General features: G+C 43.8%; 8 protein-coding genes and 1 long non-coding RNA gene across 32 annotated transcripts in view; 6 read left to right on the top strand and 3 right to left on the bottom strand.

The window, feature by feature from the left end:
- stox2b (storkhead box 2b) overlaps window positions 1-22,786 on the top strand; it is a 52,545-nt gene extending 29,759 nt beyond the window's left edge. For 2 of the 8 annotated variants that reach the window (XM_077005964.1, XM_077005965.1), the window contains exons 2-4: window positions 10,212-10,364; window positions 16,505-18,767; window positions 21,351-22,786. In XM_077005964.1, the coding sequence (XP_076862079.1) occupies window positions 10,212-10,364; window positions 16,505-18,767; window positions 21,351-21,540 (2,606 nt within the window). In that variant the 3' untranslated portion in view covers window positions 21,541-22,786. The other 6 variants (XM_077005969.1, XM_077005970.1, XM_077005972.1 and 3 more) reach the window with 6 other exon arrangements.
- Window positions 22,787-23,917: 1,131 nt separating this feature from the next.
- acsl1b (acyl-CoA synthetase long chain family member 1b) lies at window positions 23,918-37,822 on the top strand. Of its 3 annotated transcripts, XM_077005962.1 has the most exons (22): window positions 23,918-24,143; window positions 24,227-24,325; window positions 30,888-31,100; window positions 31,208-31,316; window positions 31,706-31,770; window positions 32,202-32,303; window positions 32,587-32,686; window positions 32,793-32,968; window positions 33,322-33,354; window positions 33,448-33,499; window positions 33,707-33,780; window positions 34,459-34,536; window positions 34,711-34,845; window positions 34,994-35,128; window positions 35,298-35,393; window positions 35,744-35,816; window positions 35,913-36,001; window positions 36,109-36,225; window positions 36,635-36,778; window positions 36,881-36,982; window positions 37,335-37,406; window positions 37,626-37,822. In XM_077005962.1, the coding sequence occupies exons 3-22, from the start codon at window positions 30,906-30,908 to the stop codon at window positions 37,764-37,766; spliced, it is 2,088 nt and encodes a 695-aa protein (XP_076862077.1). In that variant the 5' UTR covers window positions 23,918-24,143; window positions 24,227-24,325; window positions 30,888-30,905; the 3' UTR covers window positions 37,767-37,822. The 3 variants fall into 3 exon arrangements, with proteins under 3 accessions (XP_076862077.1, XP_076862076.1, XP_076862078.1); XM_077005961.1 differs by having other exon boundaries at window positions 23,918-24,325; XM_077005963.1 differs by lacking the exons at window positions 23,918-24,143; window positions 24,227-24,325 and adding an exon at window positions 27,971-28,584.
- Window positions 37,823-39,355: 1,533 nt separating this feature from the next.
- On the top strand, window positions 39,356-44,910 carry LOC143514588 (pre-mRNA-splicing factor RBM22-like). 3 transcript variants are annotated; one of them, XM_077005955.1, is made up of 10 exons: window positions 39,356-39,468; window positions 40,394-40,447; window positions 40,663-40,692; window positions 40,858-40,990; window positions 41,329-41,429; window positions 41,883-42,055; window positions 42,911-43,111; window positions 43,391-43,641; window positions 43,768-43,899; window positions 44,238-44,910. In XM_077005955.1, the coding sequence occupies exons 1-10, from the start codon at window positions 39,415-39,417 to the stop codon at window positions 44,375-44,377; spliced, it is 1,269 nt and encodes a 422-aa protein (XP_076862070.1). In that variant the 5' UTR covers window positions 39,356-39,414; the 3' UTR covers window positions 44,378-44,910. The 3 variants fall into 3 exon arrangements, with proteins under 3 accessions (XP_076862070.1, XP_076862071.1, XP_076862072.1); XM_077005956.1 differs by lacking the exon at window positions 39,356-39,468 and adding an exon at window positions 39,487-39,982 and having other exon boundaries at window positions 40,663-40,724; XM_077005957.1 differs by lacking the exon at window positions 39,356-39,468 and adding an exon at window positions 39,489-39,982.
- Window positions 44,911-45,226: 316 nt separating this feature from the next.
- Window positions 45,227-51,641, bottom strand: myoz3a (myozenin 3a). Its single transcript, XM_077005959.1, has 6 exons — window positions 51,483-51,641; window positions 50,689-50,775; window positions 49,733-49,893; window positions 48,383-48,533; window positions 47,033-47,213; window positions 45,227-45,903 (listed from the first exon to the last, which is right to left on the bottom strand). Exons 2-6 carry the CDS (start codon window positions 50,765-50,767, stop codon window positions 45,720-45,722), a joined length of 756 nt encoding a protein of 251 aa, XP_076862074.1. The 5' UTR covers window positions 50,768-50,775; window positions 51,483-51,641; the 3' UTR covers window positions 45,227-45,719.
- An 8,551-nt stretch (window positions 51,642-60,192) lies between these two features.
- On the bottom strand, window positions 60,193-65,147 carry LOC143514590 (uncharacterized). Its single transcript, XM_077005960.1, has 5 exons — window positions 65,125-65,147; window positions 64,892-65,023; window positions 64,184-64,244; window positions 62,977-63,047; window positions 60,193-62,408 (listed from the first exon to the last, which is right to left on the bottom strand). Coding segments are annotated over exons 1-5 (276 nt in total). The 5' UTR covers window positions 65,127-65,147; the 3' UTR covers window positions 60,193-62,398.
- Window positions 65,148-67,372: 2,225 nt separating this feature from the next.
- LOC143514586 (uncharacterized) lies at window positions 67,373-74,465 on the bottom strand. Of its 8 annotated transcripts, XM_077005947.1 has the most exons (10): window positions 73,887-74,465; window positions 72,414-72,483; window positions 71,510-71,566; window positions 70,994-71,153; window positions 70,836-70,901; window positions 70,661-70,690; window positions 70,530-70,553; window positions 69,958-70,203; window positions 69,479-69,586; window positions 67,373-69,348 (listed from the first exon to the last, which is right to left on the bottom strand). In XM_077005947.1, exons 4-10 carry the CDS (start codon window positions 71,043-71,045, stop codon window positions 69,263-69,265), a joined length of 612 nt encoding a protein of 203 aa, XP_076862062.1. In that variant the 5' UTR covers window positions 71,046-71,153; window positions 71,510-71,566; window positions 72,414-72,483; window positions 73,887-74,465; the 3' UTR covers window positions 67,373-69,262. The 8 variants fall into 8 exon arrangements, with proteins under 8 accessions (XP_076862062.1, XP_076862066.1, XP_076862067.1 ...); XM_077005951.1 differs by lacking the exon at window positions 71,510-71,566 and having other exon boundaries at window positions 72,414-72,488; XM_077005952.1 differs by lacking the exon at window positions 71,510-71,566 and having other exon boundaries at window positions 70,994-71,070; window positions 72,414-72,488.
- Window positions 73,012-88,512, top strand: rgs14a (regulator of G protein signaling 14a). 6 transcript variants are annotated; one of them, XR_013130906.1, is made up of 15 exons: window positions 73,012-73,223; window positions 76,033-76,054; window positions 76,517-76,689; window positions 77,396-77,488; window positions 79,077-79,220; window positions 79,363-79,521; window positions 82,062-82,137; window positions 82,369-82,472; window positions 82,615-82,830; window positions 83,207-83,280; window positions 83,484-83,610; window positions 83,759-83,834; window positions 85,929-86,009; window positions 86,318-87,879; window positions 88,035-88,512. XR_013130906.1 is itself a non-coding variant. In XM_077005941.1 (14 exons), the coding sequence occupies exons 1-14, from the start codon at window positions 73,128-73,130 to the stop codon at window positions 86,593-86,595; spliced, it is 1,719 nt and encodes a 572-aa protein (XP_076862056.1). In that variant the 5' UTR covers window positions 73,012-73,127; the 3' UTR covers window positions 86,596-88,512. The 6 variants fall into 6 exon arrangements, 5 of the variants coding, with proteins under 5 accessions (XP_076862056.1, XP_076862057.1, XP_076862060.1 ...); XM_077005941.1 differs by having other exon boundaries at window positions 86,318-88,512; XM_077005942.1 differs by lacking the exons at window positions 73,012-73,223; window positions 88,035-88,512 and adding an exon at window positions 73,708-73,896 and having other exon boundaries at window positions 86,318-87,031.
- A 2,263-nt stretch (window positions 88,513-90,775) lies between these two features.
- On the top strand, window positions 90,776-96,253 carry LOC143514587 (uncharacterized). The gene is made up of 5 exons (XR_013130907.1): window positions 90,776-90,881; window positions 94,270-94,353; window positions 95,375-95,446; window positions 95,661-95,717; window positions 95,938-96,253. It is a non-coding gene; the product is annotated as an uncharacterized LOC143514587 (long non-coding RNA).
- A 3,649-nt stretch (window positions 96,254-99,902) lies between these two features.
- slc34a1a (solute carrier family 34 member 1a) lies at window positions 99,903-111,509 on the top strand. The gene is made up of 12 exons (XM_077005939.1): window positions 99,903-99,958; window positions 101,275-101,439; window positions 101,663-101,806; window positions 102,020-102,163; window positions 103,500-103,611; window positions 103,980-104,175; window positions 104,387-104,482; window positions 106,041-106,134; window positions 106,336-106,503; window positions 106,632-106,748; window positions 108,153-108,277; window positions 109,389-111,509. The coding sequence occupies exons 2-12, from the start codon at window positions 101,277-101,279 to the stop codon at window positions 109,986-109,988; spliced, it is 1,959 nt and encodes a 652-aa protein (XP_076862054.1). The 5' UTR covers window positions 99,903-99,958; window positions 101,275-101,276; the 3' UTR covers window positions 109,989-111,509.
- Window positions 111,510-141,910: the final 30,401 nt, after the last annotated feature.

Here is a 141,910-nt window from a genome sequence, read left to right as displayed (position 1 = left end):
ACGCTGAAACACACACTACATAACGCTCCACGCTGAAACACACACTACATAACGCTCCATGCTGAAAGACACACTACATAACGCTCCACGCTGAAACACACACTACATAACGCTCCACGCTGAAACACACACTACATAACTCTCCACACTGAAACACACACTACATAACGCTCCACGCTGAAACACACACTACATAACGCTCCACGCTGAAACACACACTACATAACGCTCCACGCTGAAACACACACTACATAACGCTCCACGCTGAAACACACACTACATAACGCTCCACGCTGAAACACACACTACATAACGCTCCACGCTGAAGCAGTGGCACTGCAGACACAAACTTTCTCCTCACACACTAAGACTTCTGGGAGCACCTTTGTGAATGGTTACTCTGCCTTCCTTGATCATCATGTGGGTCTGCTTACTTCCTTGACTGACCCGGGAGTTGACCATGGTGCTCCGTGGAAATTCCTTTACGACCTTCTCATCCTGTCACATCGACACAACACTTCCCTGATGAAGCTGTCGTTCGACAGATTACTCTTCAGATGTTCCAGGCCATCTTCTCCCACACCCACTCTCCGAGCCATAGGCAGCGGGTGTTTATCTGTATCCAGAGGACAGTGTTGTGGTTGAAGGCCGCCTTACAGAAAGTTGCAATTTAATTCTGCATCCTGTCTTAAACAGTTATGGCCAAACGAGTAAGCAGAATGCCAAACACATAGACAGGATGGTCTTGTGTATGTGCGGTAGATGACATTTTGGCTACACTTATACACACTATACACTGAGCATGTACAGTCTGGACGGCCATTTAAAAAATGATTAAGGATGTTAATATTTGTTAGCAATAATGACTCTGGGAAACCATGTGTGTTTATTTAACATGGAACATGTACAACTGCTCACCTTGATGATACTTTTATTTTTACACACACACCCACCCATGGTGATGCCCACCATGTGCCTTTGACACTCCAGCTCCCACGCACACAGCACTGCATTATGAATGAAGCAAGGCATGCTGGGATAGAAATGAACTTGTTAACCCATGGCTGCCCCTTGGCTGCCTGATGCAATGATACCCACTGTGCAGAAACACACACACACACACACACACACACACACACATATGCTCTGCATCAGTGTCATCTCTTTGCTTAGATTAACCCAAAAGCCTCTGTCTTCATTCCCCGTGTCTCTGATCTAACTTGTTTGTTCTCTCTCTCCTTCTCTCCTAAGAAGTTTACACTTAAAAACAAGTAGAGTCAGAAGAGATAAATGAAGCAGTACTGGACAATTAGACTTGAAATTGAGATTGACTGATTGAGAGCCAGGACTGTATTATAGCCCAGTACTCAACACGGGGCAGGACTGTTGTTATAAGGAATTGCTTTGGGTTGGTTTTCTGGAAATACATGAATACCTGACTAATTGATGGAGGATTACACTAGTTTGTACTGGGAGATGTTCCATTGCAAAGTCTTACTGGTTAAACATATTGGTCATGCTTCGTCCAATAAGCATCCGCCTGTGTACCGCGATGTGTGTATACCTACGTTCTTGTGTCTGTGAAGCCCCATGTGTTAGTGTGTACATCCACCACACACTCTGTGTACAGCACACTGAGATTCACATGTGTGTGTAATCCGTTGGAAAGCCTTCCTGGACCATATGCACTGTGCTGTTTTCTCTACGCAGCTCCTCCGAGTTTATCGGTACCGGGGGCATCACTGAGCCGCAGATGTCCAGATGCGGAGTGGCAGAAAGATACGGAGGAGAGCACAGACTGCCAAAAATAGTGCAGCAAGAATAGCAGAAGTGCCACTGCAGCGGTGGTCTTATTAACGGACAGGGAGCCGGACGGGCGGGAGCATCTCCCGCGTCCCAGCCGGAGACGTTTGCAGTGGCTCTGCACATTGATTTGCGAGTCAGCAGTGTACATCTAGGTTATTTTCAAGATGCATCATCATTTGCAGACAGATCGATTTTGTGTGTCAGGGCTGGCCGAGTCAGATAGTATCAGTGTAGCGGTTATTCTGCCCTGGTCAGACTGAACCGTCTGCATTTGTTCTGTGAAATATATATTTTAAAAAGTAAAAGAAAATAGAACAACATGGTTGTTTGGATTTGTGAAAATGAATGTAGTTGCTACACTGATCAGAAATAAAATATTCCACCGACATTACAAAGAGCTGTCATGCAGAGTGCTTAGGCCTTATGAAACTGCTTTTTTAACACTGGCTACACAACATGACATCTGTTGATAGGTAAGTGAAGCAACTTAGCAAGCTTGCTGGTTAGGAAAAATATTTATTTAAGAATAGCTGACTGAAAATAGCAGTACCATTCTACAGATCCATTCTGTTGCCAAATTATTTGTACATACTTCCCATGTATGATCAAACATTTTTAATGACTCCTGTCCAGTTTCTAAGTTCAACCCAGTCCTGTTCCAGAACACTGCTCAGTGAATGTAGTGGTGAATGTTACAAAAACATATTGTAAAAATGTAATTAATATGTAAACATATACAAAGTTAACAAAAATGTTAATAAAAAAAGAACAAGAAATCTGATAATTTGATTATTTTCTGGCTTTTTATAGGTCTTTTTTTGGTACCCCTGAAAAATAACAGACAGATTTATCCAATACTGAAATAATCATTTGCTACACTCCATGAGAAATTGTGTTTAAAAGTGTACATTCTGAGGTAAGTAAAGAAGAGCCAGCCATCATTGCAGAATAAACTTGACATGACCATTGGGAGAGATTACAATAGTTGACCAGAACTACACAGTTAACAATAGTTCCTAATAACAAATGGTCTGTTCTACAGTTCAGGAGTCTGTTGTTCAGAAATAGCAGACCTCCAAACACCTGGGTAGACCAGTCTGGATAATCTATCACAGAGCTGTGCTATTATCAGTACCAACAGTTGTTCAAATTCTGTTCAGATTATCCAACAGCATGGCTCAGTAAAGCCCTGGAATTCCCACCGTGTGAGGAAATCGTCGGCTCCTCTCAGACGGCGTCTGCGGCCTCAGTGTAGCAATAGACCTTTTGGGGGTCTCTGCTTCCCCCTCTGTCCTGATTGGACATTGTCTGCATTCCGTGTGCCATTTGCCCGAAGCCGCTGCTCTTTGGAGCGGAGTGTTGAGAAACAGTGATGTTTTTGACACTTGCCTACTCACTGTTGATGTACTCTGGAACGTGATTAAGAGTGCGTGGGGCTGTACAGTTCCTCAACTCTTTACATCGTCTTATGTAATTTAGGCTTGTTAATTTTTTTTATACGACGTTCACACTTTCCTAAAGGAATCCACTTGATCTCCTCCTAAAGGACTTTAACTGCAATCCCGATCAGTTCATAAATCTACTAATCCATTAATACATCAGTGAATAAGCTATAAAATGACAAAAAGATTTTCTGTTTATTGATTCTAGTTTATGGTTTCAACACTAACAGCATATAGGCCTACACTGTGAAATGCATTTCTAATTTATTTGTGCTTTGAAGTGTAATTTTTCAGAACTTGTTTTTTTTCCCAGAAGTTTTTGTTGTGTTTCGAGAATATCTAGAGCAACAGAAATACAGAAATGTGTGTGACAGAGGAAAAACGAGCCATACACACACACACACACACAGGCACTCGCTTGGAGACTAGTATGTGTGTGTGTGTAAGGGGGTCCGGGGATTTTATGATGAAGTCCTTAATCTTCAGATCTACTAGATGACCAAACTGCCTACCATTGATCTGCCTTAATTAAGCAAAATTGTGTTTTGAAGGTCTGTTTTTTCCAGGTGTATTGGGGATGGTAATGCAAAGATGGGGTTGTTTATTGTGTGTGTGTGTGTGTGTGTGTGTGTGTGTGTGTGTGTGTGTGTGTGTGTGTGTGTGTGTGTGTGTGTGTGTGTGTGTGTGTGTGTGTGTGTGTGTGTGTGTTTACCGTTCCTGTACTGCATTGACAGAGGCATATCGTGTGTGTCTGGCACGGACTTTATGACCCATCCGACTTTATGGCCACCCACCTTTTCTCTCTTTCACCCTGTTTACACGTGCGCGTGTCCATTGTCTTGTTTGAGGACCGAAATTCTTTGACTTGCAGGTAGGAAATTACCCCAGATGGATATAGGCTTATTGTTCCATTTCCTTCATGTGATTAGCTCTATATATGGGCGTGTTTGAGATCGCGTTGCTGTTTGTTGCCGTTTGTTTCTATAGCGCGCCTGTGCCGCGTGCGCTTTCCTGAACGAGGCCGATTTGAACGATAAAGCAGAACACGCGACAACGCCGGACAATTAGCCTCGCGCTCCAGCCTTTCACCACCAGCGGGGTTCGGGCTTTTCCACAACAGTATGATCATTTTACAATATTTTTTGTCCAAATTGCATCATGTAATTGAAGGGAGTGTGGTAGAGAAGAAGCAGTCATGGTTTCGACGGATCTGACGCGCACTTTGATGTCTCCTTCATTCAGCAGTGATTTGAAATTTGAAATCGAGTGCGTTTCAGTAGAAGCGCAGTCATTATCCGCGCTGCCGTGTTTTTCTGACGGTTTATCAGCGGCTGAAGGATAAGGACGAAGGAGCACCGAGAGGCCCGACATGTTGCAACAGGAATTCAAGAGAAGCCGGGACAAAACGCAGTCTGACATTGTGTTCAAACGTGACACATGTGAAGCAGAAAAGAAAACATCTTGCTTTGGTTTCAGTCAGTAATGGACAGGGCCTCTAGTCTGACCCCTCTCTACCTCTGTGTTTTGAGTTCATACCACCATCTAGTGTCTGTACAGACAATTGGTGCCTTGCATGGGAATATGTGATTTTTAAAATGTGGTCCTGTTTAATTCGAGTTCTGGTTATGTATGTGAAGACTTTGTTTATTACCCTGAGACCTATTGATAGGTTTTCAATATTGTGCGCTGTAACAGTAATGCTCATGCTTAGAAACCTAAGCCACCGGCTTCCACTCTGTGCAGCTCTGAGGTTTGGTAAACCCTGGCCACTAAAACTTGGGCAGACCTGCTTGAAGCTCTCAGCTACACCTGCTGTGAGTTTTCACACACCAGGAGGTCATGGCCTGAAGAGCGGAGAGTGGAGGCGGAGCAAGCCCTCAGTGCGGGGGTGGGGGGGGGGTGGGGGGGTACATGCCATACACCAACTGGTGGGGGATTTCCTGCTATTAAACAGTGCTGATACTGGGCCCAGTCTCTGGTTGTCACAACCGCATTTGGGCTGCTCGACTGGACCTCAGAATCCTGACCTTTTGCCCTCTGGCTTCATTTTGGCCTTTATGATTCATTGAAAGTTCCCTCAAGCGATGGATTTATGTTCAAATCCTCTATTACTTTTCTTCTGCTTATGTACTTGCGCACCGGTGTAATAATATATAATTAAATATATTAGTCAGATTCACGAGAGATCAGAGATTCACATTTTAAGGGCATATATTCCATTAATACTGAATTCCTGTTCAGTGGCTTGCATGCACCAGCTTGCTGACAGCATGTTGCTGTTCTAAGGTAATTATGCTAATGAGGTAGCTGACTGTAAGTCTTGTCATTAAGCATTGGCCCTCGCTTGTAATTTAAGGTTTACGGTTGCTACCCCTCCATTGGGCAGCGAGTCGTGGGAACTTGGGAAGTTTTTAGGGGGGTGTGTGCATGTGTGTGTGTGCATGTGTGGGTGGGTGTGTATGGGGGAAGGCAGCATGAGACAGCAGATCCCCAGAGGGGATCTGAATAAACCAAAGGGCCTTTGTGTCAGTCTCCTTCAACAGTTCACTCCTCCCCCACTGACAGAGATAACCCCCTCCTCCGCCTCTGGATCACGCTCTCTCCCTCTTTCCTCCATGCTAACTCCTCCTCTCACGCACTGCTGTCAAACCAACCGCTTTACTACAATCTCTGCTACCATGCCAACAATCTCTTACTACACGCACACCCGGGCACAGTGTTGTGAGGGACACGCCGGGTATCTGAACATACAGGCCACAGAGGGAGTGGAGCGTGGTGGAGCGTGGTGGGGTGTACAGCGGGGGCATCAGCGTGTACTTTGATACAGTGTGTAGAAGGGAGCTGGTTCTTGTCCCTGCTGGTGTAAAGAATGGCTTCTCTTTGACCCTGGGTCCCTCTAATTGGATAACAAAACAGAAAGTCTCATGTTGTCTCTCATTCTCTTGCTCTTTTCTCGCTCTCTCACCGTCCCAGATGGGTTCGGCATCCCTGGAGACAGTGACTGCATGACACAGAATACTTCCAGCTAGACTAAGATGCACATATGGCTTCCAGCTTTCTGCTCTTTCATTTTTAATCAGTAGGAGTCGTACAGAGGGATGAGAGCAAGAGGCCAGTCACGAGCAGGACGCAGACTCGGAAGAGAGGGAGGGAGGTCCGGAAAACAGGAGAGGGGAGAAGGCAGAGGGGAAAAAACATCTTACTGAATAGGCACTGGTTACTACTGGGAAGCGTTGCCATAACAACCTCCTGTGAAAGGGCCGCCCACTAGCTTGAGTGTCAGTGGGCATTCCAGGAGTGAGTGAGCAGAGGGGGGTGGGGGGGGGGGCAGTGTGAGCTCAGTCACAATGTGATTGGTCACACCCCCCCTCCCCCCCTGTCTTTGTGAGGACCAGGGCATGCTGGGTAAAAGCCTTGGCTGAATGCTCATTTGTCTGCGGAAGAGACTGTGAAGGAGCACGACCACTCCGTTCGGATTAGGAGCTGGAACCCCAGAGGAGAGAGCGAGGTAGTGTAGCCCTTTCTCATCGCGCCGACACACGGCGACGGCGTGCGTGCGGGCGTCCGTGCTCCGGGCGCGTCTAGGAGGAGGGTTCAGCGCCGCGCCGTGTCGTCAGAAAGGATCACAAAAGAAGGGGGTGGGGTTGCTCGGGAGACGCGTGGACAAAGAAAGCCCCGGCCAAGCGGGTTTGTTTACCAGCGCGGTGGCGTGTCCGTCGTGCCTCGCGCCCTGTCCGCCACTCGGGGAGCTGCCGCGCGGGCGGGCGGGCGGGCTGGCTGGCGCTGGGCGAGCACGTTCGTGCTGGCGGATCCGTCTGCGCTCGCTGCGGCGTGTGATCAGGTCTGCGTGCGCTCTCCAGCACGCTGGTCCACCAACGCGCCTGCTGAGCTCTCTCTCGCCCTCTCCCTGCACCTAGCGAGCTCCGAGCTCTGCCTTCCACTTCTGTCTGCAGAGGTGCGCAGTTTTGTCGTTTGCTCCAGCTAACCTCTTTTTTAGTTGTGTGTCTGTGTGTGCGCGTGCGCCAGAGGGGGGGGGGGGGGGGGGGGGGGCTGTGTCCCTTTCCATGGTGAGTTTGTCTCAGGAGGGCTTGGTGATGCAGTTGTTGTTGTTGGAGAAGGATGTGGGGACGAAGGAATGAGGTTGTTTTCCCTTTGTGAAGTCCTCCGCAGCTGTGTCCCCCAACACCCGTGCACAAGAGGTCCCTGGTCCTGGCGTCATCCCTACTGTCCCCAGAGGGAGGTCGACACCAGGCCAGGACACCCTGTAAGTGTATGCCAGTCTCTCCCAGTCTGTCCCAGACTCTCACGGTCTCTCCCAGACTTTCTCAGTCTCTCCCAGTCTCTCTCTCTCTCACTCTTTCCCTTTGCCCACTTCTTTGGATTCCCTACTATCTCTGAGGCTTCTGTGATTCGATTTCGCTGTTTTTCAAAGTGACTTTAGTTAGCTTGACTCGTATTGCGTCAGGATTGAGTGGTACGTTTGATCCCTGAATGGTCTGAGAGTCCAGACAGAATCTGGGTTCTCTTCTGAGGATCTGTGGCCTAAAAGCCTGTTAGATTTACTCATTAATATAAAAGAAAGTCAACTCATTATTGTTTTACAATGAGTTGTGATTCATTTTCATATTTATGTTCAGCACATTAGTCCCTGAAACTCTTATATTATGGATTGTTGGAATAAGTGCCCCTAGTATATGTGAAAGGTTTATTCATCCTTGTTGTTTATTGTTGATTTGATTAAAAATTCTAATTCTAATCTAAAATACATTTTGGTTTTCAGCGTACATTTAACCATGTGTTTCTTGGTTATTTAATATATTATAACTTTTATAACTTAATATTAAATCCAGAGAATACGTAGCCTAGTACATAATTATTAAGAAACAAGTATTGCCTGATTCTCCCAATCTTGCGGTTTGCATGATCAGCCCTCATTTCCCAAGACAGCGGCAGGTTTTACTGTAAGCTGGAACGTTCAGCATTCCCAGGTGACGGTGGGAGTCTTCTCTGGAGACCCAGCTCTGTGTCAGATAGCCCTCAGCGGTTGCCAGGTGGTACACATGGAGTCTTTACATTGGAAACCCCTTCACTGTTTTGTTGTTGTTTTTATTGTGCTCAGATAGGTTGCCATTGTGTAGATTTGATTGACTGACACATAGCATTGAAGTTTGTGCTGTGCTTCTGGGATTCTTCCTTAGGTGTTTTGGGTTTTCACTGGGTATATTTTGGTTGGGTCCCCCTGTGTCTTTATCATTGTATTGAAATGCAGGAAGTTGTTGGCATCTTCCTGCTGAACATGGCGTCTCCCATCAGAGCCCTCACTCTGGGGAATGGGGAATGTCCTTAGGACTAAAGGCTGTTCAAACGGGCCAGTAGAACCTGCTCCACTGAAAAGAGCCATGTGGATTTTTCCTTGTGTGGTAAGAATTAGCTATGTTTGGGATCACATTACTGTTTTATGTGAATCTTTAAACTGTATATCGGGGCATCTTTTAAGTCATTCATCTAGACGCTTAAGTTCGTCTTTATCACTCTTGTTTTAAGTGTAGCCAACTCTCCACGTGAATTATTTGGGTTAGTTCATGAAAGATGTGTTTGTGGAGGAATATATTAAGCATTCCATACCTCTGATGCAGGTAAACCCATAGGCACAGGCCATGATGGGATGTGATGAAATTTCTAACGCTAAAGAACAGGGCCTGTTTGCTCTGAGATCTGGGGCAGGTCTTCTGTTGTAGCCCCCCCCCCCTCTATCTGCAGGGCAGAATTATAGAGGGTAGCCATTATGGATGATGGGTTTATGCCATTGACGGGGGAAACATGTTTGGGAAATTCCCAGGTTTTTGTTTTTTGCGTAACTGAAGTTGAAAAAGAAATTGGTAGAAATAAGCGTAACAATACCAGAAAGTCCTTTTGTTGACATTTTCTGTCTTAGTAAGGCTAGTGACATGCTGCTGTTTCTTACCATGGACAAAAGATCTTCATGTTTATTCCTACATACTGCTACGTCCTGTCCGCAGATGCCACAGATCTCCTACCAGCTTTAAGGAGCTGCTCCTTTTCGCGAGCTTCCAGCCACTCACAGCGTTTCGGCCAGAGTGGGACATGGAGTTCAGCAGGTTGGCGCCTTCGCTGGGTTTATGGCTGTATGTGGAGTTATGGGCTAACCTTCTCACTGCTGTGGGCTGGGCAGTGCGCTAACTAGGGGCTTCTGTCCTCACTCTGCCAGCATGACAACACTGACCTGGATCTGACCGGGCCCAAGCCTGATGAGTTGACCTGGGACCTTCTGTGCCCAGATCTTGTTTTGCTTAGCCAAGTCTTGGTGGAGTTTACAGCTCACACAAGGTTCAGAGCTGGATTTAGGAATGCATCATATTAAAGGAATACAGCCTAACCAATCAAAAATGTTGCTGATGGGTTTTTTTCCCTACAGATAGATCAGATGTGATGGATTGCTTCTGTCAACAAAAAATTTTAATACCTATTTTTTTCCTTTAGTTTTAGCATTTTAATGGTTTTCCTTAATTTTAAAGCATCATTTTAAATTACATTTTACTGAAGGATTCGCAATTCTCAGACTCTGTCGGCCAGAATGGCCAGAGGCAAGCTGACCCAGACAAGAAAGTAGAGAACAGCACACTGACGAGCTTTCATAATCGTCTACAGATCTTTCTCACTATTTTGGAACAACGTGAATGACAAATAACTAGTCAAAGTGTTTTATGAGTTCGCAGAGTTGGCCTGTTCTTCACAATAAAGCATCTGTAGAAGTGTCTGTATTTCACTTCTATGTATTTCACATAGAGACTCTAAATGTTTGCCCAAAGCTGTGCGAGTTTGAAATGATTAGTCTTCATCAGTTTCAGCTGTGAAAAAAATTCACCGTCCAAAATCCATCATCTGTACCACTTGGTTTCAACAGTGACTTTCAACTGTGCCCTTTACCCTCTGGTCCTGCAGGTGATGTGTCTCCGATCAGCATGTCTCCGATTAGTCAGTCCCAGTTCATCCCGCTGGGGGAGATCCTGTGTCTGGCCATCTCGGCCATGAACTCCGCCCGCAAGACAGTCACGCAGGAGACCCTAACCGAACACCTCGCAACATGCTTCCCAGGTACAGTCATCTGTTCACTCCATTACGTCAGTATGCTGTGCTACAAAATCAAAGTGTTCAGAATTGCTGTGTGCGATGACTTCTTTTACTATAAATCAGAACTTATTGCTTAACCAACTTGAGTGAAGGTCCCACTATTTTTTTACATAAACTGCATGGAAAGAAGAAGTCTGAGTGTATTTCAGTGAAGTGTAGACCGTGGTTGTTACAGTAGAACTTTAATCACCTGATGTGCTTGCCTGTTGCAAAAGGGCTTGTCGGTTTCACCAAACACTGAAACAAATGTAGAAATCCCATACTATAGACCAGGGGTAATCAATTAAATCTTTCCGAACGAAAGTTGTTGAGCGGGGGGGGGGGGGGGCGGGGCGCGAACGTAACACTCGTCTGAAAATAAATTCTCCGGTTTAAAATATAGTCTCCCGTTACATTTTTTTGGCATTTGGGTCCGTATCCAGTTAATCAGGAATGTGATTGGGTCCGGACAGGACGGCGTTCGGGTCCGGATCCGGACCGCGGTCCGCCATTTGGTGATACCTGCTATAGACCATATAATCACATACTAGCCCTTAATATATAATGGTTTAGAGATTTTGGTGATCTCAGCTCTGACATTTTCTCCCAGTTAGGTCATATACGTTGTGTAATTTTCTAAGCCACAGCCACCATGTTTGTATTTAAGCATATGTTGTAGATTTAAAGAAGTATAAATTGACAGAAATTCAGAAAGACCTATTTACAATGGGTCTTTCCCGCTACCAAGCCAAACGATTGCTTGTTCCAGGATCATAATTATCCACGGTTAGAATGAAGGATAGATGTCTTTTCAAACCTGGTATTAGTATGAGATTGTTTCTGTAAGATTTTACTGTGTCATTTGATCCTATCCATAAACTTTGCTGAGAGAAAAGAAGAGCAAAGGCCATCAAAGACACAGGATTAACAGAGTAGTAGAGAAAACGCTGATCTGTGTAGTGCTGTGTGCCTGGCTGTGTTGTTATCTTAATGTATCGTGGAGTTTAACTCTCGGTCTGACTGCCCCTAGCCAGTAGGAGAGTAGCGTCGGCCCCCAGCACCACCAGTAGCAGAGCGCCTGTGAGAAACCGTGTGTCCGAGAGGCTGTTGTGAACACAGCGATGGTGAGCTGAGCAGGAGAGAGAGGATCGACTACTCTGCGATATTTAGACAGGCTTCCTGTTATAGGGAGAGAACGCACCCAGGCACACGGGGACATGGGACCCGCTCGGTCTGGGCTCACAGCTACGGAGGAGGCGGGCCGCTCAGACAGGTGATGTTGGGAATCTCCAGCTCGGGTGTACGGCAGCCGTACAGCCGCCACTCCCCCGATTCATCCACTGAGGGCTCGGTAGGCACCTGATGAGTAGAGGCGGGCGTGCTGGAGCGAGGAGGATGGTGCAGCTCACACTCACCTGTTGGACCGGAGCACACAGATCCTGTTTTGGCTTCTCCTGGATATGGGTCGGTTTCTTACAGGCCTGTTTCACTTCATCCACTGTGGTCTGTCGAGTCTTTTTGTCATCGTGCAAAATGTTGCCAAGTAAATCCCATCCATCCATGGAACTGAAGCTCCAGGTGTCTCTTTATTACGTGCAGGCATCCGTGTTAGTTGGTAGTAGATCTGTGGTATGGCGCTATAGTGCTATAGACCAGGTAATGTCATTATTCTGAACCACAGTGCTTATGGGTCATCGCGGGTTATGGTATCTTATTGTATTTGGGTTGTACTTGTACAAGGACATAAACAAGCAGACAAAGAAGGCGTTTGTGCGGGTGTGTGACAGGAACAGGGGCCGGGCTCTAGGAAGGGTTGTTCCGTGCACTGGTGCGAGCAGAGCAACGTGGTGGGTCCTAATCTACTTCCACAATCCGAGTCATCGCTTCAGTACCACCATTGTGGGCAGCATGTGATGTGCACGAATCTGATTCACTTATCCAGACTAAAGAGGCACACACAGTCTGCATGAGTCAGCGGTGGTGAATGTGCACTGAGGGAACGCAATGGGCCGGGCTGAACGACGTTAGAGTGCACCATGGGACCTGTTCACTATAGTAGTGTAACCCTTTATGACTAATGTTGAATGAGAGCCTAATTTTAATAAATATAATATTGACATTTTAATGGTCAGGTGAGGTCATGTTTGGAGTGAGTTGGAGTATTGAATCTTCCATTACAATTGGAGAAAAGTGAAGATTCCCACCATATTGCTGGTGTATTTCAGTCCTATAGTTCTCAGGAACATACATGGTTCGTGTCCTGCTTCATGTGTTTGGACCATGTACATTGTTATGGGATGGAGTCAGAAATATGTCACTCATAACAAGTACTTAGTGCATCTCCCGTTGGGATCACACAGTGGACACACTTACCTGAGTGCATTAAGACTGCGTGAGGCTTTCTGATGTCCTGTGACCTGATCATTTAGCCAAGCTAAATGTAACTTCATTAACCGTGTGTTATTCTTTAAATTACTTTGCATTGTCGACTAGGATGGAAACCTTATCTAGGCACATGCAGCTTGTTGTGTAGACATACATACAATATTCTGAGTCGCACGTCACCGAATGTCAATTACATTTCATTGACAGGGTAACTGGGCAAGCCAGCATGATGTAATTTCAGGAAACCCGTTGCCCGGGCATAAAGATCAGTGCTGGTCCCACACACAACACATATGTATATGTATGCCACAAATTAATGCAGACAAATGTCACGCATACATTTACTGCAAATGGTTTATAGGAAAATTGTGAGTAAATGGATGGTTGACACATTCAAAGTGTGTATACTTCTCCTGCATTATTAGTTATCCCCTCTGCACTTTATATGACCTGACTGTGGCTAAGGATATAAGTTTATACTACCCAACCATTTCTCAGGACATCATATCTGACTGTCTAAGACTGCTATAAGACTATGCTACCAGACTGTGGCTCAGGTCATGTGTGTACACTACTACACTGTAGCTTAGAATTTAAGTGTTCACTGCGAGATTGTGGCTCAGGTCATAAGTGCACGGTGCCAGACTGTGGCTCAGTATATAAGTGTATAGGTCCTGACTGTGGCTCAGGAGAAAAGGACACTGCCAGACTGTGGCTTGGGTAATAAATGTATGCAGATTGTGACCTAGGAAATAAATGTTCGCTGCCAGAAGTGGTTCGGCTCATAGGTGTATGCTGCCAAACTGTGGATAAAAACATGTGTATGGTACCAGACTGTGGCTCAGAATTTAAGTGTACGCTACCTGACTGTCTAAGGGTATAAGTGTACACTACCAGACTGGATTTATGTGAACACTGCCACACTGTGGCAGAGGATATACGTGTATGCTACCAAAATTGTGGCTTAGGTCATAAGTGTACTCTGCCAGACTGTAGCTCAGGTCATAAGTGTACACTGCCAGACTGTGGCTCAGAATTTAAGTGTATGCTACCTGACTGTCTAAGGGTGTAAGTGTACACTACCAGACTGGATTTATGTGCATACTGCAACACTGTGGCAGAGGATATATGTGTATGCTACCAAAATTGTGGCTCAGGTCATAAGTGTACACTGCCAGACTGCGTTTCAGGTCATAAGTGTACACTGCCAGACTGCGTTTCAGGTCATAAGTGTACACTGCCAGACTGTAGCTCAGGTCATAAGTGTACACTGCCAGACTGTAGCTCAGGTCATAAGTGTACACTGCCAGACTGTAGCTCAGGTCATAAGTGTACACTGCCAGACTGCGTTTCAGGTCATAAGTGTACACTGCCAGACTGCGTTTCAGGTCATAAGTGTACACTGCCAGACTGTGGTTCAGGTCATAAGTGTACTCTGCCAGACTGCGGTTCAGGTCATAAGTGTACACTGCCAGACTGTGGTTCAGGTCATAAGTGTACTCTGCCAGACTGTGGTTCAGGTCATAAGTGTACACTGCCAGACTGCGGTTCAGGTCATAAGTGTACACTGCCAGACTGTGGCTCAGGTCATAAGTGTACTCTGCCAGACTGCGGCTCAGGTCATAAGTGTACGCTGCCAGACTGTGGTTCAGGTCATAAGTGTACTCTGCCAGACTGCGGCTCAGGTCATAAGTACGCTGCCAGACTGCGGCTCAGGTCATAAGTGTAAGCTGCCAGACTGTAGCTCAGGTCATAAGTGTACACTGCCAGACTGTAGCTCAGGTCATAAGTGTATGCTGCCAGACTGTGGCTAAGGTCATAAGTGTACGCCGCCAGACTGTGGTTCAGGTCATTAGTGTATGCTGACAGACTGTGGCTCAGGTCATATGTGTACACTGCCAGACTGTGGCTCAAGTCAGGTCAAGTCAGAAGTGTATGCTGCCAGAGGTTAGCAGGCACAGGTGTTCAGCTGTGTTTCAGCCTGTTCAGGACTGATCAGGTTCATCCCACAGGGCCGCTGTGACAGCACCAGGCAGTCATTAGGTGCTGTACCTCCCTAAGAACAGCAGTGCCATTGGCGGTGACCTGAGTGATCACTATCAAAATTATTTTGCTACACATACAAGGAAGTTTTCTAGGTCAGTGCACATATACTAAACACACTGACACATTGGTCTGTTTACAATGGATTGAGAATAATAGTGTATAAAATAAGACAAAGAAAATCAAAGACAATCAGGACGGGTGGACTGTGGAACTTACACACGAGCACGACCTGGAAAGACGTGATGCAGCTCGGGTGGTTTATTACTGTGTGAACTCTAGATGGGACTCTAGCTGGCCTGATGCAGATGATACATTTGACTTGTGCATGAGGCCAGTCATGAAGAGCTGGGGGGAGGGGGGGGGGCATCTGCACAGAATCATATGGGCTATAGACTAACTGCATATCTGTTCTATCTAGTGCCAGTAGAGTAGACCTTACATTAATACTCTACTGATGAAAGTTCTGCAGGTGTGTAACTCAGGTCTTGATGCTTCGTAATCACTTGGTATAATACAGCTATACATATTAATTATAAACACTCAGGGGCAACTACGTTTTCTCACGAAAGAAACCTAAATAAATTTAGAAGAACGCGTTCTTAGAACAAGTGCAAAAATTCTGTGGTAATGTTGGAAAATGTATACGCTAGCCTTACGTTTTAAGGGTTTTTGTCAAAACCCTTAAATGAAATGTTCTATGTGCAACAGAGTGCTTCGCTAGCCGGTCCGTCAAATCCCAGTGTGCTAAACCAGTCCGTCCGTGAACCACTGTAAACAATCAGAAGAATTTCCCAGCATCCTCCAACAGGTGTGCTGCTCCCACCTCACTGAATGGTCCCGATCCATCGGTGAGATGAAGGCAGCATTTGGGCTCGTGTAGTGCGTGTGTGTGCGCACGTGTGTTCTTTAAACGCCGTTAGCTGGTGCCGACAGCCCGGTGCCGGGCCGGGCCCTCACTCCGGCCTCACGGGCAGACACACGCCAGTTCTCCATTTCCTTTTGTATTGATTGCATCAACACGTTCCTTTTGCGGCATTATTTGTGATACCAAGAGAGTCCCCCGCTGTCCTGGCGTGTCCCCCTGGAAGACGTGCAGCCCTGTGCGTGGCGGCCCCGTGCACTCTCCTGCATTCGGGGGCCGTTGCATCATGCCGCTCTGGCTGCAAGGGCTCCATGATGTAACGGAGGGTAAGAGACGCGGCGTTCTGAGACGAGTGAGGCAGACAGTGAGGGAAGGCCAGCGGTGCCGGGACTATATGCTGTGTTTAAACGCAGCCATTTATAGGGCCGCTGAATGTGGTGGTGGTGGTAAAATAATGAATGAGTCCTGTAATGAACAGCGGGGGAGTTCAGCTATAGGCATGCTGTGCTAATGCTGTGCTAATGCTGTGCTAATGCTGTGCTAATGACTCAGGATGAGCTCATGGATATGTTGGCCATGGCTGCAGGTCAATTATTCGTGTATCTTTGGCCAGTCAGTTTATCAGGGACAATTGTTCATGTTAATTTCTTTGTGAGCACTTTAATTTTATCATCTATATTTAATAAAAAAAACATTTTGGTCCATATTGGAAATGCAGCTGTTGATCTGCTCTGTGTGTGTGTGTGTGTGTGTGTGTGTGTGTGTGTGTGTGTGTGTGTGTGTGTGTGTGTGTGTGTGTGTGTGTGTGTGTGTGTGTGTGTGTTTGCTGCAGGCGTCCCCACCCCAAGCCTGGAGATCTTGCGTCACACCCTGAACATGCTCGTCCGGGAGCGTAAGATCTACCCGACCCCAGAGGGCTACTTCATCGTCACCCCACAGACCTACTTCATCACTCCGTCCCTCGTCCGCACCAGCAGCAAGTGGTATCACCTGGACGAGAGGATACCGGGGGGCGGGGCACAACAACCGTGCTCCTCCCCTCCCTCCGGCACGGTCACACCCTCCACCTCGGGCTGCGTCAGGGAGCGGTCGCACCACAAGAGCCACGGCGACTCCTACGGCGACGGCTACCGGGACGACGTGCCCAGCGCACACGCCTCCACGCTGCAGCGGAGGGCCAAGGAGCACAAGGAGCCGCCGTACGCCGTGTCTCCGCCTCCCCTGCAGGCGTCGCCCTCGGACAAGAGCCGCAGCGCGCTGGGATTCGGCTCGAAGGCGGACGGCGGCGGTAAGCAGAGGGACGGCAGCGGCGTCAGCAGCAGCGAGAAGCAGTCGAAGAAGTTCGGCCTGAAGCTCTTCAGACTCAGCTTCAAGAAGGACAAGGCGAAGCAGCTGGCGACCTTCTCCGCCCAGTTTCCGCCCGAGGAGTGGCCCCTGCGCGACGAGGAGACGCCCAGCACGGTGCCGAGGGACGTGGAGATGGAGATCATCCGGCGGATCAACCCGGACCTGACGGTGGAGAACCTGGCCCGGCACACGGCCGTGATGAAGCGGCTGGAGGAGGAGAAGGCCCAGAGGAGCAAGGCCAGCTCGGCCGCCCAGCAGAGCGCCCGCAGCAAACGCAGCCGCGGCCACCGCAGGGCCCAGCAGGGGCGGCCGTCCCGCTCGCACAGCAAGACGCGCGTGTCGAGGGGCGACCCGTCCGACGGCTCCAACCTGGACGTCTCCTACGACAGGGACTACCGCTTCTACAGCTCGTCGCTGGTGCGCTCCCCGAGGGAGGCCATGATGTCCATGGAGCGGAACCGGGGCAAGTACATGGTGCACAGCAACCCCAACATCGTGGAGTCGCACTTCGCCACGGCGCCCGAGTGGGACGTGTCGGGCGAGCTGGCCAAGAGGAGGACGGAGATGCCCTTCCCCGAGCCCTCGCGTGCACAGGCGCACTCCAAAGTGCACCGCAGCCACAGTCACACGCAGGAGCGGAAGTCGCGCAACGAGAGGTCGGACAAGGCCAAAGAGAGGTCGCGCTCCATGGACAACTCCAAGGGCCCTCTGGGGGGGCCCTTCTTGGGTGGCCCTGAGGACTTCGAGTGCACTCCGGACGACAGGAGTCGGTACTACACCGACGACGGGACGTTGAGGGCGTCTGCCCAGAAAAGCCACTACTCCCGCGTTATGCTGTGCGCTGCTAGGTTGAACTCTGACGTCTGCGTGCCTGAGGTGGGGAGGGGGCCCCTCGAGGACGTCATGCACTGTAGACCGCTGCAGAAGAGCAAGAGCAAAGACAGTTTGCCGCCCTACGGCGACCTTCTCTCCTGTTCTCCCAAAGCGTCCGTGGACGACTACTTCCAGCGAACCTCCTCGAACGAGGCCTCCTTCTCCGCTCCCTCGCCGCTCGTGAAATCCAGCCACGATTTCGGAGATGTCGTCCGGAAGGGAGTCCCTTTGGAGCGGCCGACGCCCCTCCTGACGTCCACTCACCCTGTGGAGTACAAGGACGACCCTGCGCTGGGACAGAGCGCCATGTCCTTACCTGTGCCTAGCCAGACACCAGAGCCTTCGCCCAACGGACGCTTGATGCATCAACACAATCCCGACTCAGGTGACTTGGACAAAATGGCGGAGGTGTATAGCCAAGAGACACTGTTCACATCGGCGGACTACATAGAAAGCAGTTTCTCCAGGCCCGGCACGATGCGTAAATCTCCGCACGCAAAGTCCTCCGAGGTGCTGGAGAGCCAGGAGTGTGTGGAGAGCGCTCTGCCGATAGCCGCGCCTCCCGCCCCGGGCCAGGAGCAGGCCTCGTGCGCCGAGACCAACTTCGACTACTACAACGTGTCGGACGACGACTCGGAGGGGACCAGCCACAAGAACAAAGTGGAGGAGAAAGGGCGGGAAGGCGGCGGGACCATGCAGTGGCTCCTGGAGAGGGAGAAGGAGAGAGACCTCCAGCGCAAGTTCGAGAAGAACCTGACCTTCCTCAGCCCTAAAGAGGGGGAGGGAAACAGCAGTCAGAAGTCAGCCCACTCCACTCGCCTTGATAGCATGGACTCCAGCAGTGTCACTGTGGACAGTGGATTTAATTCCCCACGGTAAGGCACTCCGGTCCACCACTGGGTCTCCTCCTCACGTGTGGATGCCAGGGTAATTCTGCTTGAACTGGAGTGGTTTGCTATTCTATGAATAGACAAAGTGTCAGTGTCCTTCAGCACATGGTACTCACATTAACAAAGTAGGTGCTTTTGTTTTTTAAACGTGTGACATAGGATTCTATAGAGTCTTAGTGTAATTCCAGAATGTTCAAGCCTTTTATGTTTTGTCAATGGTAACAACCTCTGTGAATGAGATTAATACTACTGTGTAATGAACTGTCTTCACTAAAATAGCGATGGCTAAGCATTTAAAAGCCACCTATAAACAGTACTACAGGTCAGCCACTACCAGTTTTGTTTTGAAAATGTTTACACATTTTTAATCGAACAATTGGCGCTTGCTCTGTTACATTGTCTGTGTTTTTCCTGTGTTTTCTCCTCTTTTATTTTTTGTTTTTTTTTAATAGTGTGTACCCTTGATCATTTTTGTCCAAGTGTACATCAAGTGTTATTCATATTCCTTTGCATGTTGGTTGGTTGCGTGGTGTGCTCTGGATTGAAAACAACTTAGAGAAACGAACATTAGTTTTCAGTTTACAAGCAACTATTGGGCTTTTTGACATTTTGGCAGTAGCCATACATAAACAGACATACCAGCAGAGTGTCTTTTACTTTGGAGGACTCCCGTGACCTAATCACATGTGGCCTGTTACAGTATTAAACCTCTGAGCACACAATGCAACGTGGAGATCCTTCCCTCTGTACCCACCTTGTGTCTGCTGTCCGCTCCCTGTCCAATGGTGCATTCATTTGCTCTTCCCAGTGCAGCGCGGAGAGAGCACCCAGCAGGCCTCATGTTTGTTCCACACACCAGCTCTGATTCAACCCCGTTTCCAAGAGTGCGCTCAGTGTGGTTGACCAATTTTGAAGACTTTTATTTAGCCTGCACCGTGAGATTCTGCTTCTCTTTATTCTGTTAAATTTCTCATGTCGGTCTGCGAAATGCATCAGGAAACGGGTGTCCAACAGTGTAGCGTGTGAGAGTGGTGAGTGCACGCAGAGGCCAGGCTGGACCACACGGCTCCGGTTTGGGGGGGGGGGTCTGCTCCAGGGAGAGGGGCCCTGCTGAAGAGTTTGGCCTGCTGGCCCAGTTCACTCTGCAGGCCTGCTGTAAAACTGCACACTTGGCCCAGTGAACCCTTTCACACATTCAGTGGGGTAAAGGTGTCCCTTGTGTGCGTGTCACTTTTATTTTTTCTTCTTCTTAATTCCGTGAATTGTTTTGTTTTTGCAAAATTAAACTGTTTTCCATATGCTTTTGTTTGCAGTGTTTATCCCTGCTTTGGTGTATGTGTGGTAGGTGTGTGTGTATGTGTGGTAGGTGTGTGTGTATGTGTGTGTGTGTGTGGGGAGGGGGTGATTTTTGGATTTGTTTGTATCCATTCACCCCTCTCTCATGTCTGCACCCTAGTGGATGGAGATGGAAATGCTGTTTATAAAAATCTTGTTTACATTTGTCTTAAACTTTATCCAACCTCATCTGTGTGTGGATCAGTTAACTTTTATCCCCAAATGTTGACAAAATGACAAACATGGACATTGTTAAGAAAAGGAAATCAAAGAGTCATTTATTAACCGCCTAGCTTCGCATTAAGATGGTGGCTCCCCGTTACCAAAGAACAGGCACTGCTCCATGTAGAAGTGAGCTCTCTTCATTCACGGTGTCTACAGGCATACACTCCAGCATGAAGCACAAACAAAGCCATCAGACCTCGGATGCTTTATGGCGGGGTGAGCAGCCGCTCTGTGCTTCACTGCTGGGTTATCAAACCCTGATGCTGGGGGAACCTTTAGAACCTCTGTAGATCCAGTTGGAGAGAGTTAGATTAATTTGGACACGGTTCTCATCCTGTCAACATGTCGCAGTATCGCAGCTGCTTACAGTGGTTTGATTGTTTATTCTGACCTGCCGTGTTGAACCCTGCATGTGTTCCATGGTTTATCCAGAGGACCCCCCCCCCCCCCCCCCCCCCCATCCTGTGCACCTCAAATTCTTTTGGCGTCTCTTTAAACGAGCTGTAAGACGCAGGAAGAGCAGAATCCAGGGCGGGGCTTCCTGATCTGCATTTGCTATAGAGGAGTAAACACACCTGTCTGCAGAACTAGTAGGACAAGTATGTTTGGAAACGGCTCTTAAAGGATTAGTGGGGCACAAGAGTGTTAGACAAATCAAAAAGTCTCACCTCCATGTAGAGGTATTCGCCATTTATCTGACCTGCTGTTGTGGTCACGAAAGTTTGTTTTTCTGTCCTGTGCCATTTGGCTTCCTTTCTGTTTGGCCTCCCACTCCCTTTGTGTGCCCCCCATTGTCTCTCTGTTAACTCCACTAACCTGCACAAACACACACATAGTGACCATCTCAGCTACTGTTCGCCCTCACTGTCCGTCACATCTGTGTGTTAACTGACCTCCTTCATCGTTTCTCCTCCGTAACACCTTTTGCTTTTTCTTTCTCACCTATCTCACTTCTCTCTCGTCTCTCTTTGTCTCTTGCTCTCTCTCGTCTCCTCTTCCTGGACGCAGCACTCGGGAGAGCCTCGCCTCAAACACCTCCAGCAATGTGGACAATAACCGCCGGCAGAACCTGGCCCTGAGTCCGGGGCACCTGGGCACCAAGCGGCCCCCACCACCGTACCAGCCGCCCAGCTTCCGAACCATCCCCGAGCCCCCGACCACCCGGCCGGAGAAGCAGGCCTCCATCACCAGCGTGTAGTGGAGGCCTCTTCTTTCCTGGGAGCAGCACTAACCACGAACGCTTGAAAGTGGCGCGAAGAGCCGTGCGAACCCAAATGAACGTCTTGGAACGCTGTACGTCCCGACTTCCTGTAGGTACCTTCTGCTTTCGGCACTGGTAACGAACGCAGCTAAAGCATTTTAACGCTTCATAGTGACTCACATCATCCGTGGTATGTCACTGCTGTTCTTTAATGAACGTTGATCCAAGGAACCCCACTCTAGGTGTCCTTACAAACCTAACATGTCCACTACGGGTCTCCTTACCCTGGCTGATTAGCTTCTGCCAAGGAGTCATCGCTGTGTGCGGGACTGGTTCTCTCCACTCAGGATAGTCCTCGTCACACAGCTGTCCTGCCCCCTTCAGCCTCTGAAGATGGAGCCAGTTCAGATATCATCAGTGATGCTTTCCTACCACCATTCTCCTACCACGTCTTTGATTTGTCATGGGTGCAGTCAGCAGTGGCCCATTTCCTCTGCATTCCCGCTGATCAAAATGATCTGAACTTCCATCTTTTGTCAAATGGTTTCGAAGACCTGCACCATCTTATCATCCACCTACTGATAACCTCCGTACACGGCTGTGCGGTTGTAGCTGGGGTCGGCTGTCATGATATGAAAACAGAATATGTTGCAGTGTATTTACAATACTTCATTTTTATACAGGCCCTTTCAATAGCCATCGGCATACAAAGACAAGTCACACACATGCATTAAGTAACAACTGCATTAAATCCATCAAAACCTCTTCTAATATATTGACAGTCAGTTTTGATACAACAGGTGCTATTATTCTCTCTTAAAAATGGACTGTCTCACAGAAAAAAGATGCTCCCAGTCATTTTTCGATTTTATAATTTAACCAGGTGCTCTCAAATACTGGACAAGATGACAGAAAATACACACTGCTACCTCCACGATTTGTACAATGGTAAAAGGTGACATGGGTGGTATTTTTTCTAAGTCAAACACTGTTATCAGCTTGTGAATGTGCTGCAGAATGATCTTTTAGCTGAGCCCGGGTGGGAGGCGCACGCCTCCGTCCGAGTGCTCGCGATCTTTCTTTTGTTCTCACAGCGATAAGTGACAGTGGATTTCAGAAAGAATTGTGGCTGTGGACTCACACGGGACATCTGAATTAGGTTTACATAGCTGTGTTTCTCATTAAAAAAAAAAACAATTTATTGATAATCCAATTAATAATCCCTGGAAGACTGAAATATAAATTAGTGTTTGCAACCCATTTATACACCATCTGAAATCACATAGGTTTACTACTGTACAATGTTTCTCATCTCTATTTCTGTCCTCGCACATTCACGCTGTATGTCCGAACGATGAGTCCACCGGTGCGTTCTGCTTCCTAAAACATCTTCAGGAGGAACAAATGACTTGGAGAATTGCGGCAAGAGCTGCCTTGATTTGAAATGTTTGCACTAAAAGCCTTATATGTTATGGCTGTAAACAAAACAAAAAAACAAACCAACATACAAAAATCATCCAGAAGGATGTTGTTTATATTGAACATATTTCATATGAAATGCGGATAGTCCATAAAATGTCTTCCCTTATCATGATGTTTCTTATAGTTCTCAATGACATTGTTCCTCATTGTGACATTATGTCAATCTGTAAGAAATGTTTATCTGTCATACTGAGTATAATAACTTAAAAGAGGGATTTTTTTGTAAAGTCTGTAATATTTAAAAGTCCCTACTTGTGTAGTCGTGGCGTTAAATGTTCAGTGTATATGATTTCCCCTTGGGGATCGTGTAACTTTTTAACACAATAAAATGACATGACACGTTTGAGTATATAGTGTGATCTGTGTATGCACTTACGACATGCTAAGTTGATTTGATGTGGAATTCCATGCAGAGGCGGGTTTTCCAAAAGCGTCGTTACACAAAGCTAACTAGACTTACTGTCGAGCTCGACACTCGAGCTCTGGATCAAGACGTTCGTAACACCCTAGGTAACATTTTGGGAAATGGAGCCCTCATTGTTTGAAAGGTCATTTGTGACCTTGGCATATTCTTGCCTTTTGTGTGAGTGTGTGGGACAACTCGGGCATTCACATTTACTGAGATCATATTTAAACATTTAACATAATTTAAAGTAAACATTTATACAATGTGGCTACTTAAAAAGAACTTAAAATATTAAAGAAAACGAACGAGTGCGAAAGCAACAGGCTGCTGTTCTTAAATACAGGCGCTCTGTTTCATTGATGTGGATCTTACCCACCGTTGCCACAAGAGGGTGACGGTTTCTACTATAACGTTGCAGTTACACAGAACGTTTGCGTTTGTTTTTGTTTGTATTGTTTGAAAAGCTTCTTTCTGTTAAAAAATGCTATCGATGGGCCATATTTTTTCTGTTGCGAGCATATAGCATTTTTCTTGACCCCTTATGCACTTTTATTCCAAATATAAAATTAATTTAGATTTTCTCCAAAATTCTTTCTAATAAAACGTTTAAATATTTGGGCTGTAAGCAACCTGCACGGTCAACACAGTCTTACAAGAAGACAACTCCATTCACAGCTGTCCTTGGTGGCGGCCACTGGAAGTGTGTACAAAGGTCAGAGCGGACAGCGCGAGGGTTACTGAAAGTCACGGGACGGGCCAATGATTTGGGTTTTCAAAACCGGTTACTTCATACAGCGCGTCTGATTGGGTGAAAGAACCGCCGTCGGAAAACACCACTTTGTGACCATGACCCAGAGAACTGCATGGTCTACAAAGGTGTTGCCAGTTTAACAGGTCAGTGCTACAATGTATAAAGTCACTATGAACTTTTTCCCCTGGGTTTGTTATCTCCTGCGAGACCTTGAATATTTGTTCTCGACTAAAAATAACGTTTCGACGTATTTGACAGTATGCAAAAATACTAAAGCGCGGGATTGTTGTGGCGCTACAAAGGGAAGTTGATTAGCCGATTAAAACTTCGAGAAATGTATCAAAATATTGGTTAAATTGGTGCACTTAAATTGCGAGATTGAGGAAGCGCTTACTGGTGGAACTACCTTAGTGCTGGTCAACTGCACGGTCATTGCTTTAGAAATGTACTCGTGCATAGCCACACTAGCTAACGACACATGAATGGCAAGTGTGGAAACTTCAGTTTCGTGCATGCATTCCTGGGTCCCGGGTTCTGTATTTGTTTAACTTACTACGTGATAACACGGTATCTCAGAGTTATTGACGCAGATAAAGTGGGTAGATTTTACGAGCAAGCTATATTATGCAACTTCTCTATAGGGTTGAAGTCATAAAATTAGCTAATGTGTGTGTTGTGTCGTAATGAACCCAGTGTTTTCTTTGTTATGCGTTAGGGAATCTCTGGTGGTGTCATTGCTATTTGAATCGCACTATGTTAAAGGGATGTAGGAAAGCGAGAGCGCGCATCTGGAAACTTTAGCCCAAAGCGCCACGTCGGAAATAGACGCCGCGCCGCAAGTTTGAATGTGAACAAAAGGCTTTCATTAAAGCCTGAATGCATGTGCGGTCACCTGGCCGTGTAACAGCTCCTGCCCTTTGTGTTCAACTTCACCACATGTCTATTTTATGGACTCGGTTACAGCTTGAGTTTTCATCTTTAATCGATATGTACAAATCTGTAGTATGTATGTATTAATGTATACGCATGTTAATGCGTGGTTTCGTGCTAAACTGTTTTACAGCTCTATTATCTGTGGTATTACAGGTGTATAGGGAGTTGTACCCAAGGAAAGCTCTTTGTGAAGTCTAATGATGGGGTCACTCCCTTCAGTTCAGCCCTCTGCTGGGGTATTTGTACCTCAGTTGCCTTTTACCGGTCTGCATGGAATGAGGTGAAAGGTCATTGGGGGTGTGGTGGTGGTGGCCTTGGTGGGGGGGGTTGTCAGTGAGAGTATGTATGAGGTGGATCTTGATAACCAGAAATGTGTCTCCATAAGACATTCCTTATCAGGGATCAATAAAATTGAATTGCTGCCTTTTCTTTTCAGTTGCACTACAATTTCAACAAAAATCATTGGAGACTGTTAGTGTCCTGATTGCAATTTACTCTGCAACTTTTTTCCAGTATGTAGACACACCTTCTCAAATATCCAGTGGACAGTTATAACCTCGGTGTCGTGGTTCTTACTGGGCATTCTGCTCTTATAGAGTGCACTTTAGACACAATGTCTGTGGGCCGTTGGACAGTGGCCAGTGTGAAAGGTAATGCACCTGGTCTGTCATTTGTTGCCATCTTTCTCAGAGATCAACAGCATTCGATTGGGTGATTTGATGTTATTCACTGCTTTTAAAAAAATTCCCCTGAGGAATAGATGTTGAATTAAAAAAATAAGCAAAACACAATTCCTGTTGCAAGTACTGAATACCCAGTTGACCCTGGATAAGTGAAAATGTCCATCACTGGCTACCATACTGTGGCACAGCCACATCTGTGTTGACATCACAAAGGGCACATTCACTACTGTCTGGGTGTATGACAACGGAGGATATTGTGGGATTTCTTTATTTATCCACCAAGTGAGTAAAATGAGGCAGCATATCCAGATTTCTGCCAAAAATCAGAATTGACCCAAAAAATGGGGTTAGCATAGCTGACTTGTGCTGTTGATCAGAACAGTCTCATTGGCGATGTGTTGTGCTCTAGAGGAGAGCGTCTGTCTCGTGAATTAAGATACCAAAATGAGCTGATTTGTGTCACTGAACAGTCACTATTGTCTGTACAATAGCCCTGTTTTTGCTGCATTTCTATAGTGGGTGGGAAACCATTGGTGAGTTTAGTGAACGCCTGATAGACATGTCACAAACTCTGGGTGGACACGCGTTGGAGACCAGCACAATTAGTAATAAAGACCAGGGAATGAGTAAACAGCACACAGTGCACAGCCATTTCTGTGTAGTTGTTGTCACCAGTGTCTTTTCATTCTGTTCATTCACACATACTGATTCACATATGTGCACTGGGAGGTGGGATGTGGTCTTCCCAGTAGTCTGAGCTGAGGAATGAGCTTCATACACATTCCTCTTAAATGAATGGGTTTGGAGTCACTGCGAGGGCAGTGAAGGAGACTCCTGCCCAGAAGATCTCCACAGTCAACCTGATGCAGGGCTGCACATGGCTGTACACTATATTCCAATTGCATGATTGTGATGGGCATTGAGATATAGTATTTAAAACCCATAGTGAATTATGGGAGATGTAACTAATGATTTGCTGTACTTTTGCGTTTGCTAAAATCACAAGTGTTGTGATTCAGAATGATTCAGATCATCCACAGAACACTCTGAAATGTCTTAGAGTAGGATGCTCTTAGAAGACATGCAAAAACAAAGCATTTTGTTAGATGCTTTATTTGCATTTCACAACCTTATGCAATATCACTGTTGCCGAGGCCAGTAATGTTATTGCAGATGACTGATGATATGAAGACACCTCTTTACAAGCACTTCCTTATTTTGCTGTACCGAATTGAGTAGTAGGAGTTAGAAGTGTGATGAGTGTTGTGCTTCATTTGAAGGCTACATATTACTGGTTCACTACTCGTCACGTGACTGATCACATGAGACTTAAGGTCCAGTGTTGTTACCTACTGTACAGAAAATAACTGTTACATTTCACAAATGTAACAATGTTATTTTCTGAGATTTACATGTTTAATGGCAGTTGAGTAATGTTGAGTACTGTTTTTCCCCTCTACTGCACAAAACTAAAACCTAGTGCCCAGTCCTGCAAAGCACTTGGTGCTCATTAGTGTAGCTAGCTGACAGAAATTAATAACTCGTTCGGTCTTATTAAAGGTTTATTTACAGTCTTGCTTTCATGTGTAGTCTGCTGTATGAAAGTCTTGTGGCTTAGGACCTCAGAGTTCTGGTGGATGACCACACGGAGAAACCACTCCAGGTAAAAGGGAGACTGTGGGTGTCAGGCAGGGAGTGTAGTGGAAGTAAAGCTGTACTGAGAGTGATTCTAGCATCGAGTGACAAGAATCAACAGCACACAGAGCTCGTGCACAGACTTCATCAAGGAGTTTACTTTAAAATACTATGAAGTGGAGAGGAATGGTGTATCGGTGAGGGAGGGCAGCAGTGACATTTCTGCTCCATGTATCTTTTAGGACACAGTCATGCCTGAGTTCTGAACAATCACCTTCCTGTGTGTGTGTGTGTGTGTGTGTGTGTGTGCGTGTGTGTGTGTGTGTGTGTGTGTGTGTGTGTGTGTGTTCGTGTGTTTGTGTGTGTGTGTGTACAACTTTGCTAGCTGTGCCACGTGTCTGAAGTGGCAGCTGGAGTGTTGGTCTGCGTCATCGTGTTTTCCATTTGGTGCATCACTGGCTTTAAATAACAGACCCTGCCTGGGTGTTTGGGGGGGGGGGGGGTGTGAGCAGGAGGGAGATCTGTCCGTTTGACCGGCCTCCATCGGGTGACTGGCCTTGGGCTCTACCATTGGTCTAGGCTCCCTGGCAGTCCAAGTTTAGAGAGCTTGGCCCTGGTCATGTTACCTTTGCCCTGGAAAACCCGGAGGGCCATGTGATTACTTGCATGTGTCCACTGCTGCAGTATCTGGCCATTAAAAGAGGAAGTCAACAAGGTTACACAGTCACTGTGTTTTTGATGTAGTTAGAGCAAGCTGTAGGTATAGTTGGGCAAGGTGACCGAACTTGAGATGAAGCAATCAAGAGCCTAATATCTTGTCAGATATGTTGTAGGCCAGGGTTGTGTTTTAACAGTAGCCTATTAATCAAAGACACTTTGAAGTCCAACATCTTTTCAGCTTTTGTTCTCCAAATGATTGGCTGACATGGCATATTCATAAGCAGGTTATCCAATAAGGAGCAAGCAGGGGCTGGTCTGAGTTTGACCTTCGGATTGGCTGGGTTTCCTGTGGCTGTGCATAACCTTAGGGTGCTTTATGTTAGGTGATGATAGTTATCGTTACCTGTCCAAGCACACGCTGTTTAGGAATTCCTATTCCGGCTGCCTGGCTATCGAGAACAGTGCCTGTTTTTGGAAGCACCCTGTCCCAGGTGAACAGTATGTGCTTTTGCATTTTTGTGTGTGTTTGTGTTAACAAAGGACTGTGCCCAGGTGTTGAGTGGTATTAATATCCCTACAGGTATGTATGTGTGTACGTGTAGTGGTGGTGTGTGTCCATGCATGCATGTGTGGGTGGGTGGGTGTTGTGTTTTGGCAGCAATGTATGGTTCACATATAGTCCCAGCTAAACATTACAGTTATGAGAAGCTACTGTTATTGTTCAGAGCAGTTAACTATGTTAGATCATTGTAGGAGCTGCACAGTCTCTTAAAACAACATGCTGCTAAAAGGTTCCCCTTTAGTTAAGGACTGTGTAGTTGCTTTTGCCCCTCCATGTGTCCTGCACATGTACACCAGCCTGAAAAGTAACACTTGAGTATAGGTTTTCCACTGTCAGGGAATTTGATTAAATCCAATGGCAAGGAATTTCATTTGACTTCTCACTCACAGTCATCACTCAGATAAGTGTTTCCGACGGGTTTCAGTCAGGATTCATTGTGCCTTATTTTGGTGTGTGTTTGTAATTTAGCTGTAATTGAACATTAGAATCAGTCTTGAGTGATGTAGCTGAGACAGGTTCCATTTGCCAGTAACAATGGTAGTGGGACATGGGTGAAGGTGCAGCTCACCCTCATGGGGTTATGGTCAACCTGATCTGTTATGTCAACAAATACTCTTTCAAAGGACATGAATGCTTTGTGCCTGCATTACACAGTGGTCATGGTAACTCTTCCTCGATCTCATGCTCGAGTTAGTTTCCGTCTATTTTCCATACAGTGATCATCGCCTTTGAACTATTTTAGTGGGTATTGAAGTAGGCCAGTATTGATCAGCTGTGGTGTTTTATTGTCGTGTTATTTCTGACTTGATCACCATTTTAAGCAACCAGACCAGCCAGCTTACACAAACGATATGTCATTCAGGGATATTGGCCTTCTCCACAGGCATGTGTCAACACATGAATACTCTAAAGAGGTGATACTCAGTGTTTGCACTCTATGCTGGTTAAACAAATTAAGCCCAGTTCCAGACAGAAGAAAGATAGCAGAGAGTCCTATATTTAAAAGCATTAAATACAATACCAGGCTACATTTAATACCTATAAAATTGGTAATTTGTGATATTTAAATCCATCCTACTGACCTATGTATTATTTATTAAAGGATGCTGAACTTGCAATTTTCTTTAGATATATGTAACACTAAATACTAGCAGGGTGTTATTCAGTTTCTCTGTTACGGGAGCAGCATAAATGTGTGTGTGTACTTTTCTACATCCCTGTGTTAGCTTGAATTGTGGGCTTACTGACATTGTCACATAGAGTATATATACTACATAGACTGGTTTGGCTAAAAAAACAAAATTTTATTGTCTAAATGATAAAAGAACTCCTTGATATAAAAACAGTTACAGCACATGTCAAACCCTGAGAAAAGACAGAAATTATGTATTGTCACTTGTATTTTACTTTTTCAAACTTTGATACATTTCAAATCTTTGAGTTTAGTTTTCTTTGTGTTCTTAATCGTGACTGTAGTAGTACCTCTGCACTTGTATCAGCTATGAACCAGATAAGCAACCCTTCCCCCTGAAGTTCAGCACCTTTTATCTCCGCTTCTCCTGGACTCTTTACATGTCCTAGCCATTGTTTCATATCTCAGGTTAAGAGAAACCACTACCAAACATTTCGATTTGGGACAGATTCAGGTAACATTGCGAAATTACTGATAAGACACTCAGGCACATGTCCCAAGATCACTGACCCTTGGCCATGTGTGATTGCTGTGCTCCTCCAGAGACACAGAGCACTTCAATTAGCACACAGGGAAGTAGAGCAGTTGGGTTTACCCTTCTGAATTTTTCATGCCAAATAAACAATGCAGATAATGAGGGCTATTATTAAGCAATTAAAGGCCTGGCACCTGAGAGGCCAAGGGATCGTGGGAAACTGCATTGTGTTTCTTCCATGCACTATTTGGAGTAATTAAAGAGGTCATCTGTGTAGTGTAGTCATTTACACTCGTTCTTGTCATTTTTATCTCTATCATGAACAGAGCACCTGCAAATGATTAATCCCATGTTCAGATATATTGTATGTGTCCGTGACTCTTTCTTCAGACCTTTCTCTTTCTTGAGCTGTGAGTATACATGTCTACCTGTACATAAGATAATTTTATGCTGACAACCATCAATGCATTGCTATCCCAAATCACCGGTGGCACATATATATCGCACATACATACAAGCTGGGGCTTAATACTGAGCCCTGATGCACTCCCCTTTCCCCTTACAGACCTATTAGCAGGCAGACATGCAGGCACAGGAGCTGTTGAAGCAGCTACGGCTGCCTGAACTGGCAGACGTCAGGCAGTACATCCGCAGCCTGTCCGCCAGTACGCTGGTGGGCATGGGCGCCTTCGCAGCCTTCAGCACCTACTGGTATGCCACACGTCCCAGAGCCCTCAAGCCACCCTGCAACTTGAGCATGCAGTCCGCCGAGATACCGGTAAGTCCATTTTATGCTGGATCAGAAGGAGCGGCCTGGCTCAAACATCAGAGGTTGCATAGGGTGAAATGTCTGGATTCATTTGTCTTTTCATTGTTGGCATTTAGGGTGGAGAGCTCGTACGTAAATCGGTGCTGGTGGAATCACTTTTGTCCTTTTACTACGAGGATGCTACGACAGTATACGAGGCCTTCATTAGGGGCATGAGGGTGTCAAGTAAGTTATGTGAATCTGACTTATTGAATCAAATAACCGAATGTCCAAATAAAGAGGTGGCCAAATATGTTTCCTTTGGATGCTTAATACTTTCTAAAACATTCGTAAGATTGGACCCTAGCTACTGTTGAGTCACGCTTGAAATTTTTTTTTCAAGTTTTGCCATGTATTTGTTCAAAATGCATATGTATTGATTATAAAATATCTACAACAGTCTTGTGTTAAGACTTGATTTCAGCACAACAGTGTCAAGTCCTTCATGAATTATATCAGACATAGCAGATGAGTGCTAGAAGGGATGCAGCATCGGTATCAGCACCACATCAAATGAAAGCATTTGGTTATTGATGTTTATTCATATATTTAGATCTTCTTTTTCTTGCTTTTAGGTGATGGGCCTTGCTTAGGCTCCAGAAAACCAAAACAGCCCTACGAGTGGCTGTCCTATTCAGAGGTGAGAGTGCTTGAGATGGGTCTGCTTCAATTTAATTCTTAATGCTCTTTTGTGCTGGTCCTCTCTCTTTCTCTTCTCTCTATAGACGCAGGCTGAGCGCTTTCATTAGTTTCGGCTGTGTTATTTATCTGCTTCCAGGAAATGTAAAGAAAATCTTTTTGAATTCATTGTTAGCTACCAGCTTGGACCTTAATGTGACCCAAGAGTCTGTAACCTAAAGTCTTCTGTAATTCTGTTATTATATTCCATCTGATTCTGGGTTCTTCAAGTTGACATTACCCTACTGATTTGCATATAGGAGAACTGGGCATTGTGGTATTTTTAACATTAGCCTCCCTCACATATGAATTAGTGATTCATTTTGTTTATTTGTGGAATGTTGTGAAGTGTTTATGGAGTGCTTAGTGTGGTATCTGTGGTGGTTCTCTCAGGTCTTAGAGAGAGCTGAGAACTTGGGATCAGCACTGCTGCACAGGGGCCATTCCAGCACCAGTGATAAGTACATCGGCATCTTCTCCCAGAACAGACCTGAGGTGAGGCGCTCATCCCATGGCCTAGAGCTACTTGAAAGGCTCTCAAAAAGAGCAGTTATGGTTAATTGATCATCTGATAATGTCGGACCGAGCATACACTATCAAATTTCATGTCCCAGTACCTGATTCAAGTAGGAGATTCCTCAGCAAATGTGGTTAATAAACATGGCCTAAAGTGCTTAAACCTGCCCATTTTGCATGATTTCCCCTGTATTATGTCTAGTAACTTCCTTCAAAATGAGGCTCAGCTTTTAAGGTTGTTGTTAACAATTTGTATCTACAGTGGACCATCTCCGAGCTGGCGTGCTACACATACTCACTTGTAGCAGTGCCTCTGTATGACACGCTGGGTACCGATGCCATCAGCTTCATCATAGACCGCAGTATGTCCTTACTTATGACTACCTCATTGTACCAGGTCTTTTGTTTGTTTGTTCGTTTACTTAGTGGTTGGTGTGTGTGCGATGTAATTCTGGGCCTGTGTTTCAGCCTGCATCTCCACGGTGGTGTGTGACGTAGCGGCAAAGGCTCATCTGCTGCTGGACTGCATCTCTGACAGGCAACACTCTCTCCGCCTTGTCCTGCTGATGGAGGCGGTCGACTCGGAGCTGGTGGTGCGGGGCCAGCAGTGTGGGGTGGAGGTCCTCAGTCTGGCGGAGGCGGAGGTGAGTAGAAGAGCATGCACACCTCCCGATTCACTTAATAAAAAGAAATAACACACCCATCAGGCCTGACGTGTGGCAGCTTCCCCTTGTCTGGGTATACGTGTTTACAGAAGCAGCTCTCTACAGAGCTGTGGCTGTCTGTGGTCTTACCCTGCAGACATAGACAGCCGTGCATATCACGCCTAAGGTTTCAACTTCCTCTCATGTAATTTTCTCATGTTCACACACACACACACACACACACACACACACACACACAGAAACATTCAAACTCACAGTACCACACTACAGCCTTTTTTCATCTCCTGCTGTAGAAATTGCGGTGTGAGTGACTTTGTCTGTGGCTTGTCTAGGTTCTTGGGAGGGTCCACAGACAGCCCCCTACGGTGAGTTTCCTCATCAGCATGGCTGTGTCTACGCACCTCTGCACGGTTCTCCTCTCTGTGCCTGGACTAATGCTGGTTTCTTTTGCCTTGCAGCCGCCTGGGCCTGATGATTTAGCTCTTATTTGCTATACCAGTGGAACCACAGGTATGTGGTTTGTCTGAGTGTGTGTGTACAGGAAGATATTGGTAGGTTCTGTCTGTCAAGACTGAATATTGTGTTTGTGTGTGTGTGTGCTAATATTTCTTTGTGTATGTGAATTCATCTCACTGTATCTTATCTTTTTTCTTTACTATGGGTCCTGTTAAAAATGATAATTTCTCTCACCCACGTCTCTCTCTGTCTCTCCCACAGGAAACCCAAAGGGGGCCATGCTCACCCACAGGAACATTTTGTCCAACGTTTCTGCTTTCATTAAGATCACAGAGGTGAGTATGTAGACCTGCACCTGCAGCCTCTCACCATGACTCTGACACTATGGGGATTAGTGTGCACACTGCTTATACCTGAGCACACTGCTTATCAAACTGCTTATGTTTTCTTTACTTCAAATATATAGTGCTGGGATAATGTTGTAGGGATCAGCACTTCACCAGTTCAGTAGGACATACAAATGCACTCACACTCGGCAGATACTTCATTAAAAAACATTACTTCATAAGACGAGTGATTTGTATACAGGTGGACTTGATAATTCACAATGACACAATCCTTGTTTCAAACAAGGTGACCATTTGTGAGTAGAACTTTTTATCAAAAAATTTGAGACCATTGCAGGTTCAAGCAGAATAGATCCTAAATCTAACATAAATCTAAAATAAAATAAAAAAATCATGATATTAATTTATTGAAATTTTTCTTTATTAATCTCTTGATGGACCAAATGTTTATACTAGAATATAAAGGCAGTATGAACATATACCTCTGTGCTTCACTAATCTGTTGTTGGACCAATTGGTTATCCTAGATTATAAAGCATTATGCATTATAAAGCATTATTTCTCTGTGATTTGCTAATCGTGTGTTGATGGTTACTCTAGAATACAAGTTGTGTTGGATGGTGGTTTTTTTCTAATCCCAAGTCACTTTTCGTCTGTTTTTTGCAGACTAGCTGTCCGCTCACCCACAAAGACTCGCATATCTCTTACCTGCCTCTGGCACACATGTTTGAGCGAGTGGTACAGGTACGGACAAGACGTCATACCGCTGTCAGCCATCACGGCAAACGGCTAAGAAGGGAATCCCAAAAATGTCCAGAGTTTGCTGATTCTTTATAATAACTACAAGAGGGAGATTTTCTTCCAGCTTGGAGTCTAGAGCAAAGCTGCATGTTTGCACAAGTCTGTGATTTTGCTTAGGGCCTGATGGTGGTCCACGGAGCTCGAATTGGCTACTTCCAGGGAGATATCCGCATGCTGATGGATGACCTCACAACCCTGCGGCCAACTGTGTTTCCAGTGGTGCCCCGCCTGCTCAACCGCATGTATGATAAGGTAAGTGCAATAGCGCCCCCTATGGATACAGACGAGACCTAACCCCTGGGACGTAAAGCTTAGTGCATTTAAGGAACTGATGCAAATGTATAAGATTATAATGTTTGCAGTAGAAAGAAATATGAGCTTGTGTGTGTGTGTGTCTCAGATCTTTGGGCAAGCAAACAGTCCACTGAAGAAGTGGATTTTGAATTTTGCTTTCCGGAGGAAGGAGGCGGAGATGATAAGTGGCATTATGAGGAAAAACAGTCTGTGGGACAAAATCATCTTCAAGAAAGTCCAGGTAATAGCGTCACTCCTTATCAACCTGTGCTTCCTGCCTCACTCAGCTTGGAAGGTTCTTGATGATATGTCTTCTTTGAAACCGAGATATTTTTTTTGCTTGGTTTCATTTGCGTGTCTCTAAAAACTGATGTTTGTGCTGCCCCCTATGTTTGTGCTGCCCCCTACAGGCCAGCGTTGGAGGTTGCGTGCGTCTGATGCTGACTGGTGCTGCTCCAGTTTCGGCTCATGTGCTTACCTTCCTGCGTGCGGCCCTGGGCTGCCAGGTCAGTTTTAGACACACATACACACACACACACACACACACACACACACACACACACACACACACATATATATATGCTACTTGCGTCCAGTAAGTGAAGTGCTTTCATTCAATGTCACACTTTTTTTTCACACCAAAACTCCAAAAAGTTAGAAAAGGGAATATTTGTAGGCATCGTCTGCACATACAGCATAACAGATACGCAGCATCCTCTTGATTCTCCTTCAGGTTCATCTACACATGCTTATTAACTTCCTGGATATTACTGCATTTATTCTGTTTCTGTTTACTTGTTGTTCTGAGACCTCACACACTCCTCACACACTCCTCACACTCCTCACTGCTGCTCAGTTTTATGAAGGTTATGGACAAACCGAGTGCACAGCAGGATGCGCCGTTACTTTGACAGGAGACTGGACCGCAGGTAACACACATACACACACACACACACACACACTCTGTAGGTTGTCTCTAGTGTTGTTTTTGGGTCATCTTTCTCCTGGGCGGTGTTGTTTCATAGGTCATGTGGGTCCTCCTTTGCCTTGTAATCACATCAAGCTGGTGGATGTTGCAGAGATGAACTACCTAGCTGCTAACGGAGAAGGAGAGGTGTGTGTGGCTGGAGCACAACACTGCTACACACACACACACACACACAGTGGCATCTTGCTTTTGACCCGTCTGGGTGTTGCTTCTCTCTGTATCTTCTGTGCTAGGTATGTGTGAAGGGACCTAATGTTTTTAAGGGATACCTGAAGGACCCAGAGAAGACTGAGGAAGCCATTGACCAGGATGGCTGGCTTCATACAGGAGACATCGGCAGATGGCTGCCGGTAAGTACAACCCTGAAGGAACTGCTGGATGGACCTGGTAATATACTCCAGTCAAATTCTGTATAATCTGTAACTGAGCTTATATTGCTTATTTTGTGTGTGTGTGTGTGTGTGTGTGTGTGTGTGTGTGTGTGTGTGTACATCCAACTTGTATTGGACTGTGTGTTTCTGACTATCTGAACTTTCATCTGGAGTCCAAGCTAAGAACATCCACAGAGCATGTGTGATAAACACACTGGACCACAACGCACACATGCCTGTGCTTGACTGACTGTCCACTGTGTTCACACCTGTGATGGACTGACTGCAATTGTGGGACACTTTGCTTCCCACCGACCATTACAAATTTGGTGACACGGCGACCGACATGGTTTGACCGCATCTTCGTGTGTCCCTGTCTGTCTGTCAGAATGGCACACTGAAGGTTATAGACCGCAAGAAGCACATCTTCAAGCTGGCGCAGGGAGAATACATCGCCCCAGAGAAGATCGAGAACATCTACATCAGGAGCGAAGCCGTGGTGCAGGCCTTTGTGCATGGAGACAGTCTCCAGGTGGGACAGTGCAGATTTCTGAGTGCCATGTTTTGTTCTTCCTGCACTTGTCACCGGTAGCATGGAAGTTGCAGAGAAGTGTTAAATAGCCGTCTTCCACAGGCCTGCCTGGTGGCCATCATTGTGCCAGATCCTGACTTCCTCCCTGGCTGGGCGAAAAAAAGAGGCTTTCATGGCTCCTACGAAGAACTCTGCAATGACACGGTAGATTTTACGGGTTATTGTTGGGTTTAGGTTAAGCATAGCCTCAGATTAAGACCGTATTTACCAGCCTACATGGTCCATGTCAGGCGGTTTCCTGGCTCTCAGCACACCTAAACAAAGTAATCAAACACCGAATACATGATCACCTGATGCAGCTGGAATCCAGGAGATGGGATAGAGGGAAATAGAGTGGGTGTTTCACCAACTCAGAGGCCTGGGTTTGGAAATACTGGACTAAACTACTTTGTAGGGAATCACCACTGAAAATCCTTTTTAGTTTAGAGATCTGTGAACCTGAATTCTGAGTTACTAGTTGGCATTGGAAATGAGTGCTTTTTGTATTTTTTTGCAGGGAGTGAAAAATGCCATTTTGGAAGACATTGTTAAATTGGGCAAAGAAAGTGGTCTGAAGTCATTTGAACAGGTGAGGTTATAAACTGGATTTTAACTCCTTTTCAGTTATTGACTTACCAGAGAGCCTGCATTGTAGTACATAAATAAGTGAATAAAAATATATTTGCTAAAAATTGAAAACCAATTTTTAAACAAAATTACTTTGTGGCACTGACTAACTACTATACAAAATTATACTGCTTTTCTTGGCTGTAAATTTTCAAGTCCGTTGTAATTGTCTGTATTGCAGGTGAAGGATATTGCTCTGCACAAAGAAATGTTCTCAATCCAAAATGGCCTCCTCACTCCAACCCTAAAAGCCAAGCGTGCCGAGCTCAGCAAGCATTTCAGGAAGCACATTGACCAGCTCTATTCCACCATTCGGATGTGATGCTGATCCTGCTGTAGTTTTAAAGGTCTAATAGCAATAAAACATGGTGCACAAGAGGATCCGGCTAACATTGTGTGAATACACTGATGTGAACTGGTCCCCACAAACTTCCCCTCATCTTTAGCTACATTAGTACTCTGTGGTGAGGTATTCCACTAAAAAGCCTTCCTCAGTGCGGAACTATGCCTTATCCACGCATGATGTCCACTGCCTTTCATACATATATAGTAAAGAACAGAGCATCGGGTCATGAAACAGAAGTCCATTCTCTCAGCCTCCAGAACATACCTCATGGTCCACATGCCAATTCCCATGACCCTAGTCTGCTGCAATAGATGGATAGTGGAAGTACATTCTCTTTAAGACTTGGTATTGGTGTTTTAAAGCTTCCACTTCCAAAATGTCTGCCAAAGAGGCAACTTGGGTGCTAGACGCCGGCTATAAAATCGACACGTGCTTAAAGAAAGTGCTTTAACAGGCAGACCTCAGCCTTATGTGGCGGTATTGTTTGGGCAGATAGCACATCGACACACGTGGCTACTGTAAGCCTTGTGTCATCTGTTGTAGCTGCAGTGAACTGTGCTGCAACATTTTGGTACCAAGCAAATCATGGTCAAAGTGCCATCATACATTTTGCTATGTATTTGCAGTATGTACTTTCATAATGTCCGAAAGTATTTCTAGAAACTGGTGATTGTATGTTTTTTGCTGCTCTATTTCTAAAAGAAGGATCCTTAGCTTGCATTCCCTACACTAAACCCAGTAGTAATTGCAATAAACACACAGAGGTACAAAGGTAAATATTTTGTAGGTTTATTGTATTTGTATACATATTCATGTGGTTTTATCTCTATACAGCATGTTGGTACAGTGTTGACATTGAATTTTAAGCTTTTTGTGATCTCATGTTATGTATGAACCTGATGTGAAGGTTTTCAGCACGTTGTCCTGAAATATGGGGTTTGTAGAGCCACTGTATTTATTTTATTTTTGTTTGATCAGTTATTTGAATGTACTTAGGAGTTTGCTTAAGCTATTTTATCTGATCACTCCAAGATGAGGTACATGAAAGTAAAGCAAAAAATATATTGTGTACAGTAGTGATTTGTAAACACTGTCTGACAGCAAAGCCATGGTGATGTCATGTCTCTGGACTTCTTCCTGTTAAAGGTTTTTTAAAAACTTGAGTATGATTGCTAACAAGAGGCAGTTGCATCATATTTTGGATATGTATGGTTACACTGAGGAGATGTATTTGATAATATCAAAGGGAAATATTGAAATGATTTGTGTCATTTGGTGGCACAAGCTATTAATGAAACGTTCATGTAATATATATATATATATACGTACATGACTGAAATTAAATGTGATTTATTGTAAATATGTACTAGTACCATCGGTTGATTCATTAATTTTTTTCTATTTGAACATTAACTTTATGAAAATACCATGAATTCCAAAGAGTCAAACAACTTATTAGAAATATTATGTTGTGCATATGTCTTGTCGTTGTAAAAAAAAAAAAAAAAAGCAGACAATTTGCTTGCTTTCCTGGGACTCCGGACTTTTATTTTGAAAAGCAACCCATCCAACGACCGTCCTAAAAAATCCCGGTGTCACTTACCGTTATTAACTGGATTCGCTTATGGCGACGTCCTTAGGTTCAAATACGTACAATAGACAGAATTGGGAAGATTCGGTATGTTTGAACAGTTGCGTTATTATTCTGTCCAGTTTGCTGCGACGTTCATTACTGATAAGATCGCTGCATGCCTTCAAATTTTGTCTGGGGGGACTCGAAAGATTGCAAGATCAGACTTGATGCTGCCCGTGTAGCCAGTCCGCCAGCTGACACATCAAACGATAGAAATGCAGACGCACAGTGAATTTATTTATTTAGTTGTATTGCTATGCAATAAATTTTATTCGCTATGGGTTTGAGTTAAGAGGCAAAAATTATTAGCTGGTTAACAAGCTAACCAACGTCTGTGGGATGTTTGGTTGACAGATATTAGGCGGTTGGCTAACTAATATTGAGACTCCAGCTGTATATACCAGTCGAACATAACCAACCCGAACTAGACGAACGAGGTTCGGATATTTGGTGGTTGTGTTTGCTAGCAGGGATTGTCGTAACGTACAAATAAGTTGAGCTGCGTGACATGTCTACACCCTCTCTCGAGTAGTCACACCACCCAGCTGTCTACCTCCAGGTGATGCTCCCAGTTCCTTAATGTAGTAGGGGTTAAGGAACTCTTAAAGCTCAGTCCAACGACTCGGAAGTTATTTATTTCTTGTCAAATGCTTTTGTTTATATGAGGTTTTGGCTGTTCATTACGTGATGAAACTTGGTTTTAGGGGAGGTAGTTAACTGAAGATATTATCTGCATTATTTTAAAGAGCCACGCACATGTATATGTTGGCATAAACTCCCGTGTTATGTAGTTGTGCTTTTATAACTTTCTTAAATATCAAGACGTTTTTGTCTATAAAAAACTGGCAAAGGGAATTGTGTATTCAGGTTATGACATATTTAAAGAGCTTTATAGTGTGTTGCACTGGATAATTGCCTGTGAAGTACCCTGAAGTTCATATATTTGAGTTTACTTTTCTTTTCTCTGCAGGACTTTCCTATTCTCTGTCAAACATGTCTGGGGGAAAATCCTTACATCAGAATGGTGAGTGTGTTTCTGCTGACATGTTGCCAAAGGATGTGTACATAATGGATATAATGAAGTCTATCAAAAATTGTTAACCTTGTAAATCGTGTAAAGCGCTTTGTGACAACATGTGTTGTGAAAAGGGCTATACAAATATATTTGATTTGATTTGATCTAACTCTGGTTTACCTGGAACATATTTAATTGGTTTATTTTCCTTTTCTTTTCCCTAGACCAAAGAGAAGTATGGTAAAGAATGCAAAGTGAGTGTAGCTGGAAGACAGGGTTAAAAAATGTGGGTTTGATTGTGTTTTAGAAACAAACTGTGCCACAGCATTTCAATAATATGCTAAAAAGAGGTATATCAATTATAGTTTCTTTGGGGAACATTTCTTGTATGTGATTAATGCAGTGGAAATTTTCTGCAGATCTGTGCACGGCCGTTCACGGTGTTCCGCTGGTGCCCGGGGGTGCGCATGCGCTTTAAGAAGACGGAGGTGTGTCAGACCTGCAGCAAGATGAAGAACGTCTGTCAGACCTGCCTGCTGGATCTGGAGTATGGTGGGTTTCCACACAGCTCAAATGGAGTTGGATCCGAGTTGCTCACTGTAGAGTGGAGTAGAATCTGATTGGTTTTCTGTAGATTGGAGCAGGAGATGATTGGTTCTGTATACCCCACAGGTGACGATGAGGGAAAAACTCTTCATCTTGTGCTCTGGTGTTTACCCATTAGATTTTCAGTCATACTTTGTGTAATTAGTAAGGTTTGAAAATGTGTGTCCTGCTTCCAAGACGAAGATTGATTACAATTTGGTGGCGATGCAGATTCAGGAGCTGCTGTCTGCTGTCTGCTATTGTGTGTGACTCATGTAGATGATGTTCTCTGGTTCAACGCCCAGGTCTTCCCATCCAGGTGAGGGATGCCGGACTGTCCATCAAGGACGACGTGCCAAAATCGGATGTGAACAAGGAGTATTACACACAGACCATGGAGAGAGAGGTGAGATGTTTTGTCTGTGCTGGGGAACGGTTACACTCCCCTGCTCGTACTAAGAATTCATAAAATGCAAGATTCCATGATATTTATTTATTCATACTGGATGTTGAGTTGGTGAGTCTGACTGACACAATCTGTCAGTTGTATATTTAACTGCTGGTCTTTTCTGGTAGGATTGTGAGTGTATTTGACACCTTAAGGTATTTTAAAGACACAGGATGGTTGGGTATCCAACTGCTGTGGGACAAAATGATCATATTGTAGTTTGGCGGCTTTTTGGCATGTTTTTATGACGCAGCGCCTGCTTAGTGATTGACTGACCTACAACATTTAATACAAGGTATATTTTTCTGAACTGAGGGAGAGTTGTAAGGAGAAGATTGTTGTGACTTTGTGCAGTAGGTGTAGTAATCTTCTTAAACCCTCCCCTGAACGGCCTGGTCATCACCGGGTCAGATCCAGAACTCGGACGGCACGCGGCCTGTGGGTTTGCTGGGAAAAGCCCCCAGCTCTGCTGACATGCTGCTGAAGCTGGCGCGCACCACGCCCTACTACAAGAGGAACCGCCCACACATCTGCTCCTTCTGGGTGAAAGGCGAGTGCAGAAGAGGGGAGGAGTGCCCCTACAGGTGAGCGGAGGAATGACGGCCGACTTTGAGAACTCACCGTTACTGAACAAGTGTTTACTGGCTTGAAGAGGGAGTCGGGCACAGACATCATCGTTAATGCAGCATGATAGGTTGCCAGTTCTCGTTCCCTCAAATCACGTTCTTCATTGAATCATGTTGTGTATGCAAACATCCTACCAGGGCTGCAATTTTGGCTTCAGTTTAACAGCTGAATTGTAACACTAAATTGTTTTCTCCTACTTGCTGTGATTCCTGTTGCGATGAGTCTTAGTTTACGGCTACCTTGCTGTGGAAGATTCTTGAAGTTTGTCAATGAAGACATCAGAACTCGGCAAGGCATTTCTGGAGTGAAGTTGTAATGCCAACAGAGTTGCACATGGTGGCGATGTTGAGTTGGATGTTAAAAACCCAACATCAGGAGGAGAGGACAGTGAATGTAGTCTTTTGTGCTTGATTTATATTACACCTCCTTATTCTCAAGCTGATCCTTCGAGTGCAGGCAGTATAATGAAATGAGAACATTGCGACATCCTTTAAACATATTTGGTTCATTTAGCACCAGGACATGCATAAAAGTAACAGCTGTTCTTGGTGGCTCTTCAGAAATTGCTGGTGAGCATTAAATAAGGGTCATTACTAACCTATAGCCCCCGTGTGTTTGTGAATAGACTTTGTAGCACTCCTAGCTGGAAATGTAGTGTCTGTAAAGGACATCACCCCACTTCAAACACTCCCTTATTAAAGTTTAGCAGGTATTATCTGCATATTCTGGAACTAAAAGCCATTTCTTGGGTGATATGACCTTTGAGGGCAGGGCCAGGCTGCGGTTTTCATGTTGCTTGCATCTTTAATCAGGCATGAGAAGCCCACAGACCCTGACGACCCTCTGGCGGATCAGAACATTAAGGATCGTTTCTATGGCATCAACGACCCGGTGGCAGACAAACTACTGAAGAGGGCGTCTGCTATGCCCAGACTGGACCCGCCTGAAGACAAGACCATCACCACCCTCTACATAGGAGGGTTAGGAGAGAACATTACAGACTCAGAACTCAGGTGCTGAGAGAGAAACTGAATGAACTCTACTGTTCCTTTAAGAGAGAGGATCATTGAGTCCTCTAGTAGCCACTGCGTGCAGTGCATAAACACATTAGGTTTGATTTTAAAAGTCTTAATACGCGTTCCTTATTAAGATATATGAATGATGATCACGGAAGTGAGTGATGGTGATAGTTTAGGAATGATGGCAGTGTGGGAGAAGGCTGGTTTGAACTATAGGTCACTAAAATGTGAAATATCTTATGTTGTCTCCATTGGCTTCCTCTGTGCCTGCAGGAACCATTTCTACCAGTTTGGGGAGATCCGCACCATCACGCTGGTGCAAAAGCAGCAGTGCGCGTTCATTCAGTTCGCTGCGCGGCCGGCGGCCGAACTCGCAGCGGAGAAGTCCTTCAACAAGCTGATCGTCAACGGCCGGCGGCTCACCGTGAAGTGGGGCCGCTCACAAGCCGCCAAGGGCAAGGAGCCCAAAGACGGCTACAGCGAGATGGGCACCAGGCTGCAGCCTGTTCCTGGCCTGCCTGCAGGTGTGTGTGTGTGTGTGTGTGTGTTGTTGTGTCTATAGCCTCATATGAATATTCAGTTTCCGATCAAGTAATTTTCATAGATTTTTTTTTATATGATCATATGATGGGTGTGTGTGTGTTTGGCAGCCCTGCCCCCACCACCTACTTTGGAGGAAGACACTCCAGCAAACTACTTTAACCTGGACCCCATCAGTTCTCCTGCAGTGATGAACCTCAACCTACCACCACCACCTGGCCTCCCCAACCCCCCACCTCCAGGTACATTATACACACACACACACACACACATACATACACACACACACATGCATACACACACTGCATTTACAACCTGCCTTAATTGGTCTGAGTTGATGGGTCTTAAATGGGTCAATTTTAACTGTGGTGACTGTACTGTGAGGTGCTTTATTGTTGACTTAACCTGACTTTATTGTGGCTACATAATTATGCCTCCAGTGCCTTTGAGGCATTCAAATGAGGTAGCCTTTATCAAAGGAAAAAGTTTAGGTTCTAAAGGATTGTGTGATTAAGTGATTTCATGATTGAGTGGTTCAGTCAGCTGTATTGAAGTCATTTGTGTGCATGTGTGATTTCAGGGTTTGGCCCACCAATGTTCCTTCCAATGGGGCCTCCTCCTCCCCCCCCTATGGGTCTGAGACCACCAGGTCACATCCACTACCCGTCCCAGGACCCCCAGAGAATGGGCGCTCATGCTGCCACTCGCCATGGAGACTAGAAGCTCCGCCTCTCTTGTCTTCTGAGCCAATGGGCTGTGAGGTGGGAGTGGTCATTCCGACTGCACCTAATAAGACTGTAGTGCTGTTAAGCTTCATGCGAATGAGTGATCCCTGATGAAAGGCAGTGACGTTTGGAGGTGGAATCAGCTGCATTACGTCAGAACAGTGTTTACAAGACTTCTTAATTAATAATTCATATTACTGGTTCATAATTATTCTTGTTACACCTTCGTGCAAGTATAATTATGATCACTGTCCCTTCAGGAGGAGCTGAAAAGGCATTTAAATAAAATAGTGAAATCAAGTGATCAAGAGTTCAAGAAAAAAGGGTTTGTGCAGGCTTTTGTTATGATCAATACTTTTCTTGTTTGTGCTGGTAGGTACAGCCTTCCCTTTTCTGTCCAGTCTTAAGCATTTTAAGTGTTTTTCCACTATCAAAACATTTTCATATGGTTAAACTACACATGCGCTGGATACTGTGATTACATTAATACATTTGTTCTCATTCATTAAAATTTGGACTGAGCCCCCATCCCTGTTTGAGTTCTGCCTGGCTCTGTACAGGTTTGTTAAGAAATTATCCCCTAATTCAAGTATTGGCATTGGGAACAGGCTGGTGAACCCGTCATGCATGCAGGAGACCCTGAACAGTGGCCACACCTCCTACCAAACATCCTTCTGCACTGGTCTTCTTTCACAATAGATTTCCTGTCACGTATTTATGATAGTATAGTTTAGTCTGCTAATGTAAAATAAAGACCGGAACAGCAGAAACCAATTTTCAAGTGTAAAGGGACTGTGACTCAACCCTCAGTGCTGGACTTGGCGAGCTGTAGTTAGCAACGCTCTATGGCACCTTCTGTGTTTATTTTTTTCACCTTTGCTTTGTTGATTCTTTTGTTTGAAGCTGAAGAACATTGCTGGATATCACAAACAAAAACATACCTGATCTTTACTGTGAAATGGTTCTCGCCATCAGTAAACATCATTAGTAAAATGTGCCATAATGTCGAAGTGTGTTCCAGGATGTACATTCTGTCTTTCTTAAGTCTGTTATTACTGGCTGGATGAAGTGGAAGCATGACTGGCCAAACGTCCATTTCAGTAGTCACAGCATGGGGACAGCACAACACAGCACACTGGGGAGAACACGCATCTCCCCATCTGAGATCTCCATTTGAGGCTTGTTGCTGCTTAAGGGTGATGCTAGAATCTAAACACACAGTATCTTTGAGGGAGTTGACTGCATCTGCCCTGCCATCCGCACCTGTTGGTGATCGAGGGGGCACCTGAACAGGTGCGTGCTGCAGGTAGCGGGTGGGGCTCTCGCTCTGAGAGGGCTCATAGCTCGCTTGACTCAGGGGAGTATCCGATCCCCCAGCCCCGAGGTGCTCTGTTGAAGTTGGGTCGGATGGACAGCCTGTCTACTGGTAGGCCAGGTAAGCTCTGGGACTCCACTGCCTCAAAGCCAATGGTGGGGATCACTCTCTTGCTCAGCACGCATCCGCCAAACGGCATCGGAGATCTAAGTGTGGAAAGCAGATAGGGGAGGAGAGGATTACTGGAGTCATGTGATTTTTATGCATTTCAGTGTGTTGTATCATTTTCCTAAGATGGGTCAGTAATGGGCAGTAAGTTCATTCTTCATCTTACTTGGTGTTATCAATAAAATATGCGAAGTGCACCATCATGTTGAGATGAGCACAAGGCCTTTACTTTCAGGTCTGAAAAACAAGCTTCCATACCGCTGACGCTAGAATGATTCTCTGCTAGGATTAATGATTCTATTCTAGAATTGTTCTCCAGTGACTCATTGCAGTGATGCAATTTCACTTGCAGGCAATGACACTTAATGGCCTTGCACAGTGTAGTTCAGCGGCCTTGAAAGGGGGGTGGTGGGGTGGGGGGATTCCATGTTTAAATAGGACCACACTCACAAATATCCACGTGTGGTCGGGTAGGAGAGTGGTGTGGTTTGAAGCCAAAGACAGGATCCGATGTCGGATGGGAAGACACAGTGGAAACATGGACACATACGAGAGGCCAGTTCCACCCCTATGGATAATTAGGGATGATAATCTGATAGCGTTGAGCACTGGTGGGTCTGTTTAGAGTGGGCAATCACCATGCGTCATGTTCCACTGTGCTGAATCCCCAAGCTCACCCCTATAGTCATTTATCTTGGCACCACCTGCCTGCCTTTGGCTTTTGTTGGTGTCGAGAATTAACCTGGAGCACTCACTGTAATCCTCCTATGATGAAATGGTTATTTTAAGCTGCTTCTAAACAGTTTCAGGTTTTTCGGGCCCTACATGGGTGTGGTGCGTTTGTTTGGACTCTGGAGAGCATGACGCCAGTGTGGTTTCTATTACTCAGGGTCTTGTCCTTGCAGTTGTTGCCTCTTGAGTGTTCTGGATTATGTTTTCTCTTCATGGTTTCAGGACACTTGGCCCAAAGCTGTCCAGCTGTTGTCCTTATTTCATGCTCCGCTACGTCAAAACAAGAAAACCTGTCTGGCGTGTTAGTTTAAACATGAAACCGGCCTGTTGTGAAGCGACCACATGTGCAGGTCAGGACGGATGCGGCTGGCAGGTGCCGAAGGTTCTCTGCGGGGAGGTGACCTTTGACATGGCGCAGTGGGGTCGAGTGCTCACCTGTTGAAGCATCTGTAGTGAAGAGGCTGAAGCTGCTCTGGTTGAGGTAGCGGTGTGTTCAGAGTGGCGGGGAGCTCCTCACCTGCTCCCAGGGCCTCTCTCCATGGTGAGCAGTAGAATTTGGGAATTACGGTCATGTTGAACTTCTCACGAGGAATTTCTTTCAGAGGACCGGTGTACCCTGCAGGCGGGACGGTACCAGAAAAAGCACATGCCCACATCACCTATGAATAAAATGAGTCACGTTCATCTGTGCTGTATGGTGTCACCAGTGTCCCAGAAATTTCAGTTCTGGAGGAACCTCCCAGTTCTACTCACATATACAATGGTTTTTTTGGGGGGAAAGCTAAACTGAAAAACTAACAACCTAGTTATTTGAAATGGTTGGTTTCCATCAAAGTCCCTGCTTTAATATATGTATTCCTAATATTACTAACATTTGATTCGATGTGATCTTGTAGCACTAGCGTTGCTCACAAGCCTAAGTGCCTGCAGAACCAAAATAAGCAGTTTGCTGACTGCAGCTTTAATACGTTAACACTAGGCTGGGGGCCCAGGCTTTGCAGCAGGCTGAGCAAACAGGACTGGACTGAAGTGTGGAAGTGAAGTACTTCTCACTATCTTCCCCTGCGCATACTGCACTGTCTAGCTCATAGCCGAGCTGTTGAGGCCCCCACTGGGACCACATATGGTTAAGGATATGGAGAGAAGAGATGAGGGCTTATTTGGGGGATCTGGAGCAGACAGCATCAGTCAACGAGGTAATCATGCTCAAATATCAAGAATGCATCTGTGTCTGTGAGGTGACATTCGTTTGAGAATATGATAATTGAAATATCGAGATGATTTGAAAGAGACATGCTTTAAACATCTTATTTGAGAAGCCACTAGTGTTTGTGTGGAATGCCAGATGATTTATAATCTATCCATGATGTGAGCTCTTTATTCTTGTTTGAGTTTTTATTCATAGTCATAGTATTGTCGTATTACTGGTAAAGGAACGTTATTTCTGAAGCAGCACACTGAATCATGGGCATGTCCTTACGGGCCTGTTCACGTAATCCACAGAGTAACACTTAATACATAGCAGTCATGGCGTTCCATTCCAAAGGATCATCGTTTCTTTGTCTGTACAATCTTACTTGATCTGGAGCTAAACCTAATTTGGTGTTTTGACTCCAGGGACTAAAGTAACATTTGAAATAATATTTTATCCTAAACTGCTCAAATTACTAATACTCAAACAAAAAGGCTAACAGGTATTTATGTAAAGGATTACATTTTTACCCAGCCATTTTCCTTCATCTTTAGCGGTTAGCATCTGTCAGTGAAACCGATCCATGGCTCTACCTGGAGCAAGGACACCTGGGCTGCCTTTCATGGCCACGGTCTTCTTCAGAGTGGTGACCAGGCTGTGCTTTCCAGGCATGGGGCATGACAGGTTCTCCTTTCCTCCCTGCATGTGTGCTGTCGACTGGGTCTGGTTCTGATCCAGGTTGTCCTTAAAAAAACAAATTCAATAAAAATGTTGGATAGATCCATGACTTCTATTGTAATCCAGGCTGGTCTTTTGGTTATATTTAAACATTGCATTCTCAAAGTCTTTGCCGTTCTCTAAGCAGTTCCTGCACCACTACCAGGAAGAGCTGCATGACCTCACAACGTCACATCATCTGTACACACAGACACTAAATTAAGAAATGAATACATCATAAATCCTGGAGATGTTCTCAGCAGGGGCTTGTATAACCCGTTAAATGGAAAAGGAGAAGTTGCCCCCTGCCGAGCCTGTTTTCAGTGTCCGTGCTCTTCACTGGGTCCTCTTCACATATCAGACTTGATCACTCGAATTATTCAGCTGGACTCTCTCACTATGCTCATCTACAGATGATACTGTATGGCTTAATTTAAATCTGCAGATTTTAATTTCATGTTTTATTTTTATGCTGTCCCAAAATGTAATTTGTAATATCAAATAAATTATTTTAGCAGTTTTGCTAAAATCACTGATTACCTGTTTTTTCTGGGTAACACTGGATTTTCCTTCTAGTGTTCAAATTCTACATGTTTTTTTTTTTTTTACTTGCAAGCAAGTTTTGCTAATGCATAATGGAAGTGCATTATGAAAGACATGCAGTACACTAAATAAATGCCCAGAATTCAATTCTTGCTCAACACATAATTCGATATCAATGCAGATCAGTTTATGAACAGACAGCAGTAACTATCTGTTGGAGAAATGCAGTCAAAAGTAGCATCCATCTCTAAAACTGTCTAAACGTTCATAAGTTTAAAAACGGTACAATGTCTGTGACTCTAGAATTAATCATGGTATAGTGCCACTCGGAACGTAAAATTATATGAACGATATAAACAGATGATACTTGCTATTTTACACTTTTTCTAAGTGACAGGTATTTAGAGTGATGCTTCTCATTGCAATACACTTTCTTTACTTGTTTGTTATGGTAGCATAAAAAGCCACACAAAAAAGCAGAAAGCTGCAGTCTTGACAACTGACTTGCAGTGATCTGACCATGAAAAATAAGTACAATCAAGGTAAACGTGGTTTTGGCTTAACTGTTCCTTCACCGCAATGTGTTGCTTGTTTTTCCTCAGTTTAATATTCAACTTCTCTAACGTGGCAGGACTTGATTCAGCTACCAAGAAAGTAGCAATGCATCTAATGTTATATCTTACATAAATGACAATGGAGGCATCAGCTATGTTCTCCACCGTGAACCTGTCGACTCTCCTCTGCCTCTCCTGGAACATTCTAGATCCTCTGTTTGATGCCAGGTTCAGCTCCTCCATCATCACATCCTTTGGTACACTGACTTTCTTCCCCAGTCCTAGCCCCTCTGAAACACAAACACATACATGTTCGCATACAAGTTGCCAGTAGTGTTGAACTTCTGTAGGTATTTTGTATATCAGGTATTTTATTAGGAAACAGGATAATTATACTGAGATGTAGGCCTATTTCAGAACAAACAAACAATATCAAAATATCTGTGTTGGCTGCACACAGATAACAATTCTGCTTCTTAACGGTGCGTAACCGTGACGATACTTTTAGACGACGCAATAAAAAAAGATTTGGCTAGCAAAAACAAAAGACATCCTAATGCTCAATGCTTTTACACTTCGACTATTTTGTTTCAGGGCTGCGTTGAGTAGATAAAGACCTCTGAAAGATGCTTCAGAATCACTCTTTTGCTACATGAAGAGAAACGTCACGTGAAGTCTTGAAACTTTGAAACCAGGAGCCGCTGCCTCGCGCAAACGTTAAATTTATCGCTACGGAATCGGATTTAGCTGAGTTAGCTGTGCCAAAAACACAGAGCTGAGGTCACTGGAAAAACGCAAAGAAACAGAAAACATGGAATGAATGTTTCCTTGGGAATGTTGGACGTACAGCGGGACATCTCTGTTTACACTGTGGCACAGGACTACGAAAGCTTACGGGACGTTTTGATCTCCTCTCTGCTGCTGTCAGTCAAGCAATCTCCGATAGTAAAGCCAACTCAGAAATCGTCAATATATAGATAGATTAATATCATTGTGTGCGTTCTCAAAAAAAAAAAAGTAAAATCAAACATTTAATTTTGTATTTTGTTATGTGTATTTTGTTTTATATTATCTGTATTTCTCACCTCCTCGAGCTTCCCTGCATAGCGCGCGTGCCTGTTGTTGCCTCTGCCTGGTGAGGCTACTGCTGTTCGCGGTCTGCATCCTCCCCTCTGCACACACATAACAGCACATCAGACCATATATTTCTCAGCCGAAGAAACAAAATGCATGTTTCTATGCTGTAATACCTTATTATATTATAGGCAATTGTCATGGTAATATATTGCGTAGAGAAACGAGCCCTTGGTCATGCTGCTTTTTTGATCTATCCAGTATCACCCGTTATCATTTTCAGTCGTCACATTTTTATTAGTGTGATTTTTGTTAGTCAATGATTTTTGTCATCATTGTTTATTTGTTCTGTATTTTTTAACTGACTTATCCACTGCCACTTATATATTACATATTTATCAGTTTGACAGTGTTTGCTCCTTACTTAAATCGTACATACCACTTTTGTGTTACGAGCACCATGTACTGCCTGCTCTACTAGGTAGTAATATTCAGCAAGCCCTAATCCACACTAGACCATAACTAATGCACCACTGGCTGAATTCAAGTGCAGAATAATCTTCTCATTTCAAAGTATTCGGTTATTTGTGGCCTGTCAAATTGAACAGGTACTCTATAAATGCCAGGACAAATTATGACACAGTGGAATGCACATTAAAGATGAATTGATGTTCAAAGTCTTTCACACTATACACCTGTCAACAGCTATTCCAGGGATGAGGAACCCCCACCCACACACAGATCCACACACACCCACACACGCTAACTCAGCCTAACTTTGGCGGGCAGAGTAAATTCAGCTTACCTGTGTGTGAGTGTGCAGGGTACAAGGGAGAGCTCGGTTCTGCTGTTGAGAACAAGGCTGATGGACAGTCTCAGTCTCGACTCCTGGCCTGTTCTAGCGCTTGCATCACTATGGTAATCTAAGTAATGGGAGCCAGATGCTATATGGGGTGAGGATTTACACTCGGACCCATCCCAGTATCTACCATATAAAAACCTGATCTCTGTGTGTGTGTGTGTGCGCGCACGCATACCCGTTGAGGAAAGTGCATTTGTGAGGAGGTGTGTGTGTATGAGACAGGACAGCTGAGTCTGTCCAGGCTGTCACAGCATGATCTGGATTGAAGGGTGCTAAACATTTGAGACACACCTCAGGATGTTAGCCAAACGTTCTTGTGGGTGTGCATGTCTGTCTGTGCAAGGAAACACACACAAGGACATGACCTATATGTGATGAGCCACTCAAAGACATGACGTCAATCTGGGGCCTGAACCCTTGTCTGAAGGCCAGAGGTCACAGTCTTTTTAATCATTGTTTACTTGTGTATACCTGTAAAACATCCATCTGTTTGAGCACAGCACAATGATCACATAGAATACTAAGTCTTCTTTAAACAAAAAGACATGGTCTGGCCATTGTAGGGCCCAGATAACATTTGGAAAACAGTGATATCAAGTGCTGTGATCTGTTTGCTCAGAATGGTTGTCTTCAGAATACTGAATAATAATAGTAAAATAATTAAATATTCTTCAGGCTTTCACACATGCTCAGATTCATGTCAAACACCAAAGCTCCATAAACCTAGTTTGTAAATGTGTTAACACATTTATCTAACAAAATATTTACATTATCTGACACACTCACAAGTGATGGGAATGTGTCTCTTGTTCTGTTGAATATTGGCTGGCACAGAGTTCATACCACAGTGCATGTGACATTAATACACTTTAATGTTGTACTAATCATGTTACTATCCATTTCCCCTTGTATTTTTGTATAATAAAAACGTATAAAAAGCGTGTTTGAGGCTCAGTTTGGTTCTTCATTGTTTCTAATGAATATACGGACTAACGCATAATGGAATATTCTAATACAGTCTTCACATTGTCCACATTTTCCTCCTTTTTTGTTTTCTTTATTGCTAACGTCCTTTCTCTTCAGGTGCTAGGCATTCCTACAGGATCTGCATCTCTTACTGCTGGCCTGGGCTCTGCACACAGTTGCCACTAAGTGTGAGTAATGTGAGCGTCAGACTTTAGAGCGTTGAGTGTGTGAAAAAGATAGCCACTTTGAATGTGTAACAGTATGTCTCCCGTGATTTTTGGTGCTGGTCTGAGAGCTTGTGTGTGTGTGTGTTCTGGCACAGTCAGCATGTATGGTTTGCTGCGTGAGAGTCTGCATGACTCATTAAGGAGTTGTACGGCGATGATGTGAGGAGGCTGGTGAGGGAGGTCAGATGTTTGGCTTCACTCTTTCATCACACACCAGGTGAGATCATAGTGGTGAAGCTGCATTTTTTCCATGTATCTATACATTTCATTACAGAAATGTGGAGCCACTGAAACAGAAGAGCATATTTCACTTTATATGAAGTGGGCGACAGCTTTAAAAAATATTTGTAAAAATGGCACATTCGTTCATGACGGTTCAGTTACATCATTTGGAAAGAGATCTAACCCAAAAAAATCTAAAAAAAAAAAAAAAAAAAGTAAAATCCTTATGAAAACAGGATCAAATCATCATTAATTAATGAGACCCAGGCTGATGAGGTCCTGGTGAGGTCCTGGGCAGTGCACATCCTGCACTTTGTGTGGAAGAAGCTGTGCAGTTCTGAGACTGGATGTTTACACACTCCTTAAGTCCTTAAGTGTGTTATGATCAATGTATTTATGTTTTTCATGTATTCTTTGGATATGTGATTATAGAGTGCAAATGGCTGTGAGTATGTGGCGTGTGTGTATGAGTGTGTGTGTGCGTGCCATCAGGCAGAGGAAGCAGACCTGGGGCTAAGAGACAAAACTGTTTATTTCTACATTACAGAGATTAAATCCCTATTGGAAGCACAGATCATTAATGTCAGCTCATTACTCCTTCAAGTATGGGTATGTGTGTGTGTGTGTGTGTGTGTGTGTGCACGCTCCTGTCTGGGTTGCAGGAGCAAACAGAAGGGACACTTGCATTATGCTATGGGCCTTTCAACACGTTTTTCTCTTTGACAACTCTGCTTATCGCTACAACCAGAAAGATTATTTACCATTTACCAGTGACTATTTTCTTTGGGATTTTTCATTTCAACATTGTGTTTAGACAGGTACTACTCCTCTCCTCTCCTCCCATCTCCACTCCCTCTTCTCCTCCCCTCCCCCCTCCTCTCCTCCCCTCCCCTCTCCTCCCCTCTCCTCTCCTCTCCTCCCATCTCCACTCCCTCCTCTCCTCCCCTCCCCTCTCCTCCCCCCTCCTCACCTCTCCTCCCATCTCCACTCCCTCCTCCCCTCTCCTCTCCTCTCCTCCCCTCCCCTCTCCTCCCCCTCCTCTCCTCTCCTCCCATCTCCACTCCCTCCTCTCCTCCCTTCCCCTCTCCTCTCCTCCCTTCCCCTCTCCTCTCCTCCCCTCTCCTCTCCTCTCCTCCCCTCTCCTCTCCTCTCCTCTCCTCCCCTCTCCTCTCCTCTCCTCTCCTCCCCTCCCCTTCCCTCTCCTCTCCTCCCCTCCCCTCTCCTCCCCTCCCCTCTCCTCTCCTCTCCTCTCCTCCCCTCTCCTCTCCTCTCCTCTCCTCTCCTCCCCTCCCCTTCCCTCTCCTCTCCTCCCCTCCCCTCTCCTCCCCTCTCCTCTCCTCCCCTCTCCTCTCCTCCCCTCCCCTCTCCTCTCCTCTCCTCTCCTCCCCTCTGCTCTCCTCTCCAGTGTTGCTTTTGCATCATAGTTACATGATGCTGTAATATACTGTTATTATCTCCAACAGGACATGGTAGAGCATGATGTTGGCTCCGGTTTGGCCTGTCTTCCTTAATCTTTAAGAAGATTAACAGTGCTTTCCTTCTGGCACGCCCCCTAGTAGAGTTTACCTGGAACGTGGTTTCTAGGGACTTACGGGACTTAAATAAGGTTCATGGGAGATCAAAATGTTTCATTTAATATAATCTGCTAAAAAAATTTTATTTTTATTTGTTGTTTATAACATAATTGTTGTTATTTGTTATAAAAAAAATACAGTATATGGAGGTAGACATTATATAAAAATAGATGTCCATTTACTACATTTACTAACAGAATTGTGTAGTGTACAGAACACTCTTTGAATGAACATATTAAAGTGCTCATTGTTCTTAAAACATTTTAAATGAGAAAGAACAGGTATCATTCCTCAAAAATGAATTTTTGCTTGTAAATATAAAAGAAGTGGTCAGACAGCACTATATATATATATATATATATATATATATATATATATATATATATATATATATACATATATATATATATATATATATATATATATATATATATATATATATATATATATATATATATATATATATATAACTATTTATTCAGCTCTATGTGAATGTTTTGGCACCAAGAGTGTTTCATCATCCTGGGTACACTTGTGTAAGACACACACACACACACACATAGACATACTATGTCTAGAGATAGATATAGTGCATGTGCATGAGCATGTGTGTTATGATATGTACAAAAATCAAGATTTGTCCATGTTGTCCTATATATATATATATATATATATATAATAAGATAACTGTCTTGTGTGTGTGTGTGTGTGTGTGTGTGTGTGTGTGTGTGTGTGTGTGCAAGCGCATGTGTGGGAGTGTGTGTGTGTGTGTGTGTGTGCAAGCGCATGTGTGTGTGTGTGTGTGTGTGTGTGTGTATGTGTGTGTGTGTGTGTGTGTGTGTGTGTGTGTGCAAGCGCATGTGTGTGTGTGTGTGTGTGTGTCTTACACAAGTGTACCCAGGATGATTAATAGATCCATGGTGACATGATGGGTGTTGGATATACTAGAAACACTCTGGATGGCCTTGGTGCCAAAACATGTGATATTCATAGAGCTGAATAAATAGTTCTGCATATATATATATATATATATATATATATATATATATATATATATAAGTGCTGTCTGACCACTTTCTACAGTTGAATAAAGATAAAAACAGAGATTTATTATATTTGGTAATAACAATGAAAGGCACAGACTATCTGCATATTTAATCTCAAAAACTCTACACTCTAACGACCTAGCTCGTAACCTAGGCATGTTAATAGACTGTCAGTTTTATCAGTCACATGAAATCAGTAAATAACATCAATAAGATCCGAGATTATTTGAAGAAACTAGATCTTGAGAAACTTATCCATGCTTTTGTCTCTCCCAGGGGTTGATTAGTGTAATGGCCTCCTAATAGGACTCCCAAAAAATACCAGTACAATACAGGATAGACGTCAATGTGTTATTACTGATCTATAAATCACTAAATGCTCTAGGACCATTGTATCCATCTATATGCTACTGACCTATGAGCTGGGCACAAATCTTAGGTCACTAGGAACTAATCAGTTAGTCCTGCGTGAGGTAAAACCTAAGCATGGAGAAGCAGCATTTAGCTATTATGCTGTTTCTATGCTGGAACCAGCTGTCGGAAGATACAAGAGGAGCTCCAACACCGGATGTTTCTAAATCCAAGATAAAAACTAAAGTATTTGGACTGTCTTTTGGTTAGTGTAGGTATCATAAATGTAGCCTATTTTATTTATCTCTTACTTATTCTTATTTTCTTATTTTTGTTTCTCTCCATTTCCACTTTTGTTGATCTTTATTTATTATTTAGGCTACTTATTACGTCTGGCCTCTTCCACCGGAAGCTTGGAAGAACAGGATGCCTCATATCATGTGCTAAAAGACTATTTCAAACCTTGTTGCATTAGTGAGCATGTTGTAGTCATGTTTTTGTCTTAGGTGCTGTTTCAAGACTTCATCTTCTCCTCTTTGTTAGCGTATAATCCTCTGCATTATAAAAAATGAGGAGATTGACCATAGTAAGGATATTGCTTGAGGCTATGTTATCTTGATTATTCCAAGATCACTCAGGTCCTCAATCAAATTGATCTTGGCTGTGTGTATGTATGCATGAGTGAGTGTGTGTGCGTGTAGTTATGTGCATGGTTGCACATGCATGCGTGTATTTGTGTGTGTGCATGCGTGTGTGTGTGTGTGCGCGCGTGTGTGTGCGCGCACGTGTGTGTGTGTTTGTGTATGTGCACGCGCATGCATGCAGGTGTTCTGGAGAAGGACTACAACTGCCAATCACAATGCAGCATCTCCAGCTGCAAGCTAATCACTCAGAAAGTGATAAGTATGAATATCCGTTTAAATCCATCAGTGCAGTGTAGTGTGTCACATGACCCGTTTAAATCCATCAGTGCAGTGTAGTGTGTGACATGACCCGTTTAAATCCATCAGTGCAGTGTAGTGTGTCACATGACCTGTTTAAATCCATCAGTGCAGTGTAGTGTGTCACATGACCTGTTTAAATCCATCAGTGCAGTGTAGTGTGTGACATGACCCGTTTAAATCCATCAGTGCAGTGTAGTGTGTCACATGACCCGTTTAAATCCATCAGTGCAGTGTAGTGTGTCACATGACCCGTTTAAATCCATCAGTGCAGTGTAGTGTGTCACATGACTCTGAAACCCACTGCAGCCTGCAGCAGTTTTCCCGTTAATATGAGATCAGACTGAACAAATGTGAATCAGCTTCCACTTCACTTCAGTTTCTGCTTCCGTTCATTTAATTGAGTTTCAATGAATTTTGTTTACATGAATGGCACGTGTGTGTGACGAGGGGCTGGAATGACCTCTGTGTATCAGACCGGAACATGCAGACCGAGTGTTAAAGGTCTGGCTGGGTAGGTTGCTGCCCTTTGACCTCCAGCATGAAGTGGGTTTGACCTCTGCTGACCTTCAGCTTATCTACTCTTGTTTCTGGAATGGTTGCTGCTGGGGTTGTAGGTCACACAGCATCTGCCATGGAAAGCAATGTACACACACGCACACACATGAAAACATGTATGCAAAGACATGCAGGTGTGTGAATGTGCAAGCAATTGTGTGTGTGTGTGTGTGTGTGTGTGTGTGTGTGTGTGTGTTTGTACTGAATTAATACAGACCTTCACAACTGTTGCTGTAATGTGGACCCCTACTGGTAATAAATCTCAATGATCTATAGATATGGATCTGCTGTAATTTTTGTCATCAGTCTACTGCCACTATGAGCAGTCCTTATTTAACTTTATGCTGGGATATTTCTGTGTGTGTTACAGGAGATGCACATTCAGCTCAGCAGCGCCACCTATGAGCACCTGAAGGGTAGTCACATATTTTCTAGAGATGTGGAATCATAACCATCAAGGTAGCAAACATGTTTCCTCACATATATCATGCACTAAAAAACATTTTTCTATCTTTCACAACAGCGAAAACTGCTCAGCCAAAAAGCCCATAAACCACCCAGGCATTCCTGACACACAACAGGCTGCTGGACCCCAAAGTGTCCACACTCGTCCTCCACTAAGGCCTGCTGTTGCTGTGTGGCAGGGAACCATGGAGATGGAGACGTTCTGGCTGAAGGTTGCAGCGGTTGTAGCAGCGGTTGTAGCAGGAGGGGAAGAGCAGGAGCAGGACTGACCCCTCTCACCCACCCCTCCCTGGGGAAGAGCAGGAGCAGGACTGACCCCTCTCATCCACCCCTCCCTGGGGAAGAGCAGGAGCAGGACTGACCCCTCTCATCCACCCCTCCGAAGAGCAGGAGCAGGACTGACCCCTCTCATCCACCCCTCCCTGGGGAAGAGCAGGAGCAGGACTGACCCCTCTCATCCACCCCTCCCTGGGGAAGAGCAGGACCAGGACTGACCCCTGTCACCCACCCCTCCCTGGGGAAGAGCAGGACCAGGACTGACCCCTCTCACCCACCCCTCCCTGGGGAAGAGCAGGACCAGGACTGACACCTCTCATCCACCCCTCCCTGGGGAAGAGCAGGAGCAGGACTGACCCCTCTCATCCACCCCTCCCTGGGGAAGAGCAGGACCAGGACTGACACCTCTCATCCACCCCTCCCTGGGGAAGAGCAGGACCAGGACTGACACCTCTCACCCACCCCTCCCTGGGGAAGAGCAGGACCAGGACTGACACCTCTCACCCACCCCTCCCTGGGGAAGAGCAGGAGCAGGACTGACCCCTCTCACCCACCCCTCCCTGGGGAAGAGCAGGAGCAGGACTGACCCCTCTCATGCTCTCTGTTCTCCCCTTTACTGTTCAACAGATTCGAACCCTCTCTTAGAATTCCACTGATTTCAAAAGAATTACACCTATAGTTCAGAGGTGGATTGACTCTCTTTTTCCCATCTGTGACATGTGAGGAAGAGGAAAATGAAGATGATGATGTCCATCAAGATGGCAATGTTTGGCATTTTTCTGGATTCCATGGAGGAGGGTCGGTCAGAGTAGATGTCTGTCAGTAAGGTGAGACAAGACACAGGCTTCCACTGATTTACTAGAGCAGTGGTTCCCAACCTTTTTCTGCCGTGCCCCCCTTTAGTAGATGAGAATATTTTGCGCCCCCCTACACACACCCCCCCATATTGACACATGTGCACATGTTTTACTTCCAAGCTCCGTGCCGCCCCTGCAATAGCTCCGCGCCCCACCTAGGGGGCGCCCCCCCCCCCCCCCTCTTTGGGAACCACTGTATTAGTTAATGAATATGTTCACCTATTGTGGCCCACATACACACAGATATACAGATAAACCTACTATTTTGTTCTGAAAGGTTTTCCAGTTGTATACTAACATTTTCCCTAATTTATACGGGTAAAGAGTTTAATCTGTGTGTACACGTGTAAATAATCTCTCACTCTTTCAGTCTCTGTCTCTGTTTGCCTGTGTCTGGTTCAGTCTCATTATATTATATAGGCTGGTGGTCTCCTGGACCCTCTCATCAGCCTGAACTCTCCAGAAAGGGATGGCCAGGATTCCATCAAGCAACCTCCAAAACGTTCCTCAGACTTCCGTTTCTCGTAGAAGAGCATCACATGCTCTAGATCCTGAGGCTGAAGGAACCAGGGATATCACAGTCATGCTAACGATGGACTTTATCTGTCTAACCTTAAATCAACTTAATGTGTAAGCACCTTGGATCATAGTTAGGCATCTCTGTGCATGCACCGCACTACTGAATAAACTGCTCTATGTGCATTGTTTCTAATGAAGCTAATGACTTAAACTTGGACAGTATATCAAATGTTTCAAGAGATTCAATATTTTAAAAAATCTATTTGGAAATGTATTTTTGGTATTGGTATGGTATTGAGAGCAAGAAAGCAAACATATCAATGGGTGGAGGCAGCGAGATGCTGTTAGATGTGTAGAGACAGGGAGAACATTAACATCATACTGTTCAGCATGTACACAACACTGCTCACAAACTCCTCCTTATTTATATGGAGTCATTACGGTGGAATTCTATTTAGCCTTATTTGTCTGTCTACTGTCAATCTGAGAACCAGAGAGCAGGACAAGGTTTAGCTGAAGTGAGTGTGACTGGCAGACAGGCATAATGAAGCAGACAGGGTTCACATAACAAGACCAGAGGAGCAGAAGATACAGGAAATACAAAGATAATGTCAACAAAGAGAAGTAGAGATACAGAGAAAGAAGATCTTAGTTTATTATTCCTTTATGAAACTGTTCATGGAAAAAAATTTAAATGTTAAAATATTGGAAGAGAAATAAAAAGAATAAATTCATTGAGAGCCCATATTAATTTATATCAGATATATAATTTCAGGTCAGAATGATCAATTTGATCGTCTAGGACCACAACCCCACTTCATTGCATTAGCATATCTTCATATCAAATCGATTTCTATCTTTGACATGTGCTTGGGGCCACTGTCTGGTCCTCTCTGTTAATGCCTCAAGTTCTGCTGTCCCCAGGAGTCTGGGATGCTTGGCTCCCTGCTATTGCCTGTGGGCCAAGGCATGTGTGCGGTGGTAGAGTGTTTGCTCCCGGCCTGTGTGTGCACCATGGTGCAACCCACCCACACTGCTGTCACTGCACTGATGGGAGATCACGAGGAACGCGAGACCTGTCACCCAGGATTAGGAGAAAGCGCTTGGTCAAGATGAAATACACACACATAAATAGTACATAATCTAGAGTAATAGGCCTGGAGGCCAAAATCAAGACAAAATTCAGTTATTTATTATTTTCGTCATAAGAATCTAAAATAAGATTCTAGAAGGCAAAGAAAGGAGAAATACTGTAATGTACTTTTCTTCAATAAAGAATTAAACAGAATTAAATATTTCATTCTATATTAAGGACATTAATTTGAAAATTACGGCTTACTAACAAACAAACAGGGTGGATGCTTCTGTACTCCAGCATGCTGGAATTGAAATCGTACAATAACTATTAGGTTACTGTGCATTATGTAGAGTTTAATATAGGAAGCCTTAAACACTGGCCATCCATTTCAGGGGACAGAAATTAAATTACAACAAAGCTGCAGCATTCAGTACTTAGGAGCAACCCATTCATTAGTGTAGTAATGGCCTGCTTTACTGACAATTACTACACTAATTAATGGGTTGCTACTTCTTGGGTTATCTGAGAGATGCAACATCCAGATGAAAATGCAACAGTGACAACTGACTGAAGATAGGTCTGGTGATAGGTCTGGTGATAGGTCTGATGATTGGCTCTGATAGGTCTGATATTAGGTCTGATGATAGGTCTGGTGATAGGTCTGGTGATTGGCTCTGATGTTAGGTCTGATGAAGGTCTTCTACATAGAGTATTGATCCAGTGAGGCTGCTGTCTGAAATGAGATATGATGAGGCAGCTGTCCGATGTCTTTGAGAACAAAAGTTTCACTATCCACATGTTTGTGGCCTGCACTGTACACAGTAAATCAGTAGTGTAAAATTAATGAACTCCCACTGACTTAAATAACACAACTGGGGCATATGTAGATTCAGTAGGTGTTAAATGAACACCTGTTTCATTAACATACACATACAATTTGCCCATTTGTGTGCTCTATTGCACTTAACGTCTTCAAATGTAATTCTGAAACATTGGGACATGTTAATTAGGACAAGACAGCATTAACAAAGCTACAGGGAGAATCCAGAACTGACGTGCAGTGTTACTTCAGTTTCAAGCAGTCAGTCACCTACATCGTACATCGTACATCTAATGGCACCCATGTGGATGCATCACCAGTCATTTATGACATTTTATTTATATATTTTTTAAGTTTATGGTGCAACACGGAGCCATACTGTTTACTCCGCAAGGAAACACAGAAGCAACGAATTGAGTCTCCTTTGATTACACGGACAGCCTGGTGACGGCAACAGAAACCCGGGACAGTGAGAGGTGGCGGGTCTGAACAAGCGGAACGGCAGCTCAGACGGCGTTTCCCACCGAGGGGCAGGAGGAACTGCGCCTGTAGGTGGCGTCCTCCCTCTCCATGGGGCGTCGGGCAGCGTCGCGGCCAGCCACGGTCGAGGACTGCAGCGTGCAGTGGAAACAGAAAGCGTAGAAAAAGGCCACCAGTAGGAGGAAGCACACTGTCCCAAAGATGAAGACCACGATGATGATGGTGTGAAGGTGCAGGTAATCGGCCCCCGAGGGAAGACTGGGAGGGAGGGTTGAGGTGGTGAACGCCTCCAGCGCCCTGTAGGGGGAGCTGCTGGGGCTGGGGGACACCGCACTCGAAGCGGAGGTCACCAAAACAGGCATCCCTGCCTGCACCAGGAGGAAGAGAGTAGTGACCTGTCCAGTGTGTGCGGACTCCCACTGTGTATTCACACCTGCTGCGTGTGCATGGGAGACATGGGTTGTGCACAGGGGCTGTGCTTACTCACCACTGTGACAGAGAAAGAACAAGAGTGAGGCTTCCTAAACCCCAAATCAGGACATTTACAGGACATGGCAGGAGCTAACAACAGCAGGGTTGTGTGTGTACATGCACAGCTGGGCACGCGGGGATGAGTCACAGCTCCTGCTGGGGTGACCACAGGTCTCTCAGAGCAGCATCTCCCGATGGGGCTTTATGGGCTTAAACACAACAGCACTGTGTGTGTATATGTACAGCAGTGTGCTGTGTGCGTACTGTATATACAGCAGTGTGTGTGCATACATATATACACACACACTGATGTTATGTTTAAGCATAAAATAACAGCTGTGTGGGTGTATTAAAGACCACATTAATAAAATAAGCTCATAAGCCTACAATTCTCAAAAGATAAAGTCAACAATGCAAAGCAGAAAATGTTACATTTATGCAAATATTTTCAAATTTGAACAATTTGAGAATTTAATCAAACATTGACTTTTAAGTCATAAAAGAAACCTTAAAATGTAAAAAAACACTCAATAAATACTTAATGACAAGAGGTTTTTTTCTACATGCCAAATATAGAGGTACTCACCCAGTATAGAGAAAACTGTGAAATTCCAGTCCTGGGTGTAGTCCCGAGCTCCCTGAGTCCTGAGTGTAGTCCTGTGTAAGAGACACATCGGTCACTTCTGTGTGAATGAAGTGGGTGAGAACTCGCAAGAAGAGCACAGGAGATACAGATGAGGAAGCTGTCCTCTCTGGCATTGTTGCCATAGCAACATTCAATTGGAAGCTAAGAGCCAGAGAGAGAGAGTGAGAGTGAGAGAGAGAGAGAGAGAGAGAGAGAGAGAGAGAAAGAGTGAGTTGAAGGAAAAGGGAGGATCCAATATAAATTACCTATCTTCGCCACTGCCAGTGTTGAGAGGACCATGAGAAAGACAGGGAGGGAGACAAGGAGGGAGACAAGGAGGGAGACAGGGAGAGAGACAGGGAGAGAGACAGGGAGAGAGACAAGGAGGGAGACAGGGAGAGAGACAGGGAGAGAGACAAGGAGGGAGACAAGGAGGGAGACAGGGAGGGAGACAGGGAGGGAGACAAGGAGAGAGACAAGGAGGGAGACAAGGAGGGAGGCAAGGAGGGAGACAGGGAGGGAGACAGGGAGGGAGACAAGGAGAGAGACAGGGAGGGAGACAGGGAGGGAGACAGGGAGGGAGACAAGGAGTGAAACATGGAGTGAGACAGGGAGACAGGGAGTGAGATCAAGAGTGAGACAGGGAGACAGGGAGTGAGATCAAGAGTGAGACAGGGAGACAGGGAGTGAGATCAAGAGTGAGACAGGGAGTGAGACAGTATTTTCCTATAAGCAAAGTTATGCCACAGTATGTAAATAATAGTAAGTAAATATTAACTGTGCTGTGTCTATAGGAAAAGTGATTTAGTCAGATTACATCAATGTCTTCTCACTGGCAGTCTAAGATGCTCGTTTTGAATATAAACAGGCTGCTCCTTGTGTCTGCTGGATCATCTCTTGGTGTGCATTTTATTATCGAGGACAATTTGCATCTTATTTCTGCAGATTTGCATCAGATCAGATGCAGGTCATTATTCAATGAGCTGCATAACTCTACCCTGCTAATAGAGATTAGAGTTCTTCAGAGGTGGTCACATAAAATCTTGAGTAAATCCTCTGCATTGTATTTGCAGGATTAGTGCTTCATGTATAAAAGACTGTATGTAGTACAATCTTTGCATTTTCTATTAGTTTTAGAGTACCTGTTTGAAAGAGATATTGCACATACCTGTAACATCAGTTCTTCTGATTCTGTCAGCTGTTTTCCCCATGGCATTCTGGTCTTGGATCTGTTGAAGAATGTTTTAAATCTTTACCACTGGATTATTCATTTACTATTTTTAGCTTAGGTTGAAAAAACATTTTAGTGTATAGAACACTTGTAATAAAAATAACAAATGTTTAAAGTATTGCCAGTTATTTTTAATACTAATGGGCAGATTGAATGCCCATTATATTAAATGCCATGTCACAGCAGACATCTATGTAAACATTATGTAGACATTACATTCTTAGAAAGAATTCTGTGTTGCTTGTGTTTTGTTGGGATAGGCATTGTTAAATTAATCTTATTATCAATATATTTATAGTTTACCACAATGTAGGCATGGATCTTTCATATTAATATGCATTGCTGAATGAATTAAACAATCACAAAAACATTATGTGTAGTATGACAATATTTGGCTTTGAAGGTAAACGTACTCCTACACCCATGAACAATATAAGCTAAATTACATGGCTAAGAGGTGAAGGTCAAACTAGCTACGTATGTGACTTGTGAAACTGGCAGAGGCAACTTTTATAGCCATATATTTATTGTTTTTTTCTTCACGAAAAAAAATAATTTTTAAGCCAAAAGTAAATATATGACTTCAGAGCTCAATAAACTCAGTGTAAAATCTTTGGTGCTCTAGTGCCCCCTAGTGTTAGTTACCTGCTCTCCCACTCCAGACAGCCCAGCACGTGCAGGTCCACCAGCGATGACAGTGACAAGTCCTGCTTGCTACAGAAGGTGAACATGGCTACACCCTTCAGTCTGTCTCCTCCTGCCCAGCTTGCAGTATTCCTGCACACACACATAGAAAAAATGTATTGTAATGTAAGCTGATGGCATGGCTGACTTACTGGAATGAATGTAAGACTTGAAGTAGCCAAAAAAAGTGTCACATTATTTTTCCTTGAATTTTATTCCTGGCTTATCAGTCCTGGTTCCTCAACTACTTTTTGCCTGCACTATTGGACTATTAGATAACCGGAGGTTAAGTTGTTGAGCGGGGGGGGGGGGGGGGGGGGGGGGGGGGGGGGCTGGCGAGTGAAAGTTGTTGAGCGGGGGGGTGGGGGGTGGTGGCGAATATAAGTAAGTTGTTGGGCGGAGAACAGGCCAATCAGAAGCCCCTCTCTCTCCTTCCCACTCGCGATTACAAAAAAAAAGTCTGTCGCCTGTGTGCGCGTTTGTGTGGGTCACACGTTCTGAATACTTGGGATGTCTGCAATACAGCTATATAGATGAGCATTTTTTTGTGATTAGCTAGTAATTAAACACATAGGATATGAAGAGACCAAGACAGAAAAAGGGGGAGGCAGAGAGACAGAGAAACCTACAAGGATGGGGAGGGTGTGTCTACGGTCTAACACAGGAAATAACATTCAAATCACTCTCCCTATGAACAATGGGCCCTATGAGAGTCCCTCCCAAACGCAGTCTGCCTTATTCAAAACAAAATGGCTGCCTGACTGCCAGAAAGTAACACACTACAGACAGACACAAAAAGCTGAGTCTTTTTTACACTACTAAATGACACTAGTAAATAAGTTTTTTTTTTACATTATCCTGTGTCCAAAGATGTGCCACATGACTAACTTCATGCCAGGAGATATTGAAGTCAAAACACTACAGCCTAGTTATAATGATCGCAACACTGAATTGCTTGTGGGGAATCTGAACAAATAGTTTAACTATGTGGAAAGGGCAGAATCCCAGTAAAATCTGGATTACTTCACCAGAGAATACGCTGTCCTATGTTACACAAAGGTAAAAAAACACCTTTCCTGAGTGTTGAAATATCTTTCACTATTCACTAAATAAATATTCACTAAATGGGGCAGTCATGGCCTGGTGGTAGGGAACTGGTCTTGTGACCGGAGGGTCATGGGTTCGATTCCCAGACCTGAGGCCATGACTGAGGTGCCCTTGAGCAAGACACCTAACCCCAACTGCTCCCCGGGCGCAGGGTTGCCAGGTCCTACAAAATTATCCCGCACAAAATCTGTGTAAAACCCGCCCTTCAGAAGCCTAAACTAGCCCAAAGTTGTTGACGGCGACGAGTGTAAGTTGTCAACGGGGGGTGGCGAATGTGTAAAATGGAGACAAATTAAGTATTATATCGCAATCGATTCTTAGTGTTGACTTGTAACTTCCGCAGTAGCCCAATTCAAAAGTAGCCCAAAAAACCGCGACCCTAGAATTTTTACCCGCGACAGGATTTTCAAACAAGATTCGATTGTGGTGTAAAAATCACAATTGACAAAATACGGCACATTTACAATTTACAAATTTAAACTCCCAATAATGTGCAGGCCTTCTACTTCTGCAGGGAAGGCGCCCCCTTCAGGTCAGAAACCTGATCTGGAACTCAATTAGGATTTTAACAACATGTTTTAATTTATATAGCTCTTTCCTCATTCTCAAGGTCACTTTACATAATGCATACATGCTACATGGGTCAGTTAACAGTTCAAAAACAGCATAGAACCCATCATAAACATAATCAGAATGGACTGAATCTGTATTTGAGCAGGTAAATGACCAATCCTTGCTGGACTCTGACTCATGGGGCAAAAAATTGTGAGTAAACTCTAACAGTTCCTGAATGACTCGTCACTGTTGTGGTTTGTGGATGCTGGGTTTGGTCAGGTCCTAGCCAGGAAGACCTCAGAGAAGATATCCTGTTAAGAGCGGGTGAAGTTCATTTGAAGGAGTCATTGAAGCAGGCTTTAGGTGCATAATGTCTTTTGATATTTGTAAATGTATATTTGTAAATTGTAAATGTACAATCTCCTTCAATTGTTTTCGTTTTTCAGCGTCTACTTAAAACTGTAAGCTATACAAAAAATAAACCCATCAAAAAGCTATTTCACAAAAAAAGCAATGAAACAATCATGAAATGTATGCAATCTGCAATTTAAAGTAATTGGAATATAACTGTATAATAATTGGATTGTAATTTTAAATATATCCCTCCAAATGAACTGTTAACATCGTTGTTTTTGAATGAGGACCATGGACAGTAGAGCACAGCTGTAAATATAATCTCTCTATGTTTAAATGAACAATGACAGCAACAACAAAGGAGATCCTTTTAATATCACTGAACATACTTTTCACAACTGTCATTTACAATATATAATCCATAAATCAGATAAAACAAAATAAAAGTCACTGTGGATTGTAAGTAATCATATTATCATAAAACAAGATTATAATCATATACAAGTGGATGTATCACATTCCAGGGAGCCGGCCAGGAGGTGTGTTACAGCTGTAGGTCAGAGCGAGTCTTCTGAGGGTTGGGTTCATCACTCAGCTTCCTACATTGCTACACTGTGAACACGTTTGGTAAACGCACCTTACATTAGAGGTGATGTATTTAGCTAAAGGTGCTGACCATTGTTTACTAAGTAAGTAACGTAGCTATAGACAACATGGCATTTTCCAGAAATAACAGCAACCAACCCTCCAACCTTGTTAGTAGAAGTTAATGGTTACCATAGAACAGAAGTAATGTGAAGTAAATGTGGATATTGTTATAGTTTCTTGAGCATACCTTTTGAGCTTCTTCTATCTTAACCTTCTGTCACAGGTGTGTCTACATCGTCTCCTTACGTCAACAGTTAAATGTATTGCAGTGTATAAGCATCAAGCCCTGCTGTGCACCAGGGCATATCTCCCTCTCCCTACAGACTCTCAGAGCGAGTCTGTGTTTTCACAAATGTAGGGTTACTGAGGCTTTGGTCAGTATGAAGAAAGAGAGTTAGGAGATTAGATGAGGATAAAATTAGCTCGTTCTCTTTTTCTCTTTCTGAATGTGTGTGTGTGTGTGTGTGTGTGTGTGTGTGTGTGTGTGTGTGTGTGTGTGTGTGCGTGTGGTGCGTGCGTGTGTGTGTGTGTTAAAGGTTTGCTTGCATTATCTCTCCATCAGCTGAATCACTCAGATTCACCAGCATGGCCCACTGCCACCAGTTCATACAGTCTAATCTACTCTGCTCTGTTTCAGTTATGTCCAGTTGTGTCTGTTTTAATCTACTGTGGTCTATTCATAATTATTCTAATCTCTAAAGTTATCTGGTTCACATCTGAAAAAACACTTCCAGCTTTAGGAAGTTATTATATTCTATAAACAAAGTCACAAAAATTACATATTTGCATTTTCTGTGCATTATAGCCAGGACATTAGCTACTGTTTCCCTATTTATTTTATGCACTGAGGTTAGCCAATAAGATTTCCTCCTTTTATGCTTATATCTCATTGTTAGGTTGTAATGTTAATGAAGGTTGAATGTGTTTAAGTGTGGTTTGTGCAGTACTCGTGTGACAGCTTGAGGCTCAAGTTCAGATTAATCCACTCTAACTGCATCTAGCACTCATCCTTAACACTCCTGGCAGGCTACAGGCTGCGGTGTTGGTCTGCACCAGGGCCGGAGTGGGACACTTTTTCAGCCCGGGAGATTCATGCGCAAATCCGGCCCAAAATTATTTTTCCCTCCCAATCGGCCCAAACAGATTGACATGAGCCGGCCCATCGGGAATCCTCCCGAATGTCCCGATTAGCCACTCCGGCTCTGGTCTGCACTCACAGTCTTTGGCCCTGTTGTGTTGTGTGAGGTGATCCGAAAGAATTCCCTCAGTTTCACAATGGTCATTTGGAAAAAAAACACATTATAAAAGCAAAGTGAATATTTTTGAAATGTTTTTATGTTCGCATGTTACAACATAGTAAAACTCAACCTCTAAAATCATGTAAAGACGGACACATATGCATTATGGTAACTGTAAGTCATTTTATATATATATTTGAACAGTGCAGTCCATGCCACAGTCACTCTGAATAATCATATAACAGAGAGGTCTATCAGAGCAATCCAGCCATAGCCAACAAGAGCATGAGCAATGAGTGTGTGTGTGTGTGTGTGTGTGTGTGTGTGTGTGTGTGTGTGTGTGTGTGTGTGTGTGTGTGTGTGTCCACGTCTGTATCTCCTCATCTAGGGCTAATGAAGTGATTATAGTTCTGAATGATGCGTCCCTCAATCACCAGTAGTTTGCGACAGCGGTGGTGGTGCTGTTGGTGCTTTGCATCTCCTCCTGCCTCCGGCGCTTCCTGGCCTGATTTTGAGCTAAGCAGAGAGGTCATGCAGATACGGGCGTAGTTTTAGACAATCGGAGAGTTACCGCTTGTTCTCATGTACACGGCAGCGCGATCAGCGGGCAATGTTGAGATCGGGTGAGGGGACGGACCAGACTTACCCTCGCCTCTTCTCAGCATGATTTTCATGGCGATGCCAAGCAGGATGAAGATGAACACAGCGCCAAGTCCACAGATCAGCAGCACGATACTCGAGTTCATGTTGCTCTCTGAGTGGTAGAACACGGATGAGAATAGGCTCAATGAAACATAAGCAGACCGCAAATGAATTATAGTTTAACTGCAATGCAGATCAACTGTTTCAATCTGTCTGAGGAAATATTTATTTGAGGATAAAAGACAGAAATGTATGATGTGATGTGTCTCTAAAGCTGGGATCGTGGTGAACTACTGGCCGGCAACATTGAATAACAAGATACCTGGATCTAATTCTGAGATGTCACCAAAAGCTGAGATGCACTGGATCAAGTGTGTTAGATTAGGGTTATGGTTAACCTCTTCAGAAGTGATAGATGTCTGGGATTAGAGTTGGCCATTTATACTCTGAAGCTACAGACAGTGATATTCAGTGTATAATCACCTTTCAAAGTTTCTTGAATTTCTTGAGAGGAGTTGAAGCTTCCACATGGACTGAGAACATTGCACACCACTGTCACCGTCTGGTTGATCTCAACGGAAACTCTTGGATCCCTTCCCCTCAAGGCATTGTATATGTACCAGGTGAAGTTCAAGCTCACGTTAACAGGTAGGTTATGACAACACGTCACGTTAATCACAGAATCCATATCCACCGTGTGTGAGCCGGCGTCCACATTTACTGTGAAGTCTTGAGAGGTCAACAAGTCGAGAGAGGTTCAAAAGTAAAACCACAGCTCTGCTACTCAATGTCACCATATTGCTGTACTTAGCTGATTCCAAATAAGGCCCATGAAAGAGACACTATCCGTCCTCTCATTACTGTCAGAACCATCCTGCACGAGACTGAATTATAACCATCTAAACCTGCTGTTTGGCATCTCTCTCCTATGTCCTGACCTGACTGAATTGTAGTCTCAAAGCTAACCCCTTGAATAACCCCGTGAATAACCACAGGGGTTTAAGACCACAGATGATATAATAGTATTATCATTCTCATATGGAAATGGAAGGTACCTCTTGTGCAGTTCACAGGAACATCTAAAGGAGAAGAAAATTTGGTGGTTCATGCATTAACACTTCTCAGTTCTTCTCTCTAGCATGGTATGAATTTTCTTCCTTTTTAATATAATACATTTGATACTGACCAGGCAAACAGCTTGAACATACTTGAGGAGCTGTGACAAACACACAACCAGTGACAGCGACGTTGGAGTATCAGTTAGGGCTCATGCATTAGTATCACAATGATGTGAAAGGAACTGTTTGGATGCTAATGCAGACTGTTCCTTTGGTTTGGTTTTCAACAATGTATGACTGTACCTGTTTTAGATAGCTCCCACTCCAGGCACTCAGGGGGTGTATAGGTAGGGTTAGCTATGACGTGATCTACAGGTGGGGAGAAAGACAACACTGTCAATGCATAAAACAGAGATCAGACATTGTCACACAAGACGTTGGGAGGACAAGAGCTCACTCACGCAGTAGTGTAGAGATGAGGAGACTCAGGGCTATGCCATCCCTTCCCATCATGCCCTCTGGGTCATGGATGAGAGTTCTATGAGAAGAGAAAACTTGTTTCTGTTTCTCAAATCTGAAAACAGTTCCTGTTGATATTTAACTTCCTTTGAGGTCTGTAGCCTGTAGCAGAGAGAGCAGTGGTTGTCGGAAGGTACATAATAGAACACGTTTCACCAGACCCAATAACGTTTCACAAAGTGATGAGGCATATGACATTCATGTGATGGTTTGGTTTGTTTCTGTGGATCAGATTGGTGGTTCTGGCTTTTCTCTTTAGTTCTTTTCACTAAAGTGCACAAACAGACATCAGTATTCTGAGAACCTGTGATATCTTCAGTTTATATTAGAGAGTACCATTCAAGAAAATAATACAGTAAATATAAACAACATTGTAGTGGAAATAATGCCACCAATCCCAAAGACAACCAAAAATAACAAGAACCTGCACCCATAAGGAGAAATGAGGCCTCACTCACTGCTCCTGTAGCGCCCCTGGTGGAGGGGCAAAGCTATATACAAACAACACCAAGGTCCTGGAAACACACACACGTTATACTGATAAAGATATACAGTACGTAGCTCTAGGTTAGAGGGATAGATAAATGTTTCTGTCTCAGCTTTCCTCATTCCTTTTATAATAAATAGAATAAATTGAGCACTTATAATAGTTATTGATTATTAAATCAATAGATATTCTAAGTGCTCAATTTATTCTATTTTATTCATAATACTCTAATCTTTATAATACTCTAATCTTTAGTAAATTTTGCTAAACATTCCAGTTCTAAGTTTTCCATTTTCTCTACAGTGGATTTCCATCTTGTTTTTATAATCTAGCCATTTCCTTGTTACCTGATTAGTAACTATACACGTAATGTTGATATGTTGTATTAGTCTGCATAGTTTTCTGCATAGCTCAATAAATGTATCATAACTGACAGCAGCCCTTATCATACATTTTACCATTGGGCATTATCACTTATATAAAACAGAATAATATATGACTTTACAGTGCTATTCATCAATAGTATTGCCCCCCCCCCCCCCCCCCCCCCCGTTATTATAGATGTATCTCCACTTTTTTGTGCTAACTACAAATTCAAAGTTCAGTTATTAATGTCTGGTTTCAGCTATGCAGTATATAATCTACTAACTGGCCTACTGAGATGCTAGACATCAGAGCGGAAGCTCTTCAGTGTTAACCAGCATGTAGTTTTCTGTAACCATTTTTATTATTTATATAATTGAGAGAGAGAGAGAGAGAGAGAGTGAGTGAGTGAGTGTGTGTGTGAGAGAGAGAGAGAGAGAGAGAGAGAGAGAGAGAGAGAGAGAGAGAGAGAGAGAGAGAGAGAGAGAGGATAAAGCAGGCTGTTCTCCTACCTTCAGAAGCTGTTGAAAGAGAAGTGAAACAGTGATACACTTTGATGCAGTTCATAACTCGATGGGAGCTCTGTTCTGGAACAAATACTCAGCTCAGTATCTATGCAAATTATGTCCATCCTACATGTTTGTGTAGCCATTTCTACATTACGATGCATGTTTACAACCTGTCTGCTTTACATGTTGTGTTAATCTTTGTTTCCTAAAAATAAATGCTGTCCAGTAGAAACATGGAATTTCAATTACACCATATATTTCTTATATATTATTACTGTATTCATGTATATTTCTAACTTTATTTATACTTTGTTGAATTAAAGTGAAGAACTTGGTAAATGTGGAAAATTACCTTATAAAGTCTTATTGAGGCTGTATGCTTTTTTCATTTTTTGTACACATGTGTTTTGCATGTTCTCTGTTGCTGGAGATTCAGATACATTTCACTACGCAAAAGTCTTAGAAAGTAATTATGCTGTTTGAACTTTTTTCGTTGTTCCTGCCACCAGGGGGCGGTAGCCTTCAGATAACAAAATGTTAAATTTCCTCTAGATAATTACGCTTTGGTTTAACCACCTGCTGCGCCGGCCTCAAATGAAACTTAAAGAATACATGCTGCTAGTACATGCGTTTTTAGCAAGCAGTATCATCATTGCGTGATCTAAATTAAGTCGATCTCGTTCAAGTGGTATTTTAATTTCCCTCCCCACAAAAACAATGGTCGCACTTGGAGGGCTAGCCAAGGTCATTATTTGTCGCTGGACCACGGGAGGATATTTTAAGAAAAAAGCGAGGTTTACCTCTGAGCGCAAGGTTTGTGAAGTTTAACAAATACACATGAACATTCTGTCAGACTAAAACATGTTATTTAGCAAAGGCATATTTCTGGTTTCAAAACACATTGGCACCTTTACGTCGACAAAATACGGGATACGATCAATTTAGTGTAATTTAGATTCTCGTGTTTAGAAGTGGTAACACATGCACATCTCTAAAAGTGACTCTCACTGCGTTGTCTCTTCGTTTTCACAAAGTGTGCCACGAAATTCTCTGAGCATCCTTGATGTATCAGAACTGGTAAGATCTGCGTGATTATGTGTGGTTTTGATTAGGGTGGAGGCCCCCAACCTGACTTGTGGTTGACCGTGTGGATTGTGTGCTTCCCTAGTTTGACTAGGTGACTTCCCCAGTTTGACTGGGAGGGGTGGCTAACCCAGTCTACACCTCATCTAACCGAGTTGCTCAACAGAGCCCAGAACACAGGTTCTTAGTCAGAGTCACCACTTCCCCTTGTGGTTCGTTGCTATGGTAAGACTTCCCTTTGATACCGGAAGTGACACGAAGTACTAAGTAATGGGGCGTGAAGCAATATTGCCATAGGGTGTGCTCGTTTTGAGAGATCCTCTCTCTTGGTCGGACTGAGCCCTACACCGATGTAGTCATGTCAAACAAGATGAAAACTCTTGCAGTACCCACCTGTCATCTGGTAAGTGTTTGCTATTGAAGTCCATTCCTGAGGCAAGCGTGTGTTTTTGAGTGACGAGACTGTCTGTGAAATGCACTTAATGGTATCTTAAAAGTTTTTTGGTTGAACATCTGAATGGTTCAAGTTTGGTTTAGTCAGGGGTGTGTTTAGCTGTGAAGGACTGAAGCTGCTACCTTTTCCCAAACTGCAGTTTGTCTCCTCCTGTTCATTAACTTCATTAACTAATGAAGGAAAAGAAAACAACTGAACTGAATCAGGTGGATGGAAGTAGGAGGAACGTAGTCCAGTGTGAGCCCTGAACATAGTCCGGTGTGAGCCCTGAACGTAGTCCGGTGTGAGCCCTGAACGTAGTCCGGTGTGAGCCCTGAACGTAGTCCGGTGTGAGCCCTGAACGTAGTCCGGTGTGAGCCCTGAACGTAGTCCGGTGTGAGCCCTGAACGTAGTCCGGTGTGAGCCCTGAACAGGTGTTCGACACTCCTGACTGACTTCTGTTTTTGGCTTGATAGACAATTACAAATGTTACAAACAAACTGGCTGTCAGTGATACAGTGGAAATGTGTGTGCATATATAACGTGTGTTTGTGTGTGTTTGGACACACCCACTGTATACTTCATTAAATTGTGCTGTTGTCTACAATTTAGAAAAACAGTGAGGATGACAACATGCGTATTTAGGCAGTGTTGAACGTGTGTGTGTGTGTGTGTGTTGGATTCTTCGTTGTGGACATGTTTCACGTTAACAGCTTTGCACTCTTGGTGTTCTCTTAACTAGCTTCATGATGGTTTTTCCATTAGAGTTGAAATCCTCAATTGTTAGAAATCCTCAATCCTCAAATGGCTGCTTACAAGACTTATTTATTTTGTAGGACCTTTTTCTTATTATATAAATTATTACACACAACACTTTATAGGATCCCTTTATAATAGCACCTATAGGGTGTTTGCGTGACCACACGATTATTCTGTGCAGTAATGCCACATGCATTAAACCACCATTAAACCACATCTGTTTGAAGATGTAATGGGTCTGAGGTTCATGGGTTAAGCTGCTGTAGAAATGCTTTACTCCCTATGCTCAATGAACTGCACATGTCTAAATGGTGAGATCAATTATTCATCAGTCGATTGTGCAGGCAGGTCTTTTCCCAGATAATTCTTCTGGGTTAAGCCCATCTACTGTGGTGGTGTGGCTGTGATTATTGATGAGGTGATCTGTGATCTAGGCCAAGCCTGAATGCTCCTTGGGCCTCTGCACTCTAAATTCTGACATAGTGATATGATTTTGATTGATTGAGCAAATGTGTGTTGATGCATCATGCGTCAAAGTTCCTGTGTGTGTGTGTGTGTGTGTGTGTGTGTGTGTGTGTGTGTGTGCATGGACGTAATTTGGGGGGGGGGGGGACGGGGGGGGACGGCTGGGGACATGTCCCCCCCCCACTTTTTCAAAAGTCTCCCCCAGTTTTTACGGTTAAAACCAAATATTTAAATAGCGACGATCCATGTCCCCCCCACTTTTTATTACAAAATTACGTGTGTGTGTGTGTGTGTGTTGGGGCAGGGTCTGGCAGGGACCAACACGAGTCACTGAGCAAAAGTATGGCAAACAATCTAGTCCACACCTGTTACTATGGTGATTAAAACATTGAGCATCCTTGTTCCGTCTGAACAGACAGATGGGGGGACTCACTCCAGAAAACCCTGGAGCATGGCATGCTTGTGCGTTAGCCGGTAGCTGTATTGCTCAAGGGACAACATCTTCAGCCCAGTGAAACTCCAACTGGTCCGTCCTCGTTGCTTGGGCAGTGTGTGGTCTCTCGGCAGCTGTGTGTGCTCAAACGGACGAGGGGGAGTGAGTTGATGGTGTCTGAGAATCCCTATGACTGAGCTCACCCTCATCGCCACTCCGCTGAACGTGACCCGCAATAGTAGGAGGAGATGAACCGCCCACTTCCTGTAAGAGAGCTGCCACTCTTCAGTGAACATGTCGAGCAGAAAGGAAGCGCTCAGCTGTTTGGGAAGTGACATCGTCTTGTCATCTTGCCTCCCCGCCCCCAAAATACTCCACATTCACTCTTTCACTCTTTCTCTGCAGTTTCTTTCTTGTCTGACTACTTGTTTTGTTGGTTGTCCTTGCAGACGCAGGCGGTTTCTGATGGGGGTAAGTGTGAGCAGTGTGAGCCCTGACGGCATGGTGGGGGTTTGTGGGGGGGTGGGGGGGCACTGCAGTACAATTTGTGCTCCATTTAATGATTGACAGTTTAATCTGTTGGGTTCGGAAGATCTGGCAAAATGAAATGGTTTTACACCATGTTGTAATACACATTTTACACCATGTTGTAATACACATTTGTAATTCAAATAGTAAAAACTGATTGATCAATGTCCATGACCTGAAGAAGCAGTCAGATGATTGTGTGTGTGTGTGTGAGAGAGAAGGTTTGGTAATGTGGCAGAAACTCAGTAGACAGATTGCATTGGGGGAATTGATCAGGTAGACATTACCGAGCAGATAGATGGATGACTCGGAGCCTGATGGATATATTGCGTGTGTGTTTTGCATCCCCACGCTCCCCCCCCCCCCCCCCCCCCCCCCCCCCCCACCACCACCAACCCTCTGAAGAGTTGAACATGTCCAGGTTGCAGAGCACAGGCAGCAGCCCAAGTCTCAGCAGTGGATCTGCTGGAGGAGGAGGGAGTCCCGACGGCACAGACGGCCCAGCCAGCAGGGTGGTCGCCTGGGCGGTGTGCTTCGAACGCCTGCTGGAGGACCCCATCGGAGTCCGCTACTTCACCGTAAGAGCCTACGCCCGAAGCCTGTCTGTCCGTTGACGGACGCGAGGACGAGGCGAAATGGCTGTGTCTCATTCCACTTTGTTCACTCGGAGGGGAGACCAGATGCAGAATAGGAGAGAAACACATGAGCTTTGTTCCTCATCTCACCACAGGCGTTGGAACCGTGTGGTTCATTAGTATGTCCCAGACATTTTGCAAAAGCTGCCTGGTCTTGGGCAATAGCTTTCAGGGTGATCTGTGCTTAACACACACCACTCTAAGTTGCTAAATTGCTTTTATCATTTCAGTTCATAGATCATTACTTGCATGACACAGTAGCAAGTTCATGTTTGACGTGAATCCATCTGACCGTGTTCACTGTTTCTCTGGGAAACTGGTTCACTGGAAACAAACAAATCTTGTTTTGAACCTCTTGTAATAAGACTGAAGCCAGTTTGCTAGCAGTCATTTGTGAGTTTGTCCTGAGTAATGTAGTTCGGCTAGAGTCCTGGGTAACCGAGCTGTGTTTTAACTTGTTGTGGATTGTGCAATCCAGGTGGTTTCTCACAGTGCAGATCAGTGGGGGTTTTTTCCATGTCCTATGGAGTAGTTTTCAGGAATCCAGCTTTTGTACGCGCGTGTGTGTGTATAGGTTGCATGTGTACACACAAATGCATGTGTGTGTGTTATTACTGTGCATGTTTTAAAATGTGACTGTGATCCTCAGGCCTTTCTCCAGTCAGAGGTGAGCGCAGAGAATATTCTCTTCTGGCAGGCCTGTGAGAAGTTCCGGAAGATTCCGCCTGCTAATGTGGATGAGGTACTTCTGTGTGCCCTAAACAATGCTGGGTTACTTCCCCACACAAACACTAAGCCTACCTCTACATTACATTGTTAATGGCCTCTGGTCGTTTCTCTTCTGTTGGATCCCAAACGTCTTGCATTATTCTGTCTACACTGACTCATTATTAACCATTATAAGTTTTGTTCAAACCCTGTAACTGGCTAACACTGGCATATCTTGCTGATGTGGGGTACCTGCATAAAACACCTGAAATGCTGAACTCAAAATGTAAACTGTAGTAGTAGTAATAATAATGATCAATCATTATCCCACTGGCCACTGTTAGATATGTTAAATGGCTGGTTGTTTTTTTGCTTCTAGTGTTCTCACATTGTTCTAGTTTCTACTGTTTGTCTTTCAGTTAGATCATCTACAATCAGAAGTTCAGAAATCCACATTTTGGATCTACATTTAGTTTAGGGCTAGTTTTAAGCCATGATCTGACGAGCAGTGCTGCTGAGGTATTGTACATCAAGGGCGTGCTATGCATGTTGTGTCATGTGCTTTACGTCTGTGGTGGTTTATCATTGCAACACTGAGAGCATGACACTGCGGCAAATAACTTGATGTTTCTCACTTCAAAAAAAAAAAATGTGAATATGAAAGTGTTGCTGAATCTTGCTGACCTGACAAATTCACCAGCGTATCTGCATAAATGTGAAAGCAAAATGGGATGTGTACAGGCTGCGTATAAGGGAGAGCTAGTGGTAGTCTGAACCTGAACCTCAAGGACACTTCTGCTTTTAAGTTCTGAGACGTCCCTATACATGAACTGATTGAACAGATGTAAAGAATGAGTGATTAAACCAGAGATGAATGTTTAGACCAGAGTTGTCAAAGTCCTGTTCAGAAGCACTGGAGTCCAGCAAAGTTTAACTGTCACCTTGCTCAGACACACCCACTAAACCTGAAAGTGGATTGATGAGTCGAATCAGGTGTGTTTAAGCAGGTCATAAATCCACCCTGGTCTCTGGCATCTTGGACCAGGTTTTGACATCACAGTACTACATGAACCAATATTAGTTATACACACCTGATTCAACATTCCACTCGTGATTTACTTTTAAAATACCAGGTTTAGTAGGTGGGTCTGAGCGTAGCAATCATGAAACCTTTTGGGACATTGACACTTATGGTTTAAACTAATCATATTTTCAAGATTATTCACTAAACTATCATGATCTGTGCAATGCAGTGCTCACACAACACAAAGGACAGTTTGCGTTGAACAAGAAGTCTTTGACCAGTGCTGATTCCAGAAGCAGATTCTAAAAAAATCCTGCTTGAAGTCATGGAAGTTCTTCTAAATAAGAGAACTCTTGGTCAACAAACTTCACATTAAAAACCTGAAAGGAACGCAAGTGTAGTATTCCTAATGGGCTCCTGTTTACCATTCTAAACGGTGTGGGAATCAGTGATGATCTTGGATACTTGGCATATAGCCAAGCTGTGTGATGAATTAATTACATTTACTGATTAATTCCGGAATTAACTGTCTGTTGCACCTGCTGGGACAGATGCTTGCTCTATTTCCTAGTCTTCCCTCGTTCTCTTCTCTTCCCAGCTGAAGAAAGAAGCAAACAGCATCTATGACCACTATCTGTCTGACCTGTCTGTCAACTCCGTGAACATAGATGACACGGCACGCGTTAACAAGACTGATCTTCAGAATCCCACACCGGACATGTTCAGCAAAGCCCAGCAACAGGTGCAGAACACACACCGATGCGCACATCACTGCCTGTACACCCTCACACACACACATGCAGCTAATGTAGGCGATCGAACAGGCTGTATAAAAACACCAATGTTTACATCTGTCTGCTTGTGCTTTGTGTTTCTGTGCCCAGATCTTTAAACTGATGAAGTTTGACAGCTACACGCGGTTCGTGCGCTCTCCGCTCTACCAAAGCTGCATGCTGGCCACTGTAGAAGGACGCCCGCTGCCCGACCAAACACCTCAGACCAAGGGCTCCAGAGAGCACATTGCTCCTGCTAGCAACAGAAAGGTAGCCTTATTTTTCTTTCAATAACTATTTTTCTTTTAATTAAACTGCATTTAATATACTTTAATAAAAATCACACAAAATACAATGAATACAATCCAATACAATGAAACACTATTTTATATACAAACAAAAAATACAATATTTTGTTAACATTAAACACCACCGAATCATTAAATGGCAGTTTATGCTCTACTGAAAAAGTTACCTATGACTGAATACTCATTGAAGTGTCTCCCTGATGACACCTAGGGTTAGGTGAAGAGTTGAAACCTGTCCACTTCCAGAGACCTAAACTGTTCACTGGTTTGTCTTAAAAGTATGATCACCCTGTAAAGAACAGACACAATTTGGGACAATATAACATTGTCGCAATTTTATATTACTTTAGACAGTGGCAGTGAAGAATATGGAAATATATCCACAGCATCTCATTTTTAACTTGCCTGAATAAGATGGTTACAGCTTTAGATCAATCCCTCCTCCAGCGACACCCCCAATCTGTCCAGACACTTGCCAACCTTAAAACATCAGAGAATAACAAAATGCCCCAAACATCTGTTAAATTACAGGCAGGCAAATGTCTCATGAAGAAAATTTAAAGAATGTTCATAAAAACAAGCATAGCCGGCATGTTTTAAACTCTAATTTTAATTTTGGTGCCTTTTAAATAACCTGCCCACTTGAGGTTGGTCATTTTTGGTAGGTCTTTATTTTGTTTTTTGCATTTAGCTGTTTAACTTCAGTGAAATGTAGTTAAGCAGCTGAGTTTAGGGCCTGCTTACCTACAAAGACTGGAAATGGATGCATGCAAAGGTTTAATGTATGTAAAAATAAATGTGTAACCAAGTTATAATTACAAAATGGACTGGGAAGAACATGTTCATATCCCAGAGTCCTGAGAATGTGTGTGATCAGCTTCACACAGTTACCGACTGGAGAGGGAGGCGAAACCGTTTGTCCCAGTCTAACTCTGTAGTCCACTGGCTCCGCCTCCTACTCTGACCCACCACCCACTCCCCAAGCTCAGAATTGTCACTGACCAATGGAGTGTAACTAGTAGACCAGTGTTTGGCTTCTTGTGTCTACAAATTCTCTTGGGTAAAAAGGAGGGTGTAGCAGATTCCTAAAGGACAAAAGGGTAGATGGGTACAGACATGTTCATACACATTTCTTAAGACACATGCATTCTGTGCACCACTGCTGTACAGCCCTGAGTACACACCATACAAGAGGCTCTCCAGAGTGTGTGGGGCGCCAGTCATTGGATGTTATTGTTCAAGCCATTTAACTTCTCGTTCGTATTGGCTTCATGTGTGGAGAGTGTGGGATTGTCCATGTGAGGTCAGGCCAAGCTGGAGTACTACTGGCTGTTTAGCTCTACTCCCCAGAGCTGGTTCATATGCTTCTGGACCATGAGCCGGATGGCAGCGGTGAGAACGTACTGTGGTGTGAGTGGATGGGGTCTCTGGTGGTTCTCTTGGACATCCTCAGACTGTGTTTGCTGGATGGCTCTAAGAGTTCCACCCCAGTGAAGTGCTGGGCTGTCCTCATCACCATCTGCATAGCTTTCCCATCCAGTAAATGTAGTCCCCATACCAGGCGGTGATGTTTATGCCAAACCTATGGAGCCAGTGTCTTGAAGTGTTTCAGTGGTTCCAGATAATCCTGTGATGGGGTGTGTTTTCTGAAGTGTACCCGTCTCTTTTCAAACATATGACAACGGTGTGCTGCCATTTCTGTGGTTCACAGATGAGATGGTGTTCTTTGAATTAAAACCTTACCTTCTTGCCTTCAAAGGTCACGCTGATCATTGTGCCCAACAGTTCAGTTTCTCTTTCATCTGGCCAGTCCAGGTGATTGCCTGTAGACCTTTATGCTAGTATTGGAGTAGTGGTTTCTTACTCGTATGGGAGCATGTTAAGCCATAGTGATGTAGGACTGGTTGTAGATGTTCTTATGTTCTGGTAGCCTATGTGTACAACTCCTGCCAGTATCTTTTATTGTCGTCTTTGAGTTCAGATGGACCTTCAGATGGACCTTGAAGGCACAAGTGTCTTCCTGAATAGTGTCCTGAGATTTATATATTTGCAAACAACTGGAATTTGCTACTAAGGAGAAACCAGACTTGATGTCATTGTTGGGCTTCCAGACTGTCTAAATAAACTCAAACTGTTTAGATAAATATTTTGGGTGACACTTTTTGAGATGTCATTTTTAGATAAATCACTCATCCTAGATGCCTAAACTGGTTTGCCATAGTAAATTCCAAAAATATATGCAGTCGTTAAATGTTCTTAACTTAGCTGAGGTACATGTACTCTTTCCCTCCATTGCATCATTGCAATCATTATGGCAAATATAGAAGTGAAAAACAGTGAGCACATTAAGGTAATTGAAAGGTCAAGTGTTTCCAGTATAGTGAAACCAGGTTATTGTGTTCACACAATATGAAACAATAAGAAAGTTCACTTTAATTGTGTGTGTGTGTGTGTGTGTGTGTGTGTGTGTGTGTGTGTGTGTGTGTGTGTGTGTGTGTGTAGAGTACAGATATGAAGACACTGTTGTCGGACAGCAAACTGAACAAGACGTCGATAGAGAAGAGAGGCTCTTGGGGAGGTGAACCGTGCATTACTGCCTGTGCATTTCAGATTATTTGCCCTATTGGACTAATGGGGAATGGCGAAAATGCAGTTTAACCTAAACCCTAGACTTAATCCTAGTGACCCTAGTGACTAGCAACAGATTGCAAGTCCATTCTCTTTGCCTCTTCACTTTTCTGCAGTACTTTTGAATTGCAGGGCTGATTCAGGGTTCAAATGTTTGACATTGGTGATCTCGTGGTTCCAGCTGATGTGTCGTACCTGAGGGGGGTGGTGTCACGCCAGGTGTCCCAGATCTCGGTGAAGTCCAACAGCAGTGTGGAACTGGGCTTCTTGTCTAGCCGACTGGAGGTGCGTGTGTGATGCCTCTGGTGTGTCTGAGTGTCCGTATCGCTGCTTCTATTGAACGTACGCTGCTAATCCTATTGAACATTTTCTCCTTTTCTCAATTTTTTCTCCTGTCTTTCTCTTCTTTTGGCTCCCTTACTCTCAGAACGGCTCCTTGAGTCCAGCAGGCTCAGACGTGGATGTTGCGGGTCCCGGGGTGCTGCGGGCGGATAAGTACTGCTGTGTGTACCTGCCGGATGACACGGCCAGTCTGGCCCCGGCCCGATCCGGCCTGCTAATACGAGATATGCTGAGCAGCCTGTGTGAGAAGAGGGGCTTCCCGCTGAAAGACGTCAACATCTACCTCCAAGACAAGAACAAGGTGAGGCCCACTGAGAGACCCTCTTGCCCAACTTGCAAAAATAAAATTCTTTTAAAAAAAATGGTGTGAGTCTGGTGTCAAGTGGAACTTGGATGATGATGATGATGATTTCCCATGTGTGATTATGAATTGTTGCGCCAGTGGGCTGTTAAGGTTGATGTGGACACATTAGCATTAATGTAGTGGTTTATGTTTAATAGCAGCCCTTCCAGAAGCTGGTGGGATGCATTCTGAGAGCAGATGGAAGCAGATGTTACCTAAATGTAAATGATAGGTGTGTGTGTGTGTGTGTGTGTGTGTGTGTGTGTGTGTGTGTGTGTGTGTGTGTGTGTGTGTGTGTGTGTGTGTGTGTGTGTGTGTGTGTGTGTTGCCACAGCCTCTGTCGTTGGACCAGGACAGCTCTGTGCTCCAGGACCAACAGGTCTTCCTGGAAGTGCGGGTGACGTTTATGTAAGTCTCACACACACCTGAATGTATGTATGCATGTTACTGAAACACTCCATGACACAAATGTGTTTTTAGTTATATACATATTATACCATGTTTGTAATTTATTGAATCGGCCATGAAATTACACTTGTGTGTGCAGGAAATGTCCTTAAGGGGTGGGTGTGTGTGTGTGTGTGTGCGCGCGCGTGTACGTACATGTGTAGGTTGGAGGTTGTGTTTACAGGGAAGAAGATTGGAATTGTGGCCAAGTCCAGTAAGACTTTGGGAGACACTCTCGCTTCAGTCTTACAGAAACACCACCTCCGATCACAAGATGTCCTCGTCACTCTGGTACTTTTACCAAACTTGCAGCATATTGTGTGTGTGTGTGTGTGTGTGTGTGTGTGTGTGCGCGCGCGCTTATTTCAATCTGTGTTCAGTCTGTGCTAGTGTAGTAGTTTCCTGTAAAACTTGATAAGTGCCTTTTTGTATTTACCAGAGCGGATCAAACAAACCCTTGAGCTTGAACACCAGCGTCTTTGGTCTGGCCAACAAGACACTCTGTCTGGACAAAAGTGAGTCAGATATGACCAAGCCTGTTTGTTTCAAATGGGTATTCTGATCATCTAGGCTCCCTTTGCAGTCATCCCCAACACATGTTCTTAACCCCACCATACCACAACCTCCCTTCCTTCACCCTCCTGTCAGTGTAGCGTTAGATTGTTGTGTAGCTGTGTCGGTGTTTCAGCTCAGGTTCCTCTGTGCCCATTACTGGCGGGTGCTAGGCAACGCAACTGTTTCAACTGAAGAGTTATTCTACTAATTTCTGCCTGTATGTGTATCTATATTTCCACCTATACGCTGCCTGTATTTTCAATCACTGACCTATGACAGCACTACAATTTAATTTCCTGAAGGTCTCAACCTTCTTCCCAGTAAATGTTTGAAGCTGCACATCTTTGCTGCCCAAAGCTAATTCAGTCCTGAGCTCCAATGTAAAACCTCCCAAACCAGGAAAATGCCCGGCACCATATTCACTGCTGCTCTCGAGGTAATGAGGTTCACAACTCTGGTCATGAGGATGTATACTAATAAGCACAACACAACTTTACTGCTATTAAGCCCCCCCTGCATTCAGCACCCAACATGTGGACAGAGATTAGCTGAGAATGTGGGTTTAGCCGTTCACATTCTGGCGGACTGTAAAATGGGTGTTGCTTGCTGCATTTATCTGTCCTTGCTTGTGGACCAATAAAAACGTGTGTGAAATTCACACTAGAATTAAACTGAGTCTCTTGCTGGAACATTGTGTAAATAGACCAGATGAAGCCTATTTATCCTGCAGTGTGGTTAATGATGACATTTTGAGTGTTAAAAAGCCATTAACACACTACTGAAATTAATGTAGGGAAAAAGTGGCTGTAAATGTCCTGACTACTGACCCTTTGTGGTAATTAATGTCTATAAATGTATGATTCATTACTACCTCTGTACTCTCTTGATGACCCAATGTGTGGGTGGTTTTAAGTGTGGAATTAATTATGCATATTTTTTTATTATGGAATTCCGTTCTCTCTCTCAGGAAAACTGTTAGGTTGTAAATTTGAAAGCAGTGTGACCTGATTCAGTGTTTTGAAATCAGCAGCCTCTCAGATGGGGCCTTGTCTCAGGTTTTGAGATGATTGCAGACATTGTATCCGCAGTAGAATAGACAGCCTAGGACTGAATAGTCATGGTAGAGTAAGAACAGGTTGTTGGAAGCCACGCACAGTTAAAAATGTGTCACTGACCCTTGGAGTGTCAGAGGAACTTCCTTTAAATGCTTAAGTGCTGACTCTTGTGAGATTGAGTCGACAGGGACACTATGATAAAGAGGAGAGAGGCGTCAGAAATGCATGATTTATTTATGAAATTTTGGTGGACTTTTTTTCTTTTCAATTTGTGTGATTCTCAACCAACCATTTGTCAGACAAGTTCTCTGAATAAATCTGGCAAGAGAATTCCAGTGTTTTGGACTCGTTTCTTGGGACCCACTCACTTTGACACAGTGACTTGTGATTTCCTACACACCTCCATAATGGGTCATGCATGTTCCAGTCCAAGTGCTTATTAACGAACATTAAGCTGTTGGGCTGGATGATGCGGTTCTAACTTCGCTCATGTGATGCCGAAAGGTGCCCAGTCGTCTTGCGTTCTCCAAAACTGCATGCATGCGTTTCAGAGTCCAGAACAGATGCAGACCTTTTTCTCAGAACAGCTATTTTAGGGGTGCCTTAAAAGGGGGGAAAAAGTAAGACCGTTTTCCAAAGTGCTAAAAAAAAAAAAAGCACTTGTATAAACTTTAAAAGTGGGTTAGCAGTGCAATTATTTATCTAAACCAAATGATTAACCTATTAAAACAAATGGCCTTCTCTGTATAATTGGACAAAAGTGAAACTTGCTTTTAAAACACAAGGCCACTTTAGCTGTCGAGACCCTCACCCTCCTGGCCGCTACCTTACACCCTGCTCCCATAGCCTGTCTAGTTAGGCCCAGTGGGGGGGGGGGGGGGGGGGGTGAACTAGGCCTCGTGTGCACTTTCAGGCACACGAGGGATCTGCTTGTGATTAAGCCCTGCTCAGGTGATGGAGAGTTGAAGCATCACATGCTTGTGTTTGGACCCGGTTCAGGTGATGGAGAGATGAAGGCGGCTCCAGCTGTCGACCGAGGCCGAACCAGCACCAGACCCAAAAAGACAAACGACATGGACGGTACGTACTGTACAGGAGGCAATTGGCCGACGCACACCTTTTTAGGTGGAAACTATTGGCTGAGCCTCACTGTGATCCCGTCCACTGGTCAGTGAGTCCAGTTCTGTATGGATGCAGTGCTCGCTGCTTTGATGCTATGCCACGTTTGTTTTGGTAGCGCAGAGTTCCAGATCCTTCCTCATAATGCCACTCGACTGCTTTTGTCTGGACCAGGCTCCGTCCCTGGGCTCCGCCCCCTAGCTGCAAACAATCATGATGACTGGCTGCTGAACAGCACTTTTAACATGCCATCTCTCTCTTGGTGTCAGGCCTGGTGGAAATGCTGTCCCGGGCTCAGTGCAGCAGAGTGGATGACCAGCGAGGTTTGCTCACCAAAGAGCAGCTGGAGATGCCCCTGTTTCTGCAGGTCCCAGCGAGGGACAGTGAGGGGGACCACGGTGACCTTGAAAGGACACATCCTGCACAGTGGACAGAGGACCAGAAGAGCCTGGGCGTTAAGGGATATGATAAAGACTCGCATAAAGAAAAGAATGGCAAGAACTGTCAGGGTGGCCATGCATGCTCTGATAAAGGGACTTCACTGTGAGAGAGAGTGTGTGTGTGTGTGTGTGTGTGTGTGTGTGTGTGTGTGTGTGTGTGTGAGTGAGTGATTTGGCAGTATTCAGTCTTCTGAAGCATTGTCCTTTTAACAGATATTTTTGTAAAGACAAAACTTTTAAAACTGTATTAATTTTGATAGCAGTCAACTGTTTTTTTGTTTTCTTCTTTTGTCATTTATACTATTTTTTTTTGTATTGAGATAACAAAGTGCAAAAATGTAAGATTTCTGTAGTGTGTATTTATTTTTAAGATGGCTCTTATTTATTTCGAACATGCTCTATTTGGTTGTCATTATTCACTTATGAATTGGTTTCACTTGGGTGGTTTGCTGAAGAGTGTGAGCTCTTTAAAACACTGTGTGATTTGTGTTCTGTGTTGCATTGCTTCATCAGACTTAATACAGCATCATACTGAAACATGAACTGATGTCCTCCACTCACTACAGACTCTGCATGGGAGGCAGTTTAAACGTTCGCTTCAGTGTCTGTGCTTGGTGCATTTCAGGGTTGCAGTGACGTAGGGTGTGTAGAGATGCCACGGCGTGTCTTCACCAAGCTCCTTCCCTGGGTGCCCTGGTGCTCCCATGTCTGCTGAGTGATGTGGGCCCGCCAGCAGGTCTTGGGGTTTACTCTCATTTTGGCAACTTTATTATTTCAGTCTTTAAGTCTGTGACCATTAGTGAGGGTGAGTGTGTAGATTGGTATATTTGGAGCTTCAAGTTATAGCTCACTACCCTTTTCACTATTTAGAGTCTGGTGCAGAGAGCACATTAGTACAGGGGCTCTTGTGAACAAGACCGCTTAAACTACTCCACTTGGGGGGAGATTTTCACTTCCTATTCAAGGTAGGAATAGTTATAGTTATTCGATAGATATTACAGTGCGCTTCATTCAGTATATCACACTGGACAAGGGGAATCTGTTAAAATCTATAATTGTAGATGCATAGTCACTGCTTCAAACTCTGCTGCAAACAGCTCAAGTGTGCACGGAGGGTTTGTTTGAGGAAGCTGGAGTCTGCAAATAGCAGCAACGCTGCCTTCTAGTCCCCTTGCACTCCTGTCCTTGGCTATGATTTGCTATCCTGTCCACAAATATCTCTGATAAGACTCGAGGCAATGTGCACCCTTGGCAGAGTCCAAAAGCTCAAGCTTGACTTAACAAATAGAACATGGACATAACTCTACAAGCACCAAACAGTCTGGATTAGTCAGAGACCCGTTCTCTCAGAGCACCGCCCCAGAACACCTCTGCACACATGACGTCTCCAGGTATGTATACAGCTGCATCTCTGTAAATTAGAATATCAAAATTCAATTATTTCAGTAATTCAGCAGATGACATGACTCTCCCAAACCATCACTGTGGTAACTTCACACTAGACCTCAGGCACCTTTGATTGTGTGCCTCTCCACTCTTTCTCCAGACTCTTGATTTCCAAATGAAGTGCAAATGTTCCTTTCATCTGAAAACATCACCTTGGCCCTACACCTGCTGGTCTAGGTCCACTGTGTTCTATCAAGACCAAAGTCTACCTGCAAATTTTAGAGCACTTCATGCTTCCCTCTGCCGACAAGCTTTTTGGAGATGGAAATGTCATTTTCCAGCAGAGCTTGGCACCTGTCCTCACTGCCAAAACTACCAATACCTGGTTTAATAGCCACAGTATCACTGTGCTTGATTGGCCAGCAAACTTGCCTGACCTACATTTCTGAGTTTAAAATATTTTTTTCAGTTGGTCTTGTATAATATATTAATTTTCTGATAATTATTTTAGGTTTTCATAAGCTGTAACAACATCAACATTAACAGAAATTGAACACTTTGAAATAGATCACTGTCGTGAATCTATATGTTTCACTTTTTGTATTGAAATACTGAAATAAATGTACTTTTTAATGATGGTCTAATTTATTGAGATGCCCCTGTGTGTGTATATACACTATATTGCCGAAAGTACTCGCTCACCCATCCAAATTATCGGAATCGGGTGTTACAATCAGTTCCATGGCTACAGGTGTATAACATTAAGCACCTAGACATGTTTTTACAAACGTTTGAAAGAATGGGTCACTCTCAGGAACTCATTAAATTCCAGCGTCGAAATGTGATAGGATGCCTTCTGTGCAACAAATCCAGTCGTGAAATTTCCTCGCTCCTAAATATTCCACAGTCATCTGTATTATAAGAACAGCTGTATTATAAGAAAATGGAAGTGTTTGGGAATGACAGCAACTCGGCCATGAAGTGGTAGGTCATGTAAACTGATGGAGCGGGGTCAGTTGATGCTGAAGCACATAGTGTGCAGAAGTCTGGGTTTGGTGGTTGCCAGGACAATGGTACTTGTCTGACTGTATTGTGCCAAGTGTAAAGTTTGGTGGAGGGGGGATTATGGTGTGGGGTTGTTTTTCAGGAGCTGGGCTTGACCTCTTAGTTCCAGTGAACTTGACTGGCCTGCACAGAGTGCTAACCTCAACCCGATAAAACATCTTTGGGATGAATTGGAGCAGAGACTGAGAGCATTATCCAACAGCATTATGTGACCTCACAAATGCGCTTCTGGAAGAATGGTCAAAAATTCCCATAAACACACACCTAAACCTTGTGGACAGCCTTCCCAGAAGCGTGGAAGCTGTTTTAGCTGCAAACGGTGGACAAACGTCATATTGAACCCTATAGATTAGGAGTGGGCTGTCACTTAAGATCATATGTGAGTCAAGGAAGGTGAGTGAATACTTTTGGCAATATATTGTGTCATCAACTACCTGGAATCGTACTGGCCCACCATTTTATAGCTTTGACAGAATCTGCATTGTTCTCCTGATTCTGAGGTGCAATAATCTGCAAGTTGTCTTTCCACTATTCTGACATAGATTTCCCTAGGAAGGCTGAGAGGTCCAACACCAGCATGGTTTGCACACACTTTCTGGTCTCCTTTCTTAAAAATGCAGATCACCATCCCAATTTGCCAGTCACAACACACTGTTCCAATTCTCGAGGTATTTTGCACAACAATATTTGAGTCCAGAACCTCACCACTATGGTGTCCCTTCTGACCTTCCCTGAGCTGTTACAGTGTTCTCCAGAATCTATTTGTGGCAGATGGAAAGTTGTTCTCCGCCTCTTCTAACTCCACCAATGCCCTTGATTTTGCTTCAACAACTGCCAAGGACACCAACGTTTTTTTCCAGCAATTGTTCCCTGAGCAGTCCAAGCCAATAAAGCTTCCTTTTTCTGTTTGATGGTTTCCCTCATAGCTGGTGTCAAACACCAGGTTTTTGGTTTGCCATCAGACCAAGCTCTTGGCCAAAGCTACGTGTCACAGGTTCCACAATGGAGGTCTTGAACATGTTCTCCATGCTCCCTTTAGATACTGCAAGAAGTCTGCTCAGTGGTGGGAGTTGAAATAATTCTGATCAGACTCTGCCAGATAGACCCCCCTTCCCCATCTGATCTAACCTCACCACCAGATGGTGATCAGTTGGCAGCTCTGCACTTCTCTTCACCAGAGTGTCCAATACACATAGCCTAAGTTTAGATGATACGATCACCAAATCGATCATTGACCTTTTGGCCCAAGGACCTGAGGTACCAAGGGCTTTTATAAGCAACTATGTGTTTGAACATGGTGTTTGTTATGGAAACAAAAGTCCTAAACCTTCCACCACTTGGATTGAGATCAGACAGGCTGTTCCTCTCAAATCCTACTCTCCCAGTTGTCCAGCTGTTGCCACATGTGCACTGCAGTCCCCCAGCAAAACGATGTCCAGAATCAGAGCCTGATGATCTTAAGCCTGGACAGTGTGCGTTATACCAGCTCTCCTCTGGTTTGGCTGGCTGTGACCACACTAGCTGTGCTTCTGCATGCCCTTGTTTATTAGTTGGTGTTGACTAATAAAGTTCTGAATTATCTCCTACCTAGTCTGACATGTCTGGATGTCAAAAATACATTTGATTATAACAGGGATCTGATTTAGGATGTGAAATTCTAAACACATACATTTTCTGTGCTACTGGTCAAATCGTGCTGCGTTCACATGTGTAGCAGGTGGGAGTGTGTCTCTTGTCGAAAATTCTGAATGGGCAGAGAGGAGGTGTGGTGTGAGAGCATGAGCAAGAGAGGGAGAAAAGGGTAGTGTGAGAGACAGAGAGGGAGGGAGGGAGAGAGGGAGGGAGAGAAAGACGGAAGGGACAAAACGCATGGAAAAATTGATATGTAGAAGAATCCCCAAGCAGCAGCATAGCTCCTCTATCGAAGGTGAAGTCAGATAAGGTAAGATTGAGATTTTTCTGTGTTCTTTTCCAAAATTTGATCATTTCTCTTGTCACATTGCTTACATCTGTGAGCTTGCTTTCCCCTTATCGAAAAACCCATTCATGCTTTTCTGTCTCAGTGGAGAAACAGTGATTTGCTCCAGTGAAATGAGTTGTACCTGCATGACATACTACATGTGTGTGTGTGTGTGTGTGTGTGTGTGTGTGTGTGTGTGTGAGAGAGAGAGAGAGAGAGAGAGAGAGAGAGAGAGAGAGAGAGAGAGAGAGAGAGAGGGAGGGAGGGAGGGAAAGAGAGAGAGAGGGATGGAATCTCTAGGGTCAGCCACCTGAATGTTGGTATGCACCACTTTTCTCAAGATCAGCGAAGGGCAAAATAGCAGGTTGCATATATGTGTGTGGCATGGTACAGTATAAAATGAGCAATTCACACTCGTGCCTGAGCACTGAGCTGTCGAAGCCAACATCCTTTTAGTGTGTTTCAGTGGAGCCATGTCGTCAGTGCACGCTGCATCAATCACTCAGCAGGCGGAGTGCCAGCAAGGCTCTGGTGCCCAGCAGCTCCTGGGCAGAGTGCCTGTAGCGCATGTAGACAGGGCTGGAAGCCCCAGGCAGACCGCATAGCCCAAGTCAACCTCTGCTGCCTGTAGCCAAGTGTGAGGCAATTCCAAAGGCCAGAATTGATTCCAGTATGGGTGTAATTCGTCCACCCTGAGGTCAGCTGTGATCTCCGGGTTTGTTCCTCTTCTCCAGTCTGGACTGGTTCTGCTGGTGTGGGACACCGTGTTTTGTTGAACTGTAATTTTCATCAGCTGCTTTTTTTCCATTTGGTCACCATCGCTGAATGAAGAGGCCAAACTGCTTTGATCTGAAACTATCAAGTAATGCAGAGTGAACCATGTTCATTCATACAAGCATCCTGGCAGACACATTCCCCCATCCTATGTCCATGCCCTCCCATTTCCAGTGAGCTGATGTAGAATTTGCCAGTATCAACCAGGAGTGTGATTTGTGTGAGAATATCTGTCTTACTAAAAGTGAAAGAAATTTAATTGTGTGTGTGTGTGTGTGTGTGTGAGAGAGAGAGAGAGAGAGAGAGAGAGAGAGAGATAGAGAAAGAGGGAGGAAGAGATTATTTGATGCATTTCTGCTCTTGGTGTTTCTTGTTTCTGTGAGATTTGAAGCTTAGCAGATTAGAATTTCGAGAGAAGCCTCTTCCAGACTAGGAAAGCGTTAGTGCTGTGTGCATGTGCACATGCTTCCTGTGGAAGAGAGCTGGGATAAAGGAGGAGACATAACAGTGATGAAGAAAAGCCCATGGGAAGGATTTTAAAGTCCTTTAAAAAGTGGTTCCCATTGCTGGGAAAGCCTGTCTTGAGCTTGAGAGCTAGGGTTTTATAGTACGCATGGTTAAAACTCCAGAATAAATCGGCTGCTTTAAAGATTCCAAATGGGAAAAATGTGAATATTTCTGTGTCAGCAGGTTACCAAATTGAAGTAGAGCAAGATTAGGTGTACTTACCACTGCAGTAATCTAACCTAACCCACTTACCACTGCAGTAATCTAACCTAACCCAGATGTACCACTGCATTAACCTAACCCAGACTTACCACTGCAGTAACCTAACCTAACCCACTTACCACTGCAGTAACCTAACCTAACCCAGATGTACCACTGCATTAACCTAACCCAGACTTACCACTGCAGTAACCTAACCTAACCCACTTACCACTGCAGTAACCTAACCTAACCCAGATGTAACACTGCATTAACCTAACCCAGACTTACCACTGCAGTAACCTAACCTAACCCAGATGTACCACTGCATTAACCTAACCCAGATTTACCACTGCAGTAACCTAACTTAACCCACTTACCACTGCAGTAACCTAACCTAACCCAGATGTACCACTGCATTAACCTAACCCAGATTTACCACTGCAGTAACCTAACCTAACCCACTTACCACTGCAGTAACCTAACCTAACCCAGATGTACCACTGCAGTAACCTAACCCAGATTTACCACTGCAGTAACCTAACTTAACCCACTTACCACTGCAGTAACCTAACCTAACCCAGATGTACCACTGCAGTAACCTAACCCAGATTTACCACTGCAGTAACCTAACCTAACCCACTTACCACTGCAGTAACCTAACCCAGATTTACCACTGCAGTAACCTAACTTAACCCACTTACCACTGCAGTAACCTAACCTAACCCAGATGTACCACTGCATTAACCTAACCCAGACTTACCACTGCAGTAACCTAACCTAACCCACTTACCACTGCAGTAATCTAACCTAACCCAGATTTACCACTGCAGTAACCTAACCTAACCCAGACTTACCAGTGCAGTAACATAACCCAGATTTACCAGTGCAGTAACTTAACCCAGACTTACCAGTGCAGTAACTTAATCTAAACCAGACTTACCAGTGTAGTAATCTAACCTAACCCAGACATACCACTGCAGTAACCTACACTGCATGTGCCAGCATTACGAGCTCAGATGTCGATCCTGACAGTCTGAGGTTAATGGATCTGCTCGTCTGTGGGAGAACTCAAGGTCAGGGCTCTTGGCAGGTGATTGACAGGTGACCAGTACCGGACAAATAAAGTTTTTTATTGCTTCTATGTCTGTGGCTGGCACAATACACACTGATTATTAAACAACTCTAATAGGTTCTTGGCTATAAAATCATTCCACCTCAACTTTTAAAGGGAAATATTAAGGCTCATAATTGAAATTGAATCACACTGTTACCTGTTTATTTATTCATTGATAAAAGTGGTGTTTCTTTACAATGAATTATTTCTGTATTTTCCAGAATTTGCAGGGTGTTGTTAATTTCACATCCAACATTTCAAATGTGAACAATGTGTAAAATGTAATAGGTGCTGTATCTATAGTGGGGCGTGTGTATGTGTGTGTATATGTGAATGAATGAACTAGAGTAATTTTCTTGTGTTTCCATGGTGACATGGGCTATGTGTTTATCAGTTCTCAGCACATGTCGCTTCCAGGCTTGGAACAACACACACACATACATTTATATTACGAGTACACACTCACATTGCTCAGTGTGCTGTGACCTTGCTTTTCTTTACCAAAACTGGTGTGAACAGTGTGAACACTATTTATTTCCAACGTCACAGTTTTTATCCATGCATCACTGTCCAATGTCATCATCTACTCTCGCCACCTTTGAGTAAGCTAGTGTGTCTGCTTCATGAAGAGATAACAGACAATTAAAGAGATGGTGACATACAGTACCCTCTAGTGGTGAACGCCAGCATGTGCCTGCACTGCACCATTTGACGATCTGGCTGTTCCTGTTCTCACCACATTAAGTGCTTGTTACCGTGCTGTTTCCGTTCCAGGCCGAGCCGTGGGATCCCCAGTGGGCGTGAGAGAGCACCTCCCTTCACTGATCTGCACTGCACTTCCACAATATGGAACAGAAGGTATAGGAGGAGGTTTGGATTCAGCACCTTCAGACTTGTTGTGTTCTCACTGACACTGGGTTTAAAAATATATATAGTAATGTGAACAATAACACTAGTGAATGGTGATTTTGCTTCCTGGGAAAAAAAGCCCTGTTTATTATGTATTTATGCACACTGAATCCAAACATGTTTCCAGACTTTCCTCTATTACCCATAGCTGTTTGTTTGTTTGTTTGTTTGTTTCCAGTATTTTCACATGTCATTATGTACAGTATGGAAAAAGCAGCACCCAGGAGACATCCTCAGGGTTGGCAGACCGCTGCTGGACACTGAGGAGGGACACATGATGATAAATATAGGCATAAACCATACCGTGTCTGAATGTTTGGACATATTTTAAGCCTTCTGTGTGTCACATATGGTATTTAAGTATGTAAATTCTACATTCTATCATTCTTTTCTAAACATATTTATTAAAAGAAAGTAAAATTTACATATTTAAATTTTTTAATAAAAATTCTAAATGCATATTTGAATTTAGAATCAAACGTACTGTAAGATCCACCTATTTTAGTTTGGGAAGCACAATTTGTTGCCCAGTGTAGTAATATAAAAAAAATTATTACGCTCCACTATTACAGCCAAAACACATTCGTATGTTAGAGCAGATTAATGGAACTGGAGACATTTTGGGCTCCTCTTAAGAGTTTGAGAGGAGTTTGTCACCTGTGCCAGAGTATTGTGAACTCTTTGAGGCTGCCTGCCGGACTGGGGAAAGGCACATCCCTGGGTGATGGATGGTGAGTATTGGGGTAGAAACCCTGCCAGATACACCAACTTACAGAAACCCTGGAGCTCAGCGTGCTGAAGTAGGCAGGGTGAGTCACATTTGTGGCTAATCTCTCCTTCTACCCTGGCACAGGATATGCAGGACCCTGCAGAGGTGTGAAAAGTCCTGTCTGGTGATTAAGTGCAGCTTTGATGCAGGTGGGCTGAATGCCTGTCTGTCAACTTCGTAAGCATGTCCTCTGTTCCCCAGGCAACCTCACCTCAGAGACACATGGTGAAGAGCAGGTCCAAGTCTACTGAGGAAATACAGCAGGCCAAGAAGGTGAGGAGTTCTGTTGGGCCGCCGGCTCCGTCCTCCCTCTGGATATGGATACCAGAGTCCTCTCACTAAGATTTGCAGCTTAACTCTGACTGAACTGTGATCAGGGCACTGACTAACTGGCACAAATGCACAAATGATGGATTTTGTTCATATATAAAATCTGTGTGTGTGTCCATGCAGCAGCAATATTTCTCTCTGTATTCTTGATCTCTAGGCATTTCACATTCCCCAGAAATCACTTCCTGGTGGATCCAATTTAGACAAAGTGAAGGTGAGACATGTGCCCACAGGGTCATCTAGGGTCATCTAGGGCCATCTAGGGCCATCAAAGGCAGAGTACAGCGCAGGATTGTGTTTCCCAGCACCTGAATGTGTTTGTAATTAGTGCTGCTGACTGTACTGTGCCACTAGGATGATGTAGTGGTAAGATGCTTTAACACGTACTATGAGTGAGGGAGATCCGTGTATGAATCACTGTGCTCTTGTTTCAGGAGGGCCCAGAGGAATGTGAAACCCCTGCATTATCCTCAGAGGAGATAAAGTAACATGCATGACTCTGTTCAGCACAACACACACACACACACACACACACACACACACACACACACACACACACACACACACACACACACACACACACACACACACACACCTATTATGTAAAGCACATTATCACATCATCCCTGCTTCCCACATTAAAACCTGATGTTAATTGTCCATAACACAGATGTACTACAGATACACTTCAGATCCACATGTCTCCATATGCACTGTCATTGCAAATTATAGAATGTGCACACACAATAAATGTGGTTCAATTCCTTCAAATACTGGCATGTGTGATGTGTGTGAGCATTTGGGACAGAGTACGTCAGAGTCCATTTTCCTTGGGCTTTTCAACGTATAATTTATGTTTGCAGTGTCACTTAATTCAAAATCGAATTACATTTTTGTTTAAAGAATCAGAACAAGCAATGTGTATTTGTAGTATTCTACGTAATATATGTTTGTAGAGCACAATAATAATTCTATTCAAAATAATCAAATTTTTAAAATTATTATTGTGGTGAATAATTACCCCCCCCCACACACATTCACACACACTTGCACCATACACACTCACACATACACAAATAGATATAGTAATTATTTATCTATAGTGATAATAGCCCTGTCCATAGTGGAGAAGATGGCACAGCACAGCTGCAGACTCTTAAAAGCATCAGTAAATACTTAAGTCTTTCCCCCCAGAGCTTTAAAGTCCACACCAGCTGCTCTTCTGCCTGGGGTGATGTTTGGCTGTCCTTTGTGTGCTCACTTCAAGTTTATAAGATCGTGTTATACACATATAGAATATTAATTGCTGAGCCTTATTATGATTTATGGAATTGGAGGTGGTGTTGCTTCCCAAATGTGTTCAAAAGAAGGATTTTAAAACAATGTGTTAGCGTATTTATACTTTACAATGCATGTATAAAGCACTTGGAAACAGAAGACAGTTCTAAGTGGGTTGACTCGGAACACCTCCTAGCACATAAATACAGCATCAGCCCACTGTGTGTTTATTTCAAACTCCTCCTGTAACACCTCACTTTGAAGTAATAATTCTCCCAAAAAGCACAGGAGCATGCTCTTGAAAGGAAATGAGGAGGAAAAAATGTGAATCAAATGTGAATTGGGTCAGAGATTACCTGAAATGTTTAACAACTACCAAGAAAGTCCAGGTGGTGATTTGCATACTCAGGAAACCCTCATCACTTTGGTGATGGGGAGACTTGTGAAGCTGCTAAAAGCTTTATCATTTCAGTGTGTTGACTGCCTTGTGTCATCTTTTGATATCATGCACCTCAATTTCAACAGTTTAGCAGCAGTCATCATGGGGAAAAAAGTTTGTTTTGCTTATATGGCCTAAAGATCTGTGACTCTCATCCTGAGCAGTCGAGAGTTCTTCATTCCAAAATCACATTCAAGAAGATTAAGACGATGATGTAATTCTGCATTTACATTGGTTTATATAATTTTTTCCCATTGTTTTTCTTTTGCTTTTTAATTTTTTTATTATTATTTCCTATCCTTTAATTCTTATTTCTAATGTATTATCATTAATTTTGTGATTTGAATTTGAATTACTGCTAGCATGAAAGGGGCTTTATAAATTATGATGATTGCTTATGATATATTTTTAAACCATGAAAGACCCCCCCACCCTACAGTAAATGTATTTGGTAGTATGATGAATCATACAGTTCCACTCTCATTTACTCTCTGTTTAAACAACATTTGCTTGCTTAATGTATAACACCATAAAGGAGGCATGTTGTGCTCTATGGAAAACATCTTTGAAGAGCAGCCCACTGTAATTTATATTTTATTCACCATGTTCTACCCTGTTATTGTCTGCACTGTGAAGAAGAAAAGGTCATTTTCTGGGTGTTGATTTTGCATGCTAATGAACTCTGGTCTCATTGGGAACCCAGTGGGGGTTCAGGACGTCCACAGTGCAGTGACGGAGAGGTCTGCGATATTTACGGGACATCTGCAGAGTAAAGGGTGTTCGAGCAGCGTGGGACGCCTGCTTGATGCAAGACCACAATATGACACAACAACAGACGCTTCAGGTTTCGCAGCTTCTTGTCTGATGCATACGGGGACGAGTCATATATATTCATGGACTGGCAAGGAAAATGTGGGTTTGTTTACTGTTTCCTGCTGATATCGGATGTCTCGAAATTTTAAAAGTGAGGCTGAGAAAAGAATTAACAAGCATTTCCAAACATGATTTCAAGGATTCAGACATCGGAGCTTGTTTGAAAACCCTTCAATGAGAAAATTCTGTTTTGTTTCTTAAACACCACGATGCGCATTAGAAATGCTCACAAGGTCAGGGTTGCCCACCAGGCAATAGGACTGCCATAGGACTCTTTTTTATGTATAATCTTTAAGAACTCTTCACACAGTGCATTAACACCATTCATCTGTGATCAACCATCATCCCGGTTGGACACATTAATTGTATTTTAAAGTCTTCTTTAGCAATTACCTCACTGTGCCAGATGGGCAGTCCAATGTCCTTTGGTTTATCTATGCATTCACCAGTAAATTGTTCTTCTGGATACCTTGTAAATGGTTGACGTATGATACTAATGGAAATTTGGATCAGCTGAGGCTGAGTATTCAAATGCTGGCTGATCTTTGAGAGTTTAATTAACCTCTTCAGCTTTTAAGCTTTTTTCAGCACTTTTCTGAGTATTTTTTAAAGTCCTTCCACCCATTATCAGCCCTTTCTCCAGACACTATTGCCTCTGCGTTGTTGCACTTCAATATGACACGGTGACCAGTTTTGGCTGAACCCAGGTCCTAGTTCAAGCAGGGATCTCATGCCGGAGTGTTTTGCAGTGGTGGTTACAATTTGACAGAGGCTAACAGGTCCACTGCGCTTGGTCCTGGCCCTGAGTCAGCAGGTCCACACCTTGCAGTCGGTTACACCTGATGCAATCGAGCGCTCACAGCCAGTGGGTCTGAGCACCTCTTAAATCAGGCCATAAGTGTCTGATGCTCCCGATGAGCAATTTCACGTTATTAAAGTCATTTTGGTTAGTGTGCAGAATGAACAAGTTATACTTTAATAAAGACTCGTCAAGCAGGCCAACTTCGATCGTCTGATCCCTGGATCCAAGCCATCCCAATTAATGAGTATGTTTTGAACATTATATAAGCTTTCTTTTATGCTTGTTATTTTGAACATATAATTATATGTAAAACAACATTCAGTGGTGGTGGAAAAAATCAATATATTCAGTCTGAATGAATTATCCCATCTGTCTTACTCAGAGGAATCCCTAAGCCTTGGTTTCTTGGGACACAGAGCTGAATGCCAGCTGGCAGGAATTGATGTATTTCCCTTGGGGTCACTGTCTTTAGCCCAAAGCTGAACTACTGAATTATATAACTTTCTCAGGACATAAATCGTTTTGTTTACCATGTGTCTAGACTCTACTAGCCAAGCCACGACCAGCGCTCAGGTGATGGCACAGACAAGTGTGCATGATGGATGTAGATGAGGCATCTTTCATCAGAAGTCAAATCTGAACATGTTCCATATCTGAGAGCCCAATTAGAGATGGAGTAATGGAATGAACCTGATTGATACATCCAGTAATTCCACGAGCCAAGCAAGGCAATCTATTCAAACCCTGAAGGTGAAGATGATGTTTTAACACTGCCACATCAAAAGACTTTTTTCAAACACATTTTTTGAAGTAGGTACTATAAGTCTGCTACACTTGAAACGGTCTCGATAGCTGTCTGAAACAGCTTTTGGTTCATGAGATGTTTAGTTGCATAGTGGACAGTAAGAGGGCATCTTGGTTAATGAGTGAAGGAGCATTATTTAGAATTCACGTGGCTGGACGCTTCATATATAAACCTGGAATTCCCATTACACCAAGAACGATCAGTCCTGACCACTTCTCACTGGAACCAGAGACAATTTAACGTCATCCTCTTCATAAGGTAAGAGGCATGTCAATTACATTAAAATGTGTCAGGTTTTCTGTGCAAGAGTGACAATGTTATTGAACACTCATTGACATTCCCTCAACCTGTATATTATACCTGTGGATCTCCTCAGTACATAGTGAGTGGTTGAAAAAGGAACGTGTGTGTATGGGCACACCGTGGTATTAATGTAGGGGTTCCACTTCATTGCAATATGGGACCTGGTCCTTAGTTCAGTGAGTCCAGCCCCCTGATCCTCCCTGTGCTTGGCTCACAGTTTCTGCTTCTACTAGTTAATATGTTGGTTTTGTTGGGCTGGTAGCCTTAGGTAGCACAATTTTCAGGGTTTCATATTTGTTCATGAATTTCCCAACATAATGAGAAATTTAATTACCGTAGTTTCCTTTCATTTTTGCATTATATATTTTGGCATGAGGCTGACAAGGTGTGTTGAAGGTTTGCTTGCTGAGTATAGTCCCTTTACACTGAGTATATTCATTTAAATGGAATATATTCTATTAAACTGAGCATATTCATTTAAATTTAATATATTCCATTTACACTGAGCATATTCCCTTTACACAGTATATTCCCTTAAACTGCAATGAAGCCCCATGATCCATTCTAGACACACAATGCCACTTTCGTGAACTTAAAGTAAAATAAAAATAGTCAGTCTGGCATTTCCAAAGCGGCTTAATGTGTTTACAGTGCAATTCAGTCATGAACATCCCATAACTGCTGTTTTGAAGTGAGTACTCTCCCCATATGTATGAGTTCAACACTATATGGCTGTAGGCCTGTGTAATTTCACTGCCATTCACAGCTCTTTGGAAAAGTGCATTAGCGAGGGTCCTGTGAGAATAGCGCACTCGTGAACTCAGCACAAAAAATTTGTTTGTCTAAAGATAAAACACACATTTGAATTGTATTGCAGGTGGAGGTAGCTGGAGCAATTAGACCAGATGCTTGGGTGGCCATCTGGGATTGGAAATGCCTTTTACATCTTAAACAAGCTGTCGTTTAATTTAATTTCAAAGCAATGAATTATGTCACATTTTAGAAGGCTCGTTTAGTAGGGCTGAAGTAAACCTGAATCTGCTAGTCAATCTGCATGTGTTGCAGGCCCCTTTATAGTAAGAACAGTATAATGTGGCTGTATAATTACCATCTTACACACGTTTTCGTCCTATACACTTTCCACCCTAGGAATCATGGAGTGTTGTACTGTTTCTTAAGTGACTCTCCCTGTCAAGCAACTGAGAAAAGAATCGATTCTGTTTTTTTTTTTTATGTCAGTCACTTTTTCCTTCCATATTTGCCATGTTCAGTGATGGATCGCCATAGCGTCAGAGGGTGCAAGTGTGTGGAGTCTGACCCGTGTGGGAAAGCTCACTTCAGCTCCACGGTGGACCAGAGTAGCAACTGCTGCCATCACTATGCCTGCCCTCTGTCCCACACACCCTGGCAAGGAGGAGGACTGCCCAAAGTCCAAGGTGTGTGTGTATGTTGTTTGTGTGTGAGACTTATCCTTTACCTGTCACAGATTGTACAAAATACCTACTTCAGTTGTTTGGATGTGTTCTGCAGAGCATCGTTTGTATTGAAGTAGCAGAGTTCATAAACCATCACATATCTGCCTATGTGCAGCCATGACTGCTGATGGAATAACTCTGACTTTGTGTCCTCTGTCCTGCCGCTGTGTTTCCTCTCGATCAGTGCCAAGCGTGCCTCCCAGAGAGGAGACTGGGGGAAGGAAGCCGCTCCTCGTCGGAATGATGAAGGTTCCGCTCCTCTTCTTCCTCCTCTACTGCTTCGTCTGTTCACTGGACACCCTGAGCTCATCCTTTCAGCTGGCTGGGGGTAGATCCACTTCTCCGCCCGCCCCCTTTGATGGGAGCGTTCACCCAGCTGCACACACTGTAACAGAGCTTTGAAGGGCCGTAACTTCACAGGAAGCGTCATGGAACACTTCCACTTGTCCTGGGCCTGTTTTCTGGATTAAGTCTTAACCTTGTTGCTATGTTCAACAGCATTCTTCATCTGCTTCAGCATGCATGTCTTCAACACTCACAGGTAAGGTGGCAGGTGATATCTTCCAGGACAGTGCAATCCTGTGTAACCCCGTAGCAGGACTGGTGGTTGGAATTCTGGTAACGGTATTGGTGCAAAGCTCCAGTACCTCCACATCGATCATCGTCAGCCTCGTCTCCTCTGGATGTGAGTGTTACAGCCAGGCAAACATCACACTGAAACCATCCAAACACCCTTCTCCTGAATACACCACACGCTTGCTGCATTATATATGGTAAGCAATCTCCCTCCCCTGTGCGTCTCACTGATGCAAACCAGTAAACATTCCAACCCATATTACTGAATACAGGTCCAGATCCAAATCTGTTTCTAAAACTCCATGCCCTACTTCTTACATAAGCACGTTTATTCAGAGGAATCGTTCCTAAACCCAGGAGTTTGGTTTCAGGAGCGCCTTAGTGTTCCGTGGTTGCATCATCTAAAACATTCTTCTTTAAAACCTGTACTTTATGTTGCTTCACAAGCATGTATCTCTGATGAGCTCAGTACTCAAAGTAAATGACAACCAGGCATGAAAATCCACAAACCTGTAGAAGAACAACAGACAGTAGAAGTTAAGACATTAATAGGTTTTAAAATTAGAAGAAAAAAAAAACCTGCTGGCCATGTGTTGCAGAGTTTGAGTGCCTTTGGCTGTCATATAAATGTTTGAATAGAGGATCTGCCAAAATGGAGTGTCAAAGTAATGTTTGTAAATGCTCATATATGTGCATTCAACAGGGAAATGGCATGGAATTAAACCCACAGAGTGTCAGCCAATGTGTCTTAAAAAGCAAAGGAAGCTCAAAAGAACACCATGACAAGAGTAACACCGAGACACATTCGGGAGAATGTCAGGTGGCTTCCACACACTGTGGCCTCGGGTGGCAGAGTTGCTCTGTTTGTTGGGGCAACCCTGGCCTGGTGGGCAACCCTGGCCTTGTGGGCATTTCTGCCTTTGGCTTCCGTCTTGCTGAGACCATGAAGATAAGATAATTGGAATTGTGACTGTGGTCCCAGCGTATTCACACAGAGCACGAAGATCTGCTTTAATATGCGGATATTAACTTCAATTTAGCTGCTGCTTTCGGCAGCAGAGGAGAGAGTAATTACCAGTGATTACCGATGCTGAAGTCAGGGGGGGACTTCTTGGAGCAGAGACAGTACTTCTGTGCTTAGCTCATTTCATTTGTCCTGCAGGTCAGCAGCACTAAGGGACCGTCTGGGATGAAAATCACTGGCCCCAGCTTTAATAACAAGTCATGGCAAGAATGAGGATTATGCTCAAAAGTCTGTGGTTCCTAAATTGCTAGGTTGTGTAATGATTCTGAAGGCTTCCTGGCTTGATTTGAACTGGAGACTATCATCAGTCCGTCTTTCATGAGCCATTCAATTACGATCATTTCTCAATTGTACAAATGCAGTCAGCTCATATATAGATTTGTGTGTGTGTGTGTGTGTGTGTGTGTGTGTGTGTGTTTAGTGTTAGAAGTGAAGTCTGCTGTCCCCATAATCATGGGCTCCAACATCGGTACATCCGTCACCAACACTATTGTTGCTTTGATGCAGGCAGCGGAGAGGAGTGAATTCAAACGGTAAACAGGCGAGACAAACAGCTCTATTTCAACATCACATCACGACCCATCAGCCTTCCCCACCCTCATCACCTCTGTTACAAACGTCATCCTCATCGGATGATTACGCCGGTGAAAGAGAACACACCCATGCCATTCTGAATGTGATTACCCATGACCTCTTCCTGGCTTTATTCTGATTCACCGTAAAGGAACTTTATGTCCTAATCAGTATCACGCTGAGGCTTGTGCATTTTCACACGCATATTAAGAGACCTGCAGACATAATCCATCATGGAGCAGTAAGTATGGATACGCCATATACCCCGGCCCTGACCTCCTGCTGTCCCTCCCCACTCTCAATCACCCCATCCCCTGTGTCTGTGCAGGGCGTTTGCAGGCGCTACGATCCACGACTGTTTCAACTGGCTGTCTGTCCTCGTGCTGCTCCCCCTGGAGGCGGCCACGGGCCTGCTCAGTCTCCTGGCGCGGACCACCATTAACAGCTTCCACATGCAGAGCGGCGAGGACGCGCCCGAGCTGCTGAAGGTCATCACCGACCCCGTCACCAAGCTCATCATACAGGTGGGAGCAGCGAGAAGATCTCTCAGCCTTTGAAACAGCTGCTAGTGGTTACGTTGTGCAATGTTCCCTTTACGTTTCGTTGTGTAGTATTCACCGGGTGCGTGCGTATGTGCGTCACAACAGGGTATGTTGCTGTAATTGACATGGTGCATTCATGGTGTCTGGTTTAAACGTGATGCAAACTTTTGCCAACATCTGTCCCGACTGACAGCTGGATAAATCTGTGATAACGGGCATCGCAATGGGAGACGTGCACATGAGGAACCGCAGCCTGATCAAGATGTGGTGCAGAAGCAGTCTTCTCACGGTACCCACACCCCTGCTCACCTCCTCTGGACTCCCATCACTTCCTCATTCCATTTAGATGCATGTTCCATTTGGATGTGTGGTTTGAGATCTGGAAACTGTGGAGCCCATGCCCTGCCTGCTGTAACACCTCTGATCTAATACCTCCGTGCATCCTGTAATCAAGCCCTCTGTGAGTGGAGTCGCACTGAAAGGAGGGAAATCGTAGTAATATCTGATACATGAACACCAGTTAGAATCTGCGTAAGGGAAGAAATCTCATGATCTGTTTCCAACGCTGGGTTCAAGCCCCACGTAACTACCAAAGACTCTGGGAGATTGAGACAGAAGGGGAGGAGGAAGAGGAGGAAGAGGTGGAGGGGGGAAGAGGAGGAGGAGGAGGGGGGAGGAGGAGGAGGAGGAGGAGGAGGAGGAGGAGGAGGGGGGGTGTTGTGCCTGTGTTTCTTGACATATTCATTTATTTGTTTTCAAGTTACTCTGAGATTCTTCCTCCGGCGCAGTATGCTAATGCATTTGAAATTCTGAGTGGTCCTGGTGAGACTAGATGAGTAGAGAATACAGGCACTCACACCTCAAATAAAGACAGCTTGGATTATAAATGGCACTTTTTGTTCTCAAGTGCTGTAGCAACAATTATTTTGAGAGTGTCACGGGTCTGCGCTTCAGGCAGGAGAAAAAGCTCTCAAGGTAAAACCCTGTCAATAGCAGCAAAGCTCATCAGCCACAGGCACGCTTTCACTCCTCCCGTGTGCCTCCTCGTCCTGACACGCTGACATACATCATGTGTGTGTAGGTGTGTTTGCGGTCAATTCTGTAAGCTCTTGTGTATCGTCTGTAGAATATGTGTGTGTGTGTGTGTGCACATATACACATACACCCTTTTAGGTAACTATAACCTGGAGAAGATTTGGTCATGATTTACATGGGTATAGAATTAGATATAAAGGGAACATCTAAGAGAATTTTGCATACTGAAGTGAATGCAGTTCAGTAAGACCCCCAAAGTTAAGGAAACTCACAAAGCTAGTTTTGCATCTACAGACTTTAGTAAGTAAGTAAGTAAGTAAGTTTATTTATAAAGCACATTTTATATGACGGAGTCAACCAAAGTGCTGTACAGAGGCTAAAAAGTACAATATATGCCCAACTCATATGAAAAACACGTAAAATTTTACATAGCATAGAAACATTTAAAATACATACAAATACACCAAGTAAGATAAATATACAGGTTTTAAAAGGCCAAGGTAAAAAGATGTGTTTTAAGTCTCGACTTGAAGGTTGTAAGAGATGGAGCAGATCTAACCTCGAAGGGGAGACTATTCCATAATCTCAGAGCTGCAACTGAAAAAGCTCGTCACCTCTCAGCTTCAGATACTTTAGAAGTTATCTCTTTGAATTCCATTTGAGATTTAATTTAGGAGCATTGGAATTTAAATCTACATTACATTTGTATGTTTTATTTTGTAATGTTTTGTAGAAATGTTTGTAATTGGGATTTCATTACATTAATGACTGAGAGTTCATTTGTTTCACTCTTTCCTGCTTTTGATCTCAAGCCATCATCGAACTCTTCAGCAATTGCTTCTCAGAATTGCTTGTCCCTGGTACATTGTGGGAAGGACGGCAACCTTACCCCACCAGCAGAGAAATGTATGTGGAGCCACCATTAGTTGAATGAGAATTCTGTTTCAGGAATCAGCTCAGTGTATATTTACATCATAACTGTTTGCTGCTCGCATTCATAATGTTCATTGTTTTGTGGTGTTCATTTTTTATTTATCTGTCAAAATGTCTGACCTGTTAACCTGCACTTTCATTTCTCTGCTGGTTGGTGCTGTCATTTTCCTCCAGGTTGGCATGTGTTTGCAAACACTGACCTCTCTGACCTGTCTGTGGGTCTGATCCTTCTGGCCGGCTCCCTCGTAGTACTCTGCTCCTGTCTCATTCTCATTGTCAAGGTCCTGAACTCAGTCCTGAAAGGTCAAGTGGCGAGGGTCATCCAAGGGGTCATCAACACAGGTAGGTGTCATGACTTATTTAGTTAAATTATAGAGCATTTACTTGGTCTTTTTCGTGTAGTTTTGAAGCCTGGTTATCCTTATTTATCTGCCACTGTATCTCTAAATTTCGGGGTTTTGTTTGTTTAGATTTTCCATACCCCTTTGGTTGGCTGGCCGGATATCTGGCCATGTTCGTCGGTGCAGGAATGACATTTTTGGTGCAGAGTAGCTCAGTCTTCACCTCTGCAATGACTCCTTTGATTGGTAAGTTTGCTAGTAATAGTTTCTTATTTCATATGGACCCTACATACTGGTTGTATTTCATCACTGGTCACGTGTTACAGAAATAGAACAGCTGAACTTCAAATGTATAAATAGGTCTGATCTCTAATCAATATGATAAAAGGATGAACTGAACCACAGAACTGAGACACTGAACTCCTGAATTGTGGTTTGGTTAGTGGAATCCTTCTTAAGGCTGGACAGCCACTCTCCTTAATTAACATAAGCAGAAACACTGATCTCAGAACAGTGCTGATTTTCAGCCTAACATTCAGACATTCTCTTACTTAGTAGTTCTGCTAGGGCCATAGATAGAAAAAAGGGGGGTGGGTTAGGAATATAATTATCATGTACAGACCATTAGCTGGAGTATAATTATCATGAACAGACCATTCGTTTCTGTGTGTAAAACCAAAGATTAATTAAAGTGAAATTAAAGCATCAAACTGTGAAGATCGGGGCTGGCTTAAAATGCCATGCAATGCAGAAAGTAGAGAGTGAATACTTGATGATGAAAGTGTTGCGAAAGCTCAAATTCATCAGTGGCCTTGAGTTAAACTTTAATTCACTTTGTTCTATCTCAGTGAAAACAAATGTAGTTCTAGGAACAGTGATGGAGAAGACCTCAGACCTGCACATGTTAATAGGTGTTAAATATTAGCTCAGCTAAGACTTGTGCCGCAAGACAGCGCACCTAATTACAGCCCACTTTCTCATTAGGCCATTCAGTCATTATTTAACTTGTTGCCATGACTCACCAACTGCTGTTTAATTTCACATATTATTACATTATAAATCACTAAGATCGTCTTTGAGATTGTGGTTAGAAGTGATCATTATTTTTTAAAACAACTAAGGCCAACGATGTGCCTGGAGGTTTCAATTGCTAACAAGAGGATTTGCTCTGCCAAAAAGACTGAAAACTTTACAGCTTCCTACAAAACAGGTGCAGTCAGGTGCAACATTTAGGGGGATCTGTTAGCAGAAACTTAATACAGTTTACAAAACCATGTACACTGTGTATATACATCTTGATTTGCCTGGAATGAACCCTTCATATCTACATATCAAGCAGGTCTTCTTCCAACATGTTTCTATGGTAGCTCAGAATATACAATCCAGACCCTGGACTAGAGGTCCTGTTCCCTATGAAGATGTGATGGGTCCATTCTATACTAATAAAAACACAACAGTTCATAGTTACAGGTGGTGATGCACTAATGAAGTCACGGTGTTGTATTCTATGTTCCATAAAACCCTTTTACTGCATTGATACTATCGTTACCTTTTTGGAATGTCTTTGCTCAGACTCTGTTCAAAGCAAACATATCCAATTTTCCCCTTTAACCTGCTGACGATGATTCTTCTAACCGCTGACTGATCTAGGGATTGGTGTGATCAGCCTAGAGAGAGCGTACCCTTTGACCCTGGGCTCCAACATTGGCACAACAACCACTGCAATCCTCGCGGCACTGGCTAGCCCAGGAGACAAACTGCCTGCTGCTTGTCAGGTGAGACAGTTAAAGGGACAGTTCAGCAAAGAGAAAGAAGTTAATTTCCACAATTTGTCACAAGGACCAAAAGTAGTATATCTACCAAGACATGTTCAGTGACCAACATTTCTTTCTAAGTCTCATAACAATTGAAATAGGATTTCAGTTCAGTGAAACCTGAATTTTTCAGTAGATCTATGTGGAAATCTTCCCATGCTTGCTCTAAACAGCAAGTGGCTCTTGGATCATTTCATGGGGACTTGGTGATCTGGTTTAGGATGCACAATGACCTTTTGATGAGGGGTTTGTGTACAACCTTAACATGTCTTCAGTTTTAAGCCAAGCTCTAATTGTCCTCAAGCTGGTGATTAGATGTTTGGTTGGTTTTATTCACTCTTATACTCCTGTGGCTCCTTATCAGTAGCTGGCAGTGTTTGTGAATTTAAGTAACACAGCCTCTTGTTGTCTTTCACAAAATGATACCCAATTAAGCCCTAAGGGAAAGTGATTCCAGCCACCTATGTAATTAAGTGGGAACTTGTAGGTCAAAACGATTATGTCTGGCCTTTAAGTACTGTAATGTATGGCTACAGAGAGAAAGCTGAGGGCATAGATGTAACGTGAAAGGAACAAACGGTAGCAAAAAACGAGACATAATTGGAAGGGAGAAAAAATAAGAAAAAACATATATATATATAATATATATATATATATATATATATATATATATATATATATATATATATATATATATAGAGAGAGAGAGAGAGCAAGACAAAAAACCTTGAATGAGGAGAAAGAGGCACAGTTGTTTGTGACCATAAGCAAAGGTGCTGCAGGCTAATATCAGCTACTTATCTGTGATGCATGTTTACTTGGGGTGTGTGTGTGTGTGTGTGTGTGTGTGTGTGTGTGTGTGCACTATCTAGTGAGTCAGCATTTTTTTTCCATATTCTCTAACTCTGAGATATTGTGATGGAAATTGCACTTTCGTTTCCAGTGAGCTAAAATACAGTTTATCAGAACTGCAAGGCAAAACCCATTATCCTGTGTCTACCTCTCCTCCATGGCTTAACCACACAGCCCCACTAGATGTTACTCTCTCCACTGCCTTGCTCTCGGCCCTCAGATTGCGCTGTGTCACTTTTTCTTCAACGCCTTCGGGATCCTGCTGTGGTACCCGCTGCCCTTCAGCCGCCTGCCCATCCGCATGGCGTCGGCGCTGGGCGAGCGCACGGCCAAGTACCGCTGGTTCGCCGTGCTCTACCTGCTGCTCTGCTTCCTGCTCCTGCCCTCGCTGGTCTTCGGCCTGTCGCTGGCCGGCTGGCGGGCCATGGTGGGCGTGGGCGCGCCCTTCGCAGGCGTCGCCGCCTTCATCGTCCTGGTGAACGTGATGCAGTCACGCAGCCCCGCCCACCTGCCAATGCAACTGCGCAGCTGGGACTTCCTGCCTCCCTGGATGCGCTCCCTCAAGCCTCTCGACAAGCTCATCACCAAGGCGACGGCCATGTGCTGTGGCTCCGCCCAGTCTGCCACTGCCGCCGCCCCCACCGCCGACCCGGAAGCCGCCAGCAACCGCGATATGAGCAACGTTATATCAGCGCCATCTCAGAAGAAAGCCTGGCTGATGTATGAGAACCCGGTGCTGTCATATCAGGATGAAACGCCTCCACAACCACTGGTGTTTAAGCTGAAGGGACTAGAACGATGTAACAGCACACCCCTGTAGAAACAAAATGACCAATCACAGGCCATTTATGTTTCAAGAGTTCAATTTGATTGGCTCTGCAGATCAAACACTATGATTATGATCAGTCAATGGGCTGTTTTATTATTATTATTATTATTATTATTATATTATTTTATTTTTTTACATAAATAGCTTGATGTCTGCTTTTACAGAAAGCTGTTAGAGAAAGCTGGAAGCGGTACTACCTGAGTGCCAGTGAGAACATGGTCATTGATGTATGTGCTGAGTAGATGGTTCAATGCCATCACAAGCAGCATTGTGAGACTGATTATCCCTTAACAAGCTTCACTGCATGAAGAACAAGTGACTGGCAGTTTAAAACATACATAAAAACATCAAATAGTGATACAAGTTGTGTAAAAAAAAGCAATTACACGCCAATACAACAGACATTAAATATGACGAGGCACAGCTGGCGGTGCTTGACTGGTGCCCCTTGTGTCTAGTCTTGGCACTCCTGCGGCAGGCCCTCTATACACTTTCTTTACATTTTGCTTAAAAAATTTGCTGTGCAGTGCTATTGAGAAGCTAATCCAAACTCACCTTTCATATGTAAGTCTGAGTAAGTGTGGTATTTGTAATATAGCAAAATATGTGTGGCATTTTTTAATTTAACAAATTGTAATTGTTAAAAAAATGGCGAACATCAATGCTACTTTGTAAACAGTACCGTGCGTGTGTGTGTGTGTGTGTGTGTGTGTGTGTGTGTGTGCACATGCGTGTGTGTGAGTGCACGTGCGTGTGTATGAATTAGTTTTGTAATGCATGGACTCTTCACACTCCAGATCACGCTCCACCCGCTTCACACACACATGCTGTAAGATGTTGCCCATTTCACAGAAAGGGATGAAGCAGCCCTAAACAGATGGATTTCTGAAACTCTGTCTAGACAAGCATGTCACCATTCAGCCATCTGCAATGACTGAAAACCAAAGGCACTGAAGTTAAATAACTCATTTGTTACTGTCAATAGAATTAGGAATGATGCAGATGGGTGTGTATTCTCCACATCCCTTGACTTGCAATTATTGAGTGACTTCATAATCAATGTCACATACACACAATTGATGCAATATTGTTCATGTGCATTAGTGTAATTTTAAATCTCTGTGTAGTAATGGGTAAAATGGGTTAAAAAAGTAACACAGATTTAGCTCAGACTGGTGTTGCACTTTATTATAGCAAATGTTTTTGTATTTGCAAAAGACGCAGTAATGTACAAAGGCTTAAGATATTTTATGTATGATTAAAGGTCAGAACTGGAATCTTGATGCGTTTAAATGTACAAGAGTAAAAGTGACATCTGTCAAAGCAAAGGAAGGCCCTTGTCTGACTATCACACAAGCTCTGTGAGTTTCTTTATTAGCTAGTTAACAGTTTTGGGTTCATTCCTTAGGAAGATTATTTTCAGTGCAGTCCAAGTCGTTGCTGTATGTCATGCAGTTTATATCACAATGTTTCAAAAGCCATGTCCATGTGATAAAAAAATTATACAACATGCTCCCGGAAAGAATCCTGTTCAATTACAAATGATTATGTTGTAGTAAATAAAAAAAAACTGCGAGGCAAGATCACAGATGGAGATGCAGCCACCTCGAACTTTGTTCAACATTTGAGCCTGCACAGAGAACAGTAAGTCTCCGCTATGTAGCCTATATTTCACATATAACAGCTAGCTAGCTGGATAATAATCTAGAAAACAGCGGCATAAAGATAAACGATAGCTAATGTGAAGGAAGCTCACTCCGACTGTTCATTCCTCCAAGATATTTTTCAACTGCTAGTGATTTTACTGAAAAATTAAAGCATTTAGGAACCACAGCATCTCAAAGTGTTCGAACAGTGCAGAAAAGTGCCAAACACTGTTGCTCAGTACATGCAGATCTATTCCAGAGTTCTCACATGCTGTTAGAACCGCAAAACCCGGGTCCATATATTAATGCTTATGGGTTTAGAATGTGAGGTCACTAGAAAATTCTGTAGGTGTAATGTGTACTAATACTTCCATGTAATGCAGTGTTTCTCAACCACGGCCTTCAAGGCCCACTGCCCTGCACAGTTTTGTGTTTTTTTCTGCTTCAATACCTATTTTAACTCAGTAATGGGCTGTTAATGAGGTGATTAGTTGGATCAGGGTTGTTGGGAGAAGAGAAAACAATAAAAAAGTAGTGGACCTCCAGGGCCAGAGTTGAGAAACAACAATATAGTGTGTTTTGATAGGAATTAATCCATCTCATAGCACTGAAAAAGCTCTATCCCCATAGAACAAGTCATAATATTCTAGTCTTTTCCTATTTTTTTGCACATCATTTAAAGATGTGTTTGAGGCTGAATTCGGGCAAAGAGGCAGCCCTGCTGCTGTTAACACAAGGTGGAATTCAACACTGAGACAAGTGAAAGCAGTTCTCCACTGTGATCATTTAAGCATGGTCATGTTCTCAGAAAGGCTGGACAGAAGCATTTGTGGTTCACATTGAGGGAATGGAATCACTTAAAGGAGCTGTTAGAAATTTTAAAAACCAATTGGAGAAGCAACAGAATTGACACAGAGGGAGACAATTGTCACAATCAGTTCTGCTGTTCCATCTGTCCTCTCCCTGAAACACCACTTGGAAATTCAAAAGCCCCAAGTTTCTTTCCTTATGGGTGTTGTCAGAAGTCTCCAGGTCTCCTTGAAGAAAAGATTTATTGGAATCTTCATCAATGTCAAAATGGTCCAGTCACAAACTGGAGGCACTGCTCCATGTTCAGATCCAGTTTACCTCAGAGCTGCTCTGGACCTTTGGACCAGCGTTTTCTCTGATGTGGGCGCAGCACCGTGGACTGGCCAGTCCTGAACACACACATACAAAAATATCCCTTTTAAAGCATTGCATTTTATTTTGCAATCTTATCGATCTGAAAGTGACACCAGCTTGATTTCTTTGGCTCTGCTTTTCTGTGCGTTGCCAGAGCTTCTACTTGGAGATGCTGCAAAGACAAGTCCAGCTGAGGAAGACCTGTCCAGCTGAGGAAGACCTGTCCAGCTGAGGAAGACCTGTCCAGCTGAGTCCAGCTGAGGAAGACAGTGCTGCCGTGGAAGATGAAGAACTGTTTGCGGTTTACAGTAAGACAGAAAAAAAATATTGCGGCCAGTCCAGTGTTACAGCTCAGTCACTACTGTGACGTTTCTAAAGGACAGAGTGCCTTCTTATTTTGGGCAGTGAACATGCCCATGTATGAACATGAGGTCTCTACCTTCACAGTTTCAAGTGGCTGTTAGGGTATTGGCTGCTGGCCAATTTTGCTGGCGATTTTGCTTGTTTTTGCAAAATCGCACTTTGTTGTTTGAACAGCTTGAAATGATCTAATTTCATATGTCATGAAGTCATTTTTGTTTTAATAAATACAAACTTTTTAAACAGTTCACGTCAGTTTAATGTACTACTAATAAACAGCATTTAATCATGTTAAATATTGAAATTACATTACATCTTGTGACTAGGACTCAAGGTTTAAGACTAGGACTGGAGACTTCCTTGTCTTGATTGTCAAGATTGAGACTTGTCTCTTGTAACTCAGTGACTTGTTCCCATTTCTGCCTCAATAATATCTTATTGGTTATGGCAGTCATGGCCTGGTGGTTAGGGAACTGGTCTTGTGACCGGAGGGTCGTGGGTTTGATTCCCAGACCTGAGGCCATGACTCAGGTGCCCCTGAGCAAGGCCCTTAACCCTCAATTGCTCACTTGTATAAAAATGAGATTAAAATGTAAGTTGCTCTGGATAAGGGCGTCTGCCAAATGCCGTAAATGTAAATGGGTAATCCTATTGATTCATTATATGTCTGACATTTTTCACATAACTAGAAAGCATTTTGTATCTACAGTTTGCTTTAGGAAATCATGTTAACATTTTTTTATTTTATATTTTTATTATGTGACTTTTTCTTCAGATTTTTGTTGCTAAAAACATGCCACCTTTAGTCCTAAATTATCACTCCCCCACCTCAACTCCAGGGCATAAATTCATATTTGTCAGTAAACACAAGCCATTAACTTAAGTCATGCATTTCTGCAGCGATACGTAGCTAATGTTTTCAAGAATTGAGTCTTAATAATTTAATTGTCCCCAGATTTGGGGTATTGCATTACTGAGATAAATGTATGCTGATTTTCTACACTTTTCCTTTTTGTTGTGCTGAATCTGTGAACTATTTTGCATATCACATTAGGTTTCATTCCACTTTGTCCAGCTAATGCTAAAGTAAGAGAAAACACAGCCAAGTGGTGAATGAGCAACATGAAAAAGACTAGTGTGTGTTTTAAGGAGCATCTTTGCTTTAAGGTATGATGCTCTGGCTGATGCATCTTAACGCCTCAGCGATTGCGATTGCTGCCATAAACTGCATGCTATTTTCATCCACTTTTAGACCTCATCTAAGACTCCACGAAGCATCAATTTATAGATGAAACTTTTACAGGACTCTCACTGTCACTCACAGCATGGTGGATGATAGCCAGTATGTTATGGTTAATGTACCTTGGCATCTCCTTTTTACAACACGAACATGAAGTTGCTACCAAAAGGCACAACGTGTTCCATGTGGAACTGTTTTGTTTTATTGCAAATTGTACACGATTTGTCCCTGAAGTCATCCGAAGGTGCACTGATGCTTTAAGGTGGGATTTGTATGCCTGACGACTTTGCGTTCGTTTATGGAAGCACCCTCACTCAGACGCCAGCTTGTTTTCGGTGTTCCATCTCAGCAGCCAGTGATGTGAATTTGTTCCATGGCCCCTTGTCGTTAACAATGAGACAGTGGTTTAGGGAACACACACACACACACACACACACACACACACACACACACACACACACACACACACACACATACACACAGCTGCTCCTTTGTCCAACAGATGAGCAGCTCATCTAGACTGACGCTATTGTTAGACAACCTGAAATCAAAATGTGCCTGTTTTGTTACCTTCTTAGTTCATGTCAGTCATCATATTGTAAATAATTCAACAGTATTTATTGTCAGGAAAGTTCTTGTTTTTCTGCAATGTTTCATTAAAAACAATGGGTATTAGCCTCCCATTTAAACGTCCTCAGATTTTTTGTCTCTGACACTAAGGCTGAGCAAACAGGGAAGAACACACGAACCAACACAATACCATGTGTCCATGATCCAGGCCAAACCCAGAGGATAAAATCAAGTCTCATGATGCTCTGTGTCCTGCCTTAATATCCTGTTTCACTCAAAAATCTACAATGTTATGGAAGGAAGATATTCTTCCATTTCCGGTTCACGTAGAATTTAATGTCATCTCCAGCAATGGTCTGGGCACTGTCCAGCATTGATGAGGTCCAGTATTGTGTGGTCCAGCGTTCAGAGGCCATCTATGTTAGCTGGGTCGCCTGTGTCTCTGTGGTTTTGGTCACACTTGGAACTGGAGCTGTGATGTGCTGTCTGAATGTTATCTCAAATGCCTGCAAGTGCACTAGCTGCAAACGTAATAAAACACAACAGGACAAGAGTGAGGAAAATGGAAAATGGATTGTAGGAAAGCAACGCAAATAAATCGCAAATCTTGCATAAATCTATGCGTCCGTGTACGTAGCAGTGGACCCAGAGTGCCCAATGTCCTTATGACACTCTGTAGAACATGCAGCCCTGCAGCTGGGAGTTCACGCCAACATCTCACCCATTATTCCATTTCAGCATTTCCTGGTGTTCCAAGAGATTTGCTGGAGCTATGGGAAAGATGACCAGGTTATGACCTAAGCACTCATCAGTGTCCAGACTTCCATTAATCCCTTACATTACCGCACTCTCTGTGCTCCGCCCAGTGCACTATCCAACCAGGCGATCTCTGGCTAATTGAATGATCCATGACCACAAGTACATTTCAATACCCCTGACATTTTAGCAGCAATATAATAGATCACGTGAAGATGTTCAAAAACTAGCAAAATAGGGGGGGGGTGGGGGGGCATTGTCAGTTTCTGGTGTATTAGATGCACATTTGCTGTGTGCTGCATGTGTTATCATAATTTTGGGCTCTAGCAGTGCCGATTGAGTTTATAAATAATTTTGTCAGTCCAGCGTTTCATCCAGCAATGAAGCTTCAGTTCCAGATCAGGTCAGGCTTTTTCAGATAAACTGCAGTGATGTGGGTGAGCTTTCCTACAGCAAGCCCTAGTCTCACTCACCTCTTTCCTTACTCCTTAGCAAATGACAACCTTCAGCTAATCCATAATGTAACTAAAATAAGTATCCCTGTCCAATAAGAAATCGGTGCTTTGTTGAACCCCTTGTGTCCTGGCATAAGGTCCCTCACTCTTCTGTTGTAATAGGACCAGCATGGACAGAAGAAACGCTCTGCTCCCAGTATCTGCACATGCTCATTTGGATGCTCCATTTGCTCTTAACGCTTCTCTGTGGCTGTCTGCTCACAGGCGTGTGTGCGCCCCACGTGGGGTGAGTGCCTCGGGAACTGGCACGGCCGCTTTTATTCCCACATCCCATCTTCCCGTTTCTGTCTGCTTGAGCTTTCATCTGCACTTCACTGCTCTCCACTCCACGTTCCTTCTTTCGTACCTGAGCTGGTTTCACTGCTAGCTGAAGTGCTCCTCTTTCTTTAGCCGTGCTTTCTTGTTTTCTGTTTTCTGTTGACCAAATGTTCTCGGATTCCATGCCAATGCACCTAAATGTTTGCTGAATATTAAGACGTGCTAAAAATTCCACCTATCATTTGTGCCACACCAAATTTGGCTGCCTGTTCGCCTTTCCCCAGTGATTGCCACGCTGTCTTTTGTAACCACATTGAGAGCAATAGAGAGCACAGATGAGTCTGTGAAACAACGAACAGACCAAATTTATTTACACTTCAGGATTTCTGTTAATCAAACCCGCAGTCTGTTTTCATACACTAAGCTGTGGATTGTACAATAAAAGTGTTTCAGGATAATGTCAGGATAATGGATAGACGGCATCCAAGATAAGATTACTTTGTATTTTTCACCATTGACTCTTTGTGGTGCTTTGAAGTGAAAACATTTGTACTACTACAGACCAGAAATGTAACTTGAGTGGAAGATGTGGTTACTGGGATTTCAGATTTGTCTGAATGAAGAGGATGAGGATGAAGATGAAGATGATCCAGGATCCTTCTTGATCATGTAGATATTGTGCAATTTCCATACATACTGATCACTTACCCAGGTAATGAATCTCTCTCTCTCTCTCTCTCTCACACACACACACACACACACACACACACACACACACACAATTAATGCATGCCTGTTCCAGAAAGTTGGGGAGCACAGACGGGTCGGAGACAGCAGCTGGTCCCAGTTTAGGCTCATTAATGGACCTGTGAGCTTAATGAATGAGCGAGATCTTCTAGAGCGCATCGTCAATTCTGACAGCAGGCCTCCACGGCAACGACACACTCAGTTTCCCTCTGCCTGCGGGCCCGTGTGTTAGCTTAACTCTGGTGGGGAGGGAAGCTGATCTTTCAGCTGGACCACTGCGGGTTTAACTGGCTGAATTAATAGGCCTAGTCTATCCTCTAAATGGCAGTCGCTTGATTTCCACACGGTTCTGTCACAGGTTTGACCAGCCTGATGGGATTGAGCAGGAGGTGAGAGTCTTCATCTATATCACTCTCTCATTTTATCCAGGCTAACCACATAATTAAGTCCCCATCGATATATGGACTGCAGTGTTTGGCTCTGCGGCTGAGATCATTAACACGTCGGCAATCATGTCCAGAAAATGTGTCCTAGATTACACATCATGTTTACCTTTATTTAACAGAATATGAGATACTTTATGGTACTCTGAGCATAATTTTGAACATTTACACAATTCAAGCTGTACCATTAATAATGATTAGTTCTACTGACGGTTCTACGGATACTTTTGCAAAACCCACTCATTCCACTGGTGCCTCTTGATTTGTTATTATTGGAAGAAACAATGTAATCTCACTCACTTTTCTGCATAAATAAAGGTAAAGACAGACTGCAGATGTTGTTAGATTCTGAGATTACGTTCTGTGGCAAGCTTGCCTCCAGGGCTAACTCAGGACACTTCAGATTAATTACAATTTGTGGCCTTTTCAAATCACCCTTAAGGGGGCATCGATTACAGATCTTTGCGTTACCTTTGGGACTATTCATGTCAGAACCTAAATTACACCTAGGTCAGATAATGTGTGCTGCCTCTGAGCACAGAAATGCAACGTTTCCCAGAATGAATTATTAGCAGCATTCCTACATGAGGTACGAAACACCTTCTTAATTAACTGACTTCACATTCAGCTCTGATAATGTCAAGAACCTGACCCCTGGATCTATGGATCAAACCCACAACAACCATGTGCATGCTAAACACAGCAAAATTATGTGATGGTATTTGTGCAGCAAATTTTACTCAGATAACATTTTCTGTTTTAATGAAGACGGAGCTCCTAGAAGCCAAGGTGATTTAGGTCTTCAGTGCTTGTTGAGCAAAAAATTTAATGATGCCCTCCGTCACAACCACAGTGACTATCCCATTTTAAACGTATACGAGCAAATCCCATAAGTGACCATAAGGGCAAGTAGCTTAAGCATACATTTGTTTTAGTGTAATCACCCTGCCGAAGTCTCTCAATGCCAAAGCCTTTGTGGAATCCACTGATGGGCCCTGAGAGATAAGATCCACCTTCACTCTTTAGACACTGACGGATGAAATCACAGACCAAGCAGAGGAGCTGAGGTGCTCGTCGTTCCGTTCAGTTTTGCTCCTTTTAAAGGAGAATTTTATGTTGAACCTGAACAAAATAACTGGAAACCATGAGAGACACTCTCCATGTTTGACTTTCCTAAAATATGCTATTACTAAACAGGCAATTTGTCTAATTTTTTTAATGAATGATAATGATTAAACACACGCACACGCACACACACAAGATAAGCAAACATGTTTTAAGTACTGGTTTATTTAGCAGGGCTATAAGGTTCTGCCTGTTTTCTCTTGTCTGTCTGAGGCACTTGCTGTTATTTCCATGTGGAAAAGCTCTCAGAGGGCACTTTGATTTGTTTTGGAAAACTAAAACGCTTTTCCTCATTTTGTGGTCTCATCTGCATTCTCTTCTACCATGTCAGAAGCACATGTTTGGATGCATTACACTGCAAAGCTCACCCCACTCTTATTGCTTTTGAATAAAACCCCTTTTTATGTGAAAATTACATATACATTTTTTAAAGTTATTTCTGGTGATCTCCACGTTGTGTGCATTTGGCGGACGCCACCTGTGTGCCACCTGCTGTGCTCATCTCTTCCTGCGGAGGCATGAACGTGCAGCGTGCGCACAAACGTCAGTCTCTGATGTTGCGCAAGACATTTCCAGGGTGTCTTCGCCGTCTCCTGTCACGATGAATTCAGCCTTGGCTCACAAACATGGTGACAGTCACGAAGCAACGCACACGTCCGGTTTCACACCGTTCCCAGTTGAGCTCCAGCTCACGTGAGGGTTAAGATTGTAACGTGTATGATGTATGTAAAGTAGATTGATGAGAGGTCGTTAATTACCGCTAATTGATGCAGCTCTCTCGCTGGGAGGCACGCTTCGGTACACGCGTACAGCCGCTCACACGCACAACATCCAGCTCTTCCACACTGTGCAGTTCCAGCTCCAATTAACATCTCACTCAAAAGTGCGATGCACATCAAATGCGAATTCTGCTGCTAATGGCCCTGGCTGTGTGCCTATGCCTGGATTTTAAAGCGTGCGGCTCTCAAACAATTTTCGGAGAGTACTTTGCAAAGCCTTTACTCATTACTCCTTTCCCAGGGCTGCTCACCTGCAGTAATGCCTCTTATTTGGGGACTCTTCTAACTCTAACTTTTTCATGCACATTTTCACTCACGCCACACTTATCTCCAACCTCTGACCTCCCATTACTAGCATCTCTGTATTATTTATAATGGTGAGGGCCTTTGTTTGGAATCTCTGTGGTCTTTTTTCTCCATTAACCCTGAAATGAGACGACGCGGAGGGCAGCCAGGGGCGCAGCTGTTTGGGCATGCAGCTGGTGTCGTGACAGTGGGTCATGGCTGACTGTGTCTGCGTGCTACTACAACCTCTCATTTCCTCCATCACTCAGAGCCGCCGGCATCAGGTCCTCTGCAGTAAATGATCCAGCCCGTGTAACAGCAGACCTTCACACGCCTCTCTGCTTGTAGCCCCTCGCACACACACACACACACACACACACACACACACACACACACACACAACCTGAAATAGAAATAAGTGGGGGCTTTTTCATCGTTCTCCCCAGCCACAGCCTTATCAGATGGAAATAACGTGTGGAGCTTGAGTAATTGTTTCCATCCTCCTCCTTCCCAGAGTCGGGGAGTGTGGAGACACGCTTGCTGATAGAGGCGGTTCTGAGATCTCTCGGGCTGGGGAAAGGTGACCGTAGATCGGTGAATAAGACGGGCCAGACTGGCGTGGGTGGACGAGGGTGGTCCGGTCAACTCAGTCAGTTGTGTTCAGCCTGTTCTTTGAAAATCAGAAAACAGATCAGCTTGAATCCCTTTTATTTGAGAGAATGTGAATGCTGGTTATGAGAATCAGAATCAGAAGTGTGCATTCCTGTCTTTGCACTGATGAAACCGCTGAAATGCCAAAACATCTTTTCTTTTTTTGGTGTGATAAACTAGTTCATAACACTATTTATTGGTAAAAATTGTATATATTTTTTCTATTTTGAATGCTATTTAGCTAGGCAATAAAAAAAAAACACCATGAAACACCCGGCTATAATCAGCAAGCAAATGTTTTTTCCACATATAATGTTTTATTAACAGTAGTTGACAGACTGCAGTGACTTTTACTCAGCTGTCAATGATTAAACCTACTTGCTGTCATGAAGAATTGTAACTCTTACATGCACAACAATGTAGAGTTAGGATCCTACACTGGACGCTGTTGGCTTCCCCATAAACTCCAGTTTTATTTTGGGAATTTCTCATAGCCTGGACAAAAGTAAGGAGGAGGTTGAGTGTAGTCCATATTACGTGAGAACGTCCTGGGGACCTGCAGGTGTTTCTGTTCTGTTGAGGATCTCATTACTCATACGCAGTGTCCTTGGGAGAAGCCAAGATGTTCTTTTACAATCTCTGTGAGCTTTCTGGTTCTGCAGTATCATGTATTACAAATGGCCCCATGATGGTTCTTCTGTGTCATTTATAAAATAAAGATAGACTGTCTTCTTAATTGGGTAATCTAATCTAAAAGCCTGATTAACTTAATCTAATCTGTGTGCATGTTTCACTTGGGCTGTATATCAAATGTGTAATCTAAGTACAATGCAATTTTTTTTTCATTAAAAAAATAGCATTTTGCGTATTGTAAATAAATTGAATGACTAATACTGCCAGAATAATGATGACTCCACTCATCACTGCCATACTGAGCGTGACAGCAAGCAGGGCCTGCAGCTGCACACTTGTGTTGGTGTTTCTGGTCTACAGCCTGATGTGGTTGGTCATTATTCCTCCTGCGACTGTCAGGAACAAACACATTCCTCACATGTCTGCGTCCCATATATCGCCAGCTCCCTCTTCATTCTGGCTCCTCTCTCAAGAACCATCTCTTGTCCTCCATCTCTTTTCAGTCTTTACATCCACTCCCTGTGCCTGTCTTTCCCTCCCACTCGTTTCTCATCCATGTGTGTGTGTGTGTGTGTGTGTGTGTGTGTGTGTGTGCATGTGTGTGTGCATGTGAATGATTGGACTGTGTGTTTGTGGGCTGTGTGTGTGTGTGTGTATGTGTGTGTGTGTGTGTGTGAGCAGACTGTGTGTTGGGACCAGTATGTATTCGGACGTACAAGAACCCTCTCAGGGTTTAACAACACAGCTTGTAGGTTCCGTGCTGGCTGGTGGGGGTCAAAGTTCAGCTGTAGTTTGTCTAGTTTGAACTCCACTTTGCTCCACTCTTACTGCTGCGAGGGTATTGCATCCAGGAGGCCAAGGCGATTCATCTCCTGATTTGATTGGTGCTGAGATCAGATATTACAGTTCCGACCATTATAGGCAGAAAAGATGCAGCTGTCTAAAAAAAAATTATTCACCTGTGACACGTGTGCTGCAAGTGTGCATCTGAGCAGCACTAGCAAACATGCCCACAGCAGTCTAGCTGTTTTAAATGCACAAGACCCATTGGCTGTAAGGTCTAATTATTCAGTAGCACCACCTTCTGGACAAGGGAGGTGCTGCTGTCACCAGCCTCATAACGACATGATGAGGATGCTCTTATATGTTTGTCTGATATAATCCCCCACTAATGCACCTAACCATGACTCTCAAGGCTGAAACCAGGAACACTGTTCACGTTCAGTCTGCTGTTGACGATTTGCCATTTTGCTATTGCTTCTCTCTTACTCAGAACATGTTTTGAATTACAATCATATCTGAATTTGAAACTACCTGCTGTAACTGACATGTGTTACAAGAATTTGTAGCTGTGTGCACTATATTTCAGACTGGCAGGGTAAGTAACAGTATGTAACCTACAGTGTAAATAAACCCACAGAATAAAGTCAACACATAGAAGCACAACTACCTCATGCTTGCAGCCAAGAAAATAGATTTGGGCAAATACAAAGTCAATTACAATAGGTTTCCCACATTACATGTGTGAACCCTAATTACCAGGACCAGAAACAAAAGTGTTCATTTATTCATTCATTCATTCGTTAATTTTTTATATTTGTTTTTATGTTTGCTTTTTTGTTTACATACACAACCATAATGTGATTGTTATGGTTCTGACAAAAGACTTAGCAGGGTTTATGTTGATTTAAAGCTTGCTCCATTGCATTGTATACCAGTCAGGTGAGAACTTGCATAAAATTGTTAAGAGCTTCATTATAAAAGCTCTGTACTCAGTTTACCATTTACCATTAGCATTTAACTTGTAGCAGTTTCAATAATGTATGGGTTTAAGACCTGTGAACATATATTCCTTAATGTTGTATGGTTCTGTGTGAGCTTGAAAGGATTTGGTGTAGTTATGCTGAGGTTTGTCTTGAGGCTGTATTAGTGAGAGAGACAGTGGAGGCTTGAGGAAGAATGCTGGAAACAGAGGGTGACTTCAGTTTGAAAGGTCTTATTTTAGATTGCTGCACCTTTGCCAGTAGCCTTCAGTCTGCAAGGGAGAGAGAGATAGATAGAGAGAGAGAGAGAGAGATAGAGAGAGAGAAGGAGGTGGGCAATAAGAGACATTTCTGTTTTTTGTGTTGAGAGAAAATTGAAGGCACTCCAGGAGAAATTTGTGCTTGCCAAGTTAACTAAGTATGTCATCAAAAGAAGCTAATCGACACTAGGAAGGTAGGTTGAATGAAACAGACTTCTAGAGCTGCCATATCAGAGTTCAGGTCCTCTCTCTCTACCTGTTTCAGTTCTCTCCTTGACCCTCCCTGTTGTTCTCCATCACTGGATCCATCCTCCTCTTACACTCTTTGGGTTCCCCCTCCAAGCAGACGTAGAGCAGATGGCACATCAGCTATTCAACAACTGCTTTTGAGCTTCCAGCCTTGACATGTGATGGGAGGGGCATTAGTGTGGAGTACCTGCAGCCTCCAGAGAGGCCAGGGAACACGGCTCCACACGGTAGCGTGGTCTTCCACTTCCTCTTTCAGGACCAGCCTGCTGCAGTCAACGAGGCGTTGGGTGTTTGATTTGTGAACCACACTTTTGCTTATCTTGTGTGTGTGTGTGTGAGTGTGTGTGTGTGCATGCGTGTATATGTGTATGTGTGTGTGTGTGTGTGTGTGTGTGTGTGTGTGTGTGTGTCTGACTGTCATCTCCTCATGCAGCTTCTCCTCACTTTTGACTCCTGCTCTCAGGAGCGTTCAGCACAATACTGCTTGCTTTGAGAACATTGTGTGTCAGGCTGCATTGGATTCAAGTCCGTGGGGAGATCCTCCCACCACGGGTTCTCCTCACGCATTCGTCTTAGTGTGGACTTCATTCGAGCCCGTGCCAAGAAACGAAGACCAGTGTCGAATTCAGTGGGGAGTTTAAGGCACCAGTGAATGTGTCTATGTATGTGTGTATGTGTGTGTGTTGGGGGGTTGGGTTTGGTCATATGCATGTGTGTTGGGGGTGTGTGCGGGGTGGGGGGTGTTATCAGATCCACGGTAGCCGTGTCACGGCTCCCGTGGTATCACGTGAGACGCTGCATTTGCCCAATGCAGGTCAACAGATACTCTTCACTTGGGAGAGTTTTCCTCAGCAGTCTGAAAGCAGAGGCTCAGAGAGCATTTCAGGGGAGGGAGGAGGTGACAGGAAGAGGCAGAGATTGTGAGAAGATGAGAGGCAAGAGAAAGATAGCTAAGGATAAGAGGGGAGTCAGTGAGAGAGAGAGAAGAGAGAGAGAGAGAGAGAGAGAGAGAGAGAGGGAGAGAGAGAGAGAGAGAGAGAGAGAGAGAGAGAGAGAGAGAGAGAGAGAGAGGGAGGGAGTCCTGGGTGAGGAAGAGATAAATGAGAAGAGAGAAGCTTAAGTGTGATATCTTGATGACGAATGCATGGAGCAGAGCAATGTACAGTACAACTGAGGAATTAAACATGAACAGTGTTATTAATGCCAGCCACGCTCTGCGCACCTGAGTGCGCCTCATCCTTCATATCGGCTGTCATCTGTTCTTCCCTGGCTTCTTAAACGATGCAGTGGATTCAGGAATAATCTCTCTCACTATCTCTCTCTACATCTCTTTCTTTTTCTATCACTCTTTCTCTTGCATTTACTGACTCTCTCTTTCTCTCTCTCAGCCTTGAATGAATGTGTGCTGTCACTGCGGGGCTTTAATCAGGAGCTTGACTGTTAAGGATCTGCCTAATTTATGGCCAGTGTGTTTACACTTGAAAAAAGAGTATGCTGGTTTAACATGACCTTGAGGTCAACTTATAGGACGTTTGGACTGTTTGGAATGTTTACTGATATTTCTTTATGAGGAGATGGACATAAAGATGAAATACTACAGTCCAGGAAATGAAGTAAACAAATGTGCTGTAGCAGGATGTAAAGATTTTGGAATTATCGCTTTGTGTCCGGCTCTGCGTGCTAATGCGTGATTGGCCTGTTTTGGGGGGGCGGGGCTCAGCAAAGCTTTCAGCTTTCATGCTTCCTCACTCCTGAGCAAACGACCAACGAACAGGCGGAAAGTTGGTCCACCGATCATGCTGCCATGGACACGGCTGTGTTGATTAATCACTTGCAACGCACGGCAAGACAGCTCATTTCTAACTGTGGAGCTGAAACACTCTTAACCAAGTCCAGATGAAAGTGGGTCATGAGGACGGGTACCCATGAACGGGCTCCAGGACGAGCTGGCCCGCAAAGGAACGTCACAGTACTGCTGCCCTCAGCTTTCACAGTGCAACAGGGAGAACATGAATGTCCAAAATAACTTTCTATTTATGAGAAACGGTTTTAGGGAAACAGACCACTGGGCATTTAGTCCCAACAGCTGCACATTCATAGTTTAAATCTTTCTGGAGCAAGATAGAAAGAGAGTTTTCTTCTTGTTGAAATGTTAAAACGTCTACATGACATTTTCTCTCTATGTACTCAAAGACACACTTGGAATCAGATTTGGTATTTGAAATCTCTTTTGGGAGCACCATATGACTTTAGTGAATGTAGTTTTCGTGTAGATGAGTGGTAGAGTGAGAGAGTGGAAGATATTACTGTGTGAGATATAACCACTTGTTCCTGTTCTTAGTCCCACAGAGGTATACAAAGACTAAAACAAACCCTCCAAAAACCACTGAAACCACATGCTGTATGTGGTGTAACTAACAATGAATCAAGGCAAAGAAAAGAACAAAAGATTTCCTCATACACAAGACATTTTTGCTTTTGCTAAAAGGTCACGACCATCACAGGAGCCTTCACTGATATATTGGGAACATGTATACATTATGGCTTAAGTATTCATGTCCCCTAAAAGCAGAAAAGTTTCAGTTCAAATCCAATACCAGACCTAGTGTTTTTCTTTTATTATGGATTCATACATATTCAGTATGTCAGTTGGACATTGAATGGTACAGAACATTTTATATGAATATGAACCACACATCCTCAGTGCAACATCACAATACCCACAATGCACTCGAATGGAGAAACATCTGAAGAATAGAAGGTGTCCTGTTTCTGAAGTCGAATGAAGGATTATAGCATTCAGTGGTTTGGTTTGTCTGGAACTTTGTCTGGTTTGTTTTTAACCCTACAAAAAGGGGAAAAAGATTTTCAGATTTCTCTATTTATAGTGTTAGTGTACCGGGAATTATGCAGTCACTAAATGTTCACATTTGTATCATTTAAATGCTTGTATTTTATTGCCTTAACCACTGCAGTGGAATGACATGTACTTTCATTGTGTTAAACTATCTCAGGGGACGCATCATTTTACTGCATCTGTCCAATGAAAATAAACATGAGACCGCATGAGTTGGAGAACTGCTAATCTGTGTAAGTGCAGTCCAGTTCGGCGTGCTCTGATGGGATTAGATTCTCCAGCGTCTTGTTCCAGCCGGTCATTAATCTGAGGGAGATGTGAACGCTCTGTGGCTGCCTGCTGGTGCAGACTGTAATGCACTGCAGCATTACATGACCACCGCTGGAGTTTGAGAATTCAAGCAGCGAACCATTGCAGGGGCCTGTAGGCTGGACCGCTGCCTCTGCTGGTCCTTAACACTTTAGCAATCTCTGACCTTGCCAGACTCTCGATCTCCCCATATCCAAGTCATGAAGGTAAAGATAAATGGTAATTAAAGCTACACTGAAGTGCTGCATGCCGTCACAGTGGACAAGCTGTTTGTTGCTTGACCTTGTTGTTTCAGGATTGTTGGCTGTGTAAAGATTGTTCACATGAAAAGGTAGTTCAGCCTGCGCATGACTGCACAAAGGTTTGTTTCAGACCCCAGACAGAATGGAATGTTGTAACTCGTACATTAACTACTTGAAGACTTGTGTCCCAGACAAGATAGATAGGTCTGGTTTGGGACAAGATGGTTAGGTCTGGTTTGGGACAAGATGGTTAGGTCTGGTTTGGGACTAGATGGTTAGGTCTGGTTTGGAACTAGATGGTTAGGCCTGGTTTGGGAATAGATGGTTAGGTCTGGTTTGTGACTAGATGGTTAGGTCTGGTTTGGGACAAGATGGTTAGGTCTGGTTTGCGACTAGATGGTTAGGTCTGGTTTGGAACTAGATGGTTAGGTCTGGTTTGGGACTAGATAGTTAGGTCTGGTTTGGAACTAGATGGTTAGGTCTGGTTTGGGAATAGATGGTTAGGTCTGGTTTGGGACTAGATGGTTAGGTCTGGTTTGGAACTAGATGGTGGTGCCAGTGGCGAATCCTCACTAGAAATAATGACTAATGTCTTCTTTGCAGTAAATGGTTGAAACAGCCATGCCTTGTCAGGACTGAGATCTGTTTCTGACTAACACCATTAACTAACACCATTATTCATTTGATTGGCATGGTGTCTGGGTTTCATTTTGTTTCTGTTTTGGCAGAAATTGTTAATTAGCTGTTGTGTGGTTAGCTTTGGCAATAGTTGCTAATAGCCTTTGAAATGTCATTTGATTGGCCAGTTAAACCAGCTAATTTAGTTCTGGCATTTGTTGTGGGTGTTGGCAGGGGACGCTCAGAGGTTATCAGGTGTGGGAGTTATCCTGTTCACTGAGGCAACTTTTGAGCTAAACCTAAAAATATATTAGAAAATCTGACACTTGCTATGGAAGAGGATTATGGACTCAATCCATGTAAATTGCCACCGCAGCGTGCAACACAAACGTCTTTTCTCTTTTTTTTTCTTTCCTTTGATAGCAGGGTGATATATGGCAAGAAGACTGAACCCTCACTGGATCCTTGTGAGCTCGTAGGGCCCTATCACGTAGATTAATCATATCTCTCTGCTCGCCCCTAATTCCATTATGGCCCCCTGTGACAGGCACATACACACAGAGAGAGAGAGAGAGAGAAAGAGAGAGAGAGAGAGAGAGAGAGAGAGAGAGAGAGAGAGAGAGAGAGAGAGAGAGAGAGAGAGAGAGAGAGAGAGAGAGAGAAGTAACCCATATACATACACACACACTGTCTGACTCACTCACATAGTGATGTCCTTTGCTACAGGGAGCTGGGATTAGCATGATGACTGTGGCGTTTTCTGGGTCCAGCTCGTCCTGACTGGGATCAGGCTCACGTCTCCGCCCTTTCCGATCCGCTCTGCCATCTGCTGTGCGTCATCCCTAAGCTCAGCCTTCATCACAGCCTCCGTACGCAGCCTGGATTAGATATGCCAAGGCACGGCCTGTCATCTACAATCACATTAACGGTAATGAGGAAAGGCCCTTCCGTTTCGCTCCCGCAAAATGACGCCTAAATGAAAATGGATTGAACAGAGGATAGACACTATCATTTGGCAGCTGTGCCTTTAAGTGTGTTGCCATCCCATGTACGTGCTTTATTAGATGAATTCACGATTGTTATTACTTGAGTTCCCAATTTCGCATGTGATTATGCATGTCCAGCATTGATCGGTCCATTGATCGGGAACAAGCTTTTAGGGGAGAAACCTTCACCTGAGAGAGGGATGATGGACACTGGTTTGGGCTGGTTTGGGCTGGTTTTACTGGGCTACGTGCCACAGGCGTAGGCAGCACCACCCTTCTCCATCCTGTTTTTAAGACACATAGAGTGGGGACTGGCTACATGGTTCCCTCACTTACAAGTTGTTATCTGTTACTGTTGTGTGAGACTTCATTCCAGTCATCTGCACGGTACCACCTTAGCAACACAGATGTTTTTAATGATGATAAAAGATTGTTTAATTATTTGATTATTTTGTTTTTGTCTTACGTTGGATAATTATTAACTTCTGCTCTAATCATGTAGTAGTGTAGAAATAATATTTGATTAATTATGTTTGCTTTGTATTTTTTTGCATGACTGCAATAATAAAAATAAGTCTGAAGTGGATTCGATCGGGCACAGTTGGGGTCTGAGGTCAGAAAGTGAAGCGTTTGTGAAGCAAATGAGCAGCTGAAGCCAGTTTGCATCATGTGACCAAATGCAACCAAAATGTAGTAGTTGCCACTGGACACGACAGGGGTGGTTTTGTGTACCATGGTGTAATTACTGTCAGTTCCTTTTGTATTAAACTCCCAGTTAGACAATAGAACATGACTGAATTAGGCTCAGAGTCATAACCTTATCTTGCATAATATGTTCCTCGCCATGTTTGGCCTTAGAGGCTGCACAGAATTTTGTTCATACATTTCTTATTTGCAGGGACTGTGTGTAATTATGTGATGAAATATCACTTCCAGATGCAGCTTTTCTTATAAATAAAGGGTTCTACTTTCCATCAGGTTTCATTCTCCAGCATGCATTGCAGCTGACAGAAATGTGTAGAAAGTCCCATCATGATATGATTTCTGAAAGGAGACTCAGATAGGCTTGTGCCCTTATTCACACCAGGACTGGGGCAGAGTGAACAGAACTCATGTGGAGGATGAACTCTGAAACGGAGCATCCTGGTTCGGCTATTGGATGACAGCTATCTATTAAACAAGTGCGTCTAATAGAGGGCCTTGCCAAAATGTCTGAATGAAAGATCAGTCTGGCTGTTAACATGATGAACGGAAAAAAGGATGAACAGGCAGGAGAAGGTCAAGGCACCAGGGATTCTTTGTTAGCATCTGTTACTGCTGACGAGCAGCTGTGCTGAGGAGCCCCGCCCCATGGGTCGAGGAGCTCCGCCCACTGTGCAACCTGTCACCACAACATGTGTTTACAGTTACAGGGCAAAGCTGTTGATCTTGCTTCAACATAATCATCCAGATGTCAGTGATTTTTTTAAAAGGAAATCTGTCAAAAGGGTCTTTGTCTTTATCATGGCATCCATGTAGTTCCGTACATTTAGATTTTGAGCACGTGCTTTTAACCGGAGCGACATACAAATATTTGTCATGACAAGGTGTCACAGGGTGTGCTCTGTGCAAACTGCTCCCCTGATGTTTGTGTCTGCAGCACCTTGCTCTACCTGTACCACAAGGTGAGCGACAGGAGATGTGTACCTCCAGGTGGAGAGAGAGAGGCTAACATTTCAGGGCTGAGGTTGCGCAAGGTTTCTTCACTCTCCTCTCACCGCTGTTCCACTCCACTCTCCAGCCTCTCGACCTCCATAAGCGAAAGCCTTCAGTTCCACGTTCAAGCACGTTCAACCATCTCCTGGGTGCTCATAACTCACACGCCTTTGTTCCTTTCACATCTTGATAGGACAAAATTACATGTTTTTCTCCTTGTAGTGGTCCCAGAATCAAAGGACTTAAGGAGGAAATCAAGCCCAGATGTGCGAGTCCTCTTAATCTTTATGTTAGATGCCCCTTCAGCATATGTTTCTTGAGCAACCAAACTAAATCTTGAAGAACTACAGCCTGTATGGAGAGACAATTACATAATGCTTTATTCTGAAGCTACTGTGCCTTCCTGGGGTTTTCACATAGAGGCTGGGGGGCCAGAACACTATTTACCATGTCACTGACTTTTGGGAAAAAAGTTATTTTCATCACTAGATGTAACCAGTAGCAATGTTGACATGCACATCTTTTTTTACTAGTTCTATTTAAATACAATAGGGCCCTACTGCTGCCAGGGTCCTATCTGGAGGTCTCTGCAGTGGGGCAGAGAGTTGAGGCATGCAGGAAACTCAAAAGGTTCAGTCTCAGAGGTACTGGGTCTATAAAACAGTGCTGGGTCACACACGCCATGTTCTGTGGTCCAGCAGTAGGTATGAGTGTGCATGGGGACTGGGAAATTTCAGAGTGCTCATCCTCAGGTACCATCACACAAGCCCTTCTGGGAATTAAATCGGTTACTCCACGACTCTTATTCTGAGGGTTTAACAAAGTTTACTTTGTAAAAAGTGTCTGTTCACTACCTTCAGCGTGGATGTGAACTTGTCTCTGTTTAGATCACATTGAAATGTTTCTTCAGCAGAATAACTGGTTCTCCTTTGGGGTGAGGAGAGCAGGGAGCTTGGGTTGGTTTCTTCTCATTTGGGGCAGACCCACTCTGAGTCAGTAGCACTGAGTCAGTAGAGTCAGTAGTGAGTTGGGGCAGACCCATTCAGTAGCACTGAGTCAGTAGAGTCAGTAGTGAGTTGGGGCAGACCCATTCAGTAGCACTGAGTCAGTAGCGTCAGTAGCACTGAGCTCAATGCTCCAAACGGAAAATGTGTTTGTTGCTCTATATGATAATGAAAACGAGAGACTTCTGAACCATTCCTCAATTATATATTTAGTTCATCAGCTCACTCTGCACCTTGCACCTTGTTCCATAATGAGCACAGGTGCAAAATCCATATTCAATCTGCAGTGCACCAAAGCAACAGAATGCCGAGCTGAAAGATGGGCTGGATTTCTGCACTCAGGTGTATCTCCAATACTGTCACTGTCAGCCTCTATTGGCACCCAGAGGAAATGCATAATTCATATTTGCGCCAAAGTTCACTTTATTAATATATTCTGCCTTTTCCCGCCCTGGGTCCACGGCACCATATGAGCTGGAGAGCACTAGGGTTGAGACCAAGCGCCCTGACAGCGTTCTGCTCTGCTGTCATCGTGGGGCAGGGCGATCGCTCCAGTGTTGCATAATTCATGCAGGGTGCTCAAGTTCAGGTGTCATAATTTATTCCGGCCCTCGTTTTTCGACTTGAGATTTCCGATTTCAAAGCGACGCGTTGTGCTCCTCCGCGATCCGGGGGAACGGAGCGTCAGCATGATGCATGCGTCACGTCAAAGGGGTTCGGCGAGATTTTAAAAAAGGGGTTTATTGTCTGCTTCTTGTTCTTTCTTATCAGCTTGTGTCAAATGAACTTCTGTTGAACAATGAGCAGTTATGAGCATGTGAATTTGGATAGGTCGTATTAGGCAGTTGAACAATAATGAGAGACAGCATCACTGAAGTGCTTCTGAAAGGCTGTGGTTTTAATGTATAGTTGCTTGTTGATTTTTTTTTTATCCATGTTGTCATCATCACTTTAGAAAATCAGCGTTATTCTGCCATGAGCAGCATGTGAATCATAATCATTGTTCATGAATGCATCATCATGCAACCACATATGGCTACCACTAGTGCGTGGAATCACAAGATGCTTGAGGAAAAAGATCTGCTGGGGAAGTTTTACTTGGTGGGTAGACATGCTTTCTGCATACATGGCTTGATCACAATAGGTTGCACAAACATGGGAACTGACACACCTTTTGTAGACAACGAGAGTAAACTAAACATGGGCTTCACTCGAGAACGTTGTGTGCCAGCAAAGGTGGGCAGTGTGTGTTTGTGTGTGTGAAGGGTGCATATAACCTTGGAGGAAACGTTTTACTGAAATGTTTTCCATGTTTGTGTTGCTTGCAATGCTCAACCAAGCAGGGCTTGAGCGTGTCATAAGTGTAAGTGTGTGACAACGTGTGACATTCTTCCGTGTCTGTCTGAACTAATATTGACTTGTTGGCTTGGCTGTTTGTATTTTCTGTTATTTGTTCTGCTTGTAGATGTAACATGTACGTATTGTCTGGCCTGCCCCAGTCTCTCCTGTGCGCTGTGGTCCTGGTCCACTCTATGTACTGTGGTCCTGGTCCACTCTGTGCACTGTGGTCCTGGTCCACTCTGTGCACTGTGGTCCTGGTCTCCTCTGTGCACTGTGGTCCTGGTCCACTCTGTGCACTCTGGTCCTGGTCTCCTTTGTGCAATGTGGTCCTGGTCCAGTCTGTCCGCTGTGGTCCTGGCCTGGGGGTACTACGCTACTCTCTTGTGTCTTTATCCAGCCTATTTATCACCATCTGTTTGCCTAATTATACAGTAAAGTAATGGGGAGGGAGCTGTTCTTTAATTAGACTGACAAGCCAGTTCCTCCTTGACAAGTTCCCAACTGTGTGTAGCTATGCGATTGCGTTTACATTTATGTGTGTGTGCATGTGTGTGTTTGTGTGAGATATGCTCATATGTGGGTAGTCTTGAGTAGGCAGATGCTGTCATCTCATGTTTCAAGCCGTGCAGATAGAAACCCGGCCAGTGAGGGTATTAGACAGCTAACAGTGTTAAATGTGGTGTAAATATAAACATGCTCATCTTAAACAGCCTATGGAAGGGGCACAGCTATTTCCTGCCTTTAAGTGACCCATATCTCTGGGGAGGAGTGAGGAAGTACTTACACAGATTCGTATGGGGAACTAGTCTGGCTTCCTTCACAGCCCCGGATATTGACTCTGGGGCTAGAAGCAGAGGTCAGTCCGAAATGAAGCAGTCCTGAAGAGATGGTGCTTTGTTGCTTGGGTGGACATCAAATCTGTGCTACTCCATCCCAGTGCCCATTGGAACTAATTGACCCCATCACCCCATGACTCTCCATCACATGTGGCCATGAACCGGTACACAAACCTGTGTGGCTTTGCAGGTCTGAGACCAGCTTGTACTGGGCGATGATAAGGGCAAAAAGAACACTTGTTCCCTCAATTTATGGTGTGATATGTCAGCCTAAGAAAGATCATTCTGATTTTATAGAATAACCATTCCATAAAATACAAGCTGCTACTCTAAACCACTGATCCATGCTACACCTTAGGGCACAGTGTGGTATAACCGAATAGAGAAACAACATTCATACCTTTTTCTCATCACACAAATCCCAAGCAAAGCCATATACTGTAATAAAGGTTGCCATGTTTTCCTTTGTAGTGAGAAAACCTCTCCAGTATAGGCCTGAACTCCTGTGGGAAACATCGCACACCCCACCATTAGCAGCTCCAGCTAGGGAGACTCCACCAGAGGTCACAGTTAAGACGGAGAACTAATTTCCCATGGGGACAGACAGTATACAGTGTGTGTTTGTGTATGTATATATATATATATATATATATATATATATATATATATATATATATATATATATATATAATATAATATATACTGCTATATATATATAGCAGTAAACCGATAGTGTGGTTGTCATTATGTGCTATAAGAGGGGGGAGTACAGTGGCTTCCCATTTTACTGTCATGGTCATATCTGGCTTGGTGCCTTGACACCTTAAAAGAGTCTCCATCATGAGCACTGATCATTTGACGTCCATGTCATCTCACTGCATTGTCTCCAGAGTTGCATAACTTCTCTTTTTAATGGCCCCTTGCCATTTTTTTATTACAGTTTGCGCAGTAAAATTATTTGGCCACTGATTTAATCCTGAATATAATAATAAAAAAATAAAAATCCCTTGGCAAAATTGCATCTGAGTGATAAATGACTGTTGTTAATGCTCCATCAGATGAATGACATCACACAGTAGTGCAGAGCCCAAGGCTTTGCACAAAACGCTGATATTGAGCTGCAGTCATTCCTCATGTATGACTGATACTAGTTTTCAAGTCACTGATTTCAGTGAACGAGAGAGTGTCAGTGCTGTTTGGAAGCAGGCAACTAATATGTCAAAAATAAAAAAATTAGAAAAAAAAACAAACCCAAGAGCTTTTTGCAAAGGAAACAAATGAGAACATTGTTGAAGTTTTTTGAAGAAAAGTAAACTTTGGTAAAATTCGAGTGAGTTCTTTCTGAACTCAAGCCTGCTCTATAAATTTTATATTGCTCTAATGCACTTTCTGATTTGGGAGTCCACATGTTTATTTCATTTCAAGGGTGACAGATTTTCACTCAGTTACAGCTGAATGTTTTCCATCTACATGCGAGTGCAGGAGTTTGAAACTGAAGCATCAGTCCAATCCATCAGACTAGCAGTGGTCAGCTCTACTGCTACTGCTGAAAATGCACATTTACAAGTGATGAGGTCAAACACCCAGAGATGTTAATCAGGACTGGCAGAAGGAATGACTGTGTGTGTGCGTGCGAGCGTGTATGTGTGTGGGAGATTTCATTTAATGTTTTGTGTTTGTGCTTTTGACTTATTTTACTTTGTTCAGTAAGCAAAGGTTTTTCCCCCTTGCAATGCAGCATTTCATGTCAGATGTTAGTATGCTGTGGTATTTGGGCTCAGAACCCTGCTGCAGGTAGTTTATGCAAATGAAAATTTGTTTAAAAAAATTACCCCACAATGTAAAAATTGTTTTCACTGTTCAGCATGCAAGACCTCCAAAGGTGTCTACGAACATGTTATGTTAAGTGGGAATCTGTCATGTGGACTGGAATGGCCAATGGTAATCTGTTGTATGAACTGAATAGGATTTTATTGGGAACCTGGTGTGTGTGTTGTAGCTAAACTAGACAGTTTGTTTCACTGCACTGCCATTTCAAATTAAAAAAATAGTCAAATCGCTGGTCACTGATTGGTCATTTCATCTTGACCAACACAATTTACAAATTTCTGATGTCACTGTGCTTCACTCTTCTGTGCTTCACAAGTTTTGCTTTAGAATTTCTGGCCTCCATTTTTATCTCCTTCTTCTTTTTCTTGTCTCCAGTGTGAATTGTCACTTACAATCAAGACAAAGCGTATTTGAAATTGAGAGTGAGAGATTAATTTTTGGTTGAGAAATATAATAGCTGAATAATACGTAAAGCCAAAAGACTGTATATTTATCCACATAATTTATGAAGAAGTAGTGTGTTGTAATACTATTTCCTGAATTCAGAAACAGTTCCTGCGGATATGTATTCAAAAGGCTCACAGGACTCAAAAACACACACAAAGTGACACACATGTGCCCATTTACCGTTGGAATTATTCCACTCTAAAGCCCACACTAACTGGCTTGTAAATGATATTGCAGCTCAAATGCAGCTTTGCATGTTTAGCCCCGGGGCTGTTTCGCAGATCTACGTCTGTGTGTGGAGTTGTAGCACTAAACATATTGACAATGCACAGACGTTTGAGCAATAATTGTTGGTTTAAATTGACTTTCTTAGAAGTGTGTTCGCAAGAGAAACTCATGCTGAAATTTTGGCTGGTTAGTGTAGCTTTGGTTGTAAGATGTAACCACTGCATCCAGTTCTAATTGCAAACATGGCACTGATACACTATTGACCTCCACAAAAGTCATATTCCCTGTTAAAGTTGATCACTTCCACGCCTCAGCCCATGTTCCCAACAGCTGTGCTGCAGCAAGACTGACTGGTGTTAATGAACAAATCCTTTGTGCCCCTTGAGATGGGGCTGATGAAACAGCGTCTTTCGTAATAGGCCTTCTGGGTAAAGATGACAAGATTAAAGATAATTGCGGCAATTCTAGAACACTTTTTTTCCCTGTAGCTTTTCCAATGCTGGCAGTGCAAACTTCTTTTCTTCCATTTTCCTTTGTCTGGTTCTTGGTCTTTTTTGTCTGCATCTTGCTCTTCTCCTGGGCCTCGGCAGCAGGGTAGGGCAGGAGAGTCGGAGGTGCCGTGTGGTGAACCCTCCAGGGCAGCCCGAGGGTGTGTGTGTCGCTCCTGGAGGACGCACCAACAGTGAAAGGACACTCGACTCATCCACCATTTGGTTGGCATCCCTGGTCCTGAATTTCAAGCCAGGAAGCCTCCAGCTCCATCGTGTTCTGGTCCCTGGTGTAAAGTCATGGCCCGCCAGATGACAGTCACGCATGCAAAGCAGGTTTTACGTAGTCACCTTTATAATGGGACAGTTGTATCACAGGCAGTTGAAAGCGTTTACCTTGCTACGGCACATGCTTGATACCATCTGCGTCTAATTATATCCCAACGCATTTGCTTGTTTGATGTGAACGAGTTGCTTTCCTCGGTTTTGAATGTTGGCCTTAATGGTCTGTTTTTCTGTCAGCTAATTATGAATAGCATTTGTGGCATGAGTATGACATGGAGACAATAACCATGAGAAAGTGCCAGTTTCATCGCCCTGGTTCTCTGTGCTGTGATTTGTAATGCAGTGGCCGTTCATAAAACTAGTCTCATTCTGATGGTCTGCACAAACAACTGTTGCGTGAGCCATAGCCCATCTGTTTCTATTTCAGGCCACAAGCAAGGAAAAAACAATGGCCAAATTATTATGAACATGATCATTTCAGAGAGAGAGAGCGAGAGTGTGAGAGAGAAGGAAGAAGATTAAGAGAGGCTAGGGTCAGGAAGTTTTGGAAACAAAACCTTTTTTCCCTTCCATGATTCTCTTGCCCCTGACACCCATGGCTTCACCTCCTATCAGCATTCACATTAGAAGGCCCAGCATTGAATGAGCTCTCACACTGGTAGTCAAACTGGGTTCAGGAGACTGTCATTTCATTCTACAGCTGTAAATTTAACTGTGAGGGCGCCACACACATGTCCTCACACATCCTGGCCCTGTCCTCCTGATGTCACTCCAAGGGACGTGGTTTTGAAATGTCTCGTCTAACTCTACAATCTTACCTGGGTAATGCAGGCAGCCTTGGTCTTGGCTGGTATGCTGAGGTGTTTAAAAGCATTAGAGTGTGAAGGCGGGTACAAGTAGAAAATGTGAATTAGCATGTAAATCACTGTGTGGCACCCATGTGTGAATTAAATTGAGCTGCTTGTTTTTGCATGTGTAAATATATGGATATACAGGATTGTTTTTCTAGTGTCTTCTCCCCAAAATGTTGTCTGAATTATAAATGAACGACCCAACCTGATACTTCCAAAACTTGACCTTTCCTCATTTCCTATTACAGATTCATCTTAAGATTTTGTTGGTTTGATAAGCAAGGCAGTTGGTTTGGTCACAAGGCAGTAGCTCTGCAATAAGGACATTTGGTAATGCCCTGATAGTCCTGCTGCGGGATCTGTCCTGTAGCCTGACACCTGTGACTTCCCTTCAGGAGAATAGCCTGACAACTTCTGCCATTGAACCTGCAGCTAATACATATTGTATTCTCAAACACCAGTGGCACAATAGAAAAGAAGATTTACATGCTTTGTGTATTTTGGTGTTATTTGTAGACAATGGGATGTTATGAAGTGGCAGGTACCAGCACGTCTCTGAAATGACAGCTTCATTCTAAAGCAGGTTTAATGAAGTGGGAGCAACTAGAATCGATTGGATTTGACAGACCATGATTCTGCTCAGTGCATAATGGTTCTTTCCAAACTGAGTCTTTAAATCATGTTGTGAGGATCGTACAAGTGTGAGAAGAAAGTGAATTGTGTTCAACACTGATAGTGTGATCTTTCTGTTTCTCAAAACAGATGCTATCTTTGTTTTTGTATGACAAAGCACGTTTCTTTTGCTTCATGCCATTTCCCAATGTCATTCGTGTCTTCATACAGTTTCCATTGGTCAGTATCCATCTCATACTCTATATATCATACACCTTGCAATTATCTGTGTTGAAGCCCAGTATGAAACAGGGCTCTAGGAAGCCTACACTAAAAGTAGAGATAAGGGATATAGAAACGTAAACCAACTTCTTTCAGATTTTTATAGCATGCAACTGGGCTGTTTACTAAAAAAGCATCTGTCAGAGATGAATCTCCATGGGACAGTTGATTACATTTTCCAAGTTGCCATGTTAATAACTGCCAGATGCTTATATTCATTTGGGCTATCTGTAATTGTTTAGCTGCATGTCATGTGCATAATTTAACCTGATGAATAGTCTCTCTTTCTTCCCCTCCTCTCTCTCCACCCGCTTCATCCCCTTTCTGCCTCCCCCCACAGAATTTTTGTGATTGTACATTTTGCACAGACTAATCTATGGCTGGCTTTGTTTGTTTTTTGTTTGTTTTGTGTGTGAGTGTTTGTATGTATGTGTGCATGTGTGTGTGTGTGTGTGTGTGTGTGTGTGTGTGTGTGTGTGTGTGTGTGTGTGTGTGTGTGTGTGTGTGTGTGTTCAGTGCTCCCCAGCTGTGCTCACAGTCGCTCCCTCTACAGCTGCCATCATTAAAGATTATAGAGTTGCTGCAGATAGACACTTGTGGACCTCTGCATGTTACTGATATGAGAACGTACACTTACTTATATGGAACCCCCCCCCAACACACACACACACACACACACACACACACACACACACACACACACACACATGTATAAACACACATGTGTATTACATACACACTGTATATAAACAACATCCAAATCTACTCTTACAAAGAAACATAACATATAGAGTGCAGCAAGTGTAGTATATATTTTCCCTACACAGATACAGTATTCTAACAAATATAGTACACACACACACACACACTGAGATTTGGCCCATTTCTTTTGGAAAATAAACACATTCTTTGTGCAAACAGGGCTGAGTCATCTGTTCTCAGCACAGCGATCACTGCTGGGTTGAAGGCAGCTCTGGGCCATTTCAGTAGAGAGCATTGAGCCAAATAAATGTGTCCTCCAGCAGACAACTTAGCACACATGCCATCCTATCCCAGATGTCCCTGGGGCTGTAGGCCTGGCGACCACCGGGCCTTTGATTTGGGTGCCTCTTCGGAACTGGCCCTTAACATGCCTCTCTTGTGACTGGGGACTCTGGTGTGCTGACTTCATCTCTTCTGTTTGCTTGTAGGCCTCCGGGTCTCCAACCGGACCAGGCCAGGCACCTGTTCTTACACACACACTGTGGAGGTCACGCATGGGACAAATATTGGTCACACATGGGACACGTATGGGATGCCATTTTCCCCTGGGATGCCATTTTTGGAACCTGACGCCTACTTTTGACGGGCTTTGCAAGAAAGTCAGCATGGGCCACAGTCACAGCCACACAGCCAAATGTGGCAACTTTGATCCTTGGTTTCAACTTGTACTTGTCAACTCGGAGCTGCACATATTTCACTCACCCATATCCAAGCCTGAATTGTACAGTAGTTGCTGAAAAAGTTCCCACTTGGCTTCCAAGGATTGAGATTTATAGGGGTCATTCCCCTGTGTAGTTAAGGCAATGCAAGAAGCATCAGTCAGACGCCAAATGCCGCAGACGAGACTGTTCATTACGGTTGTCAGGTCATGAATAGCGTGAGCATTCCAGCAAACTGTCCATCACTGCCGTGGTCCCTCCCCTTTCTGAAGTTAACATCATCCCTTCCTGTCTCTTCTACTTCCCATGGGCTTCTTCTGCAAATGAGTTATTGTTCCATTCCAGTGCAGAGTTCCCTATTTTCTTCCTTCATGTTTGTTTTTTCATATCCATCCTTCCATGTCTGGTTGCTTCATTATGTTTGGAGAGAAGTTGGGAGCTGAAGGAAGTTATGGGTCAGTTCAACTCCCTTTAATATCTCCGGCACTTCCATGTTTTTGTTTACAGCTGATGGCTTCCGTTCTTGAGAAAGTAAAATGAATGAAGCAGAATGGGGCAAATAGCCCATGGGACTTAAGCAATATGAACATGTGATGGTTGATTCCACCCTATATCACAGCACAAACCTAAATCACCAAACCTAATTGAATGTGGTTGTCTGTTTCAATGGCAACGGAGCGTCTGATTAGAACTGTAATTGAATTGGGAGCAGAGATTTGACATGGGAGTTTAGTGAAGTTTTTGTAATAACAGAAAACAAAGTAATTGCGTAAAACAAAAGTAGATTTTGGATCTTTAAGCCTGGTTTATACTTTCGCGAGCGACCGTAGCGCGCGGCTCCGCCCACCTCGCGCGACCCTGCGCGAGCGGTGTAGGCGTTTATACTTTCGCGAACGTCGCGAGCGTCGCTGCAGTGTTCTCCGAAACGATAGGTGGCGATAGGTGGCAGTGGAGAATAAAAAACCCCTGCAAAACCGGGGAAAGAACATTTTTACCTGACCAGAGACCGTATATATACACCAGGCATCAAACATAAATATGACTTTGCAATGTTGTCCGAAACGATACGTTAACAAATACGAGCCTCTTGTAATTCCAGGGCGAAACATGAGAGAACGTGAAGACGTTAAGATTGGGCGTTTTGAAAATAAACAATCATAAACTAATGTGATTAAAAAAGCGAATTATTTCGATTCATTTCGAGTATATGTATAAATATTTAACTTAATTCAGTTTAACGTGTTGGTAAATATTGAAATGGACCTTGAAAGTGCCGTACAAGTGCTTTAATTCCACCTTGTTTAGGTGTATGAACCCTGCAAACATGACTTTGTCGGTCGCGCTGAAGCGCGGCGCGCGCGCGAAGTTACAAAATTCGAGAGGTGCACGACCTCGCGCCGCGACAGCGCGCGAGGCCCTCGCGCACGGGCGGAGCCACAGCGATTACGTCATTTTCGCCGCGCGGACCCTCGCGCCGCTCGCGGCGCGTCGAGTATAAACCAGGCTTTAGGTGGGTAAATCACATCTGCCCTTGAATGTTTGCATATCTCATCTATTACTGAAGCCTAGACCAATGCATATGAATATATATTTGCATATCATTAGCGATACATACACACCATTGAGACACATAATCATAGTTCTAGTTGATAAAGTGTGTTTGTGTGCATTGTCATCTTAATTAACTTTGAGAGTCTTTGTGCTTTGTGTACAACCTTTAGATAATGATCTAGTTTGCCTGCCAGGTATTCACTGTCGAATAGAGCCATGCATCACAGGAATTTAATATTTAGTGCAGTTAGCACATTTTAATTAGGTGGCATTTCACAAATAAAATCTTTGCCTTCTTTTTAATCAATCAAACAGTAGTGTGGCTGGAGATTGATCCTGCAACCCACACCACTGTGATGGAGGTCAGAGACAAACTGCCCAAGCATTCAAAGGTCTTCAAAGAAATATAATGGCAAATGATATTAGGCTTCCTATCCAGGAGGCATTTATTTAAGTCATCAGTTAATAATCAAGTTATTTGTTAATGAATCTGTACAAGGGATGTTAGAGGAAGGAAAACATGCACTGATCAGTTCTGGGTGGATATGACGTCCTATAGGAACATTTACCTTGGGGATCCCGGGAT

Source organism: Brachyhypopomus gauderio, chromosome 5 (assembly GCF_052324685.1).
Source record: "Brachyhypopomus gauderio isolate BG-103 chromosome 5, BGAUD_0.2, whole genome shotgun sequence".
Lineage (NCBI taxonomy): Eukaryota > Metazoa > Chordata > Actinopteri > Gymnotiformes > Hypopomidae > Brachyhypopomus > Brachyhypopomus gauderio.
The sequence above is the reverse complement of the archived record's forward strand: the minus strand, read 5'-3'. Positions and strand labels throughout refer to the sequence as shown.

Coding starts and splice junctions, on each gene's coding strand:
- slc34a1a (XM_077005939.1), top strand. CDS start 101,277: ATGGATCGCCATAGCGTCAGAGGGTGCAAGTGTGTGGAGTCTGACCCG. Junction 104,176..104,386: donor TCACCAAGCTCATCATACAG/GTGGGAGCAGCG, acceptor CCCGACTGACAG/CTGGATAAATCTGTGATAAC. Junction 108,278..109,388: donor AACTGCCTGCTGCTTGTCAG/GTGAGACAGTTA, acceptor CTCGGCCCTCAG/ATTGCGCTGTGTCACTTTTT.
- LOC143514590 (XM_077005960.1), bottom strand. Junction 64,245..64,891: donor TGTCTGGAGTGGGAGAGCAG/GTAACTAACACT, acceptor ATTCTTCAACAG/ATCCAAGACCAGAATGCCAT. Junction 63,048..64,183: donor CAGAAGAACTGATGTTACAG/GTATGTGCAATA, acceptor TCTCTTACACAG/GACTACACTCAGGACTCAGG.
- LOC143514586 (XM_077005946.1), bottom strand. CDS start 73,921: ATGGACTTCAATAGCAAACACTTACCAGATGACAG. Junction 71,071..73,886: donor AAACACTTACCAGATGACAG/GTGGGTACTGCA, acceptor CTCTTCTCATAG/AACTCTCATCCATGACCCAG. Junction 70,902..70,993: donor CCTCATCTCTACACTACTGC/GTGAGTGAGCTC, acceptor CCCCACCTGTAG/ATCACGTCATAGCTAACCCT.
- rgs14a (XM_077005941.1), top strand. CDS start 73,128: ATGGTCGCACTTGGAGGGCTAGCCAAGGTCATTATTTGTCGCTGGACC. Junction 76,690..77,395: donor TCGGAGTCCGCTACTTCACC/GTAAGAGCCTAC, acceptor TGTGATCCTCAG/GCCTTTCTCCAGTCAGAGGT. Junction 83,835..85,928: donor GACACTCTGTCTGGACAAAA/GTGAGTCAGATA, acceptor GACCCGGTTCAG/GTGATGGAGAGATGAAGGCG.
- acsl1b (XM_077005962.1), top strand. CDS start 30,906: ATGCAGGCACAGGAGCTGTTGAAGCAGCTACGGCTGCCTGAACTGGCA. Junction 34,537..34,710: donor TGTTTGAGCGAGTGGTACAG/GTACGGACAAGA, acceptor GATTTTGCTTAG/GGCCTGATGGTGGTCCACGG. Junction 34,846..34,993: donor TCAACCGCATGTATGATAAG/GTAAGTGCAATA, acceptor TGTGTGTCTCAG/ATCTTTGGGCAAGCAAACAG.
- LOC143514588 (XM_077005955.1), top strand. CDS start 39,415: ATGGCGACGTCCTTAGGTTCAAATACGTACAATAGACAGAATTGGGAA. Junction 42,056..42,910: donor GGGGAGGAGTGCCCCTACAG/GTGAGCGGAGGA, acceptor ATCTTTAATCAG/GCATGAGAAGCCCACAGACC. Junction 43,900..44,237: donor CCCCAACCCCCCACCTCCAG/GTACATTATACA, acceptor GTGTGATTTCAG/GGTTTGGCCCACCAATGTTC.
- myoz3a (XM_077005959.1), bottom strand. CDS start 50,767: ATGCAGACCGCGAACAGCAGTAGCCTCACCAGGCAGAGGCAACAACAG. Junction 49,894..50,688: donor ATGCAGGGAAGCTCGAGGAG/GTGAGAAATACA, acceptor TTTGTGTTTCAG/AGGGGCTAGGACTGGGGAAG. Junction 47,214..48,382: donor CCCAGGTGTCCTTGCTCCAG/GTAGAGCCATGG, acceptor TCCCGCCTGCAG/GGTACACCGGTCCTCTGAAA.